This window comes from Hydra viridissima, unplaced genomic scaffold (assembly GCF_058129835.1).
Source record: "Hydra viridissima isolate aposymbiotic clone 2 unplaced genomic scaffold, HvirCarnegie_v1 scaffold_10, whole genome shotgun sequence".
NCBI classification, from domain to species: Eukaryota; Metazoa; Cnidaria; class Hydrozoa; order Anthoathecata; family Hydridae; genus Hydra; species Hydra viridissima.
Window position 1 is genome coordinate 15,240,001 of NW_028324309.1, and position 107,727 is coordinate 15,347,727.

At 29.5% G+C, this 107,727-nt stretch overlaps 7 protein-coding genes, 1 long non-coding RNA gene and 2 pseudogenes across 20 annotated transcripts in view; 5 read left to right on the forward strand and 5 right to left on the reverse strand.

Annotated features, from left to right (window-relative positions):
- The window catches only part of LOC149883330 (high affinity copper uptake protein 1-like), a 5,980-nt gene extending 4,850 nt beyond the window's left edge, over positions 1-1,130 (reverse strand). Inside the window, exon 1 of the mRNA XM_090065483.1 lies at positions 943-1,130. Within this exon, the coding sequence (XP_089921609.1) occupies positions 943-969 (27 nt within the window). The 5' untranslated portion in view covers positions 970-1,130. The remainder of the gene's footprint in view (positions 1-942) is intronic.
- A 5,297-nt stretch (positions 1,131-6,427) lies between these two features.
- Positions 6,428-13,958, forward strand: LOC145181485 (uncharacterized). 4 transcript variants are annotated; one of them, XM_080056583.2, is made up of 13 exons: positions 6,925-7,086; positions 8,438-8,491; positions 8,582-9,145; positions 9,268-9,315; positions 9,409-9,540; positions 9,652-9,696; positions 9,859-10,017; positions 10,105-10,356; positions 10,731-10,850; positions 12,023-12,166; positions 12,511-12,999; positions 13,159-13,260; positions 13,540-13,958. In XM_080056583.2, coding segments are annotated over exons 1-13 (2,271 nt in total). In that variant the 5' UTR covers positions 6,925-7,085; the 3' UTR covers positions 13,701-13,958. The 4 variants fall into 4 exon arrangements, with proteins under 4 accessions (XP_089956242.1, XP_079912709.2, XP_089956243.1 ...); XM_080056584.2 differs by lacking the exon at positions 8,582-9,145 and having other exon boundaries at positions 6,930-7,086; XM_090100116.1 differs by lacking the exons at positions 12,023-12,166; positions 12,511-12,999; positions 13,159-13,260; positions 13,540-13,958 and adding exons at positions 6,428-6,517; positions 11,224-11,411 and having other exon boundaries at positions 6,854-7,086.
- A 2,959-nt stretch (positions 13,959-16,917) lies between these two features.
- On the reverse strand, positions 16,918-40,387 carry LOC145181479 (uncharacterized). Of its 2 annotated transcripts, none has more exons than XM_090065402.1 (30): positions 39,113-40,387; positions 37,515-37,740; positions 36,694-36,844; positions 35,376-36,580; positions 35,042-35,272; positions 34,744-34,847; positions 32,077-32,209; positions 31,600-31,860; positions 31,340-31,504; positions 31,096-31,238; positions 30,744-30,914; positions 29,233-29,292; positions 28,098-29,137; positions 27,318-27,478; positions 26,607-26,679; positions 26,071-26,368; positions 25,355-25,504; positions 24,762-24,926; positions 22,679-22,848; positions 21,244-21,498; positions 20,713-20,856; positions 20,388-20,535; positions 19,902-20,024; positions 18,896-19,030; positions 18,694-18,809; positions 18,470-18,608; positions 18,204-18,289; positions 17,860-17,971; positions 17,553-17,778; positions 16,918-17,444 (listed from the first exon to the last, which is right to left on the reverse strand). In XM_090065402.1, the coding sequence occupies exons 1-30, from the start codon at positions 40,316-40,318 to the stop codon at positions 17,278-17,280; spliced, it is 7,764 nt and encodes a 2,587-aa protein (XP_089921528.1). In that variant the 5' UTR covers positions 40,319-40,387; the 3' UTR covers positions 16,918-17,277. The 2 variants fall into 2 exon arrangements, with proteins under 2 accessions (XP_089921528.1, XP_089921527.1); XM_090065401.1 differs by having other exon boundaries at positions 17,547-17,778.
- Positions 40,388-43,447: 3,060 nt separating this feature from the next.
- Positions 43,448-57,041, forward strand: LOC149883331 (uncharacterized). The gene is made up of 2 exons (XM_090065404.1): positions 43,448-44,491; positions 56,672-57,041. Exon 1 carries the CDS (start codon positions 43,555-43,557, stop codon positions 43,966-43,968), a length of 414 nt encoding a protein of 137 aa, XP_089921530.1. The 5' UTR covers positions 43,448-43,554; the 3' UTR covers positions 43,969-44,491; positions 56,672-57,041.
- Positions 51,579-52,640, forward strand: LOC149883332 (uncharacterized; annotated as a pseudogene).
- A 6,785-nt stretch (positions 57,042-63,826) lies between the features above and the next one.
- On the reverse strand, positions 63,827-66,502 carry LOC149883333 (uncharacterized; annotated as a pseudogene). The gene is made up of 2 exons (XR_016456590.1): positions 66,247-66,502; positions 63,827-65,440 (listed from the first exon to the last, which is right to left on the reverse strand). The product of XR_016456590.1 is annotated as an uncharacterized LOC149883333 (transcript).
- A 4,472-nt stretch (positions 66,503-70,974) lies between these two features.
- LOC145181484 (uncharacterized) lies at positions 70,975-78,562 on the forward strand. Of its 2 annotated transcripts, XM_090100354.1 has the most exons (10): positions 70,975-71,910; positions 72,042-72,165; positions 72,277-72,405; positions 72,717-72,797; positions 73,250-73,342; positions 73,504-73,559; positions 73,815-73,943; positions 74,474-74,678; positions 74,759-74,826; positions 76,638-78,562. In XM_090100354.1, exons 1-10 carry the CDS (start codon positions 71,249-71,251, stop codon positions 77,770-77,772), a joined length of 2,682 nt encoding a protein of 893 aa, XP_089956480.1. In that variant the 5' UTR covers positions 70,975-71,248; the 3' UTR covers positions 77,773-78,562. The 2 variants fall into 2 exon arrangements, with proteins under 2 accessions (XP_089956480.1, XP_089956481.1); XM_090100355.1 differs by lacking the exon at positions 72,717-72,797.
- Positions 78,563-87,207: 8,645 nt separating this feature from the next.
- LOC145182104 (uncharacterized) lies at positions 87,208-89,223 on the reverse strand. The gene is made up of 2 exons (XM_090065750.1): positions 89,010-89,223; positions 87,208-88,827 (listed from the first exon to the last, which is right to left on the reverse strand). The coding sequence occupies exon 2, from the start codon at positions 88,769-88,771 to the stop codon at positions 87,587-87,589; it is 1,185 nt and encodes a 394-aa protein (XP_089921876.1). The 5' UTR covers positions 88,772-88,827; positions 89,010-89,223; the 3' UTR covers positions 87,208-87,586.
- A 2,896-nt stretch (positions 89,224-92,119) lies between these two features.
- LOC145181487 (immunoglobulin superfamily DCC subclass member 3-like) lies at positions 92,120-105,791 on the reverse strand. Of its 7 annotated transcripts, none has more exons than XM_090099990.1 (16): positions 105,715-105,791; positions 104,757-104,946; positions 104,376-104,506; positions 101,506-101,695; positions 101,068-101,261; positions 100,867-100,945; positions 100,594-100,699; positions 100,394-100,477; positions 97,373-97,522; positions 96,271-96,390; positions 95,938-96,017; positions 95,747-95,813; positions 94,498-94,622; positions 94,203-94,274; positions 94,040-94,106; positions 92,120-92,333 (listed from the first exon to the last, which is right to left on the reverse strand). In XM_090099990.1, exons 2-16 carry the CDS (start codon positions 104,868-104,870, stop codon positions 92,278-92,280), a joined length of 1,635 nt encoding a protein of 544 aa, XP_089956116.1. In that variant the 5' UTR covers positions 104,871-104,946; positions 105,715-105,791; the 3' UTR covers positions 92,120-92,277. The 7 variants fall into 7 exon arrangements, 6 of the variants coding, with proteins under 6 accessions (XP_089956116.1, XP_089956115.1, XP_089956113.1 ...); XM_090099989.1 differs by having other exon boundaries at positions 105,684-105,791; XM_090099987.1 differs by lacking the exon at positions 105,715-105,791 and adding an exon at positions 105,260-105,596.
- On the forward strand, positions 93,613-98,758 carry LOC149883334 (uncharacterized). Its single transcript, XR_016456302.1, has 3 exons — positions 93,613-93,807; positions 97,343-97,569; positions 97,658-98,758. It is a non-coding gene; the product is annotated as an uncharacterized LOC149883334 (long non-coding RNA).
- Positions 105,792-107,727: the final 1,936 nt, after the last annotated feature.

Consider the following 107,727-nt stretch of genomic DNA (forward strand, 5'->3'; position numbering starts at 1 on the left):
GCAGTTGGATTTTCAGCAAGACAACAATCTAAAGCACCAAATTCTATCAAAATTTTTTTTATTTGAAAAAAATTCCTACTTTGGACTGGTCTTCTCAAAACCCAGATTTAAATCCAATAGAACATATTTGGAAACATTTCGACTGTCAATTAAAAGGCAAAAAACTGACTAATATAATTTAAATTTCTCCCTTCCATTACAAGTTATCTTTTTCTTTTTCTTTTTTTTTTTTTTTTGAGTAAATTATAGATTATAGGAACAATCATTAAAAATTTCATTCATTTTCAGTGAAAAGTCAAAAAGTTATGACAAAAAAACTTGAAAAATTAGCTGTTTATAAACTTTTGCATACTACTTATACATACATACATACATACATACATACATACATACATACATACATACATACATACATACATACATACATACATACATACATACATACATACATACAGCACTAACTGCAAAAAATATTGGTTACGATGTTGACAAGCCATCTTAATACGAAAAAACGAAAACTGAAGACTGAATAATATGTGATGAAAATTTATTTTTTATATTTCTAAAAGTATTATTTTAATTAGCCTACTATATCATTTTAATTCTTCTTAGAATTTCATAAATATAGCCAAAATAAATTTATGGCTGTAAAGGCTTTTATTATTGAGAAGTATGTTAACCAGAAGCAATTATTAGAAATTTTAAATAATTTGAAATCAAATTTTATAGTGGTGCAATTTCAATTGCAGATAGTGTGGGTATAAACTCATATTATATATATATATATATATATATATATATATATATATATATATATATATATATATATATATATATATATATATATATATATATATATATATATATATATATATATATATATATATATATAAGCTTATTATAAGAGCTTAATTCAAAAGAAGTAACAATAACTTTACTTACTGGCATCATCATCATCATCATATCCATATTTCCATCAAATCTTTTAATTAAAATTTTATATTTCTTTGATTACTAATTAGCATTTCATTCAAAAATTAACATGTTTTGCAGCGATTTTAATAAGACTGGTCTAATGTTACAATAGTGTTTCTAAAAAATTTTAAAAGTTCAAATTCCAAATTTTACAATTAAATTTAACATGATAAAATTAACTAAAATTGGTTTAAAGTCCTAGATTAGTAAAAAATTCCACCAAATCAACCAATCATTACGAACAATTTAAGTAGATACCTTTCAAATACTTAATACCCTTTAAGTCATCTTAGGTTAGTAAATAAGTTGTCTATATTCCACTTCTACTTCTATCTTGGCTAGGTTATAGCTACATTTTCCAATTTCTAACACACAAGCTAACATATCTCCCTAATGGCTGGGAAATATATTTAAAGATTAGCATTGATTAGAATCGATATTGGTACAAAGAATCCGGTGCAAACCTTTACATGTAATTTCTTTATCGCTGCATTTTAATTCAGTTGTCTATTTTTAGATATAATAATATGCATAACTTAACGACTGTTCGAATTTGTTTTTACGCGTTTCGAATTCTTAAAAATCAGTTGACAAAAACTTTTAAACAAATTAAAGTCTTAACTCTTGGTCCCGGGAATTGATTACTTTAAAAGTATTTTTTGAGTTACGAAACAATCGCTCGAGGATTCAGTTGGCTCTCGATATATCGAATACTTGAAATTTTTTCCCGATCACTTTTACAATGCGATCGGGAAAAAATTTCCACTATTTTATTACAATATTTGAGAAAATAGAGCTTAACTTTAAAGGTATGTTATCATAACATCCGAATATGTTATGATAACATACCTTTAAAGTTAAGCTCCATTTTCAAACAAGTGCTTGAGCCGTAATCCACTCGATATATGGAACTTTTTTATATCTAGAACAACATTTTTGGCAACTTTGGATAACTCGAACTTTTCTCCTAACTTTTAGAAGGTCTGGGCGAGACTTTTGCATTTTCGGATGTTATGATAACCTTTAAAGTTAAGCTCCATTTTCTTAAATATTGTAGTAAAAAATTTTAAACAATTACACACCACCAGCAACGAATTTTTCGAACTTGTATTTAAAGTTGAAATTCGATTTTTCTGTTCTTGTTTTTAGGAATGACGTCAGCTTTAATTTCAAGTTTGGTGAAAGTACCTCTGTCACAAATGATTTGATTACAACTCAGGATGAAACTACATTCGCCATATTGCTCTCAATTTACAAACATGAAAACATTTTCAACGCAGGTGAGCTTGGGCTGTTTTAACAATTCCTCCCAAACAAAACGTACCATCTTTCACGAGAAAAATGTTCGGGGAGAAAAAAAGTAAACTCAGAAAAACAGGCATGGCAGCAGGATGTGCAACGGGAAAAAATTACTTATGTTTGTAATCGGCAAATCTAAAACTCCACAATATTCTAAGCATATAAAACAGCTCCCTTGCATTTATCGGATTCAGCTAAAATGTAAGATGAACGGATACCTTTTTACCAAATGGTTGAAGAAACTTGACTCTTCTTTTTGTGCAAAGGACAGGAAAGTATTGCTCCAGGTGGATAACTGTCCTGCCCTCCACACATAAAGCGCTTAGCAAAATGAAAAAGATATTTTTCCCCTAAATATTTTATATGTCCTTAAGCCCGTGGATCATATTGTACTACGAAACCTTAAAGCTCGTTGCCATAGAAATGCGAACCTTTTGTACTGAAACTTGTAGTTCTTACAAAGATGGAAAAGATAATTTTAAGCAACTCCAGGTTACAGATTGTTATTGATTTTTGAGTCAGATAGAAAATAAACAAAAGGGCGCAAGTCAGTTGTTTTTTCTAATTTTCAATCTTTTTCTCGATATATCGAATTCTCGATATTTCTTACTTTTTCCCCGATCCCCTGAAAGTTCCAGATATTGAGAGTCAACTGTATTTAATACATTTCTCTTTTTTTCTTCTGCACTTTGGTATTTTTTTTTTAGGTAATTTTTTGAAAATAATTTAAACATGTCATCAAGAACCGCTGTATATTTTTATTAATACTATTGACATATTCATACCAATATTTTTTACCTCTTTAAAAACCACTCTTTTCAAAGGAAAAATTTAGCCCAAAAAAGTTCTGTTAGAAGGGTTGTGGTCATAAAGCTAAATCTATCCCACTCTTAGCCATAGTGGCCAGAAAAGTCAGATTTGGCGAAACAATAAATATTATTTGAAAAAATATTTTTCACGTGCTAGTATTACAAGAAATGCAAGAATTTGATATTTTGGCACGCAGTAAAGTTTATAATTAATCTAATTTATTTTGAGGGAGCCTTATTTTGGTGTTGGTAGATTTTTTACTAAAACGGAATTAGTAAGCATCTTTTGAAAACAAAAAGAAATCTCTGAGCTACGTTTAAACATTAAAATTTTCTTATTTTGAAATTCTACTAATCTATGCCATTGTATCATCTTAGAAGTAACGAGCATAAAAAACCAATAGACCAACTTAAAATAGCAACTTTATCAAACACAAATTTTGTTTTATCTTGGTCACTTTAAGATTGAACCTGACCAAAATGACTTTTTACTCACTCGTCTCATTCAATTTTGTCTCATTTAAGTGACGCAACTTGGCTGCATTTACTTTTTATTCACTCGTCTCATTCAATTCTGTCTTATTTAAGTGACGCAACTTAACTCTGCATTTACTTTATTCCAAATTTCAATAAAGTTTCAAACTGTTTTACAAAAAACTGATCACAAAGCCTAAAATAAAGAAAAGAACGAACCAGAAACTACGCCCATTCTAAAGTCAATCTGAAGTATTGTCAATTTTGCCGCCGAAGTCAGAGTCGGAGACTGAGCCCAAGTCTGAGACTAAGTCTGAATCCAAGCCTGAGACACACAAAATGGGTTCTTAGGGAACATGGGGATTCTCGCTGTCTGAGTCCGTCATCTTGCAGTATCTAGAAAAGATTTTAGGATTAAAACTTTGAGTTTATAAGATTTTTTTTTCTTTGTTTGTGGTCAAAGAACAGAAATTTTTAGAAAACAGTCCGAAACGGTCTGCAATTTTGATTGAAACATTAGTAATGTTTTCATTACATCAAAATTATTAACTGGAACTTTTGGTGTGTTTTTTTAAGTGTCTGGAAAAAGGTTCCGGTTTGTATTCATGAAGTAAAAACTATTTCACGAGTATCTAATATATACAAAACAAAGATCAAAGATATTTGAAAAACAAACCAAAAAAAGTTTGAAAAATTCATCGGTCGAAATCTACCAGGTTGCTCTACTTCTACTTGGTGGGCTTAACTAAGCTTTGATTTACAAGGAAATTTAGCTATTTTACTGCCCTCAATATTTTTAAAAATGAAGATTATGCCCTTACGTTCATGGAATTTGGTCTGGAATCAAACTTTTATCAACTTAATCTTTTTCTTTTTTTGCGCCAAGTGCACCATTTCTGACCACTGTTCCTGCTCTTTACCCTCGGTTTTTTTCATCCTTTCCACGGGGGTGTTTCTAAATACGTTCACACTGAGATTAAGCAACATTTATTACTTACATGTAAATCAGAAAAAAGGTGACGATTTTATTAGATATAAATTTTTCTAGCTTGGTTTTGCATCAAGGTTATATTTAGGAGTCATTTGTGAGTATTTGTGATATATTTACAATAGGTTTTAGGTTATAGAGACCGTGGTAAGAAGGAGAGAGTTGAATTTTGTTTTTTTTTTGTGCGAGTGAGATAAAAGATACAAAGTGAACATGATCACGTTTTCAAAATAAGAGATTTTGCGAGCTCTTTAAATTTTTAAAGCTTATTTACTTTTTATCACGTTTCCATTTGCGATTGAAAGTACCCTGTTAACTTTTATATATACTAAACCAGGCGACCAATAATTCAAGTAACTTTGGAAAATTAATCTACAGATTTGCTTAGTTGTGGTTTATTTTAAGCATGTTGTGGTGTAGTGTGCCAACAAAATTTATAACAAAAATCTAATGCGATATGTTTATTGAATTTTATGTTTCTTTCTATAAATAAGGCAAGAAATTTAGTTACAGAGAGTTAAATTAGAGGCCTGAGTATTGACCCTTTAGGCATTCTGCCAGAGATTGAAAAGAAACGTAAGGTTATCATTCCTACGATATACAAAGTCCATGTGTTCATTTTAGTAATGCTAAAACCACCTGTTTTTTACTCCCATAATGTAATACATGCCAAGCTTTAAAAAAAACTAGTTAGTGGCCTAATTAACTCCTATAAATGCCATTTCTAAAGAGCTCCAGGATTGCATTTTTAATCGGTATTTTTTTCGGAAAATGTTTTGAATAAATAAATTACTTTATAAGTTTTTATGTAAAAATACTTCTTTTAGGAGGTAAATTTCAAGTTGTTTATTAAAATAATCGTTTTTAATCGCACGTTTAACTTGTTCAAATAAATCTCAATCAAACAAATTTCCTATTGTACACTCAGATTTTTTCACTCTTCTCCTTTAAATATATTTCCTACATAAGTTGTGTTCATTTTGGTTACCCGGGTAAACTTATTTTCATTTTGGTTACCCGGGGTCTTTTTTTTTTTTTTATATGTTCCCTTGGGAAATGCTTGTCTTAAAGGGATGAACGGTTGTTGTAAATTTAGACCATTCTTATTTCGTCTGTATTACTCTTTTTTAATAAAAATTTGGTTTGTACGCAAATCCTACTTATCTAATCACAAGTTTATAATTTTCGAGTAAAACTTCAGTTAATGTGATGCTTTTAATTCAAATTAATTGCCACATCTTCATCAAAATTCCAGAATCGATGACACATATCTAGTAGGAAACATTTCATGACATCAACATACAAAACACTTTAAATTGTTGCGCAATTCATGGATTGCAGTATTTTAAAGAAGCAAAAAAAGTTTGTTTTTAAATAAATTTTTTTTCAGTCAGTAAATTTGGATCATTGAATATTTTCAAGACCTTTTTTTTTTTCGTTGTTGCACAACCGACACCATTTTTTTGAGGTATTTTTGATTAAGCTCAACATACCCTGAGCTCTTACTTCAAGAATCGGACGCAATTTTTTAGTTGCAGAACTCCTCATAAAAAACATTTGTTTCCATGGTGACTGTTTACCACCATGGACAGTAATGAAGGAAAAGCAGTTGATTTTTGTTTTCCAATTTTTCTAAAAAAACACCTGATTTTTTTCTGTTTTTTTCTGACTATTAATTCATTATTTGTCTTCTTTGCCTTCCTCACAGAACTTCACAGACTCTCCCTTCAACATAGGATGTTCCAAATTTTAGAAAGATGTATAAATTCTAGTCTTGTAATTATCACAGATGTATAAATTATTAAAGATGTATAAATTCTAGTCTTGTAATTATCTTGTTACAGAGGGCGTTGCAATCGAAAGTCATTAATTTTTTATTAATAGTATGCGAGCCTTACCCTTCTATGGTCTTCACGCCACAAGCTTAACTGTCCCTCTTCAGAATCGGTTATGAATGTTATGTGCACATGAGGTAAGTTAAAGGCAATTTTCAATATATATTTTAAACAGAGAAGTATGAATCCTATATTCAATATTTAATCTGATTTTAGAGGTAAACTTTGAGATTTGGTTGTTAAAGTCACAAATTAGACAAATTCAAATTTGCTACTTCTAAAAAAAAGTTGAAAAATTCAAAAAGGACTAACATATATATTTATATATATATATATATATATATATATATATATATATATATATATATATATATATATATATATATATATATATATATATATTTTAATCCACGTTTGTTCAAGGTTTGTTGATATTGTATACTTATGTCTTTTCTGATGCACTTTACAAATAGCACTGGTGTTCAGTAAATAAAGTTACGCACGGTTAGTTTTACCTATGATACAATGCCGAATGTAAGCAATTGTTATGAAAGCTAATAATTCCACAGCACACATATCAGCTCAGTGTACACCATGTGGACAACAAAGGTCTAAATTGTGCTGGACTAATAATGGATTGCATTGATTTTCGATTTAGAATTCTTGTTTTACATTTGCTATTTAAAAGTTGAAGAAATTACTAAAAGTAGGTTTATTGCAAAGACGTTTTTTTTAATAATGATTTTATTTCTGTTGTAATAACGGAGATAACAAATAATGGAGAGATTTTGTTCTTTCGCATTTTAATTTTTTTTTTTGTTTTTTTGTTTAGTTTTTAATTTACATCCGTTATTTTTAACATTTAATCGAAATTTATTTATTTACTTTTTTTATAAATTTAAAAAATTTTAAACGAAATATTTAATTATAATGGTTCAATTTTATTAGCCAATCAAATGGCAATGAATGGTAAAAAAAAAAAAAATCAACACAAAATCTAAACATCTCGCCTATCAGTCGAAAATGGTGGAAAAGAATTAACTTTAAATATGTGTAGCTATTAAAAAACAGTTGTTTTATAAACCTAACCCATGATCTTTTCAGGAACGAATAAGAAATCTTAGAGCAAATATAAGACTTGATCAATTTATCAGGATCTTTGGCATCTGATGAATAGCGTATAAGTTATTTTTTTTAAGTCTGAAAATATACAAAAATGGCATCAAGGCATCTCAACAAAGTGAGCCACGCCAAATGAATCGTCGTCATATTGTGAATTGGTTTTAAACTATTTATCTTAACCCTCCAAGTATCCACATGTAAACTTTCCAACTCTTCTATCATTTAACACCCCATTATAAATTATTGAAAAGTTTTGCAGCTTTTTCATATTTTAGAGAAAAATCCCCTCGATAAATTTGTTAGAGAGCAGTTTGAAAAGCATCTTTAAGATCGCAACTTTTTTGTTAATGGAAAATTAACCGTACTGTAAAAAAAGACGATTGCACTAAGTGGTTTTTTTAATCCATAGAATAGTTTGTCTTAAAACATAGAAGTGGTTTTTCTTTTAAAATGGTTATAGAGCCAAATTGATGTTTAAGAAAATATTCATAAAAGCTGATATATCGTGATATATCGTGATATTTCATGATATATCGTGATACATCGTGATACATCGTGATAAAACGATTTTTGCGGATTTTCTATGGTGGTTGCTTTTTACATTTCCTTTCTTTCTTTTCGCAATAGAGAAAAAATATAAAATTGGGTACTTGTATAAGTTGTTTAAAGAAGTGGGATCTTCTTCGTCAGAAGATGATCCCACTTCCCTAAATAAATTTTAATGAAATAATTAAAGAATTACGTTAAGTCTGTTAGTTTCCCTTGAAAAAAAACGTTGAACTTTTAACATGTCGTTGAAAAAGTATTTGTGAGCACTTAATTTAGTTAAGATCTAGAGATCTTAAGATCAAGATGCGGGATGCGGGTGATAAGATGTTATTTTATGATGAAATTACTTTTTAATATTTTCTTTTTTGTTTTTTTTTTTTTTTTAGTGCGTAGACTATATTTATATACTGGAGTTTTGCTTCTTATAGCAATCCTTTCTTGTAAGTCTGAAGAGTTTTTTTCGATTTTTTGATTGCTTACACATTTACATTTTTTATGTATGTATATGAATGTAAATTTCATGTTGATAGCTCGCGCAAACTGTGCTAACATTGCAAAGTTTCTTGAACGAGACCCTTTGCTGACTGTAACAAGGCGCTTAAACTTCGATAAGCCTTATAAAAGAACAATTGAACAACCCAATCAACTAACTGATAAACAAGTAAACACTGTAGAACCAATACCTTTAACACCGGAAACATTTGTAGACACACCTGATACCCCCGAAACACCTGATAATAAAGATAGGATACCAAAATCTTTTGGAAAAGATGTGGAAAATCACTTTGCAGTAACTTCGGGAGACGGGAGCGCTACCGACACCAATTCACAACTTCTCGAAACGGAAGGAGTACCTATAAGCTTGTCTTCTTTAAAAAATGCAACAATCCAGACTAAAAAAGCAACAATCCAGACTAAAAAAGATACATTAGACAATACCGATAGCGCGCCACAAACAGCAAAAAAGACTTCTATATCTCCACTTAACGATAAGTTAAATGAAAATAGCGGCGCGATCAATCAAATAAATTTAAATCACGCAATGTTAGACAACTTCCTTACTTTGTTTCGACGATCTACAATTCTAAAAAATGGTAAGTGACTTTTATATCACCTAGAAATGATTTAGAAACCCCAAACGGTGCTCTTTTTTTTTTTTGTTTTTTTTTTTTTTTTTGTTTTTTTTTTTGTTTAACCGTATTTAAAACTTTTTTAGGCCATTCGCACAAAAATTCTACCAGCAAGTTTTCAAAAAGTAAAACTGGTAAGTTTCATAGTTGATATTTAAAAACATAAATAAAAAAATTTAGAAGTTTCTTGGGATGACACTAACAAAGGCTGACCTAACTTTTTTTAGGCACAAAAACACTCAAAGGTTCTTTGAACAAATCAATAACTGTTCATAAAAAAAATACTGCACTAGGAAAAAAACTCGCAACAAAATCGAATGATCCCAGTGGAGTTGGCGAAAAAGCAACTAAAAAGCAAAGTAAGAAGTTGTCAATCTTTTTAAATAACACGATCATGCCATGATTTACTTGTATATCTGATAACTACGCTATTGAATATTTCTTAACTAACTTTCCCAAATATATTAAAGTTTTAGATACGCCCCAAAGAGAAGAACTAGGTGGAGACTCTTTAGGTGATAAGTAATGATAAAAATCTTCTCTTTAATTTCTGCTTTTAAAGTTTGGCTCTTTGATGTATAGACTCAATTACTAATATTAATAATATTAGTAATAACATTAATAATATTAAAGATTGGTGTTTTCATCTTGGTTTTGATTAAATGTTACTTTTTCAGGAGAAGCTGAGCAGGAGGGTGGACTAACTGGTCTTAGCAGTGATGTAGATGGAGTTCCAACTGGCATGGGAGCAGGAGCCGAACCACTTGGAGCCTATGAAAACCAACGGGGTCCAGATAATATGAATGTAAGACAACAGGAATTAATGGAGGATCAAGGTAATAAGAACATAAGACCTATTCAAACTTGTCAAACACATCGAATGTGTTGTGTTTTTATTAAAAAGTCATCCTCACTTTGTTTAGAGGGCTTTTCCAATGCTCCTTTAAGCATAGCTAATCATAAAGGGGAGATTCAAGATGCCTCTATGGGAGATCAGTCTCAGGTAGAAATTGACCCGAACGCAATGAAAATGGACTCGTACGGTAACCAACGAAACGAATATAAACTGGGGCTTGATCCCAATCAGCTTAACGAGTCCCCGAGTGACTTGACTCAGTCAATAAACATAGCTGGTATAGATAAAAACATAAATATACAAGGAGATCAAGAAGTCGGTGAGCAGACAAAAAAAAGTTTTTATTAAAATTTCTTTCAGTGAATTTTTGTTTTATTATTACCTTAGTAGTACTTAGTTTTTTTAGAATTAAAAAACTTAAAAAAAAAAAACAAAAAAAAAACAATCAATATTTGTAAATAATAATTTTCTAAAGCTTCTCCTTGAAATCTTTAAATCCTTTTATCTTTAAAATCCTTCAAAATTTTTTAATGAAAATATTTTATTGGTAAATATTTCTTCAAACCATCTAACTAAGATCCAACTGAATCTTGCTTTTTAAACCTTGCTTTTTATTGGACCAGTTTACAATTAAATCAAAAAACATTAGTTTAGACACCAAACCTCTTTAAAACTAAGCTTTTTTCATTATAGGTGAAATTGTTCAACAACATCGTCAGAAGCAGCTGGTCAGTCCTTTCGAAAATCAAGTCATTGTTAAAAACTACCACCAGAATTTACATCACTCGTCCAGAGACGGACTAAAAGCAAAAGGTTAAATTTTTATTCATTTCTTTAGTAAATTTTAAAATAAATTTTTTACTAAACTTTAAAACTTTTAACGCACAAATTAATCTTTGAACGACATCTCACAAACATGGCAACCTGCGTTAATTATATTTATTAAAATGGTGAACGGATGCAGAATAAGACATTTCAGGACAGCATCATGCGGAATTACACAATGAACAGAGGACCAAATGCTTACGGTATATATTTACTAATACCTGTAAAGCATGACTAATTTTATGACGTTTTCATTTTATCAAACATAATGCGAACAACTATCGTCAATCACTCTCCATTTCGTTAGCCGTCGTTTTCATGCTTTTGTGTTTTTTGAAAAATGTGGTTTACTTTTATTTAGCTTTCCAGAGAAGCTTTGAGAACAAGAAACCGATAAAACCTGTTTCAAAAAGAAGGCTGGTTAAACTTCCTCAAAATCCGAAAGTAGAACGAAAGTTCAAAAAGCTGCAATCTTAAAGGAAATCAACTAAATTTTTTTTTAAAGACAATGTACACAAAAAGAAAGTGAAATAAAGTTTAGCTGTCACATTTCCTTTTTCTATTTTCTTAGGTCATAAACAAAATTTGTACTCCATATTTTTTTAAGTCATAAACATGTCTTTATATTATAAAGAACTTTTTTTTTTTAATGATAGCAGAAAGATAAAATTCACATAAAATTGATTTATACTTTAAAACTCTTTTGAAAATAATAAGCTTGTTAAGGTAAGCGAAAAAGATAATTACTTTTATTTTTCAGAAATGTATTAGCAATATTAATATTTTATTTCTAAAGCTAAAATTATATACAGAAAGACCTAACTTTTAAAAGACGCTCAAAGTAAAAAAAAAAAAATTCTAAAATGGATGCAAAAACCTGAAAAAAAAATTTAAAACTGCAAAAAAATGACTTCCGTTTGAAAAACAGAGACAAAATGGAAAAGAAACTAATTTTGATATTTTCATTTTTTGATGTTTGAAATTTTTTGAAAAATGAATTCGAATATTTTAATTGTTTAGAACTTTTCTGTGTCTAGAATTCCGGTTCCGGTTTTTTTTTGTTACGATGCTTTTTAATTCCACTCTTTAGTTTAACATTTGTCGTTCTTTTTAATAATTACATTTTAAAGTATGTTAATGAGAAATTTGTAACTTTCAAGGCCCCATCAGTTACGGAGCAGATAATCAAGCTGAAAATAATGGAAAATTACCTTCCACAAATTCAGATTCAGAAAATACACAGATTAGTAGTGAAGATAGCTTTTGGGACAAGAATGGAAATATCGAGTTTGAAGGAATACAAGGTAGCATTTGTTAAGGATACCACAATTAATAGTGATGCATGATTTATCGTCAAATGAGGCTCTCACGATTCCTTTTTGTAAATAAAAAAAATGTTTATTTGAATTTAACTCATTTGTAATGAATTAAATTAAATATTTTTATATTTAGAATTATGTTAAATAAGTTGTGTTAAATATTTATAACACTTTAACTAACAATCAACTTTAAACCTTAAAATTCTCTACGTTCAATTTTCACTTTTTCCATTCACAAACTTCCAAGTCGTTTCAAGCATGTTTAAACAAGCTCAAACAAGCTCAAACAACCGGTATGTGCACCGTCGATAAATAAACTTAACTTTTAGGTGAAGCAGAAAAAGATGTTCCGGAAAAAGTCAAGTACATTCTTCAACTTCTTGATAAAGAAGCGCAGAGCTACGAAATGGCTAATAAAGGTTTTTACAGGCCAGCTTTATTTAAAAACCAAGAAATGCGTTTTTTGGCAAATATTTATGACCCAAAGACTGTTGGCACAGGGCTCAATTCTGATGTAATTCAAGAATTTCCTAGAAAGAATTTTCAGCCATCGCATTTTTTCGAAGGGCCTAGCATTGAAAATAGAAATTTTTTAGAGGTACAGCATCAAACGCAACGTCAAGCGCATCGAGAAAATTATTTAAGACGTCAATTGCAGCGACAGCGTGAGTATGAAAGAAAAAGTGCTTTAAAACGTGAAAAAGAGCAGCTGATCGAACAACAACAAAAAGAACACGCTTCGTTGCTGGCGTATAAATTAGCCTTACAAGAACAGAAAAATTTTCTTAGACCTGATGAATCAAAAAGTATTGAGCCTGGTAAAGTTTATTATGTTATTTTATTACTTTTTGATTTAAAAAAATTTATTATCTTATTTAATTACTTTTTGAATTAAAAAAACTTGTCGTTTACTACTTACCATTTTTAACTGATTATGAACGTGGAGATTTGTTAATTCGGTATTTTTGTTTTTAAAGAAATGAGTTTCATGTCAGACAGAGGGGCTCGACAGAGTGCGGAAACGATCGACAACAGTAACTCGAAGCAGATGCCGTTAAAATCGTCTGGCAGATTAAATAGTAAGATAAAAATAGAGTGATTGTTAATGAAACCGAGATATGAATCCCCTTGCATAATATGAAAGCCCTTTTAAGATATGAGTTCTTTAATCTATTGGAAAATCATTCCTTCGGTAGAAAGGAACCATTTAGGATACGGCTTAAGATGATCCTTGCACCGTTATTTTGTTTCATTCCGTAAAATACTAAAAAAACAAGATAAGAAATGATCTTCTAATACTTAATTTGGAGATATTTTAAGAAAATAAATTTTAAAAGCTTCACGAATTCATTTTTTAGACACGCCAGATGACCTCGATTTAACTCCAATCAGTAGTGACGTTTTGAATATGGAGCAGGTTGCCATGAAGAAAAAGAAAAAGAAAAAGCGTACCAATGTCATTAAACTGACCGGAAGTCGGTTGAAGAAAAAAGCCTCAGTTAAAAGAGATTCGAAATAATTTAAAAGAATCCAGTGAGTTATAAAACCAGATATAACAACGCTGAGAGGAAATTTTTTATGCAATAACAAACTCTCGTCTTTTACTAGTGGTGTACAACGTTTCCTATCACGCACATTTGTTCAATATAAATATCTGTATTATAGGTATTATAAATATCAGTTTTTCAAATTTAGTTATGTGTTATATAGTTATGTGTATACTTATGATGCGCATTCAGTTTTTTTTTATTCATAAAAAAAATTGAAAATCATAAAATGGCTCTAACTTTATTTTTACTTTTGAAGCTTGTTAATCAATCTAATAAATATTATAATATATATATATAATAATAATATATAATAAATATTATATAATATTATAACAATAATACTGTTAAATTAAGTTAAAATATTACAGTATTTCAAAAGCTTTAAGTAACAAATATAAAGTAATTAACGAATAAAAACGAGTTGCTTCAGATTAATCAGAATACAACATAAGATTTAACGCTGGGTTTTATCCAAATTTATTTGCAGAACCATCTTAAGGTAAAGGTGGGGTCTTAATCCGTTGATATTTATAGACTTCGATTGATATTTCGCGAGGTTACATTTATTTTGTTTAAAGGTAGTCATTACTTACTAAAATTAATAACTCATTATCTCTCATTTTAAACGTTGAGAGAAAATGAGTTATTAATTGTAGTAAGTAATGACCACTTTTAAAATACACTTTTTTCTTTAATTTTTTCTCTAAATACCTTGTTTAAACAAATTATTTAAAGCATAAGTTATTATATTTTTAAAAATTAAAGCTTAAGTTTTAAGTAATTTTTGATTTTAGAAAAAAATTAAAAACTTTCTCCCAACGTTTATAATTTGAAAAGGAAGGGTTGAGAAAATCTATGAGAGGTGTTTGAAATATTTTTAAAGGAGATATTTTCGAAAATTTTTTGAGATTGAAAAAAAGAGTATTTTAAAAGAATTTTTAGAGAGAAAAGACATTTTGAAAGAGAGATGTTTTTTACAAAGAGGAAGACTTCTTCCAGAGGAAGAATGAAAAAGAGGTTAAAGGATAGTTTCAAAAAGAAAGAGAAGATTCATAAGTTGAAAATAGTGCTAATATAAGTAGACAGTTTTTCCATGAGTTCCAAAGTAAGAAAGGGTATTTTCTTAATAGCATTTGATTTTATGTTACTATCTGTATTTATAAAATATTAAAAGAATATGTTTGAGTTAACATTTTGAAGATTTTCGTTGTTTGAAGTTTTACGTAGATCTAAAGAGTTTGGAGTCAGCGAGTCAACCATTGCACGAACCATTCGACAAGAGACCCATACACCAATCCATACACGTTAAGGGCAACCCAACAACCCAACAACCCAACCATAAACTCCTAACATAACCATACGTATATCTGTTTTAAATTTTAAAAAAGCTGACTGCTTCCAACAAAAAAATATTACTTGAAACGCCTTCAAGAGTTTTAAATGACCTCGTGCACATGAAAAGAGATTTTCTTGTATTATGAAAACCGGCAACCGGCTATTTCCTGTGTGGCATTGGGAAGAAAAAAAAAAGTCTCCCCTTCACAGGTTTTAATACCAAATCTTAGTATATTGTTTTGTATATAACTGAATAGTTTAAATTTTCACCAATTGTTGGTGTGCCATTGTCGTTCAGAAAAATGTCGAACTTTGGTAATTTTCTTCTTTTAACAGAAAACTCTCTGCGTGACTCATTATTAAGCCTTTTCTGTTTTGGCATCCATTGAGGTCTTTTTTTGATTGATCTAATTGCGTAAACAGTCAAGGAACAAATTTTGCCACAATCTCTATTTCCTAGAAAATAGTGCTCAGAGGATGAATAGTTTGACATACGAACTCCCATAGAAATCCCCCCTCCCCTCCCCCAGAAATGAAAAAGTTTTTTACACTTTATGAAATTACAGTTTGTTTTTTTTTGTTTTTTTTTTTGAAAATTTACATTCAACGAAAAAAATCAATGAAGAGATTGCTGAAAATAAAAATTGAGTAAATAATTGTCCAACAAAAAGATTTTTTTACAGCTGATGAAAGCTTTGAGTTTAACTGAGTTTTTAGCCAAAACAAGATAAAATGTTATTTTAGCAACATCAGAATTTAAATGTTGAATCACACAACGACCAGTGAAACTCGCGCTTTATTGTTAATGAAGCTTGGCCACAAACTAACATCTTTCAAGTCAAGACTCGTCATGTTTTCTTCAGCTACTTTGTCATCGATCTTTGATATCCATTTAAATGTGAAGAGATTAGTATTTCAGAAATTGATTCAAGAGCTGGGGGTGATATTTGCGAAGATTCTCAATTAAAGTATTTGAAGAGATACCTTTCGCTCTTTTTGAATTTAACTCGTTTTTTTAACTCGTTTAGTAATTTTAACTTGTTTGCCTTCACCTCTTTCCTAAATGCTGAGCAACTTTCTTTAGTTCGCTTCATTTTGGCCAGCGATAAAATAAAAACGCATAAATTAGATTTATAAAAAAAATAAATTCCAAAAATATAATTTGAACATTATTTCCTCACTAAATAAATTTTTAACAAAACTTACTAGCATATAACGGTTTTGTAATAAAGTAGTTAAAAATGATGGTTATTTTTGTAAATGACTCATCAAAATTCATTTTCTTTCAACATCTGAAATTCCAAAATTTTAACTAATCTAAATAAAAAAATTTTTTTTTAGGTGAAAGAGTCCTTTTTTTTTTTTTTTATCTCAAAGCTGATATTTCCGAGTTGGTAGTTTTCTAATGCAGTTTTTTTTGTTTTTTTTTTCCTAACGCCAAAAGTATCGATTTTTAAATTTGCAAAAAACATAAGAGTATTCTCTCATGTGCAAGATAAATTTCTTAATACCATAATAATTTGAAAGTTTCTCATTTCATGATGCAATTTATTTAATACCAGGCTATTCTAATTTTCTTAATAAATTGAATCATTTGAGAAGCGTTTTTGGATACTATAGAGGATATTATTTTTCTAATTCTATTTATACTGTAAATATCGTTTAATTTCGTGTAATTTAAAACATCGGGGAAAACATCGTGTAATTTCGTCTAATTTAAAATGTTGGGGAAAAACTCTTTCAAGTGAGCGTTTTAATAGCTTGACACAGAAAAAAAAAAAACTTTTCTTTTGGGATAAAATATAATAATAAAGGTCTCTATTGGGGACAACAAAATAGAAAGCAAACACGTTTTACGGGCAGCCAAGTTTTTAATTGCGAAAAAAAAAATTTTTTTTCATTATTTTAATCTAAAATTATTGTGAAATTTTTTTATACATATTACAATTATTGGTTTTTAAAGTTTTATTAAAATAACAAGTAGCAGATGAAAATGTTACTTTGTTAAAAGAGCCAGAAGTGAAGAAAATTGACGGGAAATCTGAGCATTCTTAAAAGAGTATCAAATCGTTTGAAGACTTCAAAGCGAACAATTATCGTATTTTGAAAAACAAAAGTTCATCTACCATGTTGTAACTATGTGGAATCGTCGCGCTTGTTTGCGATCATACGATCACAATTTGAATATTGAACAGCAATAATGAAGACCTTCTAACCTAATCCGTAACTTTCACATTCGATGGCCTGAAGTAGTTTTTGTTTTAATATGGCTTTAGAAGGATAAAGAGGGGCGCTGATACGCTGGCCACATGTACTTGACATAGGAAGTGCTGAGTTATTAAGAGTGTCAATGATGTCCACTGTTATAGCCAGCTCTTCTAAAAGTTGAAAATTTAAGGCAATACAAAATTTACTAATTTAAAAAAAAAAAACGTTACGCCAATTAAAAACAATCGAAGAAAATATTTATATATATGCACCATTACTTCCAACTCGATTATCTAATGCTGGTAGCATTGCGGAACCAGTTGCAAAGTAGAGCAGTTTTTGGCGCTCTAATGGCGTCATCTTGTAGACAATACTCCAAAACCACCTTTTATATCTTTCTAAAAGTTCTTTTGAAAAAGCTCTGGTATTACTGAAGGTAATAAGAGACCGCAACCTCGAAAAGCTAACATCGTCTGGTCCTCCCGAGAGAATTAGTTGTAAATCCTGAACACACATAAAGAAACAAGTTGTATAGAATAAATATATATTTAAAAGAAAAAAAAGACAAAAAAGCTTAGTGGTAACCTCAGGCTCGAGGGTGTCAAGTAGATCTTTGGGAACCATTTGCTGAAGCCCGTCTCGTAACCCGAGCAGCTCATTTTCCCTTGCCGATATTAATAAATGTTTTGTATAAAGTCTAAAAACCATGTAAAATAATAAAAAATAAATAAAAAATAAAATAAATAACAAGTTGAAGTAAAAGAATTTTACTCTTACTGGTCGCCATTAAAGATTTAAGTGATAATCGAAAAGAGCTCAAAATACTGATTTTAAGGCATAAATGTTAATGCGATTTTATCTATATCAGCATATGTATGACATATGTATGAAAATCAACATAGATGATACCATAGAAGAAAACTTCCTACCTTATGTAATCCAGCGTGTTAGACTTCGTAACAGGACAATTCTTTCCATCTTGGATTAAATCTTCAAGATGATTGTCAATAGATATCTTGTTAGGACCCCAAAAGTAAATCATTTTAAAAATGTTTTTAATCGAATGATATTTAGATTAAAATTATTTAAATGCCGTTCTAAAAAATTCACCAATTGGAAGGAAAAGCAACACTGATCATAACAGAAATTTTGACAGTAGATATAGGATTTTAATTATTTAAAAGGCACTCTATACCTGAAAGGAACAGCAGTAACAGGCTTCAAAGTCTGTGTCAGAACAACTAGAGGAAAATGCATCATGCATCATTTGTGAAAAACTCTCATACAATAACGAGTCAAAGAATGCAAGATCGTCAAATGTAATTTCTTCTTCCCTGAATGAAAGCAAATTTAATGAACAATGCATTGAAGAAGAAACAGGAAAACTCTTAATATGTTTGCAGCAGAAAAGCAACCAACCTGTTAAGCAAAAACAGAAGGACAGGCCTGGATAAAATTAATGGTATTGTTTGGTTAAACCACAAGGTCAACCCAAGGAATCGACCAAGTGCTATGAATGCGTTGTAACGTTTTTCCTGCCAAAATCAAAAAAAAAAAAAAAAAATCAAACCAATTTTTACAAACACATATACCAAATTACAAAACAACATTCACTTTTTACCTCAGTCATTGGGTCACAGAAATATGCAGTTGGCACCTCTAAGCATTTGTAGTGACCGCCTACCGGTGAAAAGATCCCACGCTGTGATGGAAGATTGCCGTACTCTGCAAAAAATTCTACTGGCCAGTCTTTGTACTAAAAAGATCAAATTTTAATCAAAACATCTGCTTATGTGCTCTATAATTTAATAGTATAAGTAAGAAGTATATATTTTGATACTTTGACATTATTCTTCTCTTAGCTTTTAGAATCAACCAATTTATTCTCAACAAGTTTCAAAAATTTGACCTTAGATTAGCAGCTTAAAAGCATGCATCATCTGTAGAAGTAAAGGAACAATACAAACAGAAGTGATTCATTCGTGGAGTATCTATTTGTTCACACTGGAAAGAGTAGTCTGCATTAAAAGATCATAAAATTCATGCTCTTACTTCTATAGATGAAGATCTGGAGCCATTTTAAGAGCAACAAAAAAGGATAAACAACTATGTAAGGATGTTTAATTTGAGGTAATTAATAATCTTACTGCTCTAAACATTAGTCTCAAAAGTATTAATCCTTACGCTCTGAGCTTCTCAACCATTTTTATATTTATTCTGTGAAAGTTTTTGAAAGAAAATGCTTTAGACTTCATTGAAAAAGTGGGGTTGGACATGGTTTGTTAACTTTTCTATTATTCAAATAACTTTAAAGAAATAAAATTTTTATTCAATACTTTTGTCAAACTTTTATGGTAATAATCATATTGATGAATTGTGGTCAAATTAAACTTAAAAAAAACATCACTAAAGATAATTAAGATTTAAGATTTTACTTAATAAAACTTGATAAAATTTTGCTAAAAACTTCCAAACATTAATGCCATAATAAATATTTTATGAAAAATTGAAACAATTGTACTTTTTTCTTAAAAAATTTTTAGGTGTTGACTGTAAACAATAACAATAACTCATTCAGAAAATTTTTAGTAAGAAAAATAATAGTAAAAGAAATCAGAAGTGATTACCTTCTGTCCACTTTTTAGTGCATTTGCTAAAGCTGGAAATAATCCTCTTGAAACACCTGGTCCAGTACCTTCCTCCCCTTCAAAACGAACACGTATACTTCCAAAAGGATGAGTGTCCATATTCTAAGCAACAAGAAATTAGACAAAAAACATTATATGAAAATATATTTTGATCCATTATACAACAATTTATGAAAAGCATTAAAAGCAAATGGTATTTTTTTCAATAAAATAAATTTCTTTCAAATTTTTTCAATAAATTGAGTTACTTTCAAATTGACAGAATTATTGTCTTCTAAAATAATGCTATTAGCAGGGCATAGACATTTTATAATTCTTAACCCATAGCTTTACTTTTTAATTTGTATACAAGAAAATTTTTTATTTCCAAAAAAAAAATAAGTCAATGAAGTTCTTATTTAATCAAAGCTTTATTCATAAGAAAATCAAAAGTCTAAAAGTTTGAAACATCAAATAAAAAGCAACCTGCATTAAAATCTCCATACAATCTTCAAGAAGTCTAAGCCGATCAATGTTCATGAGCAAAGGAGGGTTTTCTTGATTATTGGACATGTGGACTTGATCACCGCCACTACTACCACTGCCACGCACAGCAGCTAATGAACGCTGAAATCTAAAATTGTTTTCATTTATGAAAATACTTGCACATTGGCGCTTTAAATCTTAAAAAAAATCAAACCTCAAAATTATTGAATCTTGAAGATTAATGTTTTTATTCAAATACAAACCAAATAAAAATCATTTAAGTTTTTATCAGACTGAACCATCAAAATAAAGTCAAAGTAGATACCTGGATATACGACCAGCTGCACCAGCCTTTGCAGCAAGGAAGCTTTCTCGCTCATACCCGGGGCCTTCGGTCAAAAAAAGTAGTGTGAACGCATCTATTACACGTTTCCATTCTGTAGAGTCATCAGCAAATGATTTTGATTGTCTGAGAAAGAAATTTAAAAAAATCTTAATTCAAAATATTTTATGAAAAGTAAATATAGTAAAAAGGATTTAGCTGAATGAAGCAGTAAAAAATGTGTTCTAAAAGTGATACAAAAATAAAACACACTATCAACAAAATGGAAATAGAATAGAAATATAGTAAATTTTGAAATTGGTTTACATAGAGTGCTAGAATCTATATAAATAAAAATTAAGGTACTAAAAAAATCATTTAAGATCAATAGCTTAAAAATTTTTTGTTTTGCTATAGTTCATTATCTAAGTCAAATTATAGGTTTGTTGGGAGGGTTCTTTTACTTTACAGTAAGGCCCATGTAGTATACACACACATGCACAAATGATAAATGCATAAAAATATAAATCAAACCTGCTTATTATATGACTCCTTGTCTTATCCAACCAAACAGATGGGTTGTTAGCAATATACTTATTCTGATCAATATGTTGTCTAAACTTACTCCACTGGTTTTCTTTTAAAAAACTCAACACACTTCCATAGAAAGTAGAATCAAAAGGGGCATTTTGTGGTTCGCATGTTTTAACATTTGCCTTGTTTGTGTCAAACAACTTCATCCTCTTAGTGTAGAGATAAGCATCCAAAACATAAGTAATATGTTCATAGCTAAAAGACATACAATAATAAAGATCTAAACCATAGATTGTATGCACTTATTTTATTGCACTTACTTAAACAGAGGTGAACTATAATATATAGTAGGAAAATATGAAATTGTTGACTTATGTATAGAAAACATTTTCCATCTTGTTTCACTTTTGATATTTACGACAAAAGAAAACTTTTATTACCTATTTATTAGTTTATTAAAGCCTTGTTTCAAATTTTCAATGTTTCAATGCCATCAGTTTGACAGTCAACAAAATCTTTTTGAATCAGTTTTTTAAAGAACTTTTTTAATTTTCATACTAGCAATTTTATTTTGTAATTGAACTCTACAAATGTAAAATAATAAAGTTAATCAAACTTTAATATATTTTTCACGGGTCAACAAAAAACTAATTCCTAATGACTTTTATCAAAAAATAACAAAAACCTTTATTTAGTTTTGAAAAACTTTGCATCTGCACCTTTCATTTTTTACAATCAATAAATATTTGTCGTTTCATGACTTACAGCTATCTAAAACCCAGGCCTATTACTCATACAAGCTATAAGAAAAACGGAGGCCAAACAGTTAAAAAAATTTAGCAGAAGGTTCTTCATATGGAAATGTAGAATATGGTTGAAATACCAACAAAAGCCTCAACAAATATCAACGAGCACATAAGATCTACATGCTAAAGGACAGGGACTAAAACTTAATAGATTAAGAAGACAACTTTTAACATCAAAAGAAAGGTAGTGATAAGCCATGAAAGCAGATTTCAGCAACTTTACAATCAACTAAAGGCAACATTCTAGTAGAACCAATGCAAAAGAAATGCATACCTTGTAAAAAAGGGATATTGTTAAAAGTACGTGGGGGTTCCATTTTAAATAATAAAGTAGCTATTTTTTTAAGCATTTATTTTGATGTATGGTAATTTATTTTTTTTTTAAGTTTTATTTTGTGCCATGAAAGTTTATAATTAAAATATGTTTTAGTATAATATATTGCTGTAGGATTTATCTAAGAACAACTATTGTTTTAAAAAAATGGAGAAAAAAAAAAGCAAAAAAAAAAAAAGCAGTTTAAAATACCATAAAAACTCTTTTTATGGCATTTTAAACTGCTTCTTTTTTAAAAAAAAAAAGCTTAAGATAAGATTAAATCAAAACTTTGAAAGCCACAAAAATAAAATACCTAAACAAGTCCAGGACTGGGAGAGAATCCTTGTCTTCACCTGAGTCATGCTTTAGAAGATGTATCATGTATTCCTCTGGACTAGAACCATACATATGTGTTGTAGATGGACGCCCAATACCTGCAATTTCCTCCTCATGGGTGTTTTTCCGCAAACGTAAGACGTAATGCTGTCAAGATATAGCACTTATAACATTTAAAATTGCAAATTTTCCTAATAACTATTTAAACATAAAGTTTTTATATATTAGGGTGGTCTAAAATAGGAATGACAACAAAATCTCCCCCCTATAATTGACAGTTGTTCCCTATAGAAAAAAAAAATCATTTCTAACAAAAAGTTGAAAACAAATTTTTGTTGATATTCCAATGGAATAATAATTGTGATCATTTTTATCTGGTGTAATGTGTTGATAGAAACCCATTGTAGCACCATGGGTATAAGATAATTGTTTAGTTTTTATGTAAAATTTATCTAAACTTAAAATCCTTAATCTAACACATGTGCATTTATAAAACGTATAAAAACTTAAGCTTATATGGTGGTATTTTTGAAATTTGCAAATCCCTTGTTAATACAATATGCAATCCAAACAAGAGATTGTCAATTGACAACAATATCTTTCATTTTATGTCCATATCATATTCATGACAGGTTTGAAAGCATAAAAATTGTGTGACATCTTTCAATACCATGTTGTTATGTTATTTGTCATTAAACTGCATAATGTTATTTGATTATTTCCTTAACAATTTTTGTTTTAAGCCAGGTATTTTTCAAAATAAATGTAATGTTAATAATAAAAAATAGCAACTTGACATCAAGCTTAAATTTTCTTGATTAACAAACCTATTTTTTAGTTTACCCAGTAATTGGTTGCCCAGTAATTTATCTAAAAATTGTTTTATTTTGGGATACATTAAATTATCTAGTAATTTATCTAAAAATTGTTTTATTTTGTGAACATTAGTTTTATTCTGAAGAAAAATAAATTTTTATCATAATGATTCTGCAAAGATGTTATAACTTTTGTTAAATGGAGAAGCATTAACCCATTCAACGGAGAAGCATTAAGGCTTTTTTAAATCTTAAGTTAAACCTGAATTGTTATCATTGAAAGTTTAAAAAGCTTTAGAATGAGTGGCTTTAGAATGAGTGGAAAGAAAAAGGTGAACTTCATTTACAACAAGAATGCATTTGTGCTTGAGCATCGTAACTAGAAAAACTCTTTGATATTGGTGAGGTCAAAGCTTTGAAAATAGCAGCAGTCAAGGAAGACAGATTGCTTTTACAATCACAATATATTAATTTCCAAAAAAAAAAGGTACGATAACAGTGACAGAAGAACAATCTTTATCATCATAGCCACAGTAACAAGTCTAGGTGAGGATAACAACTTCTCAGCATATAGTCATAGCACAATAAAACTATGCTTATAAAGGAATCATTTTCAGTAAAAAATTAACAGTTCGCTAGAATGATGGAAAACGTATTATGGAATTTTCTACACCCAAACATATAGACTGACTTATTGCCTGTTTTCATTCTTTAACCAGATATTGATAATTCAGCATTAGTGACAGCAAAACCTCAATCAATCTTTGCTTTACAGTTGACAACTAGTAAAAAAGCCACAGTAAAGAAGATGTTAGGACATTAACAGTATTTGTCAGATGAGTTAGCTGGTCTATGCTTTGAAAATAATGCCTCTACAGAATGCTTAAGGTATTTTACCTATTGACTTATAACCATTTCCTCAAAATTTGTGTAATATGACTGAAAATTGCCTCAAGGAGTTCAGGTATCTGCGAAATATTTAATTCTAGATTACTTGTGATGAACATCACCAAAAGAGGAGTAGCACTGATTTAGGACTATTTTTGAACCACCCTAATACACACACACACAAAGATTATATATACATACATATCATATATATGTTATATATATATATATATATAAAACATATATATGATATGTATATATATATAATCATATATATGTTATATGATTATTTACAGTATATAAGTTAATAATAATTGTATATATGGTTTATATTTTACAAACTCAAAAAATCCTTACCTTTGTATCAAAATATTGACCAATTTCAAGTTGCTTTTCAAGAGAATCTAAAATTGTAAACATCCACATCCAGCTTCCAGATAAGGTTTTGTTTGCTTCTTTCATTAGTTCTAACTCCACTTCATCAATAAATTTTATTGGTTGTAGTACAAAAACCCCAGAGTTCTTAGAATATAAAATTTTATTACATTTTTCCTTTTCTTCTTTTTTCAGAAAGAGAAAATGATATCAAATAAAAAAATGTAAAAGCAATTACTTAGAAATTTAAAAAAATTTAAATAAGTCAATTTTTAAAAATTTATCACTTAGAAGTTTGCAGCAAGTGACAATGTAACCTTTCATATTATAGAAACAAATATAAGCAAACTATTTTTTTTTTGAGTTAGAGTTTAAATACATTATATAAAAAATGTGTGCAATAAGAGTGTATAATTTTATAAATAGCTACCTTAATTCTTGTCACAAACTTCTTAAAACTGTTTAAGTACTATAAACATTACTCCTTTCACACAGTTTTTTTGTGGCAAGTGATTGGTTTAAAAATATTTTATGAATATTAGCTCTTTTGAAATATTTACATGGAAAAATGTTACCTGCACATTTTCAGTAGTCAAAAAAACAGCAATATCAGTAGCTTCTTTAACCAGCCTGCAAAACATTCGTGCTAGGTAGAGATATCCAGCATGAATAGATGGTAGGTTCATAACCTGCTGTGCTAACTGGTTATGTTGACCAAAGCTCCACTGAAAAATGTTAAATACTTTAAATACTCACTTTTAATGTGAAGAAAGTAAACAAGCTTAATTAAAACTATTATATAAAATTATATTTTTTTCAAACACACCAAAAGTGATACGAAAATCTTTAAAACATCTTTACCAAGAATAAAAAGAGAATTTTGCAAAGAATCAACATAGTGCATTAAATAGTGGTAGCAGAAAATTGCTGTAAGCTAAATTAGCTGACAAGACATGTATATAAACATTTTTTACATCATTTTTTGTTTGGACTAAGGAAAAGTTTTTAAATAGAGTTATAAATAGCTAGCAATATACTACAAAAAAGATAAAATATCTTAATAAGCAAACCATACTCTAAAAATATTTAAAAGTCCTACTTAGTATTAAAAGAATTAACTAAAAACCAGAGCCAAACTTTTTTTGTTATCAAGTTATTTTTGCTTTAGATTGACCTTGTATCTAAAACAAAGTGAATCTTTTCGAAACTCATCAAGTTTATGCTTAAGAAAACTATCAGTATTATTTTAGGGAAAAAAGTTGTATGAAAGACATAAAAACTATTTCTTTACCAATCCTGGAGGTGGGGGAAGCACTCTAGAAACTTCATTCCTTACACGAATATGGCCATCTACTGCCCAGTTAATGGAATTTGGACCACTGGTTCCTTGAACTTGTGCCCACTCTACCTCATATAGGTCAAGGTTATCATTTGGATTTAAAGGGGGGAAGGGATCATCAATGTTTTCATCACTGCTTGAAGAATCTTCCTCTAACCTAGGAGAAGATGAATTTGAAAGCCGCTCCCTTTCATTATAAGGTAACATATTGGTAGATGGAGGAGGAAGAGAAGCATCAGCCCCTGTAATCCTAAGATTAAACAAATCATAAATAAAACTTAATTAAAAATTAAAAAGAGATAGCAAAAGTTAATACACTGTTTATCTATTACCCTTTATTATAAATAGTGCAGTTGTAAATCTCAGTGGTATCCACTGATAATATAATAAATCACTGTTCTGGAAAAATGTCTTCAGCTGTGAATTGCATATTGAATTTGTTACAGATTATTATGTACAAAATTGAACTTGAGTCACAGTATTTATACCTGGTAGCACAACGAATTACGATTGGCCGACTATTTGATGACATCCTAGTAGATGAAACATGCATCTGTAAGTCTATGAAATAAAATAAAAATTTTAGCAAATCTAAATAACATTTTTAGTCTAAATACTACACAAATTACAGATAGAAACTGTAATAACCATCTGGTTCTTAATCATGTTGTGGTTACTTATGCTGCATCTCTTGCAACACCAATGGGTTATTGATAAGATCAAATTTGAATTTTGACATATAAAGTGCTTTTAATGACAAAATCCTCTTTCTGATCACATGTATTTTGTATTTTGTCTCTTATTGGATATTTTTTTTTTTTTAAATGTTTTTTATTTTAATGATGAACTTTAAGTCATCAAACTTTAATGGTGAACTTCAAGGTTCTTTTTTTTTAGATCAAAACTTTTCATGTTTTGAATTTACAATTTCAGTCTTTATCTTAAGTGGTACCTTTAAATTTTGATAAAACTGAGTTTTTGGCTGAGTTTTTCACTTTCTTTTGATCCTTATTATTTGCTGCTTTGTTATTTAAAAATATCGACATAGGAGGATTCTGTGATTCCATTTGTGCATGGGGTTATTAGCATGTATAATCCTCTTATGCGGCTTGAATGATTTACTGCTCATCACTACCATCATTGCTATTGCTATCATATTTGTTTTAACAAAAAAACATTTAATAAAAATATTTACTAACTTGTGTTTCCTAGACCAGTCCTTCCAGATAGTTGATGCTGATCATGGATGATTCCTTTTGCTTGTGCTTTAACTGTGCCATTTTGAATAGGTTTTAGCATTGAAATAGCAGCTCTTAAGATTTCATTAACAGATATCCAAGAGAATGCTCTCAAACACAAGCTGAAAAAATATAAACACTGTCAGAAGAAAAATCATCACTTCACTAAAATATAATAGCAGGTATTATAGGAGATTTATACAAATTTATAAAAATTTCTACAGGAAGTAATTTTAAATTAAGTTATTAAAAAATAATTAATTTCAAACCTTTTTTAACATTAGTAAAAAAATATTATTTATCCTAATTACTGGTAATTAACCAGTATACCTATCCTCTATTTTTTAAATTATATACAATAATTGTATTAAAAGCTTGCAATTTGAAAATTATTTTTTAAAATAAAGCTATTTGTTATGACTATAAAAACAACATCAACAGATAAATAGGTTTTCTTCTCTTAGTTTAAGAGTTCAAAATGAGTGTTTTTGCAATTTAACAAGCAATATAGAGATTTTTCACACTACCATTATGTATTATGGCAAGTGAACAAGAGTGGAGCTGATCGTCTGCTTAGCAAGACTGCATCATAAGAGGTATGGCAACATCAGTTTGAAGGAGTGAAACTTATTTGTATTTTTTTTTTCTAAATCAAATATTTAATTAACTTTTTTTTATGAAAAAAAATAATCAATAATACTAATAATAATAACAAAATAATAACAATAAATAAAGCTTTACCATAGGTTGTCTTTCATTCTAGTTTCTTTCTTCAAGTGATTTTTGTTTGCATAGCGACCAATCTTGTACTTTAAATTAGTTTCTGACATAGTATTCTTGCTGAGAAAAAGAGACAGTTGACGAACAATAGACCTAACAAATCGTTGAACTGTCAGCCATGGTATTAGTGCCGTAAATGTCTTTCCAGAAAAATTGTCAGTCGGATTCATTGATTGCAGTGATGAAAACAATGGTACATTTTTGCTGATAGGATTTGATGTAAATTCCTCAATTAATGTTTTTACTAAAACCTCTAGCAAAATGCTATATGGATTAAGCAATAGATTAGAAGTAAATGTGTCTAACTTATTACATGAAACCACATCTTGACGATCATTGTTCCAGTTCCAGAGTATAGTTGAAACAAGAGATGGCCAGTTTTTAGATAATAAAAAATGTGATGCTTCAAATGTTGTATTCCATAATAAACGTGCTTTATTGAGATGACAAGTACATAAACTATTGCCAGACATTTTCAACTGAGAAGCTGATAAATGGGAAGAGCTTTCAGAACCAGAAGATGAAAAGAATGGATTACTTGCACCAGATTTTCGAGAGGGTTGAGGTGTAAGTCCTGTACTAGCAGAAAGTTCTATAGGACCATATTTCAAATTTTCCAACAGTTTAATGCTTGGAGTAGAAGGGCTACCAAGCAACATGTCACCACTTGAAGAACTGCTATCAACATTTATTTTTAATGATCTACTACGAGACTGCAGGCCACGCCTGGCCAAGATTGGATTAAATATAATTGACTGTTGATCATCATCTGCATCTTTTTTACCCAAATTTTCTTCCATTTTTTTCAAAGAACTAAACTCAGAAAAAATCTGTGGCGTTATGGTAAGCTTTCCAACATGGCGGTTATATTTGCAGCTTTGAGAATTGCATGGTCTCCAATTGAGAAACAGTTTATGGAGATGAGAAGGTGAGTAACGTGGGTAAGTTTTTATGAAATAGCAAAAAGCAGACTCACCTTCTTTGTTTGATTTTAGTGCAATCTTTGAAATAAAAGATTAATATTTAACTATCATTAAGAATTTTAAAAGTTATTGAACAAAAAGAAAAGCAATTAGAAACCTGATAATAAACATACATTAGGGTCAGTCGAAATAAGTGATGTTAGCAGTAAATGAACCATGATATCATCAAAACACTAAAACCAAAAACAAATAATAAAGTTAACAAACTTTTATAATAGATCATAAATTATAAACATACAGTTATCATAACTATCAAAAATGCAACTTGATCTTTAATCAAACCAGTGATATAAATTGTGGATTAAACTTTTTATTTTTTAAATTTTTTGTTGAAAATGTTACAGTTATCAAGTTTCATAAACTTTTCTCATGTCTTTTCTTTAAAGGGGTCAATTAGAGACAAGAGTTTAACCTTAAAATACTGTACTCATTTTTACTTTTCCTAAGCTGTTGTTTTTTTTATTATTATATAAACATTTTTTTATATTTTTAGCTAAACAGTCTTGAAACAGAACTAGACAAAAAAAACAAATCAGTGGATTTCTCAGATTTTTTGAAATTTAATTGAAACTCAGGTAAAAATTAATCGCTTTAAAAAATATTTAAAATATTTAACTTTTTCTTTTTTTTTACATATAAAATAAGCATTCTATTTGTTGTTATATTCTTTAAAAGTTTGAGACCATTTGGATAAAAAAAAAAAAGAAAAGAAAAGATAGTTAATGAATAAATTAACAATGGTAAGATGTTTGCAAAATCTGATCAAAGTATGTTAAAGCTAAAAACATTTATAACAAGATATTATAAAAGTTTGTTTTCATAGATTATAACAGTTAACAAACTTTTATAATATGATCTTTTCACTTGATTCAAGATCGACTCAAGCAAAGTTATTATGTTAAGTTGAGGAAAAAGTATGTGCACTGTATTACAATATTGCTTTATATATATATATATATATATATATATATATATATATATATATATATATATATATATATATATATATATATATATATATATATATATATATATATATATATATATATATATATATATTTATGTGCTTTTGATTTGGTTTCTTGGGTACAAAATTGGTTCAAGCATTTCAATGAAGGTAATCTAGATCTTAAAAAGACAATATCTGGAAAACTAGTGAGAATCGTAAGCCACTTTGGATGTTGAGACTTCATCAAGTACACACAAATTAGCTGAAGAAATTGGTGTTGATAAGAAAACAGTTTGGAACTCTCAAGTAACTTTTCTTGTCCACAAAAAGCCACAAAAAATCTTAAAATGCAACATTTCAAATCAGTCATAATTTACAAAGATAAATTCTTGATTAAGAAATTCTTATTTTAACACAGTGCACAAACATTTCAATTGACTTTACGAAGTTACTTATTATACCCAAAAATAAGATTGTTAGAACAACAAACTTAAATATTTTTTTTTGCCTTTTTTTTCCCCAGGTTCTTGAGTTTTTATTATTAAATTTTTGCTATAAATTCTTTAAAGAGGGCTAGAGAAGCTAAATAATTTTGGTAATTTAAACTTTTAGTTAGTTAAAGATTAGTTTTAGATAAAAGATAATAAATACAAATTTGATACAAGTTAAACCTACCTTGCTGATAGTCTCCTCACGATGATTAGGTTCAGAAGCTGTTTTGTGCATACTATTCAGACTATGCATGGCAGCAAGTTTTCGCCGAAACTCCAATAGTGGACGTGGACTTGGTGAACATGGTGTTGATATTGGGGTCTGAATTTCATCTTTTTCAGATTTAGCACTTTCCTATGAAAACTTGAATGTTATTTTAGAACTTTATGAAAACTTTGTAAAAGGCTGTAGTAGTTACTTAATGGGAAATTTGAAATTTTGTCAAGAAATTAACTAATTATTGAAAATCTTAAAATAAATTGTATTATACAGTAGTTTTTTTTTTTAAACAAAATCTTAGAAAAAATAAACAAACTTGATATTGCTGAACTTGTAACATATGCTGACAAACTGAAAGAAGTGCACCACTTGGATGTGCAGTTTTTGATAACAAGGCATAGTTATTCATCTCAGCAAGAGCTTGAAACATTTCATTCTGATCACCAAACATCACAAGACCTGAAATTTTTGGTAAAAAACATGAAATGTTTAGTAAATATTTATCAAAACTATTATTTTGTCTAAACCTATTTTTATTTATCTAGTAGATTAAAAAACACCTTCTTTTGCATTAGCTCGTATAACATCAGCTTGATTTGGATGGTAGTGACTGGCTCTAAATGTTAATCCTGGAATTATTGATGCACGAGAAACAGGAGGTCGTTTAGATGGTGATTTACTAAAGGTTTTTTTAAATTGCAAATCTTCTTGGTTGTTCTTTCTTTCTAAAAAAATAAAAGATTAATGTGCTACTATAAAAACACCATTTGTCCTATTTCATTTTTTCTAACACCATAAAGAATATAGAGTTAAATTATACCTTTTAATTTATCTCTGACAGATTGCTGTGTCCAATAGGGTTTAGGAATAGGCATTATAGCACGGTATACTGATGGAAAGTGTGATTTGAACAATTTTAAAAGTAATCGAGCAGAATAGTTTTGAGGAAGATTTGACACTTTCAAAGTGTTAAACCATTGTTGTGAATAAGGCTTCTTTGAAGAACTATGAATTAGACAATGCAAAGGTGTTAATCCACAAGAAGATGGCATAAATATGGCTTTCTCTAACAATTCTTTGTCTAAAATTAAAAATAGATCATACTAGTGTAATACTGTTGAAAATATCATTAAAACTTACAATAGATCACCAGTGTAATAGTTTTGCAAACATTTTTGATAAAAAAATTTGCATATTTTTCTATATAAAACGCACCGTATTTTATTAATAGAGCAATAAATAAACTTCACAAACTAAAATTTCAAGAATCAAGGTAAAAGTATTTAATGTTATCTACCAAAAGAGTCAGATGCTTTATTTTTATTTTTATTTCCTTTGATAGCTTCAAGTATCATGTAAGCTCCACGCAGATTCTGTGTCATTATGGCTCGCATGAATGGTGTACAACCATGACTATCTCGCTGACATAGCTAAATAATAATTTTATAAACTAAAATAAAATTAAAAAAAAAGCCTAAAACTTTCTTTAGACACATCAGAGATTTTAATTTTATTTGAAAAAATTTAAAAGAAAATTCCCAGTCACATTTTAATCATTATCTCTGATAAAATTTAAGGTTTTTTGAATTACAAAATGTTTTTGCACATTTTTAAACATTTAATAACCATATTTTGCTTTCCTTTTCATCTTATGACACCATCTGATAACTTCTTAAAATGTTGTCTGTTTTTTAAACAAAATGTTGCCTTTTTTTTTTTTTTTTTTTTTTTATACACATATGCATCCCACATTAGGGTGTCATGACAATAGAAAAATCTAAAAAATTAACATTTACTGATAGCCAAACAAGTAATCTCAAGAGTTATATTTACCACTATCAAATATTTCAATTGTTAGAATGTTACATATAAACTGTCTTTCAGTGTCTTTTATCATTTAACTTTGATGATTTTAGACACTCTTAAAATCATATCATAATCAATTCAGATATATATCTTTAATGATTTGTATTATAAGTGTATTGTTGTATTTCATTTTTTTTGAATTGTGAAGTCATAGCTCAGCATCACAGTTTTTGTATGCTGTTCTTGGTTAAGAAAAGAAATGACATTATAGTATTGCTTGTTTTCTATTTTCCTCAGAACTGATGAACAAAATATTAATTCAAGTATTTTTTTCATCAGTATTTTTTCCCTAAAACTGAATAACTTTTGAAAACTTTTGAAGTTATTCAGTTTTAAGAAAAAGCACACATTCCAAAAGATGAAGATTTCCACACCATTTTTTAAATAAAATGCCTATGTTTGTAATAGAAGTTAAAAAGAAGCAAGAAGAATGCAACAAGAAGGATATATCTTAGAAAAATGCATCAAGAATATGTATTACAGAATTCACAGGTGTAAAGAAAATATTTTATTTAAAGTTTAAAGGATTTGAGTTGCTGCCTGAGTACAGAGAGAATAAGGATAGCACAATATGAATATTGAAATAGTATTAAAAAAGAAATGGATTAAATATTAAATATTAACAAAGAAATGGATAAAACAGCCCTTGAACAGTTATAGTGAGTTTCTACATTTTGCTCTATTTTTAGAAAAGAGTGTAGACAATTACATTCAGGTTTTTGAAGCTTTCTACTGAGCTTGGTGGATGGCAGAGCTGATATGCAGTCAAACAAGCTAACATGTCTCTGACACTTTTTTGTTGAATATTAATTCGAAAGCTTGATAGTGAAATACTTCTTTGATTCAGCTGAAAGATGTTATTTTAAAAAATTAAACTTAAATTTCTAGGATAGATAAAAAAAAAAAAATTGTCAATATAATAATTAATCTGAAAAAAACAATGTGAAAAAATAATTTTTTAATATTTGTTAATGACATCATTAAGTAAAAACCTCTATCTTAAAAAAACACATTTCAATCAAATTTAGTTTGATTTGAACGTTGTTGTTAAATAAAATGTGAAAAACAAGATGTAATGATTAGTATTGATGGATCAACTTTATCAATTAATGTGAGAGTTTCATCAATACAGGAGGTAACCAACTAGGAAAAGTTAAAACAGAGCCTGTGTTTATAAGTCAAATACCTATATAAGATTTTGATAAGTATATGGATACACTTTTAAAGTACTTGTGAAAAAGCAATAAATAGAAATGCAAAGTCTAAAAAAATTAATCTGCTTTTGTTTTGGTCATGAGAGAAAAGATAGGTTTGTCAGAGCTAGGATGGATCATGGTCAAGCTCCAATCTAAAAAAGACATGACACTTTTTACAGATATTTGAATCTGAGGATTTAACCATAAATGTGTAAACAGATAACAGCTTTGTCCATTGAATATTTCCCAATAGTTCCTGTTTAACAATCAAGATGACATTGTTGGCAGAAAGAGAGAAGTATAAAAGGTGTTAACATTGCTGCTGAGATAAAAATGGCCTTAAATCAGGCATTCAATAGAGTAAATAAAAATTACAAGGAAGACAAGCAAGACAGCAGAAGACAAAATTTCAAGTTATGGAGAAACACTACCATAATTTTCAAAAACGCAACAACATTAAGCTCTAAAGGCAAACAATTGACCACATGTTTACAAATTATTTAATAGTATTTGTTACAAGCTGATTAAAACTGTTCACAATATTAAGATATCTAATATCAATATTATAATTTAATAATCTTAGAAGATATCTTTATCAGTATAGAGGTATCAGTAAATATCATCAGTTTTTTGGGTAGCAACCTAACACACGTATATCTATAAAATCATCTTTTTTTAAAACTAAGTTAAAGAAAAAGTAAAATGTTAAAACTCCACAACAATCATTAAGCATATTTTATGACTGATTGCCAACTTCATTTATTGTTAATGTCTTTTTATATCTCTTTAATGAAATTGATGAATTCTTTGTAAATTTTTCAGTGTACTTTTATCATATTAAATTATTGAAAAATTTTTAAAACTATGCTTTATAAAATTTTAAGTATGCACTGATTTTTTACCAGTTCTTTAACTTTATCCCACAAGGCTGAGTTTTCTAAAATCTCCTGCAGCACAACATTTTCTTCTTCGCTTCTCACATCCATTATATTACCAGCAATTGATGCTAAATTTAAGTCAATATATATGTAAAATCAAATTTTTTACTTTGAAACTTTAGAAAAAAGAAACTTTTGCAATCAGATACTTCTGCAAATGTTATTATTTAACATGTTTAGGATATTTTATCAAATGAAGATTTTAAAGTAATATGATTTTAAAAGTGTGCTACAATTTTAGAAATTTCGATGTTAAAATTACTTGAACTTTTTGTTTTCATAATGTTACTTGCAGCAATATGCATGATGTTTTGGTTGCCGCTGCAATGTTCATTCAACATATCACTCAGTAATTCACTTCTTGAAGTAATGGTCATAAAGTTTTCTGTCATCTTCATTCTCTTACTTCCATTAACTACCTCATTTAGGAGCTTGCAGACAACTTTTTTATGACCAGTCTTAATAGCTCTAACCAGAACATTTTCTTTCACAACTGAAATTCAGTAAACTATGTTATTACAATAAACTTTATTGAGCTGGAGAAAAAAAATAAAAAATGAACACACACAAAAAATCATTTTATAAAAATATCTTACCAACAACAATAGTTAGCAAATTTTCGTCAGTGCCTACAAAACTTTGCTCAAACAATGCAAATGAGATGACTGGTTCTATCTCAAACAAAGGAGGTTCTCGAAGACAACAATCAAAACGAATAGGATAAAAACATTCCTTATTATCAAAAAGTAGACTTAATGTGCCTGAAGCTGCACCAACAAAAGAGTATATTTTAGGTTTAATAAAGTTTTTAGAACATAAAGGGTGTGAAGTGTTGGAATTTAATTTTCGCTTTAGTGAATTAGATGTAACAGGCATTGAGAATGATCGTGAAATCTTAGGTAAGCGTTCTTGATTTTCCACTAAAGACTCTAATTCTTCAAAAGTCTTTGCTTTAGAGAGAGCATCTTTATAATCATCTCTGAAATCTAACTTGCAAGCCTCTTGAATATTTTTACATTCCAGGAGTTTTTTATTAACATTACTCTTTAGACATAAATTGGCTTCATTCGCATCAACAGATTCAAACTCTACTGTGGTAGAGTATAGAACATTTTTGTTTTTTGTTACTCCAATGTTTCCTGAAGTGAACCAGTTAGAATGAGAGTTTTCACAGTTTGGGATAGTTAAAAAAGCATGATTGTCATTTGAGCGTATAAATAGTGAACTTATTCCTGATTCAGAACAACTTACAGCAGCTACAGTATATTTATCATTACAAAATACCTGAACAGGTTTAAAATATAAATATTTTCGATATCGACTTTGAGAAATATTTGCATCTTCACTTAATTTTTCTAATGATGTTTTTATGCAGACTTTAAGTGCATCACTTGAGTACATAGAATCATTGGATGCCTCTTTAATCTGTACAATAGCATATGGTCCATCAAAACTTATAATTTTTCCAGTCAACTTGTTCTCCTCTTCTAAGAAAACAAAACTTTTAACATCCCAAATATCATGATGTTCTTCATATAAAGGTACTGGTTTTGCCTCTACATCAATCAATTGAACATGTCTCTTTGAAAAATCACTAAGTTTGCCTTCTTCATTTGAAGGACTGGGTATGACAACACCAAACTTCATTAATTTATGATTAAAAACAAGTGCCCCTTTTTCAAGCTTTTCTGATTTTCCTAGCATAACAGTATCACCAACTTTAAGTTCACTTTCTGAGTTTTTTGGGATGGTGTTTTTACAAGATTTATGACCATGTCTCTCAGAGGAAGGTGCCAAACCCCTGTAAAAAAAATGATAGAATATTAAAAAAATAATTTGTGTGGGAAATGGTCATTTTTAAAAATTGTAAATAATTTAACAATATACAAGTGTATACATATTTAAAAAACTTACCACCAAAAGACCTTCCCAGACAATGTGTGCACTACTGTGTATAAAAATGAACACTGAATGTCCACAATAGTTTCTAGAGACAACTCATCAAATGCAACTGGATCATGTGTCAGTATATGAATTAAACTAGGCCAAATTCCTTTGTTTACATCTAGATATTAAAAATATCTCACTTCAAACATTATTAGATCATTTTCTAAAATTGCAACTTTATGAGGTAAATACTTTTAAAAACTGAATATTCACTGCTTAAGAAATGTTGTTTTATAATAAAATAATAATTTTAAATTTTCTACACATATATTTTTGATAGCACAAAAAATATAGATGCTCCAATATGGAGTTAATAGCACAAAAGATGTAGATGCTCCAATATGGAGTTAAGAGTGTCAAAACTGATTGCACCATGTTATCATTTTTGTGCTGATTAAAGTCACTAGTTAAGATAATTTCATCACTATGGTTACTGATTTTTTGTCAGTAAAAACTAATTGCTCATAAAATAACTAGTTGTACCATCATTGTATTATCTTTGTACAAACTACAGTACCTTGCAAAATGAGCAAAACCAGACATTTACATTAAATTTGCTTTAAAAGAATTGTTATTTACCATATTTAAAAAATCACTAAAAAGTATATTTACCAGAATCTGCTCTCTTTAACATTACTCAGCAATAAGCTTGAGTGAATTAGTGACTTTTGGAAGAAAAATTGCAATATGTAATGTTTATGATGCAATCACACTAGTATACTGATCATCATACAGGAATAATATTTTACAAGTATTTAAATATATATTAAACTGTACATCTTACTCACATTGAAAGGAACTATCATGCAATGTAACAAGTTTCTTTGACAAAAGAAGTAGAGTTATTCTGTAACTGCTACAACCAACTAAAACAACTTTATCATTTGATCCATTCCATTCATAGTCCAGCTTAACTGGGTTTTCTTCATTGTTGTTCAAAAACCAAATAACACCATCCAAATCTAGCAAGATGAATCCACTTTCCATAGAATATATAGATTGGACTTTCAAATTCTAAAATTAAAAAAAAAATCTTTTTGTGGTTCTTTTTTTCTTTTTTTTTTTTTTTTTTCTTTTTTCTTTTTTTCAAAAATACAAGACACTTAAAGTAATTAGTAATTTTTTTTATCACTGTTAAAATCTTTTAAATTTCGTAAATTTGATTAAAAATAAAATACTGTATGAACTATTTGGAGACGTTCAAAAATAACCACATTCATATGGTGTTGACACTCAATATTATGTGAAACCAACTGTTTTAAATTGTCATTCTAACATTTGTTCCTGCATATATAATAAGACCACAAACAGCAATCAGCAACATTTCAATGCAATCCAAATGTTCATCTTACACTTTCTTGGATTCCCTGATTTATTATACTCTCCAAATTAGTGCTCTTAATAACAAACATTTAGTACAACAACTTGCACTTCTTTTATATTGTTCTACTAATATAAAACCCTTTGTTTAATATTTATTATATCTTTGAAATTTTTCTTTAGACTCTCATCTTTTCCTCAATGCCTTGTATTTTCCAGGCTGAACTAATGTAATTTTCACACTATATTACAAAATTTTAATTGTTTCAATCTTAACAAACTTAATTTATTTCCAATTAACTTTAGATTTTTTGCAGCTTTATTGTCTTTTTTTTTTTTTTACTGATAAAAATTGAAATTTAGCAGTAATAGCTTTTTGTTTTTGGTTAAATAATTAGTTCTTTTTAAAAAAAAATTGAATTTTTCATCAAAAGTACTACTTTTCTTTTGTGATATTTTCAAACTAGAAGCATTAACCAGTTATGATAGTAATAGATAACATAAATTATTCAAAAAATACAGTTTCTTTTTAAACACTTAGAAAAAAATCCAAATTTCCATTTTTATGAATTCTTCAGAGACCATTTATTCACTATTAAAAAATTTATTTAAAAAATATTTCTTAAAAAATATTTTTTTAAATATGTTTTTTATTTCATGGTTAAAAAATGTTTTTTTCTTCAAAAAAAAAAAAAATTTTTATAAATGAAAACATTTTACCAAAATTTAAAGTAAAATATTTTACCCTAGTTCATCCCTTTAATTTTGAATCAGGATTTTTTTGATGAATTTTTTTTGTCCTTGTTAAAAGTTACTATAAATAAAAATGGAGAAAAAATATTTAGAAAGTGTTCTCATTAAAAATGTTAAACTGTTTAGAGAGTTTAAACTGTTGTTAAAGAAAATTTCTACTAATTTTAATTTAGCAAAAATTAAAATTCAACTCTTGATAATAAACAATACAGAGAAGTTTTAAATAGGCTCTAAAGTGATTTAGGCAATTAATGGAACAAAGAACTCTTCTCTCTTTAAACTGAAAATCCTTATATACAAAAATTATATTTACCTCACAACAGACTACTTCATTTCCCAAAACTTTGCTGCTGAGTTTCATGTAACTCCTTTCATTCAAAATATCATATAAATTTTCTTTATAATTGTCCTTACAGGCAGAATTTTGGGTTAAGTAGTTTTTTTCTGACCTATTTTCATTTGTTTCATATGGCAGTTTATCTAATAAACTAGAATTGGAAACTGATGATTCTTCTAAGTCAAACTGAGGCATGCTGTTTGTATTAAAGTATTCATATTGATCTTGAGTGATTCCTGGTTCAATATCATTTCTGCTTGGTGGTACTTCAGATGATAATTCAAAAGGAAATGAGCTATTTACAACTACATTTATAGGAATTTCCTGCATATTTGGAGGGCAATTACTGATAATCTGCATAGGAGATGGTTCTCCAGGTTCTTCATTTCCATAAAAAAAAGAACTACTACTACATGGAATATGTATCATATTTCCTCTGCCGATTGTTCGTTGTGTTTGATTACTTCTTTGTCTATTGCGCTGGGTATAGGGAAAATATCTAGGTAGGCGATAATTTTGAGCTATCCGCATATTAGCTGATAAAGAAAAGGGTATGAATGTGTTATCAGTCTGTAAATATGACACACCTCCTACATCGCTGCTACTACTACTAGTGGGGTCTTGAGCTATTTGTCGAAAAGCTTCTTCATCAATCCCTTCTATCTGCATAGCTCCAGACGATGGTAGGATTGTAGACACATTATCAACATTTTTATGTAAAACAACTTCGCTTTTAATTCCTACACCTTGATCAGATGGTTCTCGTTGCGTTATTGACGTCTTTAACTTGGCATTGCTGCTGGAGCTTTTATCATGATCACCAAGTAGATGTTTTCTTTTATCAACTCCATTTTTTATAAATAAGGTTCTACTACATTTTCCATTAGTCCTTAAAATGCATATATATTTTTTATTTAAAACAGAGGATTGAACTCCATCTTTTATTTCAAGTAGCTTGTGAACTGTTGTAATGCTTCCAACATTTTCATCAGTGCATAAACTTGAAAGACTTTGCTCAGTATCTTTTTTTTTTTCCGACAAATATGTTATAAGTTCGTTACATATAGAGGTATATAAATTATCCAAACTTTCGTCTCGCTTGTATTTAAAATCAAAAATATGAAGATTTGTTGGACAAGAGTGATTACTTTCATCTTCATCACTACTTGTGCTCTCGGCCATTTTAATGTGTTAGTTTTGGGAAGCTCATTCTTTTTCCGTACAACTTTCTTTCGGACATTAGGGAAAACCGGACAAATCTCGGTATTCCAAATATTTGTGTGGGGGGGGCGTGTTTTTGTTTATAATTAGATTCATTTTTTATATCGTTACATGTTCAATGTTTACTCTATTATTGGATTGTAACAAAAGTTGTAAATAAATCGGAACTGAATTGTTAATATAGTTCTAAACTCAACTATTAAATTGGTAGAAAGAAATAATGATGCATAAAAAATGTCAATACGGTTAGTTTTTTTACCGGATTTAAGTGGTTGTGAGTCATCATGAATTTGCATTGAGTTGCAGAAAAAAACTGTAAGCTTGATAGTCAAATTTACAGCTTTTAAAGCAATTTTCATGATAAATATCCAATTACCACGCAGACACACGACGTTATTTCAACGTCGAAATTTGGTAGATTTTAGGATTGCGACGTTGTTTCAACGTTATCAACGTTAATTCATCGTGTCTGCTAGGCGATAATAAAAACAATTTTGGTTTAAACGGCAGAGGTCAAGGGGGAACATTGTAATACCAAAATATTTGGCTAATAATGTTTTATGAGCTTGAGCTAATAAAGAGTTAACGAACCAAACGCTCTTTAAACTTGCCCTGCATAAATGACATTTTTATATAAACAATCAAGAGAGGAATCGAATAGGCTTTCTAGTAGAAATTCTAGTGAAAAATTATTCAATATTCAGTATTCAAATCCAAAAGTATAATCAAATACTTAATTGCTGTTTGTGTCTTATGATTGCAAAAAATTGATTTACCTTTGATTTTTATTTGATTTTAAAACTTTAAATGTAATTTAAATATAAATTGCAATAAAAAAACAGTTTGACAAATTTTTAATTTTTTTTTTTTTTTTTTAATGTATAGCTGATAATTATGCTTTATAGTTTGTAGACTTTAAACTAAAATTTATATGAAGCATAATTAATCTAAATGAACTTTAAGTTAACAATTATATAAAACTTAATGGACGTCAGATCATTAAACTTAAGCCACAACAGTTTATATTTGTGCACCCCAGACAGTCACAAACATAAATGTGCAGTTGTATCGAAGGAAGGTTTATTTTTAAGAAAATCAATAACTGTATCTATACTCGTAAATAATTACTCGTCTGAAAACTTCTTATTTTAGATACAATTTTATCAAACTTAAAAAAAGAAAGCAATCTGAAATGAAACGCAAGGATATATATTATATTTACATTTAACTTATATCTAACATCTCGATACTAATTTTTTTTTTTTCTTTCATTTGTGTTTTTAAACAAAACATAAGAAATTATATTTTGCTAATTTATTTCTCTAAATAGTTATTTTGCTAGTTAATCCTCTAAATAAATTTTAAAAGAATTTAAGTTTTAATAATTAGTAAAGTTAATCATGAGGAATAAAAGAAATTGAATTACTGCACACAAATCAAAAATATTTTTTATTCACTAAACTTTGAAGAAAATTCCAAAAAGGCCACGAATAAATTATTAAATGTTAATGTAAGTATGTGCACCTAAGTATTTGTTGTAGGCCAACTTAGCAAATCAAGGGTTGGTAAAAACGGACCAACAGACAAGAGAAAAATGAGGCCCAAAATGAAATTTAAAAAAATGAGGCTTTTGAATAAAGTTTTGTGATTTACACTTACTAATATTTGTAGTTTATACAATTATGCAATTATGTAATTACACAATTATGCATTTATGCAAATCTATTAACTAGAATTGTTAGTATTTAGCAAACTCTATTTGCTAAATATTTTCAAAACAATTAAACATCACCATTATATAACGATGATACAGATGATGTCATATCAAATGGAAAGTTGAATAAGTAAATGCAAATAATACAAGATCTAAGACTTTTCCTTCGAACTTCACTGTTCTTTAATGGGATAGAATTCCAAATGCAGATTTGACTTACTGGAAAATTTGATGTATAATTACTTGGGTTTTTTGTTTTGGTCAACATTCAGTCTTCCTTATCTTATTTAAGGAGATCTGCAGAGGTTACAATGAGAAAAAAAGCGGCGGAAAGCTTTCTTCGAACTGTATTTATTTTAACTGGTAGTAGCACGGTGGTTTCTATTTGTAATTGTTTCGTATTTTTAAAGATAGAAAACTCTCGCCGGCTTTTAATGAAGAAACGCGATATCTAGAAGTTTTAAACATTAAAAGAAAGAAAAAGTATATAAATATATAGGGTTTTCTCCGATGCAGAAAAAAAGAAGCTGCAGCAATAACCGATTTTCAAAGAAGCTTAATTTGTCTCGGGGACACGCTTCAATTTACTTTCAAACAACTTTAAAATTAGATATGAAACATTTAATTTTGTTTGTTTTTACTTTTTTTTAAACTTTACTTAAAACTAATCTGGATCAATAAATCAATTGCGTGCAGAAATTTTAACCCAAGAAAATCCTTTGAGGTCATCGAGTGCTAATGAATATATAAATATTTGAACTGTCAAGAGGACGCAATAAAAAGATTATCCATAAAAATTATGCATTCTTTGTGCAATTGACTGTAGATTAAAAGAATAAAAGTTGTCTTCCTGATTTTTATTCCAACATTATAATTATTTGTTTTAACAAAATAGTAATAGCTAATAAATCTATGTAATGTGCATGTGCCTTTTAATGAAGTTGTTATCTTTTACAAACACAACTATCAAATATAACTATTAAATAATGTAACAATTTTTGTGCAAAAAAGGAAGCGAAAATCTGTGTACTTTCTGGAATTTATTCAGTGTATTGTTTGATCCGCTGAAACTGTTTAAATAATTTTTAAAAAATCTTCCAAAGTTGACATACACTCACTTGATTTAAAAAGTCAATTTGTAATGAATACCAAATTTCAAAAAAAAAAAGGCAGGACAGGGAGGGATTGATGAATATAGTTTAAGATGTGATTAGTTAGATGATTTATTTGTAAATCCGCTTACGACGATGAAAAGCCTTTTTGTATTGTGTTTTTTTACTTGTTCGGTAATTTGTATGTTGAATTGCTCGAATTTGATTGGTGTTTTATGATAAAATAATCAAGATTCAATTGGCGTACTCGTTATTTGGGATTTGCCCCAATAAAAATTCTTTTCACTTCTTTAAATATGAACCATATTTGATTTAAAAGTACTTACCTTTATGTTTAAAAAAAAAAAAAGTTTTATGAAGAAATAAGAAAAATGGATTTGGAAATGTTGTTATTTAATATTGATCTGAATTCATCAAAATCTGGCATACTTCTAGATCAAAGCTCACTTCCCTGTGCTCCTCCCCCAAGTCCTGACTTCAGTTCAAGGCGAAAACCGATAACTTCACCTTTACCAATTACAAAGTTATTTGAATGCTGTGAAGATTTAATTTTACAGACTAACAAAATGAACATAAACGTAGCTAGAAATTCTTTGCATACGAAAAGGAAAACAAGTGATTGTGATGAATTTGCACCATCTCCAAATTCAAGTCCGGTTAACACAAACATTCAATCAGGTGTTGGTAAAAAACGAAGTAGATCCTCTTTTGACTTTGACAATTTCCCAGAATTCCAAGAAAAAGACTTTACACTTTCAGCAATATCTATATCTACACAAAGTTAGTGTGCACAATTCCTATATTTGTATCATTCGGACTATGTCGTGTAAATAAGTATACATGGGAAGCTATAAACTGATGTTCAATACTACTTTATAGAAGTGGTTTTACACTCCTACCTATGTTTTAAGCTTTCATTCTAATTTATTGAGAAAAAGACAAAGGTTTTCATTTGATGAAAATATTTTTATCATGAAATATACATCTATATATTTTATAGAACTTTTGAATCTCTCTGCTTGCGCAATTAAAATATCACTTATTCTCATTAACAAAGCAATTATTTATTTTAAATATCTTTGTCTTTTTAGACAATTATACAATCCAAAGTTTACTTTTTCTAAATCTCATGTATCAGAATCTTTTTTCTCTTAATATTGTTTGTCATCATAAATGTGATGAAGTTGGTGTATAATGAATTATTTATGTATTAGAGATTGAGATTTTTGTTTTCTATTGATTTTTTCTTCTTTTTTTGATGCAGTCTTTTTTCATAGATAGCAATATTGTACATGAAATATACAAGTGGTAAGGAAAAAGTTACTTATAAACATTATTTATTTTGACTTTGATACTTTTCTGTAAAGATTAAATTGTTTCATAGATACTAAAAAATATTTACCTTGCCTAATTCAAAGCCCATGAAATCCCTATGTATTTTGCTATTTTATTTTTGTTCTTAATTACATATGCAGTGTATAGTTTACAAATTTTCTTTAAAGTTATTTATGTATAATTTTAATGTCAGTTAGTTTCTTTTTCAAAATTATGTTTATAAAAAATTAGGAGGTATTTCATATTGAAATTCTTTTATTTTAAAGCATGTGCAACATTTTCAATTTTTCTTTTGTTTTCAGTTTTCCGCTCTTAAATATTCTTTAATGATAATGAAATGGAGTGCTGTTGTTTAAATAAGTTTCAATGAACTTTGCCTCATTAAATGGTCTATAATTTAATTGAATTTTTTTCAATTTTTTGATATAAAGTTTATGTTTGCATAATTATTTGGAAGAAATAAAATCTGTACATAATATTACTTTTTTTTCCTTTGAATGTTAATACTTTCGTGTTGGAGTTTTTTTAATTTAACATCCAATTTTTAGCTTTTTTTTTTTTTTTTTTTTTTCTATTCAAGAACCTTATTTTCATGGTGACAAGATTTTGAGTGTCATTGAGAAATTTAATTTAAAGCAATATGCCAAAAAATCTGTGTTAAATTTTACCACATGTTGTTCTCGTTAGGTAATATTTATCAAAAAATAGGCTATAATTGAACAATGATACAATAACAATAGGCCTCAATTGAAGTAGGATACTCTGATACCCAAAAAAATAGGCTACAATTGAACTACGACGCACAAAAAATAAACTATAACTGAAATGTTGATACATAAAAAAATCATTTTAAGTAGAGTTATAGACCACTCATACTGAGTTGCATTTAAGAAGTTTTTAAGTCAGGTTTTTAAAGATCATTATACTTTTAACTGATCCTTTGAGAAAGGAAACCATTCTTTACATCAAATGCACTGTAAAGTTTTTGGTAACATTAAGGAGGTCTTTGAGATAAAACTTAAGAGAATTAAAGAAGTTTGGGCAGGAATTTGGTAGTGTGGCGTCTGTTTATCAGTCTGTTGACCAGGTTTTTTTCTAAAAGTATGAAATCTCAACTGTTCCTTTGACCAGGTTTATAATTGGTTTATAATTCATCTTGTTAGTTGTAACATACTTATGAAAGAAAGTTTTGTCATTAGATAATCGATAATGACTTTTGATAAATTTTGATTTTGAAAAAAAGCGTTCTGCTCTTGTTTTCGTATTCAAAAGCAGTGCTGACTCATTTTATAAAAAGAAATACGTACATTTTTATGCAAATTTTCTTGTAATTCACGAAAGAATATCAAAATGAATCCTAAAAAATTGTTAAACAAGTTTGCTGTTGTTTAAAAAATGGAAGATGTTCTTTTTTTTGTAATCATGAACATATTTCGTAGTTTTCTTTAATTCGAAGATATTTTTGTAGTACGATCCTTTTTATGTTTTCACGAAATAGTAGTGCTACAAAGGCGTAAGTTTTATAAAATACTGACCCACATTTTTTATTAAACAGCTTTCTAAACCCTCTCATTAACTTCGGTCAATTGACTTGACAAGACTTCCTTCCTCAAATGGTTCAACCAGATTGTGTGTGCCAAAATGGCTCTAAGCAACTGTTTAGTATGCCTGCAAATTAATCCAGTTCTGCCATTTCTGAAGAGTTAGTTGTTGCTAATAAAAGCTTTTAAAAATTGTTCGAATTTCAAGAACAGTTTTTAGCTGGTTGGGTTTAACAGTTTTTTCTCAAGTTAAGTTGGTTTTGGCAAAATTGATTATAATCCTGATTATTTCGTTTTCCCCATTTTAAAAACGTTTTTTTTTTTTATTTCAAGTTTTATTACACATGTAAGAAACGTGAATAAATTGTTTTAAATTTATTTACTTTATCGGTAAAGTGACTGTTAAATTTATAAGAATTTTAATAGCTGGTAATATTTTTAAATAACGTGCGTTAAACGACCGGAAATATGTTTCAGTTAGAGCATGTGTTTTAGAAATAGTTGGAGCTGAGGACAGTGTTTTAGGAAGACCAAGTATTTCTAAAGAAGACAGCCGATATCAGTTTTAGCAGGGTTCGGTCTTTCTGACATTTATACAGACATAGATTTCATAGCATAGGACATGAAATCTAAATCTGTATATAAGTCTCTACTTAAAGATTGAATTCTACTGGCTTTGAAACCAGTTATAATTAATGGATCGCTGCTTTGATAAAGGCCCGCCTCTGAGCTGAGCGACTGAATAAATAGTAGTTTTTTTTGCCAAAAACTAATTGCCTAGTGGCTGTGTTTTGTTTGAGATGAGTAGTGGGAATGTAACATTATAGATAAAATTTTCTTTTGCAATTAACATCTCGTAAGATAGGTGACTTTCGTGGTTGTCCATATTTAACATAATTAACATATTCTGGCATGTTGTTAAGGACCAATCAAATGTTTATAGTAAAATATTTTTTATAATTCATCTAAATTTTAGATTTATCAAATAGACAAAGTAGAAAAGGTTTCAAGATTTAAAAAAAATGTATTGACGTTGCTTGAGTTGCTGTAATGTTGACTTAATTTGACGAAAAGATAGTTGTAAATGTCGCTGTCGAAAGCCGAAAGCCATTATTTGTTATTTTATTTACAACAGCGTCTCCTAGGCCATTCATTACAGATTGTCTAATGGTCCACGATATATATTTAAACATTTTTTTGAGGTTGTTTGAAAAGAAGTTCTCTTCGTCAACATTGAATACCATAGCATATCTGTTGTTCGACTCTAAATGGTCTGTAGAGAACTACTGTGTACTAAATACATTTGATTTACTAAATACTTTAATTCAATGTAATAAATACATTCGATACATTTGTATGTTTTAAATACATTCGATTTGAATTCGATTATTGATTAAACGCGAACTCGAAACTTCGTGTTTCGCTCTAAATGGCCGGTAGAGAACTATTTTTTCAAATTAATAGTTGGTAATTGTCCGTAAAATTACATAATTTGTAGCAGCTCTATATTGACTTTCTCAGAAAACAGTTATCCTACCTAATAGTACAAAATCCTAACTTTCTTTAGATATCTTACCTAAGTTATAATTACAATTCAATGATCAATTATAATAGTTATGATTGTTCCCTACTGAATCATTTTTAGAAAGCATCTTTAGAAACTTCCATTTTTGAAGATACTTTCCTTACAAAATACTACCGTGGAAGCATCAAAATATTGAATTAACTCGCAATGAATAGAAAAAAACAATAATTCTGATATTCCTTATTGATTTCAAGGCTATAATCTTAAAAACACATTAAAGCAAGCAAGTTGTATAACTATATGAAATAATAACACCTGTTAACTCCAAAGGTTTTATCTATCATAAAACGCAAATTAATACAACAGAAAATTAAATGGTAGCTAATAACGCAACGATTACAATATTTCTCAAGGGAGATATAAAGTGATGTCTAGTTATAATTTATAACATTCTTCCAATCAATAAGAATTAGTTGTCATCAAATTCATACCTTTGGGGGTTCTCCAGGTTTGTTGAGAACGTCTGGGAAGAGGGCTAGGTTGTACTTCTGGATGGGTTTCCATTTTAGATTCTGGATTAAACAAGTTTTATTTCTATTTTATTAGGGGTTTATTAAGTTATGAGGTATGCTCTGTGTGAAAGATATTCTTTTTGTAAGTATTTCAGCATTTGGATAAAGGTTTTTACTATCTCCTCCTAATGGTGCCAAATCTCTGATTAACACAGTAAATTCTCGTTCGTTTGGAAATTTGATGTGGGTATACTGTGGTTTTGCTTCTACCAGATTGGCTTTTTCTACTAGGGGATTGGTTTGCATTTTCCCTTTCAACCAGGTTGAGATAAATTGCCCCTTTGTAGACCTTCTTGAAAATTGAAGAACCTTTCGTGTGGCATTGCATTTATTGCAGTACAGAGTAAAGAACGTATTGAATGTAAGGCATCTGGTAACACAATTTCTCAGTTTTCGACTGGTAGATTTTTTGGTTTGAGAACTAATGTTACTGATTTTCATATTATTCTGTTAAAGCGTTACACTTATCCGTTTCCTCTGGGATTATAAGGCGTCGTTCTGCTTGTTGTAATATATCGAGTATGCAGGAAAGTAAGTAGTTCCTCTGATGTTAGGTAGCTGCCTCTTTCAGAATGAACATAAGCAGGCATGCCAAACAAAGAAAACATGTTTTAAAACACTTTATTGATATTGAAAGTGGGCTTTTAAAATCCATGTTAAGGCGTTTAAATGATTGGGCTGCTTTTATAAGATGACTACTTGGTGGTTTGTAAAATTGAGGTTTCAGCTCACAGCAGGTAATGCACTGGTTTACGACACTTTTAATTTCTTCTATGGAAAAAATTAAAGTATGGTAAATTCCGACTGCGGACAAATGGTTTTTTCTTTTGATGCCATAGAGCATTATGAAGCAGTGCTAATTTTACTTTATTGTTACTTATACACGAATGAATCGTGTTTATGCTTTCAATATTTGAGTCAGTAACGTGGAGCACAAAGAACACGATAAGCAATTAGCTGTTTGGTTATACTTACCTGGTTGATACTGTATGTCGTAGCTGTAGCAACCGAGCTCAGTACGCCATCGCATAATTTTATTGTTTTTTTATTTTGCTTCGATGGTTCTGATTAATCATATATGTTAACTAATGTAAAATGGTGTCCGGTAAAATAATGTTTCCACTTCGCGTATGCTTCTTTTTCAATAGCCGATTGGTGCATTTCAAGTTTGTTTAGAGATATCGAAAAAAAGCTGTCCATTTTGGTTTTAAAAACGTCTGAAGCCTGCTGATTGAGTGGGAATGTTTTCAGTTTTTCGTTGGAAAACAGCAACGGCATTTGTTAGACCAAATGGCATACGAGTAAATTAATATAATTTCCCATCGACTTCAAATACTGTATATGGCTTGTTAGAAGTAGTATCTGAAGATATTCAGTAGTAAGTTCAAGAGTACTGAAAAAGTGGTACTTGGACCATTCATTGATCTTGTCGTCTGTTCTTGGGAGAGGATAGGCATCGAAGTTAGTGAACTTGTTTGTAGTCTGGAAATAATCAACACGCATTTGTTTTTTGTGTCGCTCATTTATAGAGATTGCAATTTGTGCCCTCCATGGTTACTTGGTTACTTGGTTACTTGGTTCTATAATTTCGTTCTTTAATATTATCTTAATTTCGGATTGGATAAATTGCTTATTAACTTGACTGAATCTTCGGGATTCAGTTGCAATCTGTTGACAATCTTTGGAAAGATTTGTAAATAATGTTGCAGGTGAAATTTGCAATTTCTTTAGGCTGCAAACTAACAAAGAAGGTAATATTCCCCCAAGTGGGATTGTTATATTGCTATGCTGTTTCATAAAGGCTTGATCAAGGATAATATTAGCACATAAGTCAGGTAAGATCGATAAAATGATATTTGCATACTTTTGATTTTGGAATATCAAATTTATCTCATAGTAGCCTTGGATTTTTGTTCTGATTGATGATGATGTTATTGATACGCTGCCACTGCTTTTGTATATGGGATTTGATAACAATCGACAATTTATTTGTTAGTAAATTTGCCTGAGCTTCCTCTATCTATTAATGCACATAAGTTCTGCCCATTTATTTCCACCTTTCGAATTGCGGACGAAAGGCAATTAGGGGTCGCAGCACTTATCATGGCTAGTATATCATCAGATTTAGTAACAGCTAATGATCTATTCAATTTACATATTTTTGCAAAGTGTCCTTGTTTCTGAAATTTGTGACAAACAGTTTCCTAAGCAGGACAAGCACTGCGTGGATGGCGATTGTTTCCACAGAAGTAACACAGTTTCGTGGACGGCTGTGAAGCTTACTGATTAACAGAGTATTTTTTTTGCATTACATATTGATTTAGAGTACGTTAGGTTGATACTTTTCATAGTGCTTTTGCGTAAGTTCTAACGAGCATGGTTGAATGCCGATGTAGTGTGAATCAACGTCGTATTTTAGCTTGTATAATTTGGTCAAGCGTTTCGCCAGTTTGTTGCTTACGTGTTACTAACTGATACCGAGTGAATATTTCGTTTTTTGGTTTAATTTACAACGATTTAAGAATGTCAATCACATTTTCAAAAGTTAGGGAATTGGACGTTGTATTCATTGAATCGGATGTTTTAATCATCAAATTAGATGTTGTACTCGTAAACTGTTGGTGATAAAAAATTAATACTCTTAGCTTTTCTTCAGATGTAGAATCTGAAGATAAAAAGAAATTTTTGAGAGTTTTAAACCAGTGAGTCCATTCTCTGCTTGACGTTGAAGAATTTGGATTTGCGTCAAATTTCTCAGGACGCAGATATTTCTCCATGAGGATAACTTTTACTTTTTAACATGTTTTTTTAGTTAAGTTAATTAGATAATTAGTTAATTTAGATAAATTGAAATAATAACACCTCTTAACTCCAAAGGTTTTATCTAACATATAACGCAGATTAATACAATAGAAAATTAAACTGTAGTTAATAACGCAACGATTATTATATTTCTCAAGAGAGATATAAAGTGATAACCGGCTATAATTTATAATACAACATGATCTATGGATCCATTCGGAACTCCGTCTCGTCGGATTTTTCTCGGTTTTTCGGAGTTTCAGAGTTCGAGAGAAATCGAGAAACCTCGACGGAACTTCGACGAGGTTTTTAGAAAATATCAATTTTTACTCTTAAAATAGTTAAATTCTTATTTTATTTCTATGCTGCTTTTACAATAGTTCATGTTGTTTTCAAAATATAAGTGTTCTCTTTGTTCAATATCAAAAAGCAAGAATTTTTTAATATTTAAGCAAAGATATTGTAAACAGTAACTTTTAATATATTATGCGTGTGTGATATTAGTTAATTTATTTTAACTATTTAGTAGTTTACCTTTACAAAAAAAAGTCAAGATCATTATTTACAATATACACAAAAACTGGTCTTAAAATAACGAGGTAAGTTTTAAACATATAATACTTTATTTTTACAATAATGTCGTATATCGTATGATCAAAATAATTTTCTCCACCTTAAGTCTAGTGTTCTTTTATAGAGAAAAATGGTTTCGGAAGCGTGGAAATACTTTGATAAAATTGTAGTAAATGATAAGAAATACGGAGATTGCAAAAAATGCCATAAAAGAATCGCTTGTCCAGGAAGCAGCACAAACGGCCTAATTGGTCACATCAAAAGTTGCGAGAAAATAGATTTAAAACCATCCAGTTCCAGACCAGTTTTGACTAAGATATCGTTAAACGATCTTCTTGCCAAGTTGACAGCTCTTGATGGATACTCGATTAGGTCCATAACTCAATCTGAAACACTAAGAATGCTTTTTGAAAATTATGGGCATAGTTTGCCCAAGTCAGCGTCCACAATTTCAGAAAAAATTAAGATGTTTCATGCTGAAGCCAAATGTTTAATGATCGCTGAATTGGCTGCATTGAAAGCAAAAGGAGAAAAATTTGGACTAACAGGTGACGAATGGTGTAGCAATAGAGGTAGAAGATACTACAATTTAAATGTTCATCACGACCGAACATATTGTTTAGGAATGGTGAAATTGCCGTCTCCTAGTTCTGCCGAAACATTAAACATTTTAATAATGCAAAAATTAAAAGAATTCGGTATAGATGATGAAGATGTTGCAGGTAAAACTACGGATGGCTGTAGCTGGATGGTGAAATTGGGTACCATGTTTAAGTTTCCATATCAAATCTGCCAGAATCATTCAATTCATTTGAGTGTTTGTGATTTGCTATACGCTAAAAAAGGTTGTCGCGAAATTGTGAACAAAGAAACTGAATCGGATATTGAAACAGAAACAGAAATTGATGGAGAGACTGAAGGAGAGTTTCTTATTGACTATTCGGAGAATGAGATTGAATATGAAGAAAATATCGAAAAAAGTCTACAGAAACTTCGAATACTAATTAAGTTTTTAAAATATTCATCGTTTCGATATGAAGTTCTTAAAAGAATAATACACAAAGTTTACGGATCTTCGCATGACAAAGGACTATTGCTTGACAACCGCACTAGATGGGACTGTTTTCAGATGATCAAAAGACTTTTGGACTGCTTAGAAGCTGTAAAAAAAACATTCGAAGAACTAAACTGCTTAAACATGTTAGATGATATTGACTTGGATTTCTTAAAATCGCTGTCTGACTTATTGGAAGTCATTGCTGACGCTGCAGTTCGATTGGAAAAACCAAATACAACAATTTTGGAGTGTGACATCATTATGGAAACGTTAGTAAGGAAATTGAAGGTTGTAGAAACTGACATCAGTTCTAATTTTGCAGAGGCGTTAATCTCCAGATACGAAAATCGTAAAAACATTATGCTGGTATCATTAAGTCGTTATTGCACAATCCCGATTTTTTTAAAAATAAAAACCACACATTTTTTTACGCTTCCAAAAAAGATATTTAAGTTTATGCTGCAAAATTATTTGATCAACTATTTGCAACAAAAGAAAATAGTCTCCAAACAAAATCAGATGATCGCGCTAAAAGCAAACAAGAAGAACCATCACAATCGACATCTTTTTTTGTCGAAATTCAAGAAGTTTTATATCAAAATCAATCAACAGCTAAAAAGCCAAAAAAAGTCAAGACCTTCACCGATCAGTTAAAAGAATACGAAGTAACTGGTGTAAAATCAGAAGCAGTTTTGAAATTTGAACTAGCCCTCCACAGAATTCAAGCAACTTCCTCGGAAGCAGAAAGAGTTTTCTCCTCGTCTTCCAGATTTGTCACAAAGTTTCCTAGTTCGCTTTCTGATGAAATGATAAATGTTTTCATCTTTTTAAAATATTATTTTAAAAGATCTTCAGAATAAATACTTTTTTAATATTCTTTTTTTAGTTTTTACTATAGGTACCCCAAGAAGTCTTAATTACAGAGCACCGCGGAAGGGCGTTTAACTGAAAGTTCACGCCTTCTTCCTAACCGATGCCGGTTAGAAAGCCATTTATTAGATAAAACTTGTTCGTTAAAAGATTGCGATAAGAAAAATATTTAAGTACTAAGGAATATAAAAATATGATTTTTTTAAAAATTTATTATAAATTATAAATCGAAATATATATAAAACAAAAAAATTAAATATAAGAACAATGTTTAATTATCAACTAGATAGTTTAATTTTTTAATTTATAACAAAGTTTTATCAAAGCTCCGATTTTTTCTCGACTCCGACGGAGTTTTTTCTCGATTTTTCTCGACTCCGTTTTTTCTCGATTTTGGATCCTCTGAACATGATCATGATTACATAAAAATTACTTAAGCAAAATCATTGAAATGTCTATTTTTTGATCAGTTTCTCCCTTTCTAGACGTAAGATGCAGAAGCTATTTTTTTTCTTTCTAAAATCAGGATGTAAATTTGTTGCCTAAATATAAGGTAAGTTAGCTTAAGTAGTACCCTCTTATGTTTTCTTTATTATGCGTTGACCTTACTTCTACTAATGAGGTAGTGCGTCCATGGAACGCTTTTCTTTGGTTTACTTTTGGAATAGAAGAACCCAAAAATCCTTGATTCTAAATAGAGAACGCGTTCAACCAACAACATCTAAATTTTTTCCGTGGTATTCTTAGACCTTCCAAAACTGACATTCTTGTTTAATCCTTTAAATGATGCCGTAACGTTGGTTCAGGGGTGGTAAATTGTCCACGAGCTTTGTTGAATCCAATAACACTTTTTGGTAATTTGGTTAGCGATCTCTTCTATTTCTTCTTGTTTCCATTTATTATAACTTCGCTTTGATAGCTCCTACGTAATCTTAAAATAGGAATGATAGCAACGTTAGCTAAGAGTAGGTAAAAGCAAAAAGTATTTTCATAAGTCATACTATACGATTTAGGAATCTCAAATGGGTGCGACTTAGGACACGGTAAAAGTTAATATATAAGTAGATTCAACTAAATATTGAAAAAAATTAACACAGCTTCGTTTTAACCAAACGATTATGTAAATTATACAGGGTTATTTGGAGGCCACTTTTCCTTTAATCAGAACCCAGACATGTTAGTTGACAGCTATTTTTAAACTTTTTTGGTAGTATGAGTCCCGTCCAGCATGATGTCATGCAGATGTTTTAAGCCACTAGGAAAAAAAACTGGAGGCATTTTTCTTCCATCTGAGACAATAAGGACAAAAGCGTTTGGCATGCTTGTTTATGTTCTTTCTGAAAGAGGCAGCTACCTAACATAAGAGGAAATACGTACTTTCCTGCATACTCAATGTATTGCAACGAGCAGAATAACGCCTTATAATCCCAGAGGAAACAGATGAGTGGAGCGCTTTAACGGAATAATATGGAAATCAGTAACATTAGTTCTCAACTTCTACTTGGTGTTTCGTTTAAAAAGTATACCTTATATTTTTTTGGGATTCAGCATTTTTGGGGTTTGTTAACGATTACTTTTCTATTGTTATGAATGAGAATCAAGGTTGAAAAGCAAAATTTATGCGCTTTTATTTCTATTGTTATGAATGAGAATCAAGGTTGAAAAGTAAAATTTATTGGTTTTTCATGAGTGTGTGATTGATGTCTTATTTTTATCCTTGACTTTACTTCAAGGTTTTTTTTGATAATTTCTCTGATAGCATCCTCGCTTACTCCAGCTTTCCATCCACCTCGGTTTTGACTATACTTGACCAATAAGGATGCCATGTTGCAGATCGAACAATTTATATCGCTTGCCACTAATCGATATCTACCTCCATATTATAAAGCAGAGAAATCATTATTGAACTCTACAAGTAATGGTAATATTGATGTCCTCGTAATTCCTTCAAAGTTCATGCGGTACGTTTTAAGCACTGGTACAGCTTAAGTAACTTCACCCAAACTGCAATTACTTGTTTATTACGGTCGTTTCGCCAACTGATATTGAAAGACATGTCAATCAAAGACATGTCAATCATAACAGCAACAACTGGGGAAGTATTTTAGGTCATTTAAACATGTTACAAATGCGCAAGATGGAGAATTTAGTGATAGAACGTTTTTTGTTATTATAAAAAAAAATAATTTTTACTAATTTTGGCTGCAGTGTAATGGTAAGTGTAATTTCAATGAACTTACACGGTAGCTCAGAGGATCACTTCTTTGACCTACCACCAATCAACAATCTTTATTTCTTCGGTTGACAACTCTTAGTTCTTCAACTTGCTCTTTACTTATCAGCAATCTTGACTTCTTCTATTCAGTTAATACTTATATTTCTTTTATTAATATATGAAAGTTTTATCGCAAGGAATTGCAAGAATCCACTTTATCCACATACTTAGCAACACAGTGGTAACACACCTCTCTGCCATAATAAAGGGCCCGGTTTGGATTCCCTATAGCGCACTATGCCCCAGTTTCTCAGAACTGAACTCATCTTGAGTTTAACTGTTATCACAATTAAGAAAGAACTCAGCATTACATGTAAGTCTTGCGTATTATTAACTACCTATGATAACATGTTCCAGGCTTTGAGAGGTGTGTAAATGTGTATAGGATATGTTGCGTGATTGCATCTATAATAATTTAAGGTATAATTCATGTATTATTTGTATGACTTCAGTTAAAAAACAGTACACAAAGCATAAAAGAAAAAAAGTAGAGTTCGTATAAAATTACCTTATAACATAATTACCACTGTAAAAACCGATTTTGACTGTGAATAATAGATAAAATTGTAAAAAAACTGACCACTTCACAATATTTGTCGAGTTCAGTCGAATTTTTGCGAACAGCCTTGAAACTGAAAGTCTGACATTCGATGTGATTCAAATATTCGTAGGAAATCGCATTTTTGATCGATTTCGATAAATCGCAGTATATACGCCGATGACAAGTAAAATTCCTCACGGTTTAGATTCTTAAAAAAGATAGTGAAATAAAATTTCCCGCTATGAAAATTTTAATTGATTGTTTTTTTGTTTGTTTTATTAATTTAAAAATTGTTTAATCTATTTATATGCTTTCTTTTGCAATTTTTTATTAATTTTTTGGTTTTTCTTGCAGTACTTTTTTATTGTTCATTTTTTATTGTACTTTTTTTTTACAGCAAGGCTTTATTAAAATTTCTTCTTAACAGAAGTCAAAGGGGTTATGAAAGCAGCTTTATGAAACAAAAGGCGTTGATAAAAGCAGTGTTGTGTTGAAACAAAAGACAATTTCATACTTGCAGTTGTTACAAATAAAAACATTCGAAGTGTTATTGGTTGCTCACAGTATAACAAAAAATGAAATGAATAATCAATTCCATGTCCGACATAACTTTTTTAAAATTTAGATCCCCTGAAAGGTGGCTTCTTTGAATCGGATGATGAAATTTGGTACAAAGTTGGAAACTGGCTTAAAAAAGGACCCAGAGGTGTCTATCGTGTTGACAATAATGGTGACGAGATCTCCAAATTTATATTTTTACACTAAGGTTTTCAATATTTTGATAAAGAATCGTAAAACTATTGCAAAAAAGTTATAGGCACCGTATATTTGTAACAACACGCATCACTGATGTACCCATATTTTTAGTGTTAAAATAAACAATAGTAACAATCACGTGTTGTTTTTTTTAAGAAAATAGATGAAGTAAACTTTTGTTAAAGAAAAAGGAGTAAATGGGTTTTTTTTTAACAGAATTTTCCACAACATTTGGTTATTTCAAATTTATAGGTGTTATCTTCTATATTTAAGGTAATATCTTCTTTTGTAGTGAATGCACATAATCAGACATAAATAAGCTTCTTCTGTCGCATGACTTACAGCATTTGTTGAAGCTATTGATAACGTAGTCACAATTTCTAGAAGTATTGGTATTACAAAATTTGGTATTGTTTTCAAATATGTTGTGGTCAATGATGCAGCTATAAATTAAGTAACTGATGGTGCAAACTTCATCAGCCCTAAACAGTATTAATATCAATAGCAGCTATGTCCCAGATGCTTTGTTTATTGCCCTAACAATATTAAGTTCTAAAAAAATACGTCCCAGGAGCGATTATAGCCTTTTTTTAATGTATTGATCATAATAATTTTGAAGCGGTTTAAAAACACTTTAAGAGGTTGCTGATGTGCTGTATGAGGTGGCAAACTACTCAGAATAACCCCTAATTAGCAGCGTTGTCAAGAGCTGCTACGCTTTGTGTAAGTGAAGCAATTCCATCTAATATCAGCGTAACAGAATTCATCTTTATGAATATATTTCACTTATTAAATGCCTGGTTATAAAAAGATCAATAGTAATCCAGCCACTCTTATGACGAAAAAAAATAGAAGAGGGTTGGGGATTATCCAATAATTTAGCCTTGATTTGCTTTTAAATAAAGTAATAGCTGGTGGTATGAATAATCCTTCACTTACTGCAAATTAGGTACTAGATAATTGGTGTTGTGTAAGTCGATACCGAGAGGGATGGTCTCCTATAATATGATATCGCTTATATTCTAATATGGATACCATTTGTATCGATTCGAGACCATACGTACCGGTAATAAAAAGAATTTTTTGGTATTGGATAGTCTCGCTTGATATTAACAAAAAAAAAAAAAAAATGAAAATGTGGAATTGTAAATTAATTATGAACAAAATACCGCTGCATAGTCTCGCTTGATATTAATAAAAAAAATTTAAAAAAATAAAAATGTGGAATAATAAACTTATTATGAACGAAATACCAGGCACTAGACAATCGGTATTAAATCTCAGTTCTTGTCTGGTATCCGCACGATACCTTACAGTATTAATATAGAGATGCTTTCACAAACTGTTTCATTATGCCGAGTTTAATATGAAGTGAAGGGAGAATAATGCGGTCTAGGCTAATTAAAGGCACACTTATAACATTTTTTGTACCAACTTTCAGTTTTTCCGGCACTGGCCAAACTTTCTCTGACCAATTGCGTTGCTTGTAATGACTGTCCCAGAGAAACGTAAAACAAGTTTGTCAAGTTTGTAAAACCACTTTGTTAACCTAGATGAAAGTTAACAATTTTCAAATCAACACAAATGATCCAGTTGTGGTCTTGATTCATACTTTTTCTGTAACCTTTCAAAGTCGTCGAATGTGCAATAATGTAAATATGGATCCATACATGTTACCGTTATGAAGCTAAACCCACTATTTCAATCAATATTTTTCAAAAATATATTCGCTACAAACATAGCAAAAGCAATCTGGATTAAGCAACCAAAAAAAATGGCTGTAGTTTTAGATATGGCTTCTTCAAGAAGCCATATCTAAAACTACAAGATAATATATTTTAGTGCCCAACAAAAAACGAAAATCTAAATTAAAATAGTAATTGAGGGCTATAACTCAAAAACAAAAACTGTTAGAGAAAATTTGTTGCCATATTTAAAAAATACTTATCAAATTGAAATATAAACAACAAAAAAATGCTGACTAGTGTTAGATGAGTACAGGCATAATCGATACCTTCGATAACAGCATCGCTAAATCTCGATATCGATGCGGTAAGGTATTGTATCGATACAAGATATGAATTATCTAGCGCCTGCTGCAAATACAATTTTAACATTTTTGCTTATGAAGTAGATGTTCTGTCTGACATAAAGTAACCTCTGGATGTCAATGCGTTAACTAATAATATTACTTTTCCCAGCTTTTCAACATTAAACTGATGGGGCAGGTTATTTTTAACAGCTGATTCAAAGCATTAATGAAATTCTTTTTTTAAACCAAAAATAAAGTGCTGTAATTGTCAATTTAAAACTAATTCTTTTTCAAATTAAAAGGAAATGTTGGCAGAAAATTTACCCTTTTTTTTAAACGAATCACAAGCCGATAAAGAATATTCTTTGGTATGTTGTATTACCTTGCTGCAGCATTTGCTGCTAATTCTTTGCTTTAACTGAATTTTTAAAAGAATTCTTATTTTATTTAATATATATCTATAAAAATACCTCACCCCCACCCCCTCCAAAAAAAAATGATGTAATTTGCCAAATTCTAAAAATGTTCAATTTGTATATATATATGTATATATATTCGATTTAGCTATTAGAATTCTTTTATATATAAAAGAATTCGGGTCACAACGGATCACTCTTCAAAAAAAGCTAACAAACAATCAAACCAAGAGATTAAGTAAAAAATTTTAAATACCATTAAAATCATTTTTTTTTTTTTTTGTTCTATTAGAAAAAGTATTTAGTTTCATTTATTTTCTGCTTGTTTTTTTTTTTTTTTTGGATAAGTAGTTTGTCAAACAGGGCTGTGGAGTCGGTAAGCTGCCGTTCCGACTCCGACTCCGACTCCTTGATTTATTATGGACCGACTCCGACTCCGACTCCCAACTCCGACTCCTTCATAAGTAACCAATTTGTAACAATAAATTTACTGTTGTAAAATGTTAACATTGGCTTTTTCATCAATATGATACAAATAATCCAACCACTTAGTGCTTTAAACAATATTTGTTAGAAAACAATTTCTGAACAAACAACTTTTCTGAACTCTTGTTATGCAATAAACTCTTATGCAGCAGCTAATAACATTATGAGTTTGTCAAAATCATGCTTGAAATATTGTCAATTGGACGGAAAGAACTTGTTTTTCTTTAAGTTCATATTCTTTAACAATCTTCTCTACTAACAACTGGAGAAATTCGCTCCTGTGATTAGCTTTGGTGTTTTTTACTGGCAATGTCAAGGTAGCTACTTCATTTTTTTTCAAAAACAAATTGGACATTGATTGCAAAATAGTTCAGTCTGTTAAGAAACACAAAGCGTCCCTTGAGAGATTCTTTAAGTTCATCTTTTTGTTTAACAGCTTCTTCAATCACTAACTTTCTAATACTCTCTCTCTCTCCAGAGAAACAAAGTTAATTAAATACTTACAGTCTTTCTGCTTTGTGAAGCAGCTCTTTTTTGCTTAGTGGTAGCACGTCTAGCTTTCTACTAAGAATATGCAGCACAGTGTCAGACAGTTTAAGTCGGGGGTTGGGGCATCACGAAGTTATCTAGTTTAAGGGATGATAGAGGAGAGCATAGGAGAGATGATTTATGATTTTCAGTGATAAGCAGCAAAATACTCTATTGCTTATCACTGTTTTAAAGGCCTCAAACTAACATGTCAAACTTCTTGTCCTCCAGTTGTTGCAAGCTACAATTCCCATTGTGTCTGGATTGCCTACAGCTTTCAGAGCATCCTGGGACTTGCAGTTTTGTAACAACTGGAGAGCTAGAGTTTAATACTTGTGCTTTAGACTGACAGAACATAAAATATTTTAATGAACAACATCATAATATCCTTATGAAAATTATGAAACTTTGAAAGATTTTTTTTTAAGCTGGAGTCGGAGTAGGTACAATTTTTCCGACTCCGACTCCACAACTCCAACTGTTGTCAAAGGCAGTTTCAAATTTTTTAAATTTTGAATTCTCATCCAGAGAATAGTAAAGTTTTGAGAGAAAGAAGTGCTTCATACTTTGTGCAGACTAAAATTTCAATTCGATTGAAATATTTTTCACGGAAGTAACAGTATAAATCAAAAACTTAAAAAATTAAAATGTTTATTTTTTGGGTTAAATATGTCATTAATATAGCCATTATTAACATGGGTAAAAAGTAGACCAGCTATTTCTATTTCTGGTTGGATAGAAAACGATACTTGAAGTATTTGTTCCAGTGAAAAAAAAGCTGGTAGACAACGTATTTTATTTCTAGATTGTTCTCAACACATATTACATAGTAATTTGAGGGGATATGTCAATATAATACCACACGTTTATTGTCTTCCGACTCACATATTTTGCAACCATTAAAACGTAGGTGTCTATTGCCATGTTAAGAAGATACGTTAAGAAGAATGTTGAGAAGTTATGGAAAAAAAGTAAATAAATAAATAAAGCAAGTATTACACTACAAGAAAACCCAAGAAGTATGATAGAGAAATTTTTCTACTTTCGATTAAAAACTGTTTTAGCGTGGCGAAACTTTCACTAGCTTGCATCCAAATCGTTGGATCTCACTAGGATGGCATATTCCACCGAACAGCATGAAATAAAGATCATGCTTTCAATCCACCAACTAAAGTTGCAACAACATCAGCACCTGCAATAACTTTTATAAAAATGACAGCAACCACACCAACAACACGATATATCCAATTTCAAGAAACATTAAATAAGGTAAAATTGGGAAATGAAATCACATGAGCAAAATCAAGACGAAAAAAAAGAACTTAAAAAACTTAACAGCACACGTGTGACAGAAAAATATGCAACCGCAACGCTCAAGGATAGAGAAGAAAAAAGGTTACTAAAAGTCGCAAAAAAAGCAAATAAACTTACCAAAAATCTAAAACTACCGTTTACCGTTAAAACTACCGGTTACCGTTTGTGAGCCAGGTTTTAGCAATCATAAACAGGCAAAGCGTTCAAGTAATTGAATACAAGAAATGCAGAAAAACGCATCATAAAGATATGTTAGCATATGTGTATGGTCACTGGCAAAAAAAAAAAGAATGTCTGTATTTATTCTGAGGGATGACCGGTTTTGCTTGGTTTTTACCACGGTCGTTCAGAAGCGACAAGTTATTATACGCAAGCGCAGTAGTAAGTTAAAAGAATTCAAATTTTAATTATGGCTACGGTCCGTAGCAACGAATTTTTCTACTTAGTTGCCTGATTATTTATATGTGTTTCCATATAAATCAACATTTTAAACTCTTTCTAAACCTGAAATTATAATAAGCATATCTCAGTTGCATAAAAAAATGATTCAAATAAGATAAAGATTCTATCAAAAAGTTTAAAGTTGCGCTTTTCTAAGTAAATTAACATTCTTGAATATGCTGATTTGTTTACACTTTTAAAAACACATAATCTAATTTTCTGAGCTTAGAAATCAAATTTTTTTTTTTCCCTAAAATTCAGATGAGTTTTTATAGTATGTAACATTTTATCAGATCTTAGCACTCTTTTATCAGATCTTAGCACTCACACACACACACACACACACACACACACACACACACACACACACACACACACACACACACACACACACACACACACACACACACACACAAATACATTACATACATACATTTTTTCTTTTACATTTTGACCTTTTTTACCTTCTGAATTGGATTTTATTGCTATTTGTTTGCTTAGGCAAACCAATAGCAAGAATTGTTTACTTTTTCAGGTTTTTTTTTTTTTTAATTTTAATTACTTCTCTTCTCACTCCTTACTTTTACAGGTTTATTTACTTTTGCTTTGTATTCATAATTGGTCTCTTTATTGTTTGTTATTACAATAAACATTTGTGTGCTATTTTAGGATCAAGGACATATATTGATGCAATGTTTCCAGCTGTTTGGCAACTTTTTACTGATCAACTTTAAAGATTAAAATTTTTTTTAATTAGCTTGAAGTTTTCTTGAGTTAAAACTTTGGTCAAATTAGATTAAAAATGTGCCCTAAACAAAGTGGTTAATTTTTTCTTTGACACTTTCAACATTTTTCACTGAATTATGTGATTAGCCTTTTTTTTTTTTTTTAATGTTTGACATGATACCAGAACTTTCATTATATTTTTAAAATTATTTTTTTCTAAAATTAATTTTATCTATTACCCATTTACATACATGTATATATATATATATATATATATATATATATATATATATATATATATATATATATATATATATATATATTTATATATAGTGGACCAGTAAAAAGTTGCCAAACAGCTGATGAAACATTGCATCAATACATAGACGTTGTTCATGAATATGAAGCAAAAGGAAAGCAAACAAATTACCAATTCATCAAAATATATACTAAAATTAACGGCAATTGAGAAAATAAATAATATCAAACTGCAACAAAAAACCTTTTTTTTTCATGAATTGGTTTTGACAACGCTATGTGGGTGTGTGTCCCTCGTCATAGTTACGCCTTTGCCACATCAATCTTGGTTTCTAGTTTGGTAATGTAGAGACAGTTATTGAGAATATAACTATATCTAATTAGATTATACAGTTGTTTTATTGACAATAAATGCTTATTAAAAGCCTTAATTAAAATTAGAAATGTTGTTGTTTAATAAATGATGATGAAGAAGTTGATGATGATGAAGATGATGATGATAATGATGATGATGATAATGATGATGATGATAATGATGATGATGATAATGATGATGATATGATGATGATGATGATGATGATGATGATGATGATGATGATGATGATGATGATGATGATGATGATGATGATGATGATGATGATGATGATGAAACCAAATTAGATGCAAATGAGAATATTGATGATGATAACAATGGGGCTGATTGTGCTATTATTAATGATTTATCAAGGCAGATGCACTTATGAATAATATCTAAATCATATTCTTTGATTGAATTAAACTTTTTTTTACATATACATGCAACAGTTAACATAATTAAAAGAGAATTTGTTTTAATACAGGAAATCAAATCTTCAGGTAGAATAAGCTGTTTATATTTTGGACATAATGTTTCATTGAGTTGGTTAACCTTTACATTTTCCACAAGACAGAAAAAACAAAATAAGTGTTCACATTTTTTTAGAGTTGCTGGTTGTTTTGGTATTTTACCACAAAAATTACACTGGTAAAGTTGTAAATGAGGATTGATTTCTTTTTTTAGTTCTTCAATATCTATTTCCAAGTCATGTGCTGTCACAATGCTTTTTTTAATGGTAGCAATCATGGAAGATGACCACACTTTTTTACCAATACTAGGGCGACTAATAAGCTTTTTATTTTTGTTTTAGTGATTTAGTAACATTTAAACTTTTACTGAGTTTTTCTACCTGCTGACAACAATAGCATTCATCACAATGAGTTTTCCAGTTCATATTTAAAAGAAGAGTTGTTGGTTTCATTCTTTTGATCACATTCTTTATGGTATCATAACGTTTTGAAAATTTTGAGTGTACATTCTCTAAATTTGACAACATGACATGAAATACATATTTCAATGTTACTTTTTTGGTTTATTCCAATAGGATACTTTTTATTCCCAACCAAATATCCACAGACCCTGTAAATAAGATTCAAATTTTTGTAATGGATTTTCATCTAAAAATAGTAAAACTTTTTGGATAGTTCTTGTGAATAACCATCAAACTTAACCACATGCATTACGTTGTTTATATTCATGAATTAAATAAAGCTAATAAGTCAATAAAAAACTGCATATTAAATAAAAGACTTTATTTAAATATATTAGAAACATTTAGTCAAATTTTTTACATAAGGAAAATTTTTATTTCACAAACGATATAAATAAAATGTTATCAATTTAGGACAATGGTTAGATGTAAATTTTGAACAAGAAAAAATTCATATAAGTAAAATTAGAAAAGCTTTTAAGGTTTACCGCTCAAAAAAAATGTAAAAAGACTTCCAAATTGGTAAACAATTCAAAGAAAAAGTTTTTTTTAGGTAGATCCTCTTCAATCATAAGATAATATTCCCCTTTCATTTTATTTACTTCTTAATAAAATTAAGTTACCGAGACACTACTAACAGCCTAAAAGCTTGTTATCAACGTAGACGATTTTAAAAAACACGATATGTAATGAAAAATTGGTCGCTAAGTAAGAATTATTCTGTAACGAAGGTCCGTAGCTATTTTGAAAGTTCTAAAATTTTCATAATCCAACTGCGCTTGCGCACAATAACCTGTCGCTTATTAATACGTTCGCTGCCGAGCTATTTTAAATTATGAGTTATTTCTTTGCCGAGCCATAATGTCTGCAATAATTAATTTTTGCCAAGGCTGTTTTGCGTGGTTTCATTCTCATTGCCAAGGCTAGATATAAACATTTCAATAAAAAAAATATTTTTATTCTGAAATAGTTCTATAGTATTTTTTATTCTGAATATAACTGACAAAAAAAAAAAAAGCACTACGAGTATTCTCGTGATTGGCAAATATCAAAGTCCCGTTAACTACGAATATAGCCAACTAACTACGAGTATACTCGTAGTTGGCAGCGAAAGTGTCATCAGAGTTTGAACGACCGTGTTTCTGTATCACTCACGGCTGTGAGAAAATTGTAGAGAATTATATTTATACATATACTAGTATATTGCAGAATATTTAAATCTTCTAAAAAATAGTTAACTGCGAAAAAATAAAAACTAGATAAAAAAAAAAAGCCTAAAAAACTATTTAATAAAACAATAGCTAGTAAAAGTAAGTAAAAATGCATTTATTAATATTTTATAATATGCTATAAAAAGCGTTGATTTTACCATCGAAGTTAAAGTACGCAAATGTATTTTTCAATCGAAAAAATAATGAATGTAGTTAGGTATTTCAACACATTACTACAACATATTCCAACAATTATTCCTATGTGCACCACTGCTGAATCAGCTTCTTATTACCTCAACTATAGTCTTTTGAGATGATCTGTTAAAATATAATTTGTCGGTAGCAAATTTCTTATCAAAATTTGCTTCTAATGTTTTATTTTTAAGGTTTGCACTACTTTTTTAAGAATTAGTTGAATTTGTTTTTCTCTATTAATTAATAATTGCTTATTTGTTCTTCTACTGGTTCTAATCTCTTGACTCTCGCCTAAATTAAGAAATAATAAAAAATACTCGTACTTCTGAATGACGCAAAAATGATTCGAAAAATTCTTGTACATAACTATTGAATATATCTGCAAATCCAGCGTATTTCAGATTTATGGGCATATTCAATCAGCTGTTGTGAGAATTTTAATAGAAAACAGACTTATATAGAGCTAATAAATAATATAATTATAAACTGCTGCGGAGAAAAATCTAAAAAAACAATTGGCAGTTTGAATGTTTAATTAACCATTCTTATTGTAAAATTCGTTGCCAAAATGGACTTAATTTCAATCGTCAAGTCAGATGTTTTTATCAAAGCCAATGAACTGTTAGAGAAAACGCTTGAAAAGTAATTAAAATTTTTAACTTCTATTAGATTTTTAAACTAGGTAATGATCCTTTTTAACCAGTGAGCAAAACATCAAACAGTGCTCTAACAAAGCTTTTTTCGTTTTTTCATTTTTTTTTTTTTTTTTTTCAATTAGTTATATTTACTAAAGAAAAAAAAATCTTGAAAGTACTAACCAAACCAATTCCCTCTGTAAAAGAACGGAAGAAGAAGGATTTTTCATTATAAATTATTTAATGCGAAGAATATATTTCCGGTGGCCCACGATATGCGATAATTTAGTTCTTTTTAAACGCTTAAGTAGTAAAAACTTTGAAATTCACATTTACATCCAATTCAGATTTCCGTTTTTCTTCTGTGCATGGATTATTTTTATTGTAGATATTCTTTAAATTTATATTGATTATTTCACTCAAAAATTCATTGATTTGTTTATCTTTTATTTAATCTATCTCAAACTCTAAAAAAAGCAAACTTTTTTACCAAGGAAATTTCTGGATTATAAAAAACGCTCTTTTTCAAGACCTAGGAGAATAAAAAGTCGTCTTCAATTGGTTATTTCAAAATCGGACTTAATTATCTATTCTTATTTTCAATTAAAACGTTACCCGGAAACTACTTTACGATTGCAATTTAAAAGAATTTGCGTAATCGGTTTTGCATATTTTCGTGTTGCAATGTTTTTCGAACTTGAAAGATCGAACAAAAAATAAAAAGAAAGTTGTATAATAAGAAAGAAATTTAGTTTTGAATGTTTGAAATGTCTTTATGGTTACTTGTAACTATAGATTGCTGTTGTTTTCCAATTTTTTAAATTATGTTTCGAACAGCACTCTTTTAGATACCTAAAATCAAATAAAGTGGCCTTAATATTTCGCTAAAAAAAATTTGAAATGTCAAGTCTTACACATTTTTCTAGAGAATCGTAAATTTCTCTAGATATTTAAATCGGTTTCGAAACAGTGATTTTTTATATATCGTTTTATATTTCATAACGTCTTTCGATTCGAAATCGTACATTGAACGAGCTTAATATGTTTTGGTTAATTAAGAATTTAAAAAAAGCTTTTTTTGGCGCCAAGTGACTTTGACGCTTGTCGACATTTCTATATTAAGATTATCCACTTTAGTGCGCTTCGCAACCAGTTTTCAGTAGAAAAACAATTATACTCTATATACGTTTTTAAAGCTAGATCGTATCCTCTCTAAAAAACTTATTTCACGATAACAACATGTTAGTTGTTAATGGAACATACCATTTTGACAAAGTGTAAGCTTTAAAAGGAACTTATTGATTCTTAACTTGATATTCTTTTTTTTTTTTTTTTTTGTTTTTTTGTTTACTAAAGAAAATTTAGTGTAAATATGGACAGATATTATAAACTATAACCCCAAATACGGCTTTGCTTATCAGTTAATGATGTAACAAGCATATTGTACGAATTTTTTTCTGCTAATCAAAGAAACTTTAGTCGTTAGTAGAATATGAATGGTTTCTGCTTAATAAGCTTGTTCGATAAAAACAACAAAAAAAAAATTTTATAATTTTTAAGTTGGCACCACATCCATGAGGATATTCTATTGCTTTGTTCTTGGTGTTATTCTCTCAACAATAATAATCCTCTTAAACTTCCGATATTTGAACTGGAATGTGCATGTAGATATACTTAAATGAAAAAACGAAAGAATTTCTAGGCTCTATTTAAATTTAATAAGGTCAAATTTTTATCTCCCAATTTATTATTATGAAGCTTTTTGTATATAATGTGTTTTGGAAATTTGAATGCTATATTTCTTTTCTAACACCAGATCAAAACGGTGTATAATTGTAGTATACTTTATAATTCTGTATATGCAATAAAGCCAGAAATGCGTTAAAGCGTGAAGTTCTAAACACATTATGTATTATTGCTTAATAATATTTCGCAATTGAACATTTGTAGGTATCCATAAAATGTTTGGAACAAAGTCACAGTAGAGAAACAACAAAAGAGAAAAGTCCTCTAAGTTTTTGACCAAAAGAGATTTCTATAATACTTTGTTGCGTTCCTGTTTTGATAAAATATTCGCCATACGCAAACAAAGCATTCGGGTTAAAACACAACTCAAAATCAAGAAAGTTAAACGTAAATAAAGGGGAATAAAAAAGCCTAAAATGAAGACAAAAAATTGAGAGCAAAACATTTTGCATTCATTCCTGCTCAACAAGTTTAAAAAAAAACTTTAGCTAAAAAACTTACTCGATTCGAATATTTCTTTTTAATTATACTACGTAGTTTAAATCCAAACTCCTTGTCCAATCAGTTTTTCTGAGACCAAGAAAAATGATTTACCGAAGTTAAAACTTTGCTTCGATTGTTCAATTGAAAATTTATATTTTACAGTTTTCTCAGTTCATAACCTTAAGGGTCGTTCATATGTTTTAATTGATTGAAACTTCACGTGAAGCTAAAAACATTTACAAACGAGATGCTTAAAACTGTCAACAAATTTCGTTTTACAAAAACTAATCGTTGGTTCATATCCAAAGGCTAATATTTAATTAGTTCAAAGACTCGATATCTCTGATCAATATGTATTTTCGGAAGGGTGTGAGTTTCCAAACTTCAACGTGCATGTACTTTTTTTTATGTCATTTTGAACGCTAATATTCTTACCACTTTTTAAAATACCAAAGTATACAAAAGTAAATCAGTTATGCACACGTCAATAAATAAAAGCACTTTCTGCATGAAGATTTTAATTTCTTCAGTAACTTTTTCGTTGACTTCATGCCAACTCTACCCAGAAAAACATCTTGTTCCCCTTCTGGAAGATATCCGTCCGGGTTGTCATTAGTAACGCTTTTTCTTTACAAGATAACTGGCTTTGGGCTTGAGTTTGACCTTAAAAACTATCAGTAATGGAACCATATTTCTGCTAATAATTCATTTGTCGAGTGCTCTGTAAAAAATTTTCCTTTCATATTTCTTCGTATTTTTGTGTTATATAACAAAAACTATGATATATAACATATTTATATATTTTAGTTTTTAGGTTTATTGAGCAGAGATATAGTTATAAGTAAATAAGTAATAAAATTGAGCTCAAATACCACATATAAAAAGTGGTTTTTTTGGTGAAATAGATTCAAACAAAACTTTTTCTCCTTATAGATAAAGGCATCTTCTTCTATCTATAATAAAAACCTTAAACCAACAGTTCTAAAAATGTTTCATCAGTTTATGTTCCCCTTTTTTCCATCTTCATCTCAATCAATTTTTTTAATATTTAAAACTGTGGTGCATCGCAGTGAGTTTTAAACAATATAACATCCTATTTTACCACTAATGAATCCAATACAAGGGCAAATCTAAGGCCAATATTTTAACACTAAAAATATTAAAATATTGTCTTATACCAAAAAACTTAAGCTAATATTTTTAATGGTTATTCATTATTTAATTGGTATTTGATTTAAACATAGCACAAATGTAGTAAATATTTTTATGATGTATTTAAATAAATGTGTGTGTGTGTGTATGTGGTTAAAAAAATGTCTATAAATTCAACAGAAAAAAGGTACATAATATTCACATTTAACATGCTTTTTTTTATGATTAGTTATAATTATTATTTTAAATGTTAACTGCTCTTTTTTTTAAAAAATATGTACATGTGAATTAAATGCAAGGTTACATATGCCAAAAATGACTTTATTTTGCGATGATCGTTTAAAAAAAAAAAAAAAAATATTTGAATTTAGGAAAAAGGTCATCAAAATTAAAAGCGAGAATATAAAGTAGTTGAAGAATTTTAACTGCAGTGCTTTTTTATCAAAGAGAAGAAAATTAAGTTAATTTGCCTAATGCTAGTTCTATTCACATTCTGCACAACGTGGAGTTAAGAAATTCTTAAGATAATTTTTTATTCGATCACAACGATTGTAAGCTAAATACCGTGTGAGTCTTCATAAAAACTGCATAATAAACTCAATGTGATTACTGATGTGTGCAGTTTCGACCCAATCAACGATATTAAAAAAAAAAAATATTTCAATGCATTCTGGGTAGAGATGAACTCATTTTCCTTTTTAGCTCGCCCCATTCCTCTGACTTTCCCGCGCGGCGTATTATATTATTCGTGTTGTGTGTTAAAAAAAACCACCGCATTCGGGAAGCAAAAATGTCTGATGCATATCAATGAAATATGGTTGTTATTCATACATAACTTATTTAAGAATTACTGAACGTTTCCCACGTTTCAGACCCGAAGATATCAAAATTGGCTTTGTCGTGTGTAAATGGACTGATTTATGTTTAAATTGATGTGCCATATAAATTTTATCAACAAATACAATACTATTTATAAGATATAAGGACAACGGTCAAATTCTAAATTGTTAGTGGTAGTTAGTAAAGTATTTTACAATTAAACTAATAATTCGACTATAGAAAATACGTATTTCAAAAAAGTTGGCATACAGTTCGCCTTTAACAAGTGCATTTGCATCAAAGCTGAAAGCAATGGAACTTTTTAAGTTAACTCTTGCAAATACTATGGCTTAAACTGTATTCTTTTTCGAAGAAGGTTGTTGGAAGTTTTTGGAAACTTGACTATAGTACCCTGGAAATACATATTTTTATATATATATACGTATATATATATATATATAAATATACTACATACTGCTAGTAATAATACATGTTTATGATGAATGAACTCATTGTTATTCCTGATGACAGCCCTGTTCATGGAAAACTTAAGAATTACTCTCATCAAGAAACTGAAAACAATGATTCACTGTATGATTACAAAATCACTGCTCATGAGATTTTGCGTTCCATGACAGGTGAATATGAAGTTTTAGAATTCCTTGGAAAAGGGACTTTTGGTCAAGTTGTAAAATGCTGGAAACGTCATACAAATGAATTAGTTGCAGTAAAAATTTCTAAAGACCATCCATCTTACAGAAAACAAGCTGAGGTTGAAGTTAACATACTTAGTTTACTTATGCAAGAAGATTCTGAAGAGTATAATTATGTTCGAGCAATTGAATGTTTTTCTCATAGAAATCATACATGTGTTGTGTTTGAAATGCTCCAGCAAAATCTTTACGACTTTCTGCGGAGCACAAAATTTAAGCCATTAAGTTTAAAATATGTTCGACCAATACTTCATCAGGTTGCCACAACATTGATGAAGCTTAAGCAAATGAACTTAATTCATTCAGATCTTAAACCAGAAAACATAATGCTAGTTGAGCAAGAGCGTCAGCCATATAGAGTTAAAGTAGTTGATTTTGGTAGTGCCACTCATACATCAAAAGCTGTGGCTTCCAGTTATCTTCAAAGTCGATATTATCGGTATTTATTATAACTATTTATAATTTCAAAGTTTATTTTAGTTTATTAAAAGACTTTTTAAAAGGATTTTTTACAAGGAATTTTTATTCATACAAAATAAGAACATTTTTTTGAAATTAATAACTATCTAGAGCCCCAGAGATAATTCTTGGACTGCCTTTTGATGAAGCAATTGATATGTGGTCACTGGGTTGTGTTGCTGCAGAGCTATTTCTTGGTTGGCCACTGTATCCTGGTCCTAGTGAGTATGATCAGGTAATCTTTTTATAATCACACTAAATGATTGAAGTTCATTATCTAACTTTAACATTTAAGCAGTTTAATAAGCATATTTAAAAAGTTACTTTTTTCATTCAAATTGTTTAGATACGTTATATAACACAAACTGAAGGTCTTCCTCCTCAGCACCTTCTGCAAGCTGCATTACCATCTAAGCGAAATCGCTACTTCAAAAGAGTACTGGATATATATGGGCAGTATGAATGGGTGCTGAAGGTCTAGAATTTTTTCTTTTTGATAATAAGATATTTAGATCTTTATAAATAACCTTTAGATCTATATATATATATATAAAATATGTAATCATTTTTAAAAGTTTTTATTCCCTCAGTAAGAAAATAGATTTTCTAAAATCTAATTATCATTAGATATATAGTTATTGTTTCTTAAATTATATTTATAATTCATAGATGAATTTAAAGTTTGAAATGCTTAACATATTTTACCATAATTGATTTTGTTTGCTAAAGATCTTTGATATACAGATATTTGTTTATATAAAGTTACCTTTGTAAAATGTTGTTAAGCAAGGATATATCACATGCGAACCATGTAAATTTCAGATGAGAATGCAAAAATGGCTTTGGCATTATTTTGTAAAATTACAAGTAAAGTTAGATTTAAAAGGTTTTCAATTGTATTGCTATTGTTGTTGTAATGAAATCTTCTTTGTTAAAGAAAATTTCTGATTAGATCAATTTTTAAATCTTTGTTGACTGTTTATAGATATTTTAAAAATTGCTTTTAACTGACTTTAACTTTTCTCTAATATTTAGTTTCTTTTATCAAAGTAAATACAACATTAATTCTAGTGGCTAGAAAAAAAACGTTATCTAGCTCCGATATATAAAGTTACTTTTGTTTGATCTCTATCAAGTATCGATTTGTGTTTGGTTTTTAAATAAATGAAATCTTTCCTAAAGTTATGTAAAGTACCAAGTATTTCTAAAATATACCTTTACTCAACCTAATTAATTTGAAATGAGTTTCTATACAGCTATTGTTCTAATACCTATGAAAAAGTGTTTTTATTGATTTCAAGTATTCTATTTTTTGCTAGAGATCTGATGAGTATGAACTTGATTCAGGAAGATTAAGGAAGGAGGAAAGCAGTAGAAGATACATTTTCAATCATCTAGATGATATTGTTTTGGTAAGTTATTTATTTTTTCTAATGCACCCTTTTTTTTTTACTATTTTGAAATTTAATTATTGTTACTAATTTGTTACAGAAAATCAAATTTAATTTACAAAGTTTTTTATCTTTGTTTCTGAATTGTTATTTGTTTTTTTTTTTTTTTGTTTTTTTTGAAGAAAAATTTTCCATCAAACATGAGCAATAGTGAAAGCACAGCTGAGCGTGTAGACCGGTAATTTATATTTTTTTAATATAGCTACTTAATTCCTTTTAATACTGTATAAATCAAAATGTTAATTAGTGTGTAAGTAAAAAATCCTTTACTTGCAAGTTTAACTTTTTTTTCATCTTTTTGTAATATATTGCAGTGGTTTGTTTGCAGGGATTTTTAAAATATAAAGCTTATGAAAATTAAATATATTTAGGTGTATTTATTGGTTTGAATATTTCATTTGTTACTTTATTATAAAATTGTTTAATATTTTAGGTCTGTGTTTGTTGATCTTTTAAAGAAAATGCTTGAGTTAGATCCTGTAAAAAGAATAAAACCTGCAGAAGTTTTACGCCACCCTTTTTTCACTTTCACTCATTTGACACAATTCTATTACTGTAAAACGTAAGTCTTATGTTAGTTTTTTACTTCTGTTTTTAGTTAGTCATACACCTGGAAGTATTTTCTGAGAAATTATTTTATATAATTTATGATTTACAATTATTTTATATTACTAGAAATATATGTAAATGAAAACTACATAAGTAAAAGTAATATAAAAGACAAAACTAGAAATAAATCAAAAACAAAAAAACAAAACAATATTTTTGAGATAACCAGCAATGTATTCGTCAAAATCAATTGATATTGGCAAATATGGTAAAATAAAGTTAAGAAATCATCAAAATGTAAACCAAAAAAAATAGTAACATTTTATTTTTAGGCTAGCTGTGTACAATATTGAAAATTGGACTTTTTTACAAATTTTCTAAAACATCAATTTTCTACCAATAAGTAAAATAAATAGCTCCATTTCTTATGATATCAAAAGATGTATGAAAGTGCTTTTATTTCTCAAAAGTTTTTTTTTATTATCATTTTTCAAATTATATTAATGTTAAGATAATTATAAGTTATAAATGTTTCTGTTTCAGGGTCCAATCTTCTATTAAAGTAATGGATGCCATAGCTTATTTAAAAGCTCAAGCAATAGCTCAACGGAACGCTTCATCTGTTTCTGCACCAGCTGGTTCATCTTTACATATGTGTGATGTTAATGCTCGACATTTGCATACTTACTATCAACACCGCATGCAAGGTCCTCCTTCTTCATCCCATCAACATTTATCACAGTTTGAGGTGTGTATTCCAACCTCTGATGATAGAGAACAATTTTTTCTTTATTTTTTATTTTATTTTTTCCAAAATTTTTGATTTAGTCTCAATATCTACCTCCTTCAGTACAGAGACATCCTGTTTATTATTCAATGAGAGAGCCATTTATGAGGTATTTTCTTTAGTTGTAATATTTAATTTTAACTGTATGTTCTGTATTACATTTCTTAGCCATACTTCTTTAAAGTATGAAGTTAATTCTTTTTTTTTTCTTTTTTTTGGTTACTTTAGTCAATGAATATCAACTTACTTTACATTTAGGACTGTTCAAGTAAATAACTATTTAAAAAATCAAGTAATTTTTTTTATTTGAAATTATTTGAATAATTTTGTGGTTATTTAAATAATCAAAGAATTTTTTAGGATAATTTCTTCTTTGCCACCTTCATCAGAAAGATGTTTCAGTACAGCTGGCTTTTTCATTACTAAACTTAGTTTGATAAATTATGTTTTTTAAGGTCACTATTAACTATAAATAAATAATTTTCAAATGTTTGAAGCAAATTCTCAAACTAGTTATCCCAAAATTGATTGCTATTTAAATAATTCAATTTATCCATTATTTGCATAATTTATCCATTATTTACATAATTTATCCATTATTTACATAATTTATCCATTATTTGCATAACCCTATTTACATCCCTAGTAAAAAAAAACTCACTCGTTTTATCCAATTATGATAAGGTTTTGTTAATTCTATTTTGTTTAAATATTTAATGCAATAGGTTTGTATTGTATTAAATTATAAATTATATCTATAATTGTCTTCCTTGACCCTATCTTATACATATTTATCCTAAATATCAATTAGATTGACCAAAATTTTAATATGTTGAGAAACAATTCACCTATATTCTGTTGAGACTTGTTAAAGAAAGATAAGCACAAACAAACTAACAACCTCTTTTTTTTTTTTTTTTTTTCTTGTCTCTTAACTAATTGCTATCTCTGAGGGTTTAGTTTGCCAACAATGTAAGTGCAATTTAAGGACAAATTCTAATGAAAACTCTTTTTAATTGGCTCTCCAGTGAGAAGAAGTGAATAAATTTAATTGCTAAAAAATTTAGATCTAGAAACTTACCACCATCAGGTTATGAGTTTTTAGCTGAATCAGGCTAAGGTTCTATTAAAACAATAGTAATCCAAACAATGTAATCCAAAAAGTTAAGTTTGAGTTTCACAAGCAGTATCTTCAGCTTTACGTAGCTCATTTATGGAGGATTAAGTTGTTAAAATTGAGTTTTTGAAAATAAATTAATAAAATTCTTTACTATCATATCCATTTTTGTGATTGTTTCTCTTTCTTGGAAGATGAATTCATCCAATTCAAGTTTTTGTGTGATTAAGTAATGTAATATAAACCAAACTAATTATTTAGTTTGTATAATAATAATAATATATTCACTCTACTTATTCTGCGCTGTATTGAGCTCTCTTACTGGAAATATTAACATAATTTCTGCTATACTATATATATATATATAAAAATATAAATAAATAAAAGATTCTTGAAGTATATATCTCTGTGTGGGTTTTGCTTATTATTTAACACAATTTATATAGTGAATCCATTTTGTAATAGCACCGTTTCTTACATTTTTAGAATTGTTCAGCATAATTTAAAAAAATTTTTTGAAGTCTTAGGTGATATTCTAGCATGCTGGGACAAGAAAAATAAAGAATTTTAAAGTTAAAAACCATTTTAGGGGCTAAAAGGTATAAAAGAAGCTATGATATTATCATATCAGTTTCACATTAGTTAGACTCCTTAACTGCATGTAATTGACAAAATACAAAGTTTTAAGATTCAGTTATTCTCTTGATTTTAATTTTGCTTGCATCAACCCAAAAGGTAACTCAAGAATTTCATAATTCCAGAGTTTTTGTGTTTTGTTTTCTAAAAAAGTTAAATTTTTTCAGAATGCAGCAACCACCTCCAGCTTCTACTATCCCCATGCCACCAACATCTTGGCAAAATTCTCTTGAGGATGGTGGCTATATGTCTGATGATCAAGTGGGGAGCCCAGTTCACAGTAGTTCTTGGGTACGTGCAGTTGAATCACTTCCCAAACATATGAATACAAACTCTGTTGCTCCATCATGGAGCATGTGGAATCCAGTTCCTTTTCCTGTATGGCAATTTCATTTGAGTGCTACTAACAGTCCTGAGCATTACATGAATCAATCATTCTGTATTTCACCTAATGAACAACCTCTTTGTAGTCAAAGGACCTCACCTATATATATTAAAGACAGTCCCTCATCTCCTTTGAGTGTGATCACAATATCAAGTACCAGTGAGAGTGAGGAAGACATGTCATTTAGCTGTGATTTGCAACAAACTAAAAGAAATGAAGGTAGATTTAATCATTATGGGGTTGAAAAAAGTTGGCCTTTTGTGCCATTTAACTCACGGAAATTTGCAGCTGAAACACCCAGTCCAGTCCAATCTCGTAATATGAGAGAATTTCCAGTATTTCATAATGCCAGAAGTCCTCAAACTTCGTTTACGGAAAGGAATACTCATTTATTAGGAAGCACTTCAAGCTACCCATATATGGATTTACGGTATCTCCATCCAGCTACAGAACAAATCGTCTGCAAACAAGAGCCTGCTTGCCAAGGATTCGAGTCTCATCAAGAGTTCATAACGTCCTTACCGTCTTTGGTGCCCTCTCTAAATTCCTTTAGTCCTGTGGCAGTAGTACCATCATTAACATCCTCGACAGTGCAAATATTGCCAACATGTTATATATCTCCAGTTACAAACTCTTTGCGCCAACAAACAATGGTTGTACCATCGAACCATGGTTGTACCATTAATGCAATTTCAAGTGCTTTTCACACTGACTTATGTAGCTCACATTCTGAATACTCTGGAATGCATATGGCTCATGCTATGTCTCATCAGCAAGCCTCTTGTAGTCATTGTTGCATGAGTCGTGTTTCTTCTCCGTATTCCCAGTCTTATGCAGCATCTATACATCGCCCAGCTTTTCCGACAGTCACTCAATCTGAATTATCATGTCCTACTTATACATACTTCGGACGGTGATGCTTGGGGTTTAACAAACAACGTCAGTGTGTAAATCCACTTTTCATTTTATATTATATGCGATAAAGCTCTTGCGTATATTATATTTCTTTTATATTTGTTAACTTTGAAGCTTATTTTTATTGAATAACTGATTTATTTGCAAAAGGGGTTAATGTATAATTAAACTTCGAAAAAACATCTTCCGATCTAAATTCTCCATTATAGCTTTTAAACCGTTCGGTGAAATATTGATTTTAATTAATCAGTTTCTACTTTTTAAAAAATACTTTGTAAAAATTAACGTGATGATTACATTTAATTTTATTATTTAAATCGCGCAGCTTCATGTTTTATATATATAAAATAGATAGAAACGACCTGGTTTGAAATGGTTCTTATTTTGATGAATTTTATGGCTTATCGCGTCTTACCTAAGTAAACTGAGAGGAAATCTTAAAGATTGAAAGTTAACTTGCTTGAGATACCTTCGGTATTTTGAAATGCGAACTTTGGCGAACATAACTCATTCGCTTTTTGACGACTGGACTTAGAATCAAGATATTTTGTAAATAGTGATATTTCTTAAATGCGTATTCAAATGATGTAAATCTTTTTTATTTGCTTCAATGGGGTTCTATAAGCAACTGTACGTAGATATCGATGTATATAAGCGGCGAATTTCTTAAATTATTGTATTTGTGGTCGTAGTATTCTGTGGTCGTAGTTATGTTTTAGTATTTGTAAAACCTTTTAAAATAAATGTTGTGAAAAATTTAAAAAAAGAAAAACAAACGAATATATCGTACAAGTTGTTCTTTGTTGTTTTTTTTTTTTAATGTTTTAGGTAAATTACGTCTCTATTAATCGTTGCTATTTTGTTCTCATGTAACTAAATATATGTTTTAAGTGAGTTTTTTCATTTAATGAAATAATTTAATAAGCGTAAAATTTTTCTGTGGTCTATGGAAATTTCTATCTTAAGCACCGCTTGAGCGTCTTGTGGTTTTCATCTTGTTGGGCAAATTCTTCAAACGAGTAGCGTCGAGAAGATAAATCAGAGTGAATTAAAGTCAAATATTGTACTTTTCCCAATAAAAACTTTAATGTACAATAAAATTACAAAATTGAATGTCTTATCGTAGAGTTTAAAAATTTTGCTAACTATGGTAAACCTCATATCAGAACGTAAAATAAGAGTTACGATATAAGATTTTTAACCACTGGTGCCTACCAGGGCGCGTTTCCTTACACAAAGGACTTGTTAATTGGTTATTACTTACAATAAGGCATAAAGATTCTTTACCGACCAATCTCATTCAGCATTTTACTCCCAAACATTTTAACAACTATCGATGGAAAATGCCAACAAAAATTCGCAAAATAACCAATTCAAGTTCAGCAAACACAAGTAAATTTCAAAAAACCTTCAAAGGCTTCGACAATCATGGTAACGAAGATATTTTTCATCGCAGCTTATTAACTTGCTGTCACAGCAAAACTAGTGTTGGACCAAGACGATGGCAATTACCACGAGACTATGTTATTTATTTTCACGTTATTTCATACTTATTGAAAAAATTTTTAAGTTAATTAAAAAAAAAAAAAAAAACACAAACACACAAGTTGTATTTATTCCGGGGAAATGATCCGATAGGACATTCCAAAATTTCAATTCGAACAATTAACAGGAGTTTCGAGAAGCTGATAGGCTTTATTGTCAGAATTCATTAGCGTGTTTAGTTTATTTAGTGGCCTACGTCGGTCAACACACTTTTAAGTAAGATTTGATGAGTATTAAATTGACGAAACCACGCTATCCTTTTTTAAATGATCCCAGCCGTTTTCCTCTCTCTCCCCCGCCCTCCATTCACATCTGATTTGATTTGTTGCTCTTATTTTATATTGCTCAGGGGGACTTGCGTTTCACCTTTTTTCATCTCGACATTTCTCGTAATGCCGCGCCTCGTTTTCTAATTTTTCCCTAAATTTGTCTCCATCTGAGATACTGAAATACCATAATAAGACAACTTTTAAATTAAAGTTCTGCATGAGAACTTGAAAGAAACTGTCGTTGTCTCTTATTTTGTTTTCCTTATTTTTTTAAAAATAAGCTTACTTATAAAAGAAAACAACAAAAAAACAGGTTAAAACAAACGTGCGTCCTTTGGGTGAAGTTCTGAAGATGATCGAGTGAATTTATCTTTGATTTTTCAGCCATCTTGTCCGTTTGTTTGTTACCTCACCAAAAGGAGTGATTTGGAAATATCTATTTAAATTTGTGTCTAATGAAGCAGCTATTAACGACGTTATCACAATTTAATTTGTTAGATTAAGCAAAATATCAAAATGTGTCTTCAGATTCAATAGTTAAAACTAGGCACCGCCGATTCGGTTCGTAAAATCCGCAAAAAGCCAATCCGACTTATTTTGCGGATTAAAATAGTCAGTTCGTAAAAATTTTTCGGATTAATAATCCGAAAGCTAATTTACGAACCACTAGCGAATTTTTTTTTTGCGGATTCACTTCGCTGTTCGGATTATCAATCCGAAAAATTTTTACGAACCACTAGCGGATTTTTTTTTTTTGCGGATTCTCTTTGCTGTTCGGATTATTAATCCGAAAAATTTTTACAAATCAATTTAACTTTAATTCGTTTAGCGAATTATACGAATCGCGTTCCGTTCGCGTCACCATTAAATGGTGTGGTCCAAAAAAATTACGTTTTTATTATGTGCGCGTCCTATAAATAGTGGATTTCTTTTTTATTTTCAATCAGTTCTATTTGGAAATCTTAACATACAACAATTCGTTCAACAGATCAAGTCTACTATTCTTCACCTACATTTATTACGGTAAGCCAATATTATATTAATTTGATTTAAAAGTTAAGAATATTTCAAACTGAATTTTTGCGGTTTTTTTTTTTTTTTTTTTTTGTGGATCGAATTCCTTTGCGAATTATTTCGCTTTGCGGATTGCTTCAATTAGTGGATTGGTCCGATAAAATTTATATTGTAATATTTCTTCTACTTAAATATTAACAGAAATAAAAATAGAAATAGAGATAAAAACTAGTTTGAAAAATTGTTACGCTCATTTCAATAATTAAGGCAAATAATTAGTTCTTTTATTGAAAACTTTATGCATGCCTCTAAAATATCATTTATTGTTAAGACGAATATTAAGGAAAATTTTCAAATAACTTAATAATTAATTCTTTTTCGGAAACTGTTTGTATGCATCAAAAACTATCACGTTTTATTAAAGAAATATTGAGGCAAATATTTCAATAAAAAGTCAGTAAATCGAAAATGTGATTTGATCCGTGTTTTCGAATTTTTAATCCGAAAAGTAATCCTTATTAACAATCTGATCCGTTTTTGTGGATTTTAAATTCAATAAATAATCCGAAATATTCGTCCGATCCGATATGGCAAACTCAATCCGATTCGTTTCTTTTTTTTTTTTATTTCACTTTTTTTTCTTTTCAGATGCCTAAGCTGTCTAATATTTGGGAATTCTTCAACAATGTGGAAGAAAAAAAAGGCAAAATGCAAGGCCTGTGGCAAAATATACTTAATCAATAAAAGCACCACAAGTCCTTTAAGAAACCATTTGAAAAGAGTCCACTTGAATTTATATAAACAATTAGAAAGGAAAGACAAGCAAAAATCAACAATACCAGACATTTTTGATGAGCTTGCCTCTGAAGACTCAGATTTTGAACAAACACAAGATAGAGGAAAAAAGAGGAGATGTCCACAAACACAAAAAGATACACCAGTATCGCCACAGCCTGGACCAAGTGGAACTTGTGGCACTTCCAACACACAGACACTGCAAGGCAGAAAACAGGCTACCAAACCTGAATGGGAAGTTACTGACATCAATCAAATAAGAACTGTTGTTGACATTACTAAATGGGTGATTGAGGACACTCAACCATTTTCTATTATAGAAACTGACGCATTCACCCGGATGATGAGAACTGCAACCAACGGTCAATTCAGAGCCATTACAGCAAAGAATATATCTACAAAATACATTCCTCTCCTTTTTAAATTCATCAAGGAACAAGTAAAAAACATTTTCAATTCAGACAAGTCAAATCTTGATGGAGTGGCCTTTACATCCGACGTGTGGACCACTGATCACACTAATTTGTCTTTCATGAGCCTTACACTCCACTATATAGATTCAAAGTTCCAATTAAAGCGCTTCTTGGTAGAAATGTCCTACTTCCCCGAACAACATACTGCCGACAATATTGCCAAGAAGCTCAATGAATCTATCAACAAACTGGAACTTGATTTTGGAGTCAAAACCTGGATAACAGTCGACGGTGCAGCTAATGTCCAAGCAGGTGTTAGGAAATCAATTGGGGTTCAAAGTGCAATTTGGTGTGTCGACCACCGTCTAAATCTAGTTGTCAGTGGTGCTGTCGATGATAAAAGATGTCCAAAATGGTCAATTCTCAACCACAAAATAACAAAATTAGTAGGTCACTTCAACCAGTCCTCTCAAAAAGCTATGACTTTAGTTAATGCTGCCAAAGCCTTAAAAAACTCCAGAACGAAGTTAGTACAGAGATGCCCTACAAGATGGAACTCTGACCTCCATCAAATGGAGTCTGTGGTGGATCTTCTTCCGGCGATGCATTCTTTAAAGAATCCGAACCCTACTGTTTCTGGAGGTTGTAAGTTGACAGATCTTTTACCAACAGATGATGAAGTGGAATCTATTCAATCTGTCATCCGGCTTCTGAGAGGCTTTTCAAAATTCTCTGAGAAATGCAGCAGTGAAAAGAATGTTAGCATCTGTTCCGTTATTAATTGCCTATACAACATCAGAGGAAGATTAGCAAGGGAGATGATCAAGCCAAAAACTGAGGTGTCATCAGAGCTTGCTCACTACTTCAATGAAGATCTAAACAAAAGATTCGAAGGGGAGTTGATGAATATTGAATTCTCTATAGCTCATTTTTTAGATCCTAACAGCAAGGGCATGCGCTTTGTGGATGAGGGGGAAAAATTTGAAGTAGTCAAAACTGCAGTAAAAAAAGCTATGGAAGAACTGTCAAAAAAAGAAATTTTGGCTAGCCAAAGCACTCCTTCCCCTTCAATGTTGGATGATGAAGATGATGACGACTTTGATTTCACTGAACAACTGAGGAAGAAAGTGTTTGGTGCAGGTTACATTAATCCTGGAGGTGAAACAAGCACCAAGAAAGCCATTTCTACTGAAATTGAGGGGTATTTGAATTCAAAACCAGTTCCAGCAAATACAAATGTACTGGAATTCTGGAAACAAAACCAGTATATTTACCCAATAATGTCAAGGCAGGCCAGAAAAAACCTCTGTATACCTGCTGCATCATCAACATCTGAAAGAGTTTTCTCAACAGCAGGGAATATATACAGCTCTAGAAGAACCAATCTTTCAATCTCAAAGGTTGAGATGTTGGTATATATGAAAGAAAACACTAAGCAACTCAGTAAAATTCAAGACATTGTGTGGCCAGGAAATGAGTTTGGAAAATGATTAACTTTCAGTGTGATTTTGACTTTTTTTTATTTCTTAACAAGGAAATCATTTCGTTTAATTGTATATTTGAATATTATAAATAAATAAAAATGAATCTTAATTCGAAAGCTTTTTTTATTCTGAATCCGTATAAATCCGTAAAAATAATATCGGTTCGGATTCCAATTCGAAAAAAATTTTTCGAATTGCAATCCGATCCGAAAGTATCGAATCGGATTGCAATCCGAAAAAATAATCCGAAAAAATTTTAACGAATTATTTTCTGATAAATTATTTTCGGATCAAATCAATCCGTAAGTAGTTTGAACCGTTTAGCATAGATAATTCGGTGCACAATCCGCAAACCGATAAACAGTAACGAATCGGCGGTCTCTAGTTAAAACGAGTTAAATTAAATCCAATTTATAACATGCTTTGTGGGATTTTGTACGTCAGACAGTAAAAAAACATAACTGTTAAAAATACTGCTGATTTGTGATAGTAAAGAATATCTATTTGGTTAACGTTTTCTTCCGTAGTTTTTAAACGCTGCTTTCAGAAGCATCTCAACAGGTAGGTTTAGTGAATGAACGAGTTCCGGGCTAACTTACTCTGATTGGCCTCTCGAGCCCAGAGCCATCTGCAAAGAGAGCTATACCTTCCCGGGCGCCATCACTTCAAGAAATTGTTTGTATTTTGCTGCTTTTTTAACTTTTATTTTTGGTTTTAGTGCGCAGCTAAAATAACGTTTATAAAAGGTTTCATTCTTATTTTAAAAGTATTACTCATCAAGTTTGAGATATTTTTGTTGTATAGTTAAATTTTTTTTACGCTTTTGATGTTGATTCTTTTTATAAATTAACAGATTCTAAATGGTGCATTTGCTTAAATCAAAATAGCGCACTGTAAACGTTTTTGTAGATTTAAAAAGCTATTTAGCTGTTTATATGGAAAGCGGGCTGCCTTGTTTACGGAGATCTCGACGTCATCCTTATTTCAGCTTAATTTTATTTTGCATTTATCTTAATAAGTGAGCTAGTCTGGCAAGTGAGACCTCAATATTTTTTGCCGAGATCTCGATAAAAGTGCTAGCCCTTTCCATATAAACAGGCTCTTAAAATCCTGGTCTAAACATTCTGAAAACTGCTCGAAATATTTTAAAAACTCAGGACCAGCAGAATTTTTGTTTTGATCAATTTTAAATAAATTCAATTAATCGATAAACCAACGAATTTAAATTCCTAATTAAGTAACTCTAAATTATAAATTCTGAAATTTACCCGTAAAATCAGTTAATTGAAAAAGCCTCTAATGCAAACCAGGGATCCACGTTCCGGATGATCTTCGTTTTTGATCGCAAATTCTGAATTCCGCTGGAACCGGAATTTAGAAGAAATTTCTTGAGAAACTGAAATTTTGTGAGAAAACAATACTTAAAATTTCTTATCTGTAAATTTCGTAGTTTTATTTATTAAATAGAAAAAATCCGATTCTGACAGAATTCGGAATATGGGATCAAACGCAAAGTCGGCCGAAACGCAGACCCTTTCTTAAAACAATATTATTATTGATTAACCCCTAAATAAATCCGGCAAATTTTTCGATTAAACACAATTAATCGAATAAATAGCTCCGATAATCGATGTATCCATTCGCCCAAATCACCGACATCCCAGAATTTTAAAAACTCTTTGAGAAGAATTTACTAAATATCTCAAAAGTCTTTATTGTCCTCTGTCTGAAAGACAATATCTGATAGAAAAAGTATATTTATGAAATTATATGTCAGACAAAATACAGTTTAAGAAAATAGGTGAATCGTTAAATAAAACATTTGTCAACTGATTATTTATCACCAGCTTATTTATCACTACTTTTTCACAAGTTTAAACAGATTTAATCAGCTACGGACAGCTATTTATTTAAAGCCAATAGCCTAAATATAATACATAATTTACACTTAGAGTAAATATAAAATATTTATTTTTTGCGTTGTGTTTCTTGCGGTATTCACTTTTTAATAAAATGCTTTGATATGTACTTGACATGTTCCGACAGCTCTTAAAACGTGTAAAAATGTCTATAAAATCATTCTGAACCAAATTTTTAAGATTTTTTCATTGAGCTTTAATTGAATTCTTATGATTGAAATTTTTCTTCGATAAAACGAAATTTGAGATTCAAGATTAACTTTCTATTCTTTCACCTTACAAAAAGACGATAAATATTTTAGAAAACAAAGTTACCTTTAATATTTTTGATTCGTAAATAGGTATATATTGGTAGATCAAGCTATTAACGACTATTAACGACTATTGACGACTTTAAAGTTATGTAAACAATGAATTTGTTTTTTTTTGTGCTAAAAAAATTTGTTTTTTGCCGAATTTTAGCCGCAAAGTTTAAAGTTTGCATAAGAATTTTTTTTGAAGACTTTCCTTGATATACTATTGTGGATTAATACTGTAGTCATCGAAAATCGTGCCAGTTTTGAAGAAAAGGAAGCAAAAATGGCCATTGTATCTCGAAAATATAAGAAAACGAACTTGTTTACCTAAGGTGGTCTTGCAAAAATTTTCCGAAGGAACCTTATTCATTTACGCTGCTTATCAGTCATAAGTGTGTATTCATTTGTGCTCAGTTATTCCTTTCCATATTTATCTTTGACTTCAAAGAAAAAGCTCTTAAATTTAAGTTTAGACAATTTTTATGTGATTTGCGCAAATTTTTTTATCCAAGACTTGAGAATATTGAACATCTTAGTGAAAAATAATTGTCTTTAAGCAATGGCTGTCTTTTAGTTATGGTTGTCTTTACGCAATGGCTGTCTTTTAGTTATGGTTGTCTTTTAGCAATGGCTGTCTTTTAGTTATGGTTGTCTTTAAGCAATGGCTGTCTTTTAGTTATGGTTGTCTTTAAGCAATGGCTGTCTTTTAGTTATGGTTGTCTTTTAGCAATGGCTGTCTTCTTCAACCATAACATACCAGACTGTGAATGATTAGTCGGTATTTAAAGAAGAAACAAAACGGAGAAGGTAAGAAAACTGGATTTGAAAATGTTTCAAAATACCTTGGTGTGTCATTTGATTCGGACGATCTTAAAACGATGGATAATTTAATTTAACAGTTTAAAAATGGATTTGCAGCTAAATATTGAGTAAAAGCATTCCTTCAAAGAAATCTTGGAAAAGTTTTTTGTACCTCTGAATCAACTGTTAGAACAGTAGCAATGGTTCTAGACAGCAAAGTAAAGAGATTCTTTAAACATTTTCATGTTTTTTTAGAAAAGAAAAGTTTGATTCATGTCATTGATTTTCATTGATGTTTTTTACAATGTCGATGAGACAAACTTTAAATTTAACCTGAACAGTTTACAAAACTAGTTTATTAAGACCTAAAGAAACTATTACTGCCTGAAATTGCTTTAGAGCTAATGGTTCAATGTTAAAAATGCCCTATCAAAGATTACATTCAGAGAATTAGTGAGGAATTAAAAGATGTTGCATGTGCTATTTTTACATTCTTAGGCAATCATCCAAATCACTTTAGTATTCATTTCTTTGAGAGGTGACAGGATTGAGGGACCAGCCATTTTTCTACTGAGTATTGAGAATGTTCATTTTAAGCGGTGTATCGGCATAAATGATATATCTGAATCTCTTCAGCTTCATCCAGCATCAACGTTATCAATAATGAAGTTTTTGCTCCTGTTCAACGTATCACAGAGGTCTCAGTAGAAATGAAATGGTTTTTTATTAATTTTTTATTTGCGTCAAATTTTTCATGTAGAAAAAAGAAAAGAAAAAGATTCTTGAAGAACGAAAAATAATATAAAAGCAAATCAAACAAATAAAGATAGAAAAAGCGAAATTAAAGTCTCCTGTTGCTAAAAAATAGCGTGGAAGACCAGCTAATATTCAATAATATGTATTTTATATTTTTATTAAAATTTAGGATATTTTGAGAAACCATTTCTTTTATTTTTATAAAATTTATAAATAAATAATGTTTTTGAATTGCTATTCAAAAACACCAATGCATTGTCAGCGACTCAAAATTTATTACAAAAAATAACATTCAAGTCTGCAGCCTCTAAAAGTAAACCGTTCTTTTTCTGAATTTGTTTCTTTGTCAATCTTCATTAAGTGAATCTGGCAATTTCCCATTGCTCTGTTTTCCACATCACCATAAAAGGAAATTCTTACAATTGGACTTTTTAAGCTTCAGGAATAAAACAGGTGACATCATAAAACCCTAACTTTTAATATACTCCTTGTTATTTTTCTTTTTTCAATGATCGTCTCAAATTCTATTCAATAACAATAGCATTTAACCCGCATCCGCCAGTGATTGTGTTTACTTTAATTGCGGTCTTGCCAACTGGAAACCTACCCAATGAATGAACATCCATCGCTTTAAAGGACCTTCTTGAACAATCAATAAAAACTTCATTCTGCCTCAAGCCTGATAAATTAACAACGGTAACAGTTGTCATGCCACCATTTGGTTGATGAGATAAGGCAATGTATATGTTTCTTTCTGTTTGTCCTTCAATGTTGAATTCTAAACTCAATATGCTGTAAGGATGGTATGCAAAATATCCTCCCCGGACGTCTTGGCGTATAGCATCAGTTTGTTTCCATCGGTGAGTTCTATGACGGATAAAACCATTATTGAGCAAAATTGGAAGATCATAAAGATCATGGCGTATTCTAAATCTGAAGTCTGGTAATACAGCAGACCAGCAAATACTGGTGACATCTAGCACTGATGATAGTCCTTTCGGAAATGACTGTTGTGTGACTAAATTTTCATGATTTGATTTTTTTAGACTACCATCTTTATTCAGTTTTTTTTTAAAGTTAAGAAGCAGTTTTTCACGGACGTAAGTGAGCAGAATTAAAGCGACTTGCGCGTGAGCGAGATGTGACGGGTGATCTCCAATAAACATTTCTGACAATAACAATCTTTTATCAGCGGTATCGTTTACACGATTGGTAATAGAAGCTAAAAGATCAATTGTTGTAAACTTGTAATATTGAGAGAGCACCGCGATGGTGCTTAATTTATATTGCCAAGAAGGCGTTAAAGCTATACTTTCACCGTTTGGAAACACACTGCTGGAGAAAAATTCAACAAAAACTAAAGCGGGTTTACTTTTATATAACAGTATGGAGCGAACAAATTTCTCCAAACCCCGCCCGTAATCGTAACTATCCGGGTCATTTATACAAAATTCCCAAAGGACAATATCAATCTGTTCGTTTGGTCTCACATACTCCTTCCAACAGTGACCGTAGTAGGTAGAGCCAGTCCCTCCAACAGCTAAAACTTTACGTTTTAAAAAACTACCCGTTAGAGGAGCAATTACAGAATTCCACCATGCACCAAGGGCGTAATGATAAGTAGAGTATGTGCTTAGGCAACCCAGCTCAGCTCCTTTTGAACATGATCCGCCAAAAACAACCATTGTAACGTTGATGCCACGAACCATTTTGTCGAACACTCTATTAAGTCCCTCTTGCGTAGCGGAGCCATCTTTGTTTATACCTAATTCCAAATCAAGTTTTAAACTTTCGTAATTTGTAAAGTTGTGTTTAAAATACCATAAATTAAAGAACGATTTTTTCAAATCTTTTTCTAATTGCGAAAAATTTGTTCCGTAAACAAATTTAAAAGCAAAATGGACGTAAACAAAACAACTCAATAAGCATTTCTTTTCATGTAAATACCCGAAATGTTTCATCTCTGCTTCTAGACGTGGTAATATATTTTTTCTTTGCGATTATTTTATAACAAAAGTAAGAAATAGCTTTACAAAAAAATTATTCATCTTTAACGAAACTGCCATCGCGAAGTTTAAAAAAAAATTTAACTCTCCTGCGTGGGAGTCCGAGAGATTTCAAAAAAAGGCAGCTTTGGTTAAAAGCATGCTTCGATAAAAATCAGTAGACCGTTTAATTTGTTAGATGCTGTGTGCTAGCGATATTTCATCTGATATAGTTGACTCGTTTGGCAGAAGCGTGGATTTTACTAATACATACATACAAACTTTGGTTGCGCTTCTACCAATAGAAATACGAATAACAAATAAGCCAATCAGAAGCTTATAACATACTTATAGCTGATAAGAGTGATCGACTTGCACGTTAAGAACGCATGCTTAGGAAGGAAACAAAATACGAATTCTAATTTTTGAGAATAATTGCAAATATTGCAGCAAATTCCTGTAATAAACTTTCTTTCGTTACTTATAAACCGAATTTCTTTATTAACTAATAGTTAATAATGCGTTAAGCCAGTTGAAGCCAAGCAAAATTTATTCAAAATGAAAAGCAAATAGATATTTTTTTGTGATGCGTCATTTCTCATTCTTTTGCACCTATAAATACTTTTAATATTAATTGTAACAGTTGTCAAAGGAAGTCATTTGCTTTAAGAAGTTGAGTGCCAACTTCTTACAGTAAATGATCATTTAGTGTTTTTGCGTGCAATTAGTTGTAAATATCATGGGACTTTAGTTTTGTATATTGAATTTTTTAATTGAATTTTTTAATTGAACGTTTACGCCAACCGATATATTCATTTAATGTGAAACTAAACACAAGTTGAGCTTTTCAATTACTTTCTTTCTAAAATAAAATTGCAGTTTTTACTAAAAAAAGTATAATCTACCGAATAAATCTTAGCAATAAAGGGGAAAAGGGGAAGAAACACTAAACAACTGCTTATCTGCTTATAAGTAAACCTACAGATTAAGGGCATCGGGAAAAAAAATGTGAAAAATACTTTCGAAAAACAAGTATTAGTAAAAAGATTTCAGTTGAATGGGAATTTCACACAATCATATTCCAACTCAAAAAGATAGTATCCCCCTAGGTGTTACATCATAACAACCATTATCCATCTGAAGCATTGCACTAACACCTTAACAAGACTTTACAAATGTTTTTAAATGTGTCTAAAACAAATCTCCATTATGGGGAGAAATTGATAGCCATGGTTATTACATACATTTTTAAAAATCTATTTATTTATCATAAAGACATATCTTTTCTTTTAACTTATCAATAAATTTTAGCTTTTTTATTTAGAGATTTATAGCTGTATTGTATGTGTGATGTGTATATGTGTGATGTGTATGTGTGTGACGTGTGTGTGTGCGTGTGTGATGTGTGCGTGTGTGAAATTCAAGAAATTATAAGTAAATAAAATAAAAACTGAAGAGTCTGACTACAATATATTACTATAAACGTAACTTGTTGCTTCATAAAGTTGTTTAAATGAAGACTATCATGCTTTCTTTATGACTTACTGTATTTTATTTAATCAGAGTAATAAAAATACAGTCAGTTTTGTAAAAGCGCTGAAAAACATAAAAAGATGCAGTTTTTAATTTACTTTAAACTGTTTCTATCGCATGTCAACCTACTGCACAGTGGTCCAGGATCATGTTATAAATACAAAATTCAAATGATCAGGTTATTGGATTTTTTTAAAAATGTGGATTAAGAAGAACTAGAAGTTCAAGAAGTAGGGAAAAGATATCCAGACTGCTACACTTGTCATAAACTTACCAAATTTTCAAGATATTTATGTGGATTTTAGATGCTTATGAAATGTAAAGGCTGAAGATAAATAAACGACATGAAACCAAGAACTTCATAATAAAACAACTCACAGGGTGTTAAACAAAAAAGTTTTTTAAAACGCCTTAGAAAACTTTCCCCCAGTTTCCCTCATCTTAAAACCTTTTGGATATGAAAAAGCGTTATTTATAGAAAAGCTCTGTGGTAGATTTAGGTTCTTTAGTAGCATTTGTAACTATCGAGTCCTTCCAAACCTGTTGCATTATATTAGAATAGTTGGTTTATTTCATAATGTTGCATACTTCTTTAATAATTGGTTTAGAAAATTTAAACAGCATGCTGCAACGTTCTTTATCCTTCCTTTTAAACTTAACCCAATATCCGATCCCTCACCACCCCCCATTATTTGTTGTTGTTTTGATTGTGAAATAAGTATAACGGGATATTCTGGAATATTTAGGAACACTCTGGAATATTAAGGAATAATGATTACCTTCTGTACTTCAGGAATATTCAGAAAAAATAAATACTTAATTAGTTAACTGGATCTAATTGCACTTAGGAGAATATCAACTTCTCAATATTCTCTTGAATTCAATTAGTTAACTAATTAACTTTTAACAGTTAACTAAATTATACTGACTGAAACCTAACATGAAGAGAGGAGCAACATTTTGTAGCGGGGGGGGGGGGGGTTACACTATCCAAAGCATTTGAAGATCTCTCGTTGAGATCTAAGAAGCGAAGATTTTCCAAGATTACTAAAATTGTAGGAGTAACCACAAAGAGCCTGTTTCATGGTCTTATTCTAAACGTCAATAAGGACAGATGACGAAAAGATGCCAAGAATCTGAAACGTTTGATGGAAAGTGATACTGATGGATCCTGCGGCATATTATGCACGAAAACATACTGTTGGAGAAAGACTTACTCACAAGAAGAAGCCATAACTTGATGATAATCTGTCTGCACAAAGAGTAGAGCTGATTATCAAACTACTCGTCAGGGGGTCTTAGAGAAAGCTTGCAGATTATACCCTACCTGCAACTATTTAGTAAAGGCTAAGAGCAATTGCATTCCAGAATGCAGCACTGAAACCTCAAACTAAAGTACTTCTGTTAATCTTTAGAGATTATTTGACCATAATTGAACACAACCGAGGAGGATTACTTAGTAATTTACAAATGAACACAACCGAGGAGGATTACTTAGTGGCAAGAATTTGATCCACTACTTTTCAATTAAAGGTTTAGTATTGTCGGATGAATCTTTTCCATAACACTATAATACATTGTTTACACTATAATACATATTTACATATTTATACATAATATATTAATTACAAAATACTTTTTAACTTTAAATACAATCAGGAATTGAGAGCAACCATTATCCAAATGACGAATAAATATTAACTAAAATTGTTCTTTAAGGACATTTTTCTTGCATTGGAGGATGTCACAAAACCTGCAATAAAATACGAAGAATACATTAAAATATTTTCCCAAGTTTAAACTTCATTTTTCCACGTTAATTACTCCATTTTTTATTAAAAAACCCCCAATAAGTTTAGCATGCCGTAGAGGTATATAACTATGAGAGATAATCTTAGCTGAGGCTAAATACATTTATAGTGCTTATGCTAACTTTAATTGAGGTAAAATAAAACCAAAGTTTTAGAAAAATGTTTAGTTTAATATAAAAAAAACAAAAAACTACTGAACTATGAGCTTTTTTTGTGTTCATAGATTTTATTTTACAGAATTTTGTATAAGTAGACTTTTTTGCATGAATAGAATTTTGTAAAGGTCTTTTTTTGTTAAAGTTACAAAAATTTTTACTGGTTTTTCTATCACCGATTATCTGTTTTTCAAAAACTACGCAACTTATTTCAAGTTTTTTTTGGAACATTCTAATACGTTCTATTTTTACTTTATAGCTAAGTTGCAACAAACTTTCATGTCATAGATTTTGATTGCCGGTCTTACTTAAATGCAAAACCATTTTTTATTCCAAAGTTGCTTATATTTTTCCTGAATTGTTTCTTTTAGAGGTAAAAAAAAAACAAAACAAAACAAAAACTAACATGAAGATTAAATGTTTAATAGGGAATCACAAAATCCTCAAATGCACAAACAAAAAAAAGGGAGGTCACACCCAGTATGCTTAGACTATAACCCTTTAAGCTCAACCATTTTACCAATTATCGTAATTATTTGAGTTCTTTAAATTTAAGTTATTCTTTTATCTCATGATTAATCTTATTCACATTTATGCATTAGAATAAATTAAACGCAGGATTAAAAAAAAATGCAGGGTTCAAATTACAGCCAGCGCGTTTCGCGATTACATTTCGCAAGTTTGTTTTTTTCCAGCAACCGTGATTTTTTATTTTGCTAATGGTTTTTTTTGTTTGTTTTTTTTTCATTTAGTACAATTGCTATTTAAAAAACAGTTCTGAAAGTTAAATCAAACAAAGTCCAAATTAAAGTTATTTAAATTAACTAAAAAATTAAATTAACAATAAAAAAATTAAATTGTTTGAAAAACCTTACTGAAAAAAGAAACTATAATTGTTTTTAAATCATAAAAAAAAGATAATTATAGGTAAACAACGGTATTTATTGCGCCTATCACTAAAATATGCGTACGAATGAATAGTGGCTTAATTTAACGCACCTTGAATAAACCTCTGTTTGATTTTCAAATTTTGTTTATTATTTTATAACGAGCGGTTGCTTTTGTTATCCAACACATCATTTTACTGTTTTCATCGTTGATTCTATTCTAACTATAGTTGTTTAAAATAACTATTTAATATAATCATAAAGAATATGTAAGAAAGAAATAATCAGCAATTAAAACTCAAGTTGGTTGTTTTTGAAAAAAAACGCAACTATTAGATAATCGTTTACGGTTTTATTTCAGAGCTGCAAAATAGGTACATTTTAATACTTATTATATTGTATATTTTGGCAAATATAATTACATAAAGTCGTTTTTTAAAAAAAACAACATATTTTAAACATATTTGAACATACTTTTACCCCCTCTCCGTATAGAAGGGTAATAATAATAATAATAAAAAAAAAAAAACCTTTGCGATTAGATTTTTTTTACGCTTATTCGGGCTCTGAAATGTATAATTCTCTATTTTATCGAAAGCAACTTACGATGTTTGCTGATTCTACGTGTTCTTGGCAAACTTTCGCACCTTCCCTCATTCATCCACGCAGAAACCTAAACAATATTATGAATCTCTAAGTAATATGAATTGCTCAAAAGAAGTTTATCATTTTTCAAAAGTAATGTAGTTAAATTCAAGTGGAAAATTACAGTGAAGCTATAAACTTTTGTTGGGTGAAGTGCTTGCACAGTAAAACAACGATCAATGCCTTGGTAGATTACCTGCAAGATAATAAACAATCTAAACTAATATAAAACAAATTAAAAGTTAGCTAAATATTTACTTACCTTAGACATTCACAACCATTACCTTAATACAACAGTTCAATAAAAAATGAACAACAAGAATTCATAAAGTAGATATTGGTCCTTCACAAATCAAAATGGTACTTGGTAATTCAATAAAATAAGCAGAAGCAATATCAATATTAACAACAATATTCACCTCATCATCCATCCGAAGTTCATAATAATTTATCCTCCCAAGAAGCTTTTTAGGAGGATCCCATTGAATAAAAATCTCTGATTTCCCATGAACATGCAATTGAGGAGGTGGAGGAGCAAATGAATCTAGAAATAGATTAAAGGGCTTAACTTCTGGTAAAAGTTGACAGCTTCTTGTACAAATATTTTACACCAAACATTATAAAAATTTTACACCAGATTATTACAAATATTTTACACTAGATCATTACAAAAATTAAAACTATAAATTATGTGTAGGGGAGAACGGGGCTAGTTGGCTACAGTTTTAGCTTTTGAGCTCTGTGCATTTCTGGGTAAACATTTTTGAAGATATCAAACTGCAGTTCAAAAGAATATGAATTTGGCAAACATGTTCAAGTGTCAAACATTATAAAAAAATTGGTGGCCCAAAAAGGGCCTCAAAAAAAAATGTGCCAACTTACCCTGGCCCAGGGTAAGTTGCCTATATATATAATTGACACACCATGTAAAAAGAGACAAGTTTAGCAACATTAAGCAGACTTTCCTTTTATAAAAATACCATCAACAGAATTTTTTGTAACATTTTTAGAATTTACAGGCCTGTCTTTTTTAATTTTGCATGCCTGTAGATCTGTAGTGTTATATAACTTTAGTGAACTTACGGGCAATGCAAAAAGTTGTCAGTTGGCACATGTTGCCAACTAGTCCCACGATCATTATGCCAACTATCCCCAAAAGCTTTTTGCTCACAAAATGGCCTATAAATACCCAAAAACGCAAAATGACTGGTTAGAGTGAACCATACAACACTTACATCTATTTGAGTTTACTTGTAGCTAATGCTATTGCTTTTTAAAATTGAAAAAGTAATATAATTACAAAAAATACAAAATTAGTAAAAAAATACAAAAATTGCTGTAACTTCTATGCACATATGCTTATAGCCCTGATACTACACTGAAAGATGAATTAGTTAAGTAGGAGGGTTCTATTTGAATTTTGAAAATGGAAATTTCATCCATTTCATTATCCATGGAAATTTTTGGTGGAGAATTCCAAAGTTAAATGCAGTGAGTCAACTTATCCCTGTAGCCAACTAGCCCTGGTCTACCCTACTAATATCATCATGGCGGAATTTCTAATTGTGGAATTATTCACTTCTGTTGCAGAATACTATTTCTCATATATTGTTAATGGATTCACTTTGTTAGTTTAAAAGAATTAGAAATTAAATTCAAATGAATAACCTAGAGTATTAGTTGTTGCTGTTAAAAATGCTGCTGATCCTCTGCCCTGACTTGTTAATGCACAAACCTGAAAAAAATCACATAAAAATTTGAAAAAAAAACTATCTAGTTTTAGTTAGAAAGGTATCTATTTTCATTACGTTTATACAAAATAAAACAGATTGATTTTTGTTAGAAAATAAATTTTATACTTCAAACTGGTATTGAGTGAATGGTTGTAGATGTGTCATTAAGTAACTTTTAGACTTTAAGGATATACACACAGACTTCCCTAAAAAATAAAATGTCTAAAAAATTCAGAATTATTGTAAGCTATTGCTAACAATGTTTTCTTTGCCATCATCATCCTTTGCCATTATCATCCTTTGTAAAAACTTAATTTCAGATTAATAAAAATACTATATCACCCCAAGATATAGTAACTTTGAAATTATTCGGCTAACAAAATTCTATTATGAATCAAACTGCTTTTTATTTACATCAAGCTACATTTATTTTCTAAAACCAAAATCAATATAACATACCTACAACTGATAATTCATATCCTTTAATTACACCATTTGCTTCAGTTGGCTCATCCCAACAAAGTTTTAATTGTGATGTAGAAGAAAAAATAACACGGAAGTTCATAGGAGCACTTGGCACTAAAATTATATAAAATAATTTAATACTGTCATAAAGATAATTTCCTAAATTACCATCTTAACATCTGTAATATTATTAACAACACTTTAGTTTTCAATAAAAGTACATAAAATGGGAGATATCAATAAATAATAAAAACTTTTTCAATTATGCATTAAGTCTTTGTATGATCTTTTTAGAGTACTACCAACAAATACTCTTTATTTAACAATAGTCAGCCATTATGTGAGTACCCACACTTCCTATATCTCTTATGTGTCAATGAAATTTTAATTATCACTGAGATAAGCAACATTTTTCTGGAACGTTTTTTTTGTTGAGATAATCTTTACCTTAACTTTTTTTTGTTAAGATAATGTTTCAGTTAGACAACAAAAACTGATGAGTAATACTTGAATAATCTCTACATAGTTTTCATAGCTTTGCTTTTCCCAAAAAACTTTAAACTCCTTTTTTTTTTCACTAACCCTAAAGGAACTTCATACATTTTTTGGTTCATATCATTAATTTTTTCATAAATTTTCCATTTTTATATGCAACAAAATGAGCCTGAATCTTTCAAATATATAACAAAATGAATTTGGACTATTTTTCTCTAGAAGCACTTTTATGCTTATGTTAATCACTACTTTGGTTAAACATTTTTAGAAAAGATTTTAACTTGATATAAACACAAAGTCAAAAATGTAAATAAAACCACTATAGAAGAAACTTGACATAAAACAAAAACAAAGACATTTTTGAAATCAACTCCCAAACTTTAGTCTAAATAAAGTGATTAAAATCTATACTATATTCAGAAAAACAAGAGTAAAATGTTTGGCAATACACTTAATAAAGATTGATTATATAAAGAAAGGTTATCAATATATTATTTTTAATGATTAGTAAAAATAATCTCTAGAGATATTTTCTTACTCAATCAGTTAAAAAAAATTGTTCAACATCTAGGTAGCACATTTGATTCATGCAACTAATCACCTGATTCTGGTGTCTCAATAACTACTGCTTTGCTTACACAACTAGTTGCTCCTTCGCACGAATAAAACATTGCAAATGAGTACTTGGAAAAAGGTTTGAGTGTATCAACAACAAAACTTGAATCACATGTCTTGCAGATCTCATTACTATCTGTGAATAAAAGGAATTAAAATAGAAAGCAATAACATTTTTTAAAAGTAACTTTTTTTCTTACACTTTAAACTTATTGATAATTTGTTTTGCAGTTTTGTTGAACTTAAATTTGTGATTTGGCTTTATATTTAGGTGAATGAACCTGTATTATGCTGCTACAAACATTGCGGCTTCGCATAAATATCCACATGAAAAGTATATGCATTCAGCATGAACACAAAAATCTTGGTGCAAGATGGATGCTGTACTTGCTAACAATTGATGAAAAACACATGAGAACGCAAATTTCTCACATTTTTGGATTATTTTAACAAAAATAAATCTAATTTTGTCCATTGATTTATAGCTGTTTGAAACTTGGACCCATCACTATACATCAAAAACAAAATAAGTGCACCAAAGAAGATGTTTTATTTTATTTTAGGATGCAAAAGGAATTTTGTTATTGATTATCTTAAGAAGAAAACAATTAGCTAAGAATATTGCACAAGATTGTTGAATTGATTGGATGGAAACTTGTGAAAAAAGGTTTACAGAAGAAAAAATCTTTTTCTTCAAAACAATTTACCAGTTCTCAAGAGTATTTTGACCATGGCAAAAACTAATGAATTGAAGTAAAAATTGTTTGACCATACACCATATTCACCTAATTTAACTCTATTGGACTACCATCAATTTCTAAACCTGAAAAAAATCTCTATGGAAAGCATATTTTGCACAATAAAAAAGGAATTGCTGCAGATGGTTGATTAGATACAGATCATTATAAACATGGTAAAGAATTGTTAGAAAAGGATTGAACTAAACGTCTTGAGCTTGAAGACAATTATATAGAAAAAAGGAACTGATTTTTTAACTACAAATATTTCTTTTTGATTTCAAAATTTTCAAAATCTTTCATTTGACCCTCATGTCTATTATTTAGGATCTTTTACAGTGATGCTTTCAAATTTATTTAAACAGGAAATTTAAGTTAGTAGCTTTGAGATCAAAAAATATAAATAGAAAACATAAAAAGATATCAGAAATCTATTTTCAACCACATATCATTTTAAGAATATTTTATGTTATTTAAAAAAAAAAACAAAAAAAAAACAAACTTTTTTATAGGAGAGAGTAGAGAGAACTGAAACACTCTCCCCTGTCCATTTAATGAATAAAATATAAAATATTTAAGTAAACTAGAGGTGGGCAATTGTAACTTTTGAATATTTTCAAGAAAACAATTAAAAACATGCATAATCATTGTATGCTAACACGAGAATACAAATTACAACCAAATGACAGTTATTATTCAAAAAATTAAAGTAATGCAAAATGAGAGAAAATGCAGGAAGTTACGCTAGTTGAACAAGCTAAAAATCTACACACCAGCTTTAAAATCTACACATCAGCTTTAAAATCTACACATCAGCTTTAAAATCTACACATCAGCTTTAAAATCTACACATCAGCTTTAAAATCTACACATCAGCTTAAACTTTATTTACTCCAATAACTTATTTAACTTCAAAAAATTTAGAATAGAGATCAAGTAATATTACAGAACATCTTTTCTGACTGAATTCCAATAAATATATCAGAGAAAAAAAAAGTGGAACAGAAGTATCATAAATTAACAAATTGACTTTAAACTAGAATTTTGGATATATAAAGGGTAGGGCAGCAAAAATTTTGAATATCTTGAACAATTCTTTTTTAAATTACATTTTTGAGTGTATATAATTACTACTATAATAATAATTTTTTCTTTTTAAGAGTGAAAAATTGAAAAATTAGTTTCAGAAGTAGTTTAAATGATAGGATCAACTATGTTCACCCTAAAATAAAACAAATATCAGACTTGCTTCTTGCCAGAGTGAAAATTAGACGTAATGTGGAGCCTATTGGGTTGTCTTTGAGCACTGTTTACAATGTTAAGGGTCAAATTTTTGTTGTAAAAACCATTAATAAAAAGTTAGGAAGTTGAGGCATGAAGAAAAAATGGGATTTTGTATTTCTATTTTGTAAGTCTCTAAAAACTAAAATATTGAAAGATCCTACAGAATCCTAGAGAAAACTATCTAAGGACAAGTCAGCTCATGGATGACTATACTGAGCTACAGCTCATATACAAGGACCTTAAAACACCTTTTGACCAAAAAAATGAAATCCGGAAGACATGAATGAACCAAAAAAATATTGTGTTACCTGAAGCTGCATGGAAAAATGAAAAATATTTACTTTTAATGCAGTTTTAAAGGATTGCAATAATCCGTGCATTAAGTCATCTTCCAATGTGAAAAGAATCTTTAGAACCAAACACCCAGCTCAAGTCATGATTCTGGGAAATGTGGCATCTGATGGGAAAAAGATGCTTTTCCATTTTTTTAAAAATCTGTTGAAAAAGTGGGAGCTTAAGATTATTATAAAATCCTATGGTGTAAAGGTTTGCCAGAACTGAAAATGAAATAATTTAATGGGTAATACATGTGGACACAGGATGCTGCTCCATTTCATACAGGGAAAAAAGTGCAGAAATTCTCCAGAGACAATTTGAACAGTTGAAAAGTCTTTAGATGTCATGTGTAGACTGTAATACACAACAAAGGCCACCATATTGAATAAAATGGTTCTTAATGCCCTTAAAAACATTCAAGTTATAAATGTCAAGTGGTTGGTTATTAAAAAGTAAATTATTATGGGTATTATTTTTGATTTTCTAAGATTTGTTGCCTTACCCTGTAGGTGGTTCAAACTTTATTTCTTTTACACACCTCTAGTGAGAAGCCTTAGTATCCTTTTAATCATTGAAAAACTTAACATAACTATGAAACTTTAAACTTAAAACAAGAACAAAATATCTTAAAGTATATGAAATAAAAATACCTTGAAGTATGTGAAAAAATACTTGAAATTTATTTTTTGGAACATAAACTTCCCAGCTAATGCAGACTGAGAACGCACACTTAACTATAGAAAAACAAAACAAAAACTCAGCATCAGTTATTAACAGATTTGCTTCTACATATAGAGGTTTTTCTTAAAGTGGAAAGCTGAAGAAAAGTTTGATAAATAATTGAGCTGACCTTTTACAACTGGTGGAGGTGGCTCAGGAAGATCATCTATATTCAATAAAACATAATTTAATTCCATTAAATGTTCTGATGGTAAGCTCCCCATATTACTGATTTCCTAGAAATTGAAACAAAAAAAGATAAAAGTTTTCACTAATGCAATACTGTTAATACTTAAAGATTATCAATATGAAATTCAAAAATTATATGATATTCATTCTGATCAACTAACTCTAATAAATTTTAGTAAAAATGCCAAACTAATCTAAATATTAACAAGTTTACCATCAACATAAACTTTATGGTTTTATGGTCTCGAAGCATGATGCAGCCATTCTTATGAACAACCAATGACTTGAAGAAACTTTAAACCAATCAATTAAACATTGAAACAATACAATAAAACTGAAGAAGTTGTGAGAAAATTATACATCAGTCTTCATTGGCAAATAAATATAAGAAAATACACTAAAGAACACATCCTACAATATTGAATATGATGTAAGCTCGTCAGCATCTTTAAGAAAATTAACAACACCAAGCAGCATCTTATCTCTACCATGATATTCAACTATTCGTTGATTTCCTTGCTTATTTGAAGCAAGCAAGCCTAGAGCAAAGCATGATCCTTTCTTGGTTTCAACTTTTGTGGTAAATAGCAGATTAACCAGTTTTTCAATCTACATAAGTATAATGCTAATGTATTTTTATGAATTTATATAAATATTAATGTTAAATAAAAGAATAGCTTAATAATATTTATTTTATTATTTTATTTGCTATATGACATCATTAAAACACGAAACTAGTAATATTAATTGTAATTGTAACCAAACTATATTTCTCTGCACCTGTATATTTTATAAAATAACCATAAAATAAAATGGTTTATAATGAATTTTAAATTCATGAAAAACTACTAACCATATCACTTGACTCTTGCATGGAAAGCATATTTCTCTGACCACTCTCTAAGTTAAACAGGCATGAAATTGTAACAACCATGTTATATTGACAATCAATAAAATCAAGTGCCATTATGAAACAAAGAAGATACTTTTGAACACATCTCTGATTTAAAATACGAGCACAGCCCTCTTCAACTATTGATATTCTAAAATTAGACTAAATTTTCTAACCTTTTTGGGTGGGCTGGCATATTTTACATATCTAAGGATATTAGAATCTTTAAAATTTATCCAGTAGGCATATAGTCTTAAAACACTACTTACTTACTGTAAACCCTGTTAAAATCATTAATGTAAAACACGGTTTGTAAAAATAAGGTTTAATTTTTACAGTGATACCTAAGAAAATTTAATTGAGGTATAAATAAATACTATGGTAGAGGAACTATGCAAAATTTCAAAATCTTTTAATTTCCATTTTTAGGATTTTAATGAAAAACACCTATAAAACATGAGTTTAATCATAGCTTTTTGCATTTAGCACCAATTTTTATAAGTAGATGAAACAATTAAAGCAAAAATTATCCAAATTTATGATCCATTTACAGTTTAACAATAATTTTTAACAATTTAAATGCTAATTACATGTCCATTTTTCATAGAAAAGTTCTGAGACTTAAGTATCATTAGTTAGGTTTTAACAATAAATTTTTAAAATAACTAATCTAAAAATTATTTTAGTATAAGTAATTATTGTTTGATCAGAATTAGGGCAGTTGAGAGAATTCATGTCTTTGGCCAGAAGTTTGATCCAAAGTCAGCATTTCTAAGGAACAAGAACAACAACTGAAAACTGTGAATACTCCGTAAATCAATTCATTAAGCTTGAAACTGGTGGAGGATTCAAAAATGATTCTTAGTGTTATTAACACATTCCAGGGAATTTATGAAAACCTCAGCCTTAAAGAGAAAGTCTGAAAGTTACTGACAATTTTAATAGCAAAGAATCTCATGGAGATTTCAAAGTCTGAAGAAGAATCACACCGAGTTTGTTGCAGATCAAAAATAAGCAAGACCAAGAAATTCAGCAATGTGGTAGAAGTTTCTTTGATTATTGCTGAAGACTCTGAACTTGTTTTAAGTTTGATTCCAGCAATAGAGCTCCATCTTCTTTGGATATTGTTAACCAACTCTTCAAAACCTGCTGCAGCAATAGTCAAAAGCAAGAGACTGGCCTACAAAGCTGAACATTCAGATACAACCATTTCATAGTACTCAATATGCAGGGTGCAGAGTGCTGTAAACTGTTACAGAATGTTGACATCCTTCAAAGAATGGCTGAAAAATTTTGGAACTTTCAAGTTAAAGGCTTCAATAAAAATTACAAGTTCTTCTAAAACATCATCTCATAATTTAGGTAAAGTTTAGATGATAGTTTCTTTGAAAAAACTGAATCCTTCAAGCAATTATGTCTCCACTTGCCTACAATTGTGAATTCTAAAACACATTTTTTTCCTTGTTTATTTTCAGAATTCATCAAACACCATGATACTTCACTTAAATTATTCAGTGAACAGGCAACAGAAGCAATCCTTTCAAAAATCAAAGATCACTGGAAAAGATACAAAAGAAACAAATTTCATACAGAGTATGGCTATAGACTTTTGTGATGTATTGTCAATTACAACAGCAAACATTTGTAAAGTCATTGAAGAAACTTTTCAACTTTTAAATATATATAACTCAGAAAGTTTTTAGCAAGAAATATTCTCAACAATAGAAACAAGCGTATCAAATTGGAATCAATTTGCACAAAATTTATGCTCAAATGGCTGTGCAGTTGTTATCTATTCAGACTTTTAATATAAAAGTTCATTTGCTGTTATTTTTGTACTTTTAACTTTTACTTAATTTTATTTATAAAAAGTTTATGGTTAAAGAAAATATATTTTTCTTTAATTTGTGAATTGAAGTAGTTTTATATTTAAATCTTAAAACTATTTCACAAAAAAATTAAAAGATTTTGAGATTTTGCATAGTTATTCTACCATATTTTTACATTCATACCTACAAAATCTTTTTTTGGGAAACAACATAACATTAACCTTGAAATTTACAGACCAGAAAAACCTCTCCAAATTTAACAAAATCTTCTTAGTCAACCACTTTAAAAGACCATAAAATTATAACTCCACCTAGAGGGACTCTAAAACTCAGATTCTCTCAATTTTAAGTTTTTTTTTCAGCTAGCAAAAATTTTTTTACTTCGGAGGTTTTCTAGCACATAAGCTAGAAAATTTCAGGAGCATGCAAATAAACAAAAATCACCATGCAGTCTTTGTTTAGGCAACATTTTAGTAAGATGTGTTGAGTACCATATTAGAATTAATTGATCATTTTCTTAAATTTTCTTAAAAATAGTAAATAGATTCATTCATTTAAAAGATTTAAATAAGATGCTAATTGTTAACTTGCAATTTTGCTATCTGTAAAAAATTTTAAATGATTTACATATACACCTACATCACCTCATAAGCCTCAACTTACAAAAAATGGCTCAAAAAACAACACCTCTTAACATAAGTATGGCTCAAATGCAATATCTTAACATGAATATTTTATTATAAATTTGAAACAATCTTTATGCTTTCCTGTAAAATTTGATCAAAGTGAAAAAATAGATGGGATAAAAGCAATCAGTTAACCACCAATTTACTCTTTAGAATATACTCAAAATTATTCATTATCTCTGTGAATAAATTCAAAAGATAATGAATAATATTGAGTATATTTTTAATGCTTCCAGGAGAAATAAAATTCAAAAACACTATACTTGACTAATGTTTGCTTTACTATTTAATATATTGCATAAAGAAAATAATATACCTTGCTATAACAAGAGAAGCATTATGCAGCAAAGAAATATTTTGTGAATGCAGAAACATGCACAATAAATTGAGAGTATCATCAAAAGCGTACTGTTTCAATAGCCACAGCCTACCTTCTGATGAAGCAGCCTTAATTTTTATTTTTAGAATTTGTTAAAAGTTAAAGAAGCTAAGCTGTTAAAATAACATAACTACTTATTTTATCTTCAACAGAAATCTTACACTATTACAGTATTGATACACTTCAACAGAAATCTTAGAGAAAAACTTAGAGAACAAAACTTAGAGAATGAACTTAAGTAAGTATGTTAACAAGTTCTTTTTGTTGTTGTTGTTTTATAATTAAATTTTTATGTTAATGAAATGATCATTATCTCACCATTGATGCTAATATTGCAGATACATTCAACAAAATTTCTTCATCATGCCATTTCAACAAAGCGTTCAGATTTGAGAGAAAGACATTAACAACATCATTTTGACTTTCAAGCATCCAGTCAGTTATTTGAGAATTACATACTTCATTCTTGAATAAAGTTCCAATAATATATGCAGCAGACCTAGAGAATCTGTATAAACAAAAATCTTTGGTTTCAGCATATTTTGTTAAAAATATCAAACACAAAAAAAAAACTTAACACAACCCAAATTTTATACTTTTATTTAATTTAATCATCTTGATATCAGTAAACTATTATGCTATTTGTATAACTAATTTATAAAGTAACATTTTAACAAACATCCCTCAAACATTTTTACATATAAAAAGAAACTCCCTATTTACACTGACAATACTATAACTGCATTTATCTGAACTTGTCTATTTCAACTCACTTATATAAATATCAAACTTCATTTAAAAAATAATCAATAGTTTGCAACCTTTGATCAAGTCTACCAAGCAATATGAACAGTCCGGAAATCACCTCCTTCCATTCAGGATGGTTCATCATTTGATAACAGCACAATTCTGAACTATAAGAGTTTGTCATCACTTTTGCTAGACTTTTCAATACAGGAAGTGTTTTTCTATTCTCTTTAATCAAACACTTTATTTGACTTAAAATCATTTCATTAGGCTGCAACATCATGATATATTTAAAAAAAAACTCTATTACTTGACTACTTTGTAATGGTCATTCTAAACATAAATTTTATTTTTTAAAGAATAGAAGTGAACTAAAATATTTTTACTGACAATAAAATATTGAAATGATTTAAGCTAGATATATGTCAAAGATACTTATCAGTTATTGTTTTAACAATAGATAAAGTTTGCCTAAATAAGGACCAGTATACAACTAACTTGACTAGTAATTTGACTGAAATTAGATGACCTTTAATGATGGTTATAACTTCAATTTGAATGACAAATGCAAACACCAACACGTTATCATGTCATATAACATTTCACCCTAATACTAATAAAAGTTTGCTAACATACTCAAAGCATTTATATTGATGCTGGGAAATTAAAAAGATAACTTAATCTTTTGTTTTTATTTTACAGATTAGTTTAAAATACAAGATATCTATATAAAATGTGTTTGTGTTAAATTTCTTAAGAAAGTTATGATCCTTGTCTTGACCTATTTTTTAATTTGTTAATTTCTCAACATTTTTTAAGAAAATGTTTAATGAGAAACGTCAATTTTAAGCCAAGAACCAAGATAAGCTGAATTATAGAAAATACTTTTATTAGCTTTTCGTTTGAAGACAAACTTATTGATGTTGAGATAATACATTTTTGTAAAAACAAATTACAATTAAAAATGACTGACTGATCAAATTACTTAAAAATTGCTGAATGAGTAATATTAGACGGATAAACTTATTGACTAATATAGCGTCATACATTGTTTTCAAATATTTTGTCGACTGAAAAAGTAAATGATAAGCACTTTTGTTTATTGTTTCCGTTATCTCGACGGCGGAGAAAAAAAACACCAAATTCTGTTTTTTGATTGGTTAAAAATAAATATTCTCGCGATTTAATTGGTTTGTGTTATCAAATGAATTTCACGTGCTTTTACCGCCCTTTGAACGCAACACTCATTCATTGAATTGACTTTCGATGTGTTGTGATAAACTCGCATCTAAACGTTTTAGCAATAGCTTTTAAGATATTAAAGTATGGACAAAATTATTGAGATATCTTTAGCTAAAATTGAAAGTTGTAAATCGAGAAAGGTTAGTGGGAAATCTACGACATTGCATAAAAGTCTACTAGTGAATACATTGTTAAATCGTGTTAGAAGTGAAGAATTAGAAACGAAAGATCCTTTAATGAATTACAGAGAGCCAAAGTCGGTTTTTGACATGGAAATTGATGACTTTGAAAACGAAAAAGTTCCCGCACAACTTGAAGTTGAAAGATTAAAAAATTTACCTCAACAACAGAAGCATAGTTCTTTAATCATTAAACTGAATACTCGCTCAATGGGAGTTGAAAAAAAAGTGCTTAAAAAAGAATTAACTTTATCAAGTACTTCATTTGAAACTATAGACTGTTCTCCAATTAGCATAGCTTGTGAATGTTCACATTCTGCTACATCCAACAAGATTGTTAAAAGACCTCATATTGAGCCGGATATTGATAGCGTTCCTGCTAAGAGGAAGTGTTATCCTCTTTGGACAACCAATGTGAATTCTAATTCACAAGACTCATGTTTTGCTATATCGAGCTTAGCAATTTTATTTGGAGATTTAGTAGCTCATACAGAAGCGGAGAGCGAGAATATAAAGTTAGGAAGCACGTTTGTATCTCCAATGATGGCCTATTAATTTGTGAGAACACATCTGCTTACTTAAGACGACATCATTTGAAAAAATGTGTTATTACGGTGATTTTGGAATTGTATGCATACGGAGTTATAGCTTTATAATTTTTCCTTATTCAACCTTTTGGTTTGAGTTAATACAGCCTACTCTCTTGTCAATCATCCCTTATTAATGAAATAAGTTTAAATTTTCTTTGTGAGAGAAACGATTTCAATATCACGTTTAAAAATTGATGTTTGATTTGAAATCACCTTCGGTTTGAAAGCTTGTGAAACGCCTGAGTGAGTTTTGAAAAATCAACAAAAGCTATATAACGCATTTCAATGAAACTAGAATAGCGTAAATATTTTATAAAGCGTTTCTTTTTATTGAAAGTTGGATTCTACGATACACGATATCAGCAGGTGTTCTTTTGAATGCCGCTTTTTGCCGTCGCTTGTCTTCTATTCACTTATGTTTTTTTTCAAATGAAGTTGTTTTCCTTCTGCTTATTGCGTAGTTTTTAATCCTGTTTCTGATATATGAAAATGAAAAACCCTTGAAGATGATAATGATAAACGATTCTTCTG

Coding starts and splice junctions, on each gene's coding strand:
- LOC145181485 (XM_080056583.2), top strand. Junction 9,697..9,858: donor ACTAGGTGGAGACTCTTTAG/GTGATAAGTAAT, acceptor TTACTTTTTCAG/GAGAAGCTGAGCAGGAGGGT. Junction 10,851..12,022: donor AGACGGACTAAAAGCAAAAG/GTTAAATTTTTA, acceptor GTAACTTTCAAG/GCCCCATCAGTTACGGAGCA.
- LOC145181479 (XM_090065401.1), bottom strand. CDS start 40,318: ATGGCCGAGAGCACAAGTAGTGATGAAGATGAAAGTAATCACTCTTGT. Junction 20,536..20,712: donor GCAGCTGGTCGTATATCCAG/GTATCTACTTTG, acceptor AAACAATTTTAG/ATTTCAGCGTTCATTAGCTG. Junction 17,972..18,203: donor AACACGCTGGATTACATAAG/GTAGGAAGTTTT, acceptor CATGGTTTTTAG/ACTTTATACAAAACATTTAT.
- LOC149883331 (XM_090065404.1), top strand. CDS start 43,555: ATGGATTTGGAAATGTTGTTATTTAATATTGATCTGAATTCATCAAAA.
- LOC145181484 (XM_090100354.1), top strand. CDS start 71,249: ATGTTTATGATGAATGAACTCATTGTTATTCCTGATGACAGCCCTGTT. Junction 71,911..72,041: donor CTTCAAAGTCGATATTATCG/GTATTTATTATA, acceptor ATAACTATCTAG/AGCCCCAGAGATAATTCTTG. Junction 73,343..73,503: donor ATCTAGATGATATTGTTTTG/GTAAGTTATTTA, acceptor TTTTTTTTGAAG/AAAAATTTTCCATCAAACAT.
- LOC145182104 (XM_090065750.1), bottom strand. CDS start 88,771: ATGGTTCGTGGCATCAACGTTACAATGGTTGTTTTTGGCGGATCATGT.
- LOC145181487 (XM_090099987.1), bottom strand. CDS start 105,468: ATGATGTTGCAGCCTAATGAAATGATTTTAAGTCAAATAAAGTGTTTG. Junction 104,507..104,756: donor CTGCAATATTAGCATCAATG/GTGAGATAATGA, acceptor ATAAAAATTAAG/GCTGCTTCATCAGAAGGTAG. Junction 97,523..100,393: donor ATTTTTTCACATACTTCAAG/GTATTTTTATTT, acceptor TTTTATTCACAG/ATAGTAATGAGATCTGCAAG.